The sequence below is a fragment of the Stenella coeruleoalba genome (genome assembly GCF_951394435.1).
Source record: "Stenella coeruleoalba genome assembly, chromosome: 2".
Lineage (NCBI taxonomy): Eukaryota > Metazoa > Chordata > Mammalia > Artiodactyla > Delphinidae > Stenella > Stenella coeruleoalba.
This window is the reverse complement of record NC_137147.1, coordinates 78,101,710-78,245,888: the sequence shown is the minus strand read 5'-3', so window position 1 is coordinate 78,245,888 and position 144,179 is coordinate 78,101,710. Positions and strand designations below refer to the sequence as shown.

At 37.1% G+C, this 144,179-nt stretch overlaps 2 protein-coding genes and 1 long non-coding RNA gene across 4 annotated transcripts in view; 2 read left to right on the top strand and 1 right to left on the bottom strand.

Annotated features, from left to right (window-relative positions):
* LOC307182791 overlaps window positions 1-15,056 on the bottom strand; it is a 140,912-nt gene extending 125,856 nt beyond the window's left edge. The window contains exons 1-2 of one of the 2 annotated variants that reach the window (XR_013827260.1): window positions 14,800-15,056; window positions 14,006-14,074 (exon numbers count right to left, since the gene is read on the bottom strand). This is a non-coding gene — a long non-coding RNA (uncharacterized lncRNA). The remainder of the gene's footprint in view (window positions 1-14,005; window positions 14,075-14,799) is intronic. The other variant, XR_013827261.1, reaches the window with a different exon arrangement.
* Window positions 15,057-15,074: 18 nt separating this feature from the next.
* On the top strand, window positions 15,075-23,893 carry ZNF770 (zinc finger protein 770). The gene is made up of 2 exons (XM_079914293.1): window positions 15,075-15,173; window positions 19,247-23,893. Exon 2 carries the CDS (start codon window positions 19,303-19,305, stop codon window positions 21,382-21,384), a length of 2,082 nt encoding a protein of 693 aa, XP_079770419.1. The 5' UTR covers window positions 15,075-15,173; window positions 19,247-19,302; the 3' UTR covers window positions 21,385-23,893.
* Window positions 23,894-29,280: 5,387 nt separating this feature from the next.
* On the top strand, window positions 29,281-143,960 carry AQR (aquarius intron-binding spliceosomal factor). The gene is made up of 35 exons (XM_079914292.1): window positions 29,281-29,552; window positions 32,203-32,259; window positions 34,549-34,589; window positions 40,714-40,749; window positions 44,606-44,726; window positions 46,962-47,102; window positions 48,807-48,875; window positions 49,924-50,024; window positions 52,413-52,489; window positions 55,673-55,737; window positions 56,869-56,985; window positions 58,934-59,047; window positions 60,762-60,865; window positions 66,952-67,054; window positions 69,619-69,739; window positions 72,714-72,855; window positions 76,194-76,372; window positions 79,797-79,964; window positions 81,324-81,493; window positions 84,739-84,980; window positions 86,909-87,055; window positions 87,844-87,913; window positions 90,426-90,536; window positions 93,011-93,120; window positions 105,341-105,476; window positions 107,371-107,580; window positions 109,382-109,519; window positions 113,886-113,957; window positions 115,308-115,495; window positions 116,198-116,369; window positions 118,295-118,465; window positions 121,271-121,356; window positions 126,354-126,528; window positions 129,826-129,939; window positions 132,610-143,960. Exons 1-35 carry the CDS (start codon window positions 29,478-29,480, stop codon window positions 132,922-132,924), a joined length of 4,458 nt encoding a protein of 1,485 aa, XP_079770418.1. The 5' UTR covers window positions 29,281-29,477; the 3' UTR covers window positions 132,925-143,960.
* The last annotated feature ends 219 nt before the right edge of the window (window positions 143,961-144,179 follow it).

Here is a 144,179-nt window from a genome sequence, read left to right as displayed (position 1 = left end):
TATTGCAGACTGACTGGATGGCAGTGTGCTGTGATAAAAACAACACGGCCCAGAGTTAGAAGACTAGTCCAGATTCTATCACAGGCTCACTGGGTAATTACTGCCACTTAACGCCTGTGGGTCCCTATTCATTTCTCTTAAGAAGAATATATGATCCAAAAAAGCAAGGGAACAGTATCTCTCTTGGTTGACGAGCAATGAAATATATCTGCAATGCTGGCAAAAGCCTTGTTAAGCAGCTTACTAAGCGGTGCTGAACATGACATCTGAAATTGTTATAGTGTCCTCTTCTGGTCCCCAGCAGGTGTTTCTCTGATTCTTCCACATTCTGTTCAAGTGTCATCTGTGCAGTGGTGAGTCACTAGAGCCAGCCTTTCACCCCTCCCTGCCTCCCTCCCCTGCTCCCTCTCTACTCTGAGATACGAGAGAAACGCCAAACCCAGGCCATCATATGCTCTGCTGCCCCGGAGAGTACAACCCAGTCTGTGCATTATAGCCAGAGTGATCTTTGTAAAACACATGCATAACCTTGTCATCCCCTTTAAAAGTCTTTATTATCGATCCCCGCCATTTACAACCAAGTCCACACTCTTGGCCTGACATAAAAGCCTCTTTCTGTCATGGCTCCAGTCCACTTTTCCAGCCTCCTCTCCTGCCTTCTAACTCCCCACGTACAAAATCTTCTAGCCATATGGAAATGTCTCCAGTTTACTGTTTGTAGGTATGCTCTTAACAGAAACCCCAGAGGCCACAAGCATTTCAGAATTCATAACTTTTTAGATTTTCAACAGGTAATCCCATGCATAGATAGATAGATAGATAGATGTATATGTATATATGTTACATAACACCCCAGATGATCTAAGGCATCAACTCGTATCAAACACATAAATGTTTCTGCAGCAAACCTGGAATATTCACCTTAAGTGTGATAAGGCCACAAATCGCCTCAGTCGGTTGGGGTCTGGTTTTGCCACTGAGCCACTTCCCTTGCTTCCTCCAGATCTATAATCCGCCCTTTTGCACCTGCTCTGTGCCTGGGAAACTGACCTATCTGCGCTTCAGCCCCACACTCCACTGCCCCCAGGTTTCTAATGGGATACAGCCAATGGGGAGCCCAGCAGGCTATCCAGGAGCCTGGGGTGTTTCCCTCTCCTGAAGGACAGTCATCTGGAGGCAGTTGCTCTTTAGGCAGTCTTCTTCCCATGACTCCTTCCTTCTGGCCTCCAAGAACCACTCTCTCCTCTCGTCTCCTAGGGACATGTGTCTCAGGATCACAACTCTCCTGTCCCACTATCACATTCCTATCCCTGTGCCAGCACTCCCCCCACACCTTTGAATGAGTCTCTTTATTAAATCCTCTTTCAACGATCCCAATTTGAGAATACCATCTGTTTCCTGATGGGTCCCTGACAAATGCAGCACACCAATGAGTTCAGATTGAGTCAGGTTTTCCTGCCTAATGGATTAAGGAAAAGCTTTCAGCTTTTAGAACTTCTTGGATTTCAAAATTATATGTAAGATACTGTGAACACATACAATCTACTATTTCTTTCTTCTGTTTAATATATACTGCTCCTTCTACCTGGAATGCCATTCTCTCCTTGTCCAATTGGCTAACTTCAATTTAGTCTTTAAACACCATGTGAACTTCCAGTGAACTTCAAGAGTGAACTATCCACTGACCAATCCCCTGTAGACAGCACCTCATCCAATAGTCCTGGACACTTGTGAAGTCCCTGGAACAGCCTTGGAAAACTTATGTGAGTCTGGGACTTGAAGGGAAAACCCCACCCAAGGAAGTGATGGACTCACGAGTACTGTTACTGTTACATAGGTTAAATATATGATGAATGGAAGGCTTAACATTTCTTAATATTGCTGTATGATTCAAGAAACACTGGGGAGTGCAGTCATAAATAACTAAAATTTAGTGGTTTTAAATTTCATTTATTCACCCTCTTGTACCAAAGACTCACAGACAAAACACAAACAGAAATTTCTGAAAAATACTCATCCTTAGTATGTGCAATGCACTCTGGCATTTTCTAGCCTATTGTAGTCCATATCACTTTCTAAAAATATCAATCACACCCTAGAAATGGGTCATGCAATACACAGTGTGAAAGACACCAAACTAAACAGTATTCATTGACAAATGCTTCCACACTTTGTCAAACAAAGAACCAAAATATTGTAACCATGCTTTAGTTTTTTGCCATTTATACTTTCAGTTTGTTTCTCCCCATTTTCAGTTATTTGCTCTCCTGAGCAGGGGGAGGAATTCCTGTCCTAAAGCTGGATGACATCTGGCTAGAACCACAAGACGTGTGCTGACACAGAAACCAGAGCAGCGGGCAATCTGGGAGTTGGGGCTGTCTTAGCCAATTTAGAATATTTGGTCACCTTATCTGAGATTACATGTAAACTCACTTCTTCCAGTCTCTCAGAAGGCAGCTTGTACTGTGTAATTTTAAAAGAATTTTTTTCTGTGTTGTTTAATGATTTGCGTTAATTTTAAACAAGGGTTTATGAACTGTGAGCTAGTGCCAGGAAAATGTAGATCAATTGTTGCTTCCCTAGAGAAAGTAGCAGTGCTTTTAATAATAGATCCTGGTAAAGTATCTATAATTCTTCTATGACTTAAAAGTCAAAGCAAAATATGGATTGGGTAAAAGGATTTTTTTCTTTCTTTCTTTCTTTCTTTTTTTTTTTTTTTTTTTTGGTGTGTATGTAGAAAATATACACAGGTCTGACTAAGGAAAAAAAATTGTTCTAATTAGACTCTTGTTTGCATTCAAGCCAGCATTCATTTAGGTGCCCTTGAAAGAAAAGGAGTTAATTATATGGACACTGTATCATTTAGGATTAACACTGGCTACATGTGACAGAAATCGAAAATAGTGGTGGATAGTAATCTTATCTTAAATAAGATAGTCTTAGCTCTCTTGTAACAGACAAGAAGTAGGAAGTCCAGAACTGGCATGGCTTCAGGATGTCAAAGGACCAGGGTTCTTTTCTGCTACCTACTACTGAGATTCCTGTCAATGCATATAAATTCTAGAGAGTTGGAAGGAAGAAGCGAGGAGGAATTACACACACAATGTCCCCTACAGCCCATTAAACAGAATATCATCACAAGGCTATACTTAGCTGCATGGAAGGTAAGGAAATGTAGTCTTTTTAACAGGAGCTCAGCTAACAAAGGAGGAAGATGGCAAAGACAGATATTGGGGAAAACAAGGAGTTCTTCCCACAATTATACACGACCTGAAATTGAGAAAACTTTAGGCTTGATTTCTGCAGACTCTGCCTCTCCTTCTCAAATAATCAGTCTTCTCCTTCTTCTTTAGTCTATGGTTAAAGGGAATTACAAACAGCACCAGTAGTTTATATAGCTTAGTTGATTACTTTGCCCCTATATGGCAGAGACTGCCATGCCAGGACAGCGTGTGAATGGCTGGAACTAGAGCCAATCAAACCCTAACCACAAGGCTGCGAAACAAGGTCTAGCTAGGAATCAGGAAGAGGGAAATGAATGCTGGGGAAGCAATCAACAAATATCTTACCATAATGTCTAAGAGGCAGCTCTACGTTAACATGTTCAAATCAAAATTCTTGAGCTCTCTGTCAATTTCCACCTCCAATGCACTACCATCTACCTAGTCATTTAATCCAAAAACCCAAGTGTAATCCTTAAACCTTTTATTCCCCTCACTCCTCACATCCATCAGGCCCAGCTACACAATATGTGGGGCCCAGTGAAAAATGAAAATGCAGCGACTCTTGTTGAAAAATTATCAAGAATTTCAAGAGAGCAACAGCAAAGCATTAAACCAACTGTGGAGTCCTTCTAAGTATGGGGCCTGGTACAACTGCACATGAGGCCAGACCTGCATCCAATATAGATCCATACATTTTGTAAGTTCTACCTCTGTGATAGTTAGGTTTATGTGTCTATTTGACTGGGCCACAGGGTACTCAGACTTTGGTTAAACATTATCTGGGTATGTCTGTGAGGGTGCTTCTGGATGAGATTAACATTTGAATCAGCAGACTGAGTAAAACAGACTGCCCTCCCTAATGCTGGTGGGCCTCGTGCAATCAGTTGAGGGCCTGAATAGAACTAAAAAGAGTAAGAGGGAACTCCTTCTATCTGACTATTTGAGGTGATACATCAGTGTTTTCTTGCCTTTAGACTCAAACTGAAACATTGGCTCTTCGCTGGTCTTGAGTCTGCCAGCTTTCATACTGGAATTTACACTATCAGCTCTCCTGGTTTTCAGGCCTTCAGACTCAAACTAGAACTGCACCATCAGCTCTGCTGTGTCTCCAGCTTGTCAACTGCAGATCTTGGGACTTCTCAGCCTCCATAATTACATGAGCCAATTCCTTATAATAAATTTCTTTCTTTTCTCTCTCTCTCTATACATCCAATCAGTTCTGTTTTTCTAAAGAACCCTAATACAACATCCAAAACAATTCTTAAATTAGTACACCTCTCTCCATCTCCATAACGATATCTCTGTATCTCTGGTTCTGGACTAAATGGTATTGGCCACTTAACAAGTGCACCTGCTTTCACTTTTGCCCCTGCTTCAGTGGTGTTCAATCAGAGAAGCAGAACCACAAGGATGGATGCACATACACACACACACACATGCATATATAAAACAAATATATAATATATTAAAATATTTTTATATGTAATAAATATTTAAATATAATAAAACATTTCAAATACAGTATACTTAAATATATAATATATATCATATTTTATAACTAATACATTTATATAAATATACTATAATCTTTTTTTTTTTTTGTGGTACGTGGGCCTCTCACTGCTGTGGCCTCTCCCGTTGCAGGGCACAGGCTCCGGATGCGCAGGCTCAGCGGCCATGGCTCACGGGCCCAGCCGCTCCACGGCACGTGGGATCCTCCCGGACCGGGGCACGAACCCACGTCCCCTGCATCAGCAGGCGGACTCTCAACCACTGCGCCACCAGGGAAGCCCCTATAATCTTTTATATAAGTATAAAAACTACAAAATTTATATAAATATATAAAATACACATATATGTAAATACATATATATATATACACACACACACACACACACACACACACATACATATGCATATGAATTTGTTATAGGGCTTTGACCTTACAACTGTGGAAGTTGATTAAACAGCATACGTGCCAGTCCCAGGCTCTGGCACTTAAAGGGATGATGAATATAAAGAGAGAGATGTGAGGATCAACTGGAACCTGTGAGAACAGACTTGAACCTACAAAGATAGACTCGGAATTACTGTCATTCTCTCACAACCTCTGAGCCTCCAACTTTGATGAGAGTATGTGTCCTGCTGGAGAAGCTGACGCCCTTAGTCATGGAGCTAAATATGATCCTGGCCCAGGGCTGAGCGAGGCTGAAGGAGAAAATCTGGCAGGATTTGTGAGCCAGATGTTGTCCCAGGCCAGTAAGGTGAGCCAGCAGATTACAGCAATGTGGGTGCATTGCAGTGGGGTCTTGTGCCCTGCTCTGACCTTCCAAGTGTAAAAGCAATAAGCTACTCCTTCCTTTCTGCCTTCCAAATAGCGTACAAAATGCTCCTTGTGAGGCGCACTACCCCTGAACCATGCAGGGAAGGGAATTCTGGGAAACATAACTCAGGTTTAGCTAATTTGACACCATACAAATCCTCCCCAACCCTTCACTTAACTACAACATAGCAGCAATAGATATCACTTAAAAATTCAAATCAGACCAGTTTTTCTTCTTAAAGCCTTTCAAATGCTTTCCCCTACATCTAGAATAAAATCCAAACTCTTTACCATAGTTTACAAGGCTGCACAGGATCTGACCCCTACCATTCTCTGAGCTCATTCATTTTGTACCACTTCCTCCTTGAGCACCATTCCTGAGCCTTCTACTTGTTCCTTAAACACATGGAGGTCTTTACTGTCTCCATCTTCACATGGCCTTCTACTGTGTGTCTATGTGTCTCTCTGTGTCCTTTTCTTAAAAGGCTAATCATCACTGGATTTAGGGTTTACCTTAAACCCAGGATGATTTCATATCAAAACAATTCATTATATCTGGAGAGACCCTAGTTCCAAATAAAGTACCATTCACAGTTCCTGGGGTTAGGACTTGAACATGTCTTTTTAGGGGACACAATGCAACTCATTACAGGTCTAATGAAAGATTCCTACTATGCCTGTTTCTTCTACTGGGACAGGATCCTTCAGAGATCTGAACTTGGGACTATCAGGACCCCTAGTAAATGCTACATGCCACAAGAAATGTAGACATTTTCAGGTAGTGAAGAAAGGAGGATTTTTACATTCCCTGAACTATTAGAGAAATGACAGTTGGGATGTGGACAATAATTAAAGTTTGCAGGATCCAGAATTAGGAATTTATGTGATCACAAAGCTTCCAATGCATCCCTTGGGGTACACTGGGTAGCTGACTGCTTAACAATACTTAAAAATGTGGTAAACTGCCTGGATTTGTAAGTCATATTTTTGACAATGTAACAGCTGGAAGGAGAAATGACCTTTGCGCTTGTGTTAAAACTTAAGCAGCTTTTGCCACAAAGCATTCCACGTTGCTATTAGAAAGCAGTTTGGAAAACTCAGGCTTGTTGAAGAAAGTTGCTGTAGGAGGATTTTAAAGCAAAACGTCACAGGAGAAGCTCAGAACTTCCTGTGAAATTGTGAGTTATCCTTCCCACTCCTTGCTCTTAAAGAAGTTATTCAAGGGGAGGAAGAGAGGGAACTGTTCAGGGTTAGAAATAAGGGTACAAATCCAGCCGAGCAGAGGGTGGAGCTCAGTCACCCAAGTTCAGATTTCTAACACCAAAGCCCCCTCATTACGGGGTAAGTGACTTCCTTACTTTGGATCAGAGAACATGCTAGAAAAATCCCTGGGCCTTAAACACGAACCATGACTACTGAATTTTTACCTAGCTGGGAAGCCAGTCCTAAACAAGACATCAGTAATATCTTACATATTTGCCCCTGGAATCTAGCAGCCGCTGGCGACAGTTTTACCATCCACAGCACCACTTGGGGGTGGAGGCTAAGCAGAGAAATACCTCCATATGTTCCCACTCTTGTGAAGATGGGTGTTTTTTGGTGGAATGTGCTTGTGAGAAGAACAGTCCTCCAGAAATTAAGATCCAGAAACAGGAGAAAGGTCATAGCATCAAGCTCTTCTGACACCATAAACAAAAAAGCTTGGTAGATACCACAGTTCTGCCTTCCCTCCTTGGTTAGCCTAGACCCTGGTATTATAATAGTTGGAGGGGTCTCCATAGTCAATGACGGTCCAGTGGTCTTTACACAAAACTTTGTGTAAAGTGGTCCAGTGGTCGCCCTGACTTAAGGGTGAACAAATGTGGTCAAAGTCCTATATTGGGAATCCTGCCTGCTTTTAGGGTAACTCTAGAACCCCAGTGCTACTGAATTTGAACCAACAGATAGAGAGTGGGGTAGGATGGTGCTACCTAACTAGACCCAGAAATCCAATAGGCATTATCACCAATGGAGCTTTCGAGAAAATTTCCAGCAACGCTTTAGGAGATCGATACTAGCCTATGAGTTGGAGGTGGTCCAACTACTTTAAGTAAAATACAGCTCTACTACGTTTTACCTTCTGATCCCAAATGACCACTCCCCAACCCCAGCCACTGCCACCCTTCCCTCAGAAGCCATGTAGCAAAATATACAGAGATGGCAAATATTTTTCTCAAGGAAATACATGATGAGGAGGAGAAGATTTTATTCACCAAAAATCCTCTTAGAACTATATGATGAGAAAGAGATTTTATTCACCTTAGAAAGGGAGAGCTGTCTTTGTTAGAAAAATTCTTTGAAAAACACGAATTCAAAAAGATGTAAGCACCCAATGTTCATAGCAGCATTATTTACTATAGCCAAGATATGGAAGCAACCCAAGTGTCCACCAACTGATGAATGGATGAAGATGTGGTATATGTATACAATGGAATATTACCCAGCCATAAAAGAATCAAATTTTGCCATTTGTGACAACATGGATTGACGTAGAGTGTACAAATATTGTATGTTTTCATTTATATGTGGAATCTAAAAAATAAAACAAAGGAACAATTATAACAAAACAGAAACAGACTCACAGATACAGAGAATAAACTAGTCATTACCAGAGGCGGCAGTGATGGGAAGAGGGGCCAAACAGGTGAAGGGGATAAGAGGTACAAACTACTAGGTATAAAATAAGTAAGTTACAAGGATGTAATATACAGCATAGGGAATATAGTCAATATTTTATAATAACTTTGTATGGAATATAATCTATAAAAATATCAAATTATTATGCTATACACCTGAAACTAATATTGTAAGTCAACTGTACTTCAATAATAAAAAAAAAATTCTTTGATAATTGGGAGTAGAAACTGACACCTGAGGGATACAGATTTTGGTAGATTAGTTGCAGGTGACCAGATGGTTTTATTGGTTGCTCCACAGAAGGAGGAGGAAGAGGAGAGAGGAAAGATAAGAGGTGGGATGAAAACAGTAGATGTAAGCTCTCTGCTAGGCCAGTCACTGGGGGGCAGGAACAGGCTTCAACAAGCATTAAAGCTCAATGTGGGGGCTTCCCTGGTGGTGCAGTGGTTAAGAATCCACCTGCCAATGCAGGTTCGAGCCCTGGTCCGGGAAGACCCCATATGCCACAGGGCAACTAAGCCTGTGCGCCACAACTACTGAGCCCACGTGCCACAACTACTGAAGCCCGTGCGCCTAGAGCCCATGCTCTGCAACAAGAGAAGCCACCACAATGAGAAGCCTGCCCACCACAATGAAGAGTAGCCGCTGCTCCCTGAAACTAGAGAAAGCCCACGCACAGCAAGGAAGGCCCAACGCAGCCAAAAACAAAGTAAATAAATAAAAAAAAAACTCAATGGGAAAAATATTTGCAAATAATATGACTGACAAGGAGTTAATATCCTAAATATATAAACCGCTCATACTACTCAATATCAAAAAAACAAACAACCCAATCAACAAATGAGCAGATCTGAATAGACATTTTTCTGAAGAAGACATACAGATGGCTAATAATGACATGTAAAGATGCTCAACATCCCTGATTATTAGAAAAATGCAAATAAAAGCAACAATGAGATATCATTTCACACCTGTCAGAATGGCTATCATCAAAAAGTCTACAAATAATAAATGTTGGAGAGGATGTAGAGAAAAGGGAACCCTCCTACACTTTTGATGGGAATGTAAATTGGTGCAACCATTATGGAAAACAGTATGGAGGCTCCTCAAAAGACTGAAAAAAGAGAATTAGCATATGATTCAGCAATTCCACTCCTGGGTATATATCTGGAGAAAACCATAATTCAAAAAGATACATGCACCCCAATGTTCATTGCAGCACTATTTACAATAGCCAAGACATGGAAATAACCTAAATGTCCATCAACAGAGGAGCAGACAAAGAAGATGTGGTATATATATACAATGGACTACTACTCAGACATAAAAAAGAATGAAATAATGCCCTTTGCAGCAACATGGATGGACCGAGAGATTGTCATACTGAGTGAAGTAAGTCAGACAGAGAAAGACAAACATTATATGATATTTATATGTGGAATCTTAGAAAATGGTACAAATGAATTTATTTACAGAAAAGAAATAGAGTTACAGATGTAGAAAACAAACCTATGGTTACTGGGGGGGAAGGGGGGAATAAACTGGGAAATTAGGATTGACATATACATCCTACTATATTTAAAATAGAAAAAAAGCTTAGAGAGAGATTCTTGGGGGATACAGAATTTCAGGTTTTAAAAGAAATAAAGAAGGTACTTGGTATTTTTATTTTTTTATATAAAAGCAAAAGAAGAAGAATTGTGTATAATCAAATATCTTCTTTTAAAATGCAATTTCTGGCTTTTTCTTAGAGAACACAAATTTAAAGTGAAATAATTTTTAAAGTCCAATACAAAATTAAGAAAACCCACCAAAGTTTTGTGTAAATATTCAGGCATGCATTCATTTATTAACAAATATCTGCTGTGCATCTGTTACATGCCTGGTACTGCTTTGGACTCTGAGGATGCAGAGGTGACCAAGACAGATCATGTCCTTGACCGCATAAATTTTGTAGAGCTTAATGATTTAAAATTTCTGAGAAGAACTATAAAGTCAAATAAAACCAACACCTGAACTAACTGAAAGGCAAATTCAAAAAAAATAAGAAAAGCTTTGAGAATTGACTAGACTTACCCTTAAAAGTCCAAGATAGTGACTGAGATACAAGCTTGGTCATGGCATACACATCAAAGTCAAGGAGACAGGCACAAGAATCAAATTTATGACAGGAGGACAACTGGGTTGCAAAAATGTCTTCAAACAAATATTCACCATGCTATCCAGTTAAGGTTCTGAAAACCCTGGGTAACACATTCTACCTACAGGAAAAACAAGGTTCAAATTCAAGGTTTTCTAATAGTTAATTAAAAGGAGGCAGGAGAGTAACCACAAGAGAACAGAGAGAGAGGGAGGGATTGAAATTAAGATTGAGATTCTGTCTGTCATTGGATAAAAACAAGCAGCCATCACCAAAATGTGTACAAACAGTAAATGCTGGACAAGGTGTGGAGAAAAGGGAACCCTCTTACACTGCTGGTGGGAATGTAAATTGGTACAGCCACTATGGAGAACAGTATGGAGGTTCCTTAAAAAACTAAAAATAGAACTACCATATGATCCAGCAATCCCACTCCTGGGCATATACCCAGAGAAAACCATACTTCGAAAAGATACATACACCCCAATGATCATAGCAGCACTATTTACAATAGCCAAGACATGGAAGCAACCCAAGTGCCATGAAAAGATAAATGAATAAAGAAGATGTGGCATATATATATATAAAATATATACACACACACACACACACACATATATATATACACACACACATGTACACACAATGGAATACTAATCAGCCATTAAAAAAAGAATGAAATTCCACCATTTGCAGCAACATGAATGGACCTACAGAATATTATGCTTACTGAAATAAGTCAGACAGAGAAAGACAAATACTGTATGAAGTCACTTATATGTGGAATCTAGGAAATAATACAAATGAACGTATATGCAAAACAGAAATAGACTTACAGATATAGAAAACAAACTAGTGGTTACAAAAGGGGAGAGGAAGAAGGGAGGGGCAAACTAGGGGTATAGGATTAAGAGACACAAACTACTATGTATAAAATAGATAAGCAACAAGAATATATGTATAGCACAGGGAATTCTAGCCATTATATTGTAATAACTCTTAAGGGAGTATAGTCTGTAAAAATACTGAATCACCACACTATATACCTGAAACTAATATAATATGTAAATCAACTCTACTTAAATTAAAAAGAAAAACTCAGTTTCAAAATTTGTCTTTAAAATATTCCAAAAGGCATGACAGATGCTGAAAGTGTGAACTCCTTTCAAATGCAATTATGTTGAATGCGCTTGGTACCGGTTGACTTGCTCCCAAGGCCCCACATACTTTCAGTTGAAGCCCCATCCCATAGTGACTCCTAAATCTTCAGTAAAGTATTTAGACACACACACACACACATACACACTCACACACACACACACACAGACAACTATGAGTGAGTGTTTTTCTAGAACTTGATGAATAAGTTCTATATTCAATGGTTTGAATATAGAGATAGCCCTAAAGGTTAAGGACTACAGAGGACAGACACACACTAGGAGCAAGCTGTGAGAACTCACAGGTATCATGAAGACTGTCACATGCCACAGAATTAGATTTTCACCTAAGTTAACCAGATATTCAAGGAGGAGGAAGCCCCCAGATGACAGCATGGCTATTCTAATTTTGCCTCCTCCATTTCATTATCCATATAACTTCGGAGTGAGTTTTCTAAGACACAAATCTAAGCATGCCCTACCTATGATCAAGATTCTTCAATAATTTTCCTTGCCTACTGGATTAAAAAAGAAGAAGAGGGGCTTACCTGGTGGCGCAGTGGTTGAGAATCCACCTGCCAATGCAGGGGACACAGGTTTGATCCCTGGTCCGGGAAGATCCCACATGCCGTAGAGCAACTAAGCCCGCACACCACAACTACTGAGCCTGTGCTCTAGAGTCCGTGAGCCACAACTACTGAGCCTGCACGCCGCAACTACTGAAGCCCGTGCGCCTAGAGCCCGTGCTCCGCAATGAGAAGCCACCACAACGAGAAGCCCACACACTACAACGAAGAGTAGCCCCCGCTCGCCGCAACTAGAGAAAGCCCACGCACAGCAGCGAAGACCCAACACAGCCAAAAATAAATAAATAAAATAAATAAATTTATAACAACAACAAAAAAAGAAGACAAAAACCTTTGCAAAGCATTTAAGGCCTTTCCCAGCTTCTTGCAAAGTGCCTGGTGAGCAGTGGGTTCTCTAAACATGGAGCATGAGCATGGTTCCCTCTTTCTATCAGGCCTCAACTCAAAAATCACAGAACTTCTCAGAAAGGTCACCCCTGGCCATCTACTAGAATGCCAGCAAGCCCTCTCCCCCCAAATTTTCATAGCCCTCTCCTATACTTATTTTCTCTCCTCAGTTCTTTCAATATCTAACATATTATGTATTTTACTTATGTAACTTACTGTCTGTAACCCTCAGTAGGCATATATAAAACATCAACTATAATCTCTAGGTAGACAGGGATTTTTGACTTTTTAATTTGTCCACTACTATCTCCATTACCTAGAACCGGGCTTGGCACACAGAAAGTGCTTCATAAAATATATGTAGGATGGATGGGTGCGTGGATCATTAAAACCTCAACCCAAAAACCAGTTCTACCTGAAGCCTCCAGGAAGATTTAGATATTCCTGCTTCTCTCTCCTTCCCTGTACGTAACTTCTCTTATCATATTGTACTTCTTTGTATGTTTAGCTGAAAACTTCATTGAAATCAAGGGCCTCACTTTCATTTGTATGTACTTAGAAGTGACTCCTTTGTGCTTGGCACATGATATGCCATTGAATAAATGAATGATTGATTATATCCTTATTTTAAAGATGAGGAAAATAAGGTTTAAAAAGGTTAAATAACTTTTAAGGGCACACACTAGTAAGTTGCAGAGGTAAGATACTAACCCAAATGTATACCAAGCCATTCCTTTAGTTTTCCTTGTCACTACTACCATATCTCCCTACAATGTTCTATCCTGTCCCACATTTTCTATTATTCATATTGTACCTATTACTAAGTCCCTGTTCAAATCAAATCCCACCTATTCAATGAAATCTTCCAGATGACTCTTATTCACAGTAATTTCTCCTTTTTTTTTTTACCAGAAAGTTCCTGAGATAGCTCTCAGGGTAAATGGGGGAGGTTATAAGATAGGGTTTGTGGCCTATCTTATAACAGCTTATCCACTTGTGTTCCTCACTCCATATTCAGGCTCTTGGTGCAAAGGCCTACCTGTTTTGCAGGTAATGCACCCTCCATTGGTCCCCAACCTCAGGTAACAGTCTCTCATGATCTGCATATCTCTCCTAAAGACTTATGTGGCTGGTGATGGGTGCAACTGTTTCCTTGGTTTGACTGAGCTGAGCTTCCAAGAGAAGCTGCAGAATGAAGCAACTCTGAATAATCCGCATATCCACCCTGGGATTAGCACTCAGGATACATAAAGCTTTTCCCCTCCTCTCTCCGTCTCTGGTTCTGTTGAAAGAAAGGGTTTCAACCTTTCCCAAATGTGACTCTTCCAAGGTTGTTTCGTGAGAAGCAAAAGCTTATTTCCTATTAGCCATTTCCTCATGTTATCACATGGAAAATAGACTTTTCATTGGCCCAACTTCTCCCTTTTTAAACAGAGGCGCATATACCAACATCAGAAATAACAATTTTTGTTTTCAATGGTCCTTGAAAAGTAATGTAAAAAGATACTTACAGTTGAAAAAATATGCTTGTTACTTGTTCTCATTTTCTCATCTCAAGCTGAGACATATACACTCAGAACCTGCAAAAACCACAATAAATTCTTCTCTAATGTCTTCTGTACTTAAAATCTTCAGTACATACCCAAGCATCTTATTCAGTAATAATGTGCCACCCTAGTTTGTAACTGCACTAAACATTTAACCCTTAATTGTGTCTACATAAAATGTTGACATATCCACAATCTGAGAAGCAGTAGTGAATTAAAAGCGCAGGACTACCTGTGTTCAGATCCCACCTCCATCATTTATCAGCTGTGCAAAGTTAAGTTCCTTAACGTCTGTCTCATTTTCCTCATTTTAAAATGGTATCCTATCACTTCATAAAGTTGTTATATTTAATTTGAAAATAGTAATTAATAAATGATAGCTATATGGGAGTTTATTATGCACCGGGCACTATGTTGAGCACTTTACATCCATTTCATCTGTCAGAGAAATCTGAAGAAACTCAGAAGCTGAGCACAGGGCTTTGTACATTGTAGACAACTAAAAAATACGGAAGGAATGAAGCTCAAAGAAGCTAAGAAGTTCCGGGGCTATCAGGATATTGGTAGAGCTGTGAGTGGAGCCCAGGTATGCCTGACCGCAAAGCCCATGTCCCTGACCCCTGCGCTATATTCTGACAACGTCCAGAGTGCCCAGGACAGGGCTGGCACAGAAAGGCCCTGATACATGGCGTTTTGTTTACCATGGGCCCTCTGACATTAGAGAGGACTAGAAGAGTGGTCTCTGAACGCGGGCTCACCAGTTTCCAGCAGGGCCTTGAGCCCACTGGTCAGGGCTACGTGGTTTTCCTAGCCGAGGACTGAGGTGAGATGGAAAATGCCCCCTTCTTCACTCCTCTATTCTCTTCTCCCCACAATTGCAGGGCCGGGTGAGCGGCCCGGGGCACGCACTTCTGGAGCCCCTTTTTCCTCTGAGACTCGCAGGCTAGCCGACGCGACTGCGGCCCTGGGTTGGAGGGAGCCTGTTTCCAGTCGGACCGCGTCCGGCGGCGCTTCCGAGCTCCGCGCCTGCGCACTCAGCCCGTCGCCGCGCCGGCTCTGAGGACGTGTGCGCGCTGCCTTCGCGGCTCCTGGGCCTTGAGATGCGCGGCTCGCGGGCCCGTGCCAGCTCCAGGTGCGTGAGGAGGATTTCAAGAACCCAGATGTGAGGTGGAGCGACCCTCCCCGGGAAAGGTCGGGCCTGCCTCGGTCCCTCCAAGGTGCCCGGGGACCCAGAACGGGGGCGCCACGACCTCAGCTCCTTTGCTTTTCCCACATCCCCGCCTTCTGACTGCAGCTCATGGGGAGCGGGAATCTCTGAGAGCAATTGCAAAAAACGATACTTTCCCCTGCAGTGGGTCGTATCACATGTGGCATTTTTCCCCCTCTCTGTGGCCAAAGCAGTTTTCATCCTTGCCTTTACTTTCCTGGTGTGGGATTTTGCAGTCTCTGAACTCTGGCTCGACTCCTAGGTGCTTACTGGTTGTGGGCAATTAGGGCGAGGGCCAGTTGTCAGGATCTGTGTCCTGTGCAGTCCCTCTGAGAGGAAGAGGTGAGGGTTCAAGGTCAAGAGAGGGGGCCGGGAGAAGTGGGCAGAAGAAGCTACAGAGAGGGAAAGGCTGTGAAAAATGTCGCCAGAGGTTATTCCGTAACTGAAAGTTCTCTAACTTTCTCTCAGTTCTTGTGTTTCTTGTTCATTTACTTTTGTGATATCCTCACCTCGTTTTAATGGTGTTGTTAAGACTGGAAAACCAACAGGCTTTCGGCCTTGAAGTATCGTTGGAATTTTTTGAGATCAGTTTTCACAGTTTTATAACGGAGTGTATCTTGCTGTAGTCAGGGTAATCTGGGGGTTGACCCATTGAGATTTACCATCTTTTATTTTCACTTTAACATAGGAAAAATTACATGCTGTTGGATTTGTTTTTGAAATATGACCGACAAAAAAGGTCATTTGAGAACACAGAGAAATCAGTAGAAGTGGGATTTGGAGTTCTATCAAATTACTGTGCATATGCTTAAGTACGCGTGGGACTGCATTTGGAGCTTGGGGATCCCTTAGCTGTCACTTATAAATAGCAGATGAGATCACTGCTTGCCACCGGTGATTCTAACAATATAGGGCTTCCAGTAAGTGCTTTCCCACATGGTGTGGACGCAACTGACAATAGTATCTGGTCTTAGTGCTAGTGTCAGTTGATAAGCCATAGTCTCTTTTTGGCACAGTAACTATAGGTAGTCAATTCCTGTTATAATCAGAAATGGTTGTCATGTGTGTGGTTCTAGTGTGGGATTTTTTTCAAGTGTTCCAAAGAAACTATTAAAGGAAAGAAGAAATACACAATAGGAGCTGAGGACCCTGGCTACAGGCCAGAATCCTATGTGTGATCTTTCAGGCCCGACCATAGACAATTGCGTGGCTTTGCCTGGCTGGCCTCCTCGGGGGAAGCTGCTCTTGCCACACCAGACTTGGGCATGGCCAGTGCACTGCAGTTTTCTGGAGGGAGTTGCAGTCAAGGACTCACCCCTTCCCTCCCACTAGCCATGCTCATACTGTATTGCATTCCTGGCTCAGGTACTTCCATTCTGAGGGCCTTGGCCGAGGTACTTCCCAGGTGCCTCCACCAATACCTCCTTATTGCAAAGGGAGGGAAGGTGGAGGGGGCAGCCTTGACTGAGGTACTTTTCTCCATTTTGACCCAGGACCATTCCACTTGTAGCTCTTCCTTCCTCCTCCCCTGGCCCACAGGTCCATAAAGAGGCAGAAACCTTTTGTTCCAGCCTCCTTTGCAGAGAGATGATTGTGCATTGCATCCACCTAACCCTCACCTAGTGTTCCATTTAATCGACCACTGGGGAACCAGTACTTTTTTAGCCTCTTGCTTGCACTGTGGCAGTAAGTGAATAAAGACTTGATTATTACTTGCAGTTTGGCTCATTGTCCTAATTGACACCTCAACACCTGATTTTGCCTGACGGGAATTAAATAAATTGCCAAGTTCTTGGCAATTCACTTAATTTTAATCCTCGTAACTGCTGCTGTGTTAGCATTTTAGGGATTTGGAGTACATTCACCTGTAATTTCTCTAACTCAGTGTTGTCAAAGTGCATAGTAATAGCATCAACAGCTGATTGTTGCTAACGTGGATATCTGGGTTATATGGTATATTTTATAAATTAATATAGTGGCTTGCAGTCAGATTATTTGTGTGGCATATTACCTTTGGCCTCTAATTAGATTTTTCTGATAAATATTTTGGGGTTATATGGGTCAGTTGAAGAAAATTAATAATCCTTAGTAATCCTGTCTCATCCTATGGGCCCCAATCTTACTTAATAGATTACTTGCCACTTTGAATAAAGTGATTGATTTGTTGTAGGTTCCTCTGTCTAGTGTGTAAGGAGGTATGCCAGGAACAGGTTTCACAGGTTTTTACCTCCTCCTATCAAAGTTTCACAAAACAGATTTATCCTTACCATATGTTATGCAATCTGATATTTTCTACTCTATTAAACAAAAGTGCTGAGCATGACCCACTAAAGTGATTGCACAATCCACTAATGGGTAGTGACATGCAGTTTGAAAACCACTATGATAAAACAATTAGAAGATAATTTGCACAATAAATGAATTTTTTTTTTCTGTTTTTAAATCAGATTCCTGAAGAGAACCACAGTGGGTGTGTTTGTGATTTTGTGTTTAAGGTGTCTTCTAGGAGAAAATAGATAATAGCACACAGCATATATGTTGGATATTCACTAAATCATCTGACAAAAGAACACTGAGTTTCTGGTAGATTTATCAACTCTCTGATCTCAACTAGAAGATACAACATTAGAGAGCTGGCACAGCTTTTTTTAATCTCTGGCTTCCTTATTTAAGGAAAATGCAGTAGAAGACGAAGAATGAGAAGAAAATTGGCTTTTCAGTTAGGAGAAGACAGGGTATAAAATGGTTGAGAAAGTTCCTGGTAAGCTTTTGCATGTGTCCTATATTAACTGAGACCAAAATGACCTTTTTATTCTACTGCCTGAAAAGTAAACTACACTCAGACTTTCAATTACTTAGCCATAGATAAGTATATAAGTAGCCGGTGTGTCAACCTCATTGCCTTTGTACTTGTCTTTTAGGACTTCTACAACAAAGTGGAAAGGAGAAATAAAAAGAAATGTTTGTTTAGTGTGTTTATCTCTTAGTTAGAAACCCTAAAAATGATATTAAGTAGATAAGGATAAAGTTTTTAAATCTGATTAGTGTTGAGCTAAATAATACCTTACATTTATACATTGCTTCAGTTTTCCAACACATTTAGGTTATCTCCATTGATTCTCCCAACAACTCAATGTGGTAGGCAGGCCAGGAGGCATTTTCCCTGATTTAGAGATGAGGAATCTATATTTCCTTCTTCTTGCCACCAAGTTCATATGATGGCAAATCCGGGACTAGAATCCAGGTTTTCTGGGACATTTTCTCCCAGTTGTTTATGTTATCTTTGTTGGTCCAAAGAAGTAACTGAGAGTAAATATTGCTAATGATGTGGCTAGGAATTTTGATAACTAAAACATTCCATTCTCAGATCATGTCCAAGGTATGCTATAATTGAATGCAGATATGTCTTAATTTTAGTATTATGTTTTATTTCTTACACTCTTTATCTTTCTAGCCCAATTTTTGAAAAATGACAAATCTACTTAATAGTGGACTAGGAAAATTGGAATTAAAAGATTTATTTAATGTTAAGAAATTCAACTCAGTCCCCTTTTAATGTATCATCTCAATTAATTAGAAATATAGCTTAAAATTATATACATTTTTAAGTATTTCTTTTAAAGACTTCTCATTTCTCTGTATGAGTGAAATTAGTTTAATGATTCTAAAGTATCTAAGCGGGCCTCTCACTGTTGTGGCCTCTCCCGTTGCGGAGCACAGGCTCTGGACGCGCAGGCTCAGCGGCCATGGCTCACGGGCCCAGTTGCTCCGTGGCATGTGGGATCCTCCCGGACCGGGGCACGAACCCGTGTCCCCTGCATTGGCAGGTGGGCTGTCAACCACTGCGCCACCAGGGAAGCCCTAACTTACTTTTAGACACAGGAAGAGTTGAGGTTCCCTATTGCCTTTAATACCTTTAGCCAAAGAACAGGTTAAATTATTTCTTTTCATATGAATAAGTAATTTTTAATTAATACATTTTTATTTTTAATTTTTAGACATCTGTGGAGTGTAAGAACACTATGGAGCTCATCAGAGTATATCACTGAAGAATATGATGGCTGAAACCAATTTTAAAATGCTAAAGATTCAACAGTGTGTAGTAGCCAACAAACTACCTAGAAACAGGCCATATATTTGCAATATTTGCTTCAAGCATTTTGAAACACCCTCAAAATTAGCGAGGCATTATCTCATTCATACTGGTCAGAAGCCATTTGAATGTGATGTGTGTCATAAAACCTTTAGACAACTAGTTCATCTGGAACGACATCAACTAACTCATAATCTGCCTTTTAAATGTAGTATTTGTCCACGCCACTTTAAGAATCTGAAGACATTCGTGAAGCACCAACAGCTTCACAATGAAACTTACCAGAATGATGTTAAACAGGTCAGAAGACTGCTGGAGGCCAAGCAAGAAAAGCCAGTGTATGGAATGTATCATGCTCTTACCACAGAGGAGAGATGGGCATTACACCCGTGCTCCAAGTCTGATCCTACACACAGCCCTACAAAGAAAAAAAAGAACATTCACGCGTGTACAATCTGTGGCAAGCTGTTCCCCTCACAGTCAAAACTTGATAGGCACGCACTTATTCATACTGGTCAGAGGCCTTTTAAATGTGTCCTGTGCAGTAAATCTTTTCGACAGTCAACTCACTTAAAAATCCACCAACTCACACATTCAGAGGAAAGACCTTTTCAATGTTGTTTTTGTCAAAAAGGATTTAAGATTCAAAGCAAACTGCTGAAGCATAAACAAATCCATGCCAGGAATAAGACTTTTCAGACTCTTTCATTAAAGGTGAAGAGTCCAGAATCAGGGCCCCTGCCTAATAAGTTAAATGCAAAGCAGGATAGTTTTGAAAATGGTGATATACGTGAATCTGAGGAGAATAATCAACTTGATGTCCACTCTATTTATATTGTCCCTTTTCAATGTCCAGAGTGTGAAGAATGTTTTGAATCAGAGCAGATTCTCAATGGACACAAGTGTTTTCCTGCCAGAAGTGGCAAAATTCCAAGCAGGCTCAAAAGAAGCTACAACTATAAAACCATTGTTAAAAAAATCTTGGCTAAGCTTAAACGAGCTGGGGGTAAAAAATTAGATAATTTTCGATCTGAGAAAAAAGTATTTAAAAACAGTTTCTTGAAAAATTGTGAACTTATTTCCGGTGAGCAGAGCCCTGAACAAACCCAGAGAACATTTATGGGTTCTCTTGGCAAGCATGGAACATATAAGACAGTTGGCAATAAAAAGAAGAAAACGTTGACTTTGCCATTTTCTTGGCAAAAGCACTTCCAGAGCCAAAATATGGGAAAAAACGTAAAAGGTATTCTTACACCAGAGAACATGTTAACTATGGATAATTCTGTGAATAATAAAGATGTATCTATCTATGGTTCATCAGGTGAGGAATTCTTTGAAAACTGTGAAGTGCTTCAGTGTGGTTTTTCAGTTACAAATGAAAACATCTATACTGGACATAAGATGTGTCCTTGTGACAAATGTGAGAAAGTGTTTCCTTCTGTATCTAAACTACAAAGACACTATTTAATTCATACTGGACAGAGGCCTTTTGGCTGTAATGTTTGTGGGAAATCTTTTAGACAGTCAGCTCACCTGAAAAGACATAAATTAACTCATATTGATAAGATTCCATATAGAAAATCTCTTTGCCAAGTAGAATTGGAAAATTTGAACAAACTTTTCATTCATCAAGGTGATAATGTTAACTATAGTGCTTCCCAGCAATGTCAGACTCTTGGTTTTCAAAAATACGAGGTCTCAGAGTCAGATCAAACATCAGAAATAAAAGTGAAGGCAGAATCAGAGGATTTCATTCTTGGTACCCCCTATAGGAACAGGCAGCCCTGTCTCTCTAGTGCCCTTCTGGAATCAGAGCAGAGCCATCATAGTCATTGTTGTAGTTATTCAGGGCGTACTGAGAGGAATGATGGCCTTCTTTACCAATGCAGTGTTTGTTCTAAAAGCTTTAGATCCCCATCTAAACTGGAAAGACACTATCTAATTCATGCAGGGCAGAAACCATTCGAATGCTCAGTTTGTGGCAAAACATTCAGACAGGCTCCTCACTGGAAGAGACATCAACTTACTCACTTTAAGGAATGACCACAAGAGAAAATGGTTGTCTTAAATTCAGTTATGTAATTGACAGACCCACCAACACATGTGTGGTCTTTCTGGTGACCTTGCTCTTTAGCCTCTATCATTTATAATGTATTTTTATCAAAAGGCCTGCATTAGATTGAATGATTTCATAGGCAGTTGCTTGTCTGCATAGTCAGAGGTAAGATACATAGAAATGTAATATGTTTTAGGAACAGCCAAATTAATTTTTAGGGGGAAGAACATGATTTGATGCCATAAAGCAAGTATTTGTTTTATTTTAACATACACTTTGGCTGTATTGAAAATGTTGTAAATCCATGATGTAGTACAAATAATTCAGCCTCATTTTTAAAGGAATTATTCCTTAAGACACACCATCTCCTTTTATATATGCTTAAAAGACTGAGAGGCAAAAATTGGGTTTTGGCCACTACAGATAGCCCCACTATATTATTTCATGTATTTTACACCTATGGTTCAAATTCCATTGCAAAATTTTTTCTTATAAGCTAAAAAATATAAAGGCAATAAAAGTGAAAGTGGATGAGAAATAATAGCATTATTTTCATTGTTCTTTTCCAAGCTGTTTATTCTTAGGACTCCGGTAGTTTACCCTCCTATTCTATAGGTGATTTGAATTGTTTTTTTGCCCAGCCTGCTGTTATCTTTACCCCCAAAATGTACAAGTAGGAGAGAGGCTAGGATGCACCCGTATACATTTACCATGTTTATTTGTCAGGAATAATGTTCAAGTGCCATAATCTTTTTGATGATATGTACGCAGTGCCATCTTTTCAGAGGAATGAATGCAATTCATCTACATGCTTATTAATGATTGATAGCAGTAGTTGTAGACTTAAGACTCACCTGTAGATCTGCATCTCCATAAGACTTTTACATTCACCTTAGCAAAACTTTCTTTATACCTCTTTGAGTGGTCCTATGACTAAACTAAATATTCTATTAAGTTTGATCAAACGGCAGTGACTAGGTCTAGTTCTATTTTTTATTCCTGTTTTTTTGCAAGATTCTAATGCTAAAGAATGTTATTTTGATCATTAGTAAATTGTTACTTTAGTTAGTAAGGTAATCCCGTATAGGAATAAGATGCTTATGGAATTGAGAGTATCATTCTAAACAGTACTGTCATGATTTGGGGAATATTTAATCAAACTGTAAAAGGCTTGTAATCACACATTGTCCTTCACATTTGCCATTTTTAATAAAATCTTTAAGAATGACATTTCCTAGCAATAAGAGAAAATAACCATTCTCTTTCTAAGGTGAAAAGAACAGGTGGGTATTTATCCTAGCACTCTCAGATATATGTAGTGACAAGCCCTCTACTGAGAATGGATAAAGGAACAATTTTACATTGTACTGTAATAATTGTCTTTGTGGAGGGGGGGGAGGAGAAGTCAGTCTGCTTTTACAAGTGAATTTTGAGAAACTTGGGTTTAATTCATAGAGATTAAACTTAACAGTACAGATAAAAGCCCAACGATGTACAAATGTGCAGGAGAATCGTGTTTTAAAGAATAATTTCTCTTATGTTTCCTTGAGATGTGTTCCTCCAGTGCAAACAAGGTGATGTTTTATAAAATTTGCTTTACACAGAACTATTTAAGAACACATCCATTACATAAAAGCAAGGGATAACTAGTTCATGTTTTCCAAGAATAAAGGTTCAAGGGTTTAATATGTCTGAAATTATATATTTGGGAATTTTCCTAAGCTATTTATGTAATTTTATTTGAAGTAAATGTCTCATATACTCCTTTCCCAACCCTAACAGGAGAATCCTAACAGTGTTGTGCTTGTATGATTATTAGACTTTATTTGCCTAAGTGATACTACTATACATTTTTTTTTTTTGGCCCATGCCTTTTTAAGCTGTTTCATATTGAAAGTTGGAATATTGTAAAAATTTTGTCGAAGAGGTACTGTAGTGCTATTTGAAGTACCTGTAACGAAATACTTATTTACTTTTATTATCACTACAAGCTGTGGAAACTTTATAGGAATGAAAATAAACTGTATACATCCATGATAAACTGTATACATCCATGATAAGAAGTTTAAACATTAGATGTTAAATGATGACTTGCTGCATGCTAGAACTGTTATTATTGTTGAATCAATTGCTTTGGTTTTCTGAAAAAAATAAACTTTTAAATATCTGTAAAGAAAATTAGAAGAATTTTTGTTTGGGCAATTCCAGGCTGTAGCATGATTATTTACTGAAGTAGTTTGGTTGAGTTAGTGAAATTATTGCTTCTTGTTTTGTACTGCAATAGGGCCTATTAGGACAAAATGTGTGTTGAAGGAAAGTAGATGGTGATTCTTGAAAAATTCAAATTTTAGAATATTTTAAAAATAAAGTTTCAAATTACACAGTTTGAACTTCTTTAAAAGGGAAAATCACATAATACAGGAACAAGGTACTGATTGCCAGACACTTTCCTGGGCCCACTCCAGTCTACCTTCTACCTTCTGAGCTTGCTACATGGATAGTTAATCGTTTACTTCCTTGTTCATGTTAAGTTTCTTTGATAGCTCCTTATAACCTACAAATGGATATGTTAACTCCATTGCATGTCACATGATCTATCTGCTTATCCATTTATCTTCCTCCTTGGCCTCCCAGATTTGTACTAAAGAAACATAAAATTAGTTCATCCAATACATGTTATTCCCGCTTCCATCTTATCTATGTAGTATTAATTTAAATTAGATACAAACTCATACTGTATTCAAAGAAGAGATTTAGTTGAGCCAGATTTTATTTGTTTTTAGTCCATGATTATGGAAGAAAACTAAAGTGTTTAATTTGCAGAAAACAGATTTCAATTTACGTTATGTGAGATAACCAATGAGAATTATAGACATTTTTAAGGGATAGCACCAGTGTTTGAAGTCTGCATATCTTATAAGAATCCTTTGTTAGAAGTGAATTGTCAAGGGCTGTTTCATGCAGAATATCTGCTCTTTAGAAGCAGTGAAAGGAGACATTTAATTCCTTTCTTGTTGAGATTTCTCCTATTGCCAGTTAGAAGGGCTTAGAATTTCAGGGCTAACTGCTAGAATTCTATTAGCACTATTCTATTAGAGAACAAAATTCTATTAGAGGAAAAAAGATAACTGAAAAAGAAAAGTGGTACAATGGTATTATTAAAAAATATGGAACATGTAATACTTTGCATCTATATCGGCTAACTTCTATTCATTCTTTGAAGTTTAAGCTTAAACGCTGCTTCCTCTGGAAGCCTTTTTGATTTACCCTAGCACTCTATTCCCTGTGCTCCCACTGCTTTTTGTTCATAACTCTATTAATCGTCACTGTTGACTAGTGGTTTTCAAACTTTAGTGTGCACTAGAATCATCTAAAGGGCTTGTTAAAAGCATAGATTGCTGAGCTACACCCTCAGAATTTCTGATTCAATATTTGGAGTTGGGCCTGAAAATTTGCATTTATACAGGTTAGCTGTTATTGCTATATTGAAACTATACTTTGAGAACCATTGAGCTAAACTACATTTTTCTGGAAAGCAAGAGAATGCATGATTTTATGTTTTATACATAAAGTATAAAGCAGTATCTGTAATGTTTTTACCTCCTCAAATATATACTGAATGTATAAAGGAAGAAATGAATGAAGTCATTATTACAAACTCTTACCTTCTCTGTAAATCTATAATTTCATTTAGAGCCTTTCATTCATTCTTGGAATGAGTTTGCCTTCTAAGATGTTGTGATCAAAGCCAATCCAAAACTTTCTAAACTTCCCTCCTCTTCCCTCAAAAATGTCTATCTTTACTCCTTACTTTTCTCATGTATCTCAGAATAATAATATTCTTCCACTTTTCTGAAGCTAGCTTTTCCTTGCTCTCTCTCCTTCTGGGAGCTTCATCATCAGTCCCTTCTTTTTTCTGGTGTTTTTAGTTTTTCCCTCTCATTGGTTCCTTAAAGAAAATTTCATGTGTTCCTTATTCAGTTATGATGATTTTGGCTGCAAGTAGCAGAATACCTGACTCAAACTGCTTCTTGCAATGGGGACCTTATTGGCTTATACGACTTGAAGTCCAGCAACTAGATAAACCCTAGGGTTGTTAAATCATATAGTTGATTCTGGTTCCTTCCATCTGCTCTGCCTTTCACAATGACAAGTTTATTTTCCTTATGGTTTTAGGATGCTTTGTTTGCAATTAGGGCTGCATGCTTCCTTCATGGGGGCAGGGTGGGACAGTGAGTGAATGAGAGACCCAGAAACTCCCCCAAGAACAAAGATAAGTTTCCTAGAAATCTACAGTGAACATTACCTCTCTCACCTGCCAGAATTGCTTCACAGCCACATTCCTGAACCAACCACTGACAAAGGAGATAGAATTATGTGGAGCTGGACCTAGACCTCAGCCTACTTCCTTCAAGCACAAGGTTGCCTGAAGATAATACAAATACTGGTCAAATTTGAAGTTGCATTTGGAAAGAAGGGAGGAATGGATAGGCAGTCAAAATTTCCACTACACCAAGCTTAAAAAGAGATAGCATTTGAGCCAAATAACTTTAGTTTTACCTATTATTTTGGTTACTGTTATATTTTACTCTTTGCCTTTTAGGGTCGGAGATATTGAAAATTCATTACACCTACTTCCTCCATTGCCTTTTCGTTCATTAGCTTCTAAGTCCTTTTTTACCTAGTGTTTTCCTCACCACCTCTTGGGAGCTGTTCTGTCAATGATCATTGTAGTAGGCATTGTTAGTTGCAACCACATCTTCTCTCTTTCACTGTATATCAGCCAGGTATTCTGGGTAGGACTGATCTTAACTGCAGCTCCAGCAATGGTCATGATCAGTCTAACTCTATCAGAATATTCATCATGACTTAAAGGGATGGGTAACCCAAGACTAAGCCAGTCAATGCACAGTGCTACCCTAGCCAGAGTAATTGGCCTGGAAGAACTGACCTAAGCTGATCTGATCAGAGTGAAACCTTGTACTTATTTCAGTGATTGAGGAAGAAGAACTGAGTGTGAAGTTTTCTCCGTTTAGGTACCATGAAGAATGCTAGTCTGGGGATGAAGTCAAAACACAAAGCAGAGTAGGGTGGGAGTAGTAGGGGGAGCAGTGCCGAAAGAATGGAGCTGGAAGCTTGATCAACTGCCTGAAGCCTAATTTATCTCTAGACTTTATTTATACCTATAGATTTCCTTTACTTTAAAATCAATTTGAATTAAATTTTCTTTTTCTTACTACAACAAACTGATAATGGTCACCAATGGTCTTCTAGTTTCCAAACCCATGGACTTTTTGAAGTTCTTGTCCTTTTAGATTTCTTTGAAGCATTTGACACTATTGACAATCTTGTGTTTTGAAACTTGATTACCTGGTTTCTTTGCTTTCTCTCTTCCTTACTTACAAAACTCATTACAGAAAGCTTGTAAAATAAAAGTTATAAAATGAAATATTATAATTTTAGGATGTCCAAAACCATCATTCAAAACTTGGCTAAGAAGTGACATGAAGAGAAGAGAGAGCAGGAAAAAGAGAGAGGGAGAGTTTGAGAGAGAGAGAAGGAGAAAGATTATGATACTGCATTTTTTCAGAAATCTACTAGGTATTATAAATTAGAATCTTTCACACAGTTAGATCCACATATGATCTGGAGCTTATTGGCTTAATATCCTCTTGGCCACAAAATCATAAGGTAAATTACAAATTTAACAAATGTTAATTGGCAAATAAATTGCTCATCACTGCCCAGATCTCCTCCTGCTACCTCAGACTATGTCTCTATATATTGGAACTATCTTTTCCTTCTACCTTCTGTCTTCTCTGCTGGTACAGGGTTCCACTATTCTTTCAACTGGATGAATTTCTCTTTATTCTGTTTCTTCAGTGTCTTCCATACTTATTCCTTCCTCTTCAGTTTTGCCAGAACCCAAATTTAGGCCATGTTACTTTTGCTTTAGATTTGCAATAGTCTCCCAACTGGTATTCCCATCCCCACTTTACCTATTCCAACCCATCTAACAAACTACTGAAAAGTCATCTTCCAAAAGTAGATTCCCAATCAGTGGTTTCCCATTGCCTTCCAAGATAAATACAGTCTCCTTTCTCTAGCTTTTAAGGTTTTGACATGTTAAGCCTGATGGCTCACTCCCAGCATTCTCCCAGCATGACCTGCTTTCATGGCTTTATCTCTTCTATGACTATACTAGAAATATTGTCCCTGATGTTTTTGATTATCAAAATCTTATCTACCTTTCAAGATTCATCATAAAAGCTATTCAGAAAATCTTATGTTACCTCTTGTTGTATAGACTCCATTTGTAAATAAAGTGTAATTAGATACTTTATGTATTCAAAATCTGTTGCATTTAAAATTAGGATCATGCAAATTTTCATCTTTAGCTCTATAAATAAACTTTATACAATAGCAAGTAGAAGGAAAAAAGGATTCCACATTTAATTTCTATATCTACAGACACTTTTTTGTTTTTTCCTTCACAACTGTTTATTTTCAAATGGGCTATAGATGTTACAAAATTCAAAAGTTTCAAAAGGGTGTAAAATGTAAAATAAGACTTCCCTTGCTCCTGTTCTCCCCTCCCCCAGTTCCTCCTCCCTAGAGGCAACCATGTTACCGGTTTCTTGCCTATGTTCATCCAGGGAAAGTTTACTAGAGGTACATGTTTAATTTATATATGGATTTGGGAGTGGTAGAGGTATGCATTCAAACTCAGTAATAAGAAAACATGCAATTCAATTTAAAAATGGGCAAACAATTTGAATAGAGGCTTCTACAAAGAATATATATGGATGGCAAATAAGCACATGAACAGACATTCAACATCAGTAGTCATTAGGGAAATACAAATTAAGGCTACAGTGAGGTATACCACATAACTATTAAAATGGCTAAAATTAAAAAGACTGACTACATCAAGTGTGGGTGAGAAGGAAGAGGAACTGGAACTCTCATATGCTACTGGTGTGAATATAAAATGGTACAACTACTTTGGAAAACAGGCAGTTTCTTAAAAATTTAAACATACACATACCATTTGATCCAGCTATTCCTCTCCTAGGTATTTACTTAAAAGAAAGGGAAACACATGTCTACATTAAGACATATATACACAAATGATCTTAGCAGCATTATTTGCAGTAGTCAAAAACTGGAAACAATTCAATGTTCATCCACAGATGAGCAGATTAACAAACTGTGGTGTGTCCATAAAATAGAATACCACTCAACAATAAAAAGGCACCAACTATTAATACATGCATCAACATGGATGAATCTCAAAATCATTATGTTGAGTGAAAGAAGAAAGAAAAAAGGTACTGTATTATTTTCATATTTATAAAATTCTATAAAAAGGATACTAATCTATAGCGACAGAAAGCAGATGAGTGATTGCCTGAGAATGGGTGGGTAGAACTGGGATAGGGATGGATTGCAAAAGGGACTAGGAAAATTTTAGAGACATTGGATATGCTTATTATTATGACTTTGGTGATGGTTTCACATATGTATGACTATTTTAAACAAATCAAATTTTACACCCTAAATATGTGCAGTCCATTATATGCTAATTTATATTTCCATGAATCTGTTAAAAAACAGTGAAAATCAAGCCTCGCATTCCCCGTTTGGTTTTTTTTTTCACTAATACTTTTTATAGGGTTGGAAGAAACTCCAAGTCTCCCTCTCCCTCCCCGACCCTACCACAAGAAAACCTTAACCAACACCATCTACCTGGTCACTGAGACATCAATCCCGTCTCCCTGGGTGTTTTCTCTCAGCTTCCCGCTAGGGAGCAGGAGGGGGAGGTCGAAGCCCTTGCCTCTCTAGCTCAAAACCAGCGCTTGCATGCACTTCCGGCCCCGCTCTGTTCCGCTTCTTGAAGGATGTACAAGCTGCGGTACGCGATCCCTGTGGTCTGTAAGCGTTGAGGATATTCTGCTCCGCGGGTATTTGCATCTCGGAGTTAGGCAGCCGCAGTCGCTTCTTAGCGGGAAGTGTATCGGGTTCACCGCTGCTCGGAGCGGTCCTTTGTTTTCCACTGGAGCGGAAGGAGAGTGCTGCCATGACGGCCCCTGCTCAGCCCAAGAAAATCGTGGCCCCTACGGTGTCCCAGATCAACGCGGAGTTCGTGACCCAGGTGCGCTTGGGCGAGTCTGGTGTGTGTGAAGGGGTGGGACGCTGAAGCCCCGAGGCCAGGACGTGGGATTTTTCTTGGGAACGGGAGCACCGACGAGGCATTCGTTTGTCAATTCATACACTCAAGTCTTTTTACTAAAGAGTACGTGCTGTGTACCAGCAACTGTGCTAGCTGTTGGGGAGACCGTGGTGAAAGAGGCTCTGTCCCGAGGAGTTCATGTTCCGGGGGAGACAGACACATGAAAAGAAAGTTATTATGCGAGCTTTTCTATGTTAGAGTTCGTCGCAGGAGAGATGGATTCACAGAAGGAACCACCCCAGTCACCTGAGACTGGCAAGAAGGTTCCATAGCAGAGGTGATACTGAACTGAGGGTCGAAGGAGGGATAGGCTTATCCTTAACCTTAGAGTAACCTAGATCTTTGAAGGGAATGGTGAGAATTTGACAAGACACCTGCTCCAAATACATGCATCTACGAAGAGAGCAATCCCGTGGTCAGAGAGCGTTCATTTAAAACCTGTTTATTGTGTTGCATGGTGAACCGCGGTTGGCTTTGAATGGGGAAACATAGCCCTGTAGCGCTGAGCAACTTTCCTAATCCTTATTTGTTGCTTTGGGTGTTGGATAAGAGTGCAAGTAACTCTATACAGAACTTATTACTCACTTGCTTCTTTCTTCTCTGTGCCCTGTTTCAGCAAATTTGCCAAGGCAGAAGCATAAGAGTCATTTTGAATGCTTTCTTAAAGAGTTCTAATTGCCCTTAGGATAATGACTGGAATCATTCACCTTGTTTTGTGATCTGACCCATGCTTATATCCAGTTTCCTCTCTTTTTTTCCCTCCTTTTCTCACAGTGTTTAGCCATACTGAACTGCAGTTTATTTGTGCCATGCAATGTTTCACCTCCTGGCACCTCCTTTCAACATTGTTCCCTCTACTTCATTTTTTTCCCCTACCTTTTCTTATATGGTTAATTCACTGTCATCCATCTACATTAATTTGGAGAGGTTTTTCTGGACAAATTAGACTAGAACTCCCTTTTCCCATTGCTTGAATTTTTGTGGTAAAAGTTATTAGTTTCCTCCCCTCAGGGATCTTACATTTTAGAGGGATGAGTGAGACAAATGAACAGTGTAGTTTCAGACAGTGATTATTGCTATCAGGAAAATGAAACGGCATTGTGGCAGACTGGGTGGGGTTTATGAAGAGCAGTCAGGAGAGTCCTGACTAAGACCCGAATGAGCTAAGACCTGAATGCAAAAGCTAAGACCTGAATGCAAAAAAGGAGCCAGTCTGGGGAAGAGCAGGGAAACAGTCCAGGGAGTAGCAAGTGGAAATGCCTTATGGTGTGTACGTAAAGAAGCCAGGAGAGCGAACTTAAGAAGTAAGAGGGAGGATGGTATGAGATGAGGACAGAGAGTATGAAGGGATCCTACCATTTCTCTGCCCCTCCTCCTCCATTATTTCTGAGCACCTGGCACACCTGACCAGAGAAGGGGCTTTTTAATTATTATTGAATAAGTAAGATGTAGAGGTTAAAATTTAGTTTTAAGAAGATCAGATATCTGAACTCTGTGATCTCACTTTTTTTTTTTTTTTTTTTTTTTTTTTGCGGTACGCGGGCCTCTCACCGTTGTGGCCTCTCCCGTTGTGGAGCACAGGCTCCGGACGCGCAGGCTCAGCGGCCATGGCTCACGGGCCCAGCCGCTCCGCGGCATGTGGGATCTTCCCAGACGGGGGCACGAACCTGCGTCCCCTGCATCGGCAGGCGGACTCTCAACCACTGCGCCACCAGGGAAGCCCTGATCTCACTTTTTTTAATGATGGTTAGCATTTTTAGCAATAACGTATTTTTAAATTAAGGTATGTTCATTGTTTTTTTTAAGACATAATGCTATTGCCACTTAATAGACTACAGTATAGTGTAAATTATAACCTTTATATGTACTGGGAAACCAAAAAATTCATGTGACTTGCTTTATTGAGGTCGTCACTTTATTGTGGTGGTCTGGAACCAAACCTGAAATATCTCTGAGGTCTCCTTGTATATGTATTTAAATTCACATTTTTCAGGTAAAACCTGCTTTGCTGAAATATAACATACTGACTCTTTTATTCTTGGTAATAACCCACTGATAAACTACAATTTTTTTTAGGTTTTGTTTAGGTGTGCCTGAATGTGTACTAATCACTTAAAGATTATTGTTTTGCAAATCAACATTCCTGAGGATTTTGAATCTGTTTTTTAGTACTGGCTCACCTGTTAACTGATTGTAGTCTTGGGCAGCTCATTTAATCTTTCTAGACCTGGGTTTCGTTAGCTCTATGTTGAAGGTGTTTGACTGTGGTTATTAACTTCACCCTATTGTTTCCATAGGAGTAGTTTAAAATAAATTTTGTTTTTTTTAAAATCGTAGTGGCAGGGTGCCATGCAGGGCATTACTGGCATTCAGTGGATTGGGCCCGAAGATGCTCACTGGTCTGCAAGCCCATATAGTCCCCTTAATAGGTAAATTACTCTATCGCCTCGCCCCGCGCCAGTAGTGCCCTGTTAAGAAACAGCTTGTTTCTGAATGATCTCAGTCTGTTAGTGGTATGAATCTTCAGTGCTATGAATCTATGACTTACTGTTTATACTGTTTACTTTTGCAGTTAGCTTGTAAATACTGGGCTCCCCATATCAAGAAAAAATCACCTTTTGACATAAAGGTAAGTATTTTTGGTTTGCAGCATCCCTTTTGAATAGGTATGCTCTTTGTATCTTTTTCAAGAGCTAATTCGACAGAAGCTCTTCATAATTTTTTTAAAAGTTAAAATGAATGGTTTTCTAAGCTAATAATTACTCATAATAGAAAATTTGGAAAATACAGAAGCTACACATAAGAAAATAAAAATAACTACCCAGAGATAGTTATTTATTTCCTTTAAGCTTTTTAAAAAATGTGTGTGGATTTTCCTGTTTATAGATTCTTAGATTGCTCTGATTTATCATTATTAGGTGATCATGTAATGAATATCTTTGTAAATACACATCAGTTTTCCTACAGTTTTTTTTTTTTTTTTTTTGCCGTACGCGGGCCTCTCACTGTTGTGGCCTCTCCCGTTGTGGAGCACAGGCTCCGGACGCGCAGGCTCAGCGGCCATGGCTCACGGGCCCAGCCGCTCCACGGCATGTGGGATCTTCCCAGACCGGGACACGAACCTGCGTCCCCTGCATCGGCAGGCGGACTCCCAACCACTGCGCCACCAGGGAAGCCCCTTCCTACAGTTTTTTTGACAGATCATCTAGGATAAAATCTATTGTTTTCTCTTTTATTTTTAGGTTGATGAACTGAAAGATCTGTAATAATGGTGGAAGAGGTGGAAGTTGTTTAGAGAATTAGATGACTGAGGGCCAGTCATATTCAATTAGGGAAGGGACTTAGGATTCAGGTGACACAATTTAGAATAAACGAAAGGCAGGATTCCTAATGGAGGATTAATTCTCATTGACATAGGTTCTTAAAGAGAGGTCTTATAGAGCTAACATACACATGCCATTTAACAAGTAGTGAAGACTCGCTTTAAGTTTGCCATTGTAAATTGAATTGTGATAATCTAGGCCCTCTTATAAAAACTGAACTTAATCCCAAATTTCTCACATTAGTTTAGCTTAAATGTTTTATTTATAAATATATTTTTGTTTGCCAGCAATCCCATTTTATTCATCAGGAGGATATTCATAAACTTGACATACCTTAATTACTCATAATTATCAGCCAGGTTGCTTTATCTTACTATATGCTGTTTGTGTATGTTTGTGCTTGTATATGTTGGGTCTGGGGGTTCCTAGGGTCATTTTTCATTAATAACAAAAATATCTTTATGAAACTACTAGATTGAGTTGAACTTAATTAGATCAAGGTTTTTAGAGATTAAATTTATATTCAGATCATTTTAGTTAACACTAGATGAAGCTATGTATAAGTTGGTATTTAAAGAAGATTATACCCATCATTTTATTATTTAATTTGGATTTTGATAAACAGAAAAGCAATGACAGAAAATTTCATACAAATTCAAGACTTGCTTGCCTCATTGTCTTCCTCCCTTTACCACCCACAAACATTTATTTGAGAAGTATACTTTGAGCAGTTAAAAGACATAGTTGCCGTAAAATAATATTATATTATACCATGTTAAAGTACTTCATAATTTTAGAGTAAGTTTTTTTTTCAACTACCCTTGTCACTAGCACTACTATTACTTCTCCTACTGATAACTGTTATTAAAGGCTTACCATGTGCCAGGACCTGTACTGAATTCTTTACATGTGTTGTCTTATAGCAACCCCACGGGGTACTTATTATTAGATCCTTTTTGTATACTGGGAAACTGAGCCTTAGAGCAGTCATGCATTTGCAAAGGTTGTAGTCTCCAGCAGTAAAGGTGGATGGTTTGAACCAGGCTTCCAACCCCAGAACCTGAATTCTTAGGTATTATACCATCCTACCCACCCTAACCCAAGTAAGTGGAAATTCTGAGGTTTTATCATATGTGCTTGGAAAACAGGATGTAATGATTAGCATTTGCTTCTGTTATGTCTTTGCACTTTCAGTTTACTTTCTGGTTTTTGAAAGCACTTTGTTAAAACTTTTAGGTGGAGCCTGTTAACATTTACATACTTCGTTAAGTTTTAAAAAATATCCTGATCTTGTGAATTTTTATTTTCCCTAGAAATGAAATAAATACATGATTTTAATAATTATTTCTAGAATTATTTTTATTTAGATCTATTTTATTATTTATTTTTTCCTACTGCTTTGCTTTCTGTTATTTTACATTTTGAGGGATATAATGGGATTATAAAAAAATCTCTTAAATATTATTTCAATAGCAGTGATATTTGATAGCTTTCCTAAACCACCTTGTTTTGTGTAATCTCAGTAATTGAAAACTCTCAATTTCGAGTCTGAAAAAAAGTTATTTGAGATATTAAACATTTTTATATTTTAACAGGTGATTGAAGATATATATGAGAAAGAAATTGTCAAATCAAGGTAGGAATGAGTTTAATTTTCATACATAGGAAGTAGATGGGACTAACTTGGATCTCATTTGAACTTCTAAACTAAACGTAATCATAAACTTGGAACTTTCCTTCTTTTGATTTGGTCATCAAGGAGATGGTGACTAGAAAAACTATATCTAGCTGCTGAAGAGGCATAAGATATTTTATTGCCTTTTAATTTTTGGCTCAGATTAGAGGGATTAAGTTCTTTAGGGTTTATTTTGTTTTTGAAGGAACGTGAGGAAGAGTAAATATGGAGATTTTAAAATTTCAGTTCAACTAATACTAATTTTCTTATTTTCTGATAAATCTTTTTGAAAGATTATTTAAAAATTGGAAAAGTAAAATATACATGATAATAATTAAATACAAAATAATATGCATTTTGTACATAATGTACAAACTATATATATAATAAAAAATAAAAATTATTTTGAACAGTACACAGAAAGGGTAAGTTTCAGTACATCTTCTTCCCTGTCCCTTAACACTCAGTTTCTTTACTTATGTATACATCTGTTCCAGTTCCCTACCCCTTTGATTTTTTTTTAAACAGCAAAGAGTTTATACTCTACATACCATTCTGCATCATGACTTTTTTTTTTTAAACAATGTGTCTTGGGCATATTTCCATATCTGCACCTGTAGATATATATGCCCAATGAGTATTTTAAAAAGTAACTAACCATTTTAATATGACATAGAAACATTTGTGTTATGAATGTCATAGACCTTATAAAATCTCAGATTTTATTTTTTTCATGTGTTTGAGTCTTAGCAGGTAAATTTTACTAAATATTGTAAAGGCAGTGTCAAAATAAGAGGCCAGTCATTTTTTAAAAAATTTTATTTATTTATGTTTGGCTGTGTTGGGTCTTCGTTGCTGCGTGCGGGCTTTCTCCAGTTGCAGCGAGCAGGGGCTACTCTCCGTTGCAGTGCTCAGGCTTCTCATTGCGGTGGCTTCTCTTGTGGAGCACCGGCTCTAAGCACGCAGGCTTCAGAAGTTGTGGTGCGTGGGCTCAGTAGTTGGGACTCGCAGGCTCTAGAGCGCAGGCTCAGTAGTTGTGGCACACTGGCTTAGTTGCTCTGCGGCATGTGGGATCTTCCCGGATCAGTGCTCGAACCCGTGTCGCCTGCATTGGCGGGCGGATTCTCAACCACCAGACCACCAGGGAAGTCCCTGTGCAAACTATTTTAAGAAACAAGTTTTCGGGCAAAATGAAGACAAGAAGAATCTAAGAATGCAAACAACATAAGTAAAAGCACTTAAAAATAAAAGACCATTTTACTGACATTGATGATTAATGTCAGCATGTGGGATCTTCCCAGACCAGGGCTCGAACCCATGCCCCTGCATTGGCAGGCAGATTCTTAACCACTGCGCCACCAGGGAAGTCCTCTAGTTGTTTTAGCAGTCCCTTCTTGAGCCTGTAGAAGTAGCTTGGGCCAAAGACCATGTTAAGGTTTGTTTGTTTGTTTGTTTTAAATTTGAAGAGAAGTAGGAAACCAGTGAAGCATGATGGTGGTATTTTAAAATTTTGGAGGGAGCAAGAGGCAGGAAATTAGTTAGGTGAATATTGTTGTAGTCAGATTGAAGATAATGATGGCATGGACTAGCATGGAAAGTTGAGATAGAGAAGAGTTACCAATCTGAGAGATAGAAGTGCTTGGTGGTTGGATATGGTGAACACAGGAAGGGAGGAATCAAGGATGGCTCCAAAATTTTTGGCAAAGGTTGTCAGGTGATTAGGTGCCATTACTGACTTTTGCTGTTGTTGTTGTTGGTGGGATTGGGTGTAGATCACTAGTCGCTTTTGGAAATGTTGAATTTAGCCACTAAAGAGCTATAGAGAGAGATGTAGAATAAGCAGTTGGGTATTTAGGTGTAGAGTTCTGAAGAGAGGATTGGGTTGAGCCTACTTTGTATCAACCACCATTTCAATGCTAAGGGTGCATCAGTGAACATGGCAGATGAAGCCTCTACTCATGAAGCTGTGTTCTAATTCTTATCTAGACAGACAAAATATATACATATATATATAGTATCAGCAGGTAGTAAGTGCTATGAATTAAAGTGGGATTAGGGTATAGCGACAGGACTGCCATTTTAGATTGATGATCAGGCAAAGATCCTCTCTTAGAGTGAAGTAAGTCAGAAAGAGAAAAACAAATATCGTACATTAACACATATATGTGGAATCTAGAAAAATGGTGCAGATGAACGTATTTGCAAAGCAGAAATAGAGACACACACGTAGAGAACAAATGTATGGACACCAAGGGGAGAAAGAGGGGGTGGGATGAATTGGGAGATTGGGGTTGACATATATACACTACTGTGTATAAAATAGATATTTAATGAGAACAGAATTTGTAGCACAAGGAGCTCTACTCATTGCTCTGTGGTGACCTAAATGGGAAGGAAATCCAAAAAGAAGGGGATATATGTATACATATAGCTGATTCACTTTGCTGTACAGCAGAAACTAACACAACATTGTAAAGCAGCTATACTCCAATAAAAGAAAATAAAGATATCACATTTGAGCAGATATGTAACATATGACTTGTTGGTTGAAAGTGGGTATGGAGGAGATTGCCTGAGGAAAGTAAACTGAAGATGAGTGGGTAGATAAATTCTAGGACCCTTTTTTATTATATATTAAGGATATACCAATCTGGAATTTACCTTGAACATTCAGAGCTAGTTCTCTGCCTCTTTGTAGAACAGGGTTTCACTCCAATGGATTGCTTAGGGTTATGGGGTTTTTTTTAATTTAAACCTTTGCTACTAATATTGCTTCCTTGAATATAATTTTTAAACAACTAAAAGCTGCTGGTGATTTTTAAGTTACGTAGACTTGGCTAAGTCATTTTTAATTGCTGAAAGTAATAACAGTCGTTGGCGGGGCTCCCTAAGTCTTATCACGGCACTCTTAACAGCCGTATTCTCATCTTGTACACATTTAAACACTTGAATAAAAGTGACCTGATTGCATTTTGCCCTCAAATCCTTAAGTTCAAAAAGTTAAATAATGCACCTGTGTAGCACAAAAACTGTAGTGTATATTTAAAAATTTAAATGACCATTTTTTTTTTTAGACTAGTGCCTTGTGGAAGCTGTTTTGCAGTTATATGCTCGTAGCTTCTTCATTATTGGGGAATGGCTTAATGTAAGATTTATTTACTTGTTTGTAGGCTATCAAAATAGGCAGTTTATAGCCATAAGGCACTCTTAATATGATACATTAAGGTTCTTATAATATACGTTTTTTTGTACATCATCCCTATTTCCCTAGGAGGCATCTGGGAATTAAATCAATCAGTTCTTATATTCTTATGGTATAAATGATCACTTCTAGAATCTCAAAATTAGGTAGATCTTAAAATACCATATTGTTCAGTCCCCATTGTAGTGTGTGGTATATTACACAAATGATTCGTATTTGCTATCCTTACCATTATCAGATTTGGTGAATTTGTCTTAATGTATTTTTATCTGTTTGATTTTAAAATGTTAAAAGTAACAGTAATTGTCATTTCTGGAGTGCTTGCTATGTGCCAGCTTCTGATCTCAGCACATTGTATATAGCAGCGTATTTATCCTCACAACAATTCTGTGATAGGTACCGTTATCCTCATTTTATGGATGATGAAACTGAGGTATAGAGAGATTAAGTAACTAGCCCAAGATATTTTACCATGGATACAGACAGCGCCAGGTTATTAAATCCTTGTTCTCTGGCTCTTATCCAATACTCTGTTCTTAAATAGGACAGGGTCCATTTGCCCTTTAGGACTCTCTTAACCCACACACTTTGGTATGATTATTAATCCTGTTAATCCATCCAAGTGATTTTTATACTGAAAGATAAAAAAGGGATGACTTTTAGAGCAATTTACTTTTGCCAGTGTTTATATTTCTTTTTATTAAAAATGTTTAAACCTCTTTACTATGAAATTAACAGAAAGCACATAAAATGTACAGAAACATTTAGCCTTCTGAATTTTTACCACCACTGAGGTAAAAAAACCAACCTTTTAGCATCCCACAAACCCTTGTGCCCTTTGCTATATCATTTAAATATGTAAGTATGCAAACGTGAACACTACAGTTTAGTTTTGCTTGGTTTTAAACTTTAAATAAATGGAATCACATGATATGTACTCTTTTGTGGCTGGCTTCCTTTGTTCACAATTATTTTTTGATTTTTTAATCATCTATTTAACAATAAATCTGGAGTAGGTAGTTCAGAAGTTCATAATGTGAGGGTGTTTGTCAGCCTTTTAACAAACTTTCTGGCTTTCCCTATGTGGTTGCAAAGGGGCTACCACAGCTCCAGACCTCATGTTTTCACACAACCATATCCCAAGAGAGATAGCAGAGGGCAATTATAGCAGCAAAAAAAAACCCCTTTGACTACTCCTCCCCACTCTTTTTTTTTTTATCAAATTTAATCATCCAGTTAACAATATGGTTAATAGACCCAATGTATTGTACATAAATTATCCAGCTTTGGGAGGATTTAATGAAATGCATGTTAAACCCTTGACCGGAGTCAGGCTTTACAAAGCATGCTCTCAGTAAATATTGGTAACTTAATAAAATAACCATCCCCAAATCCTTTATTTATATTTCTCATTATTTCTTATACTTTTCATCCTTATCTTTAAAGATTTTCTGGCATAATATCTAGTCTCTAGACCCATTTTTATATCTTATATGTATACCTTTAGTTAAGTTCTTTATCTGTCTCAGAAAGTTTACTGGCAGAAGTGTAAAACCCCCAATTTAATGAATACCACCAAGATTACTATAAGATTGCATTATCTTGACCCATCAAAACTGATTTTTCACTTGTCCAGTCATCCACAGGAAAAAAAAAAATTGACCACTTCACCTCTTTTGTACATGAGGAAACTGGGTCCCAGGGTGTTTAAAGATGTTGCCAAGGTAACACTAAATCATGACTAGAATACTGATCTATCTCGTGAACCAAGATTTTCTTTCTTTCATCAATGAGGTCCTGTTTGTGGCTGAAGAAATTAAGGGTGCAGGTATTTGCATAGCAGGGCCTGAATTCTGTTGTCTAACACACATGTAAAGTGAAATGCCTGCAGCTGGAGATCTAGAGTGTACAACACAAGCTTTTGTATCCTCTCAGTGGCTTTGCTGGCTGTAGAAGCCAGTGCCTTGGCAGTGTTCTGTCTTTGTGCTGTTGCACAGTTAGATCCTTCATTTCATTCTCACTAAAGTTCTCTGACATTGCTTGCTCAGTGAAACTATTTAAGAGATCAGAAATCAGTGGAATAGGATTTTGACAGGATAATGGTCTCTTGGGGTATTATAAATTTATAATGCATACTGATTTAATTTTCAAAGCTGGAGGCTAATATCCAGTGGCATGGTTCTGGTCTGGCTACTTTATTGTCAATATACAAAATGATAAAACTAAATTAGTGGACGTTTGAACCTACCTTTGGAAGGATACCTTGTAACTACTGCATCATTTATCCATATAAAACAAAACACTCTGATTTTTAAAGTATATAAAGAGATATCTGATATTCCCTCCACAATTTTCTAATATTTTAAACTTAATGTCAAGGCTACAGAAGCCTGATTCCCATATTTGTGATATAGATACATGTGTCCCTTGTGCTTATAGGAGGCCATGATTTCAGCAGAATGTTTTCATTTGATTATTAAATGGAAGAATGTTAGTCAGTGTTTAAGAAATTGAGACAGGCTAGCTTTTGGCAGTTGTGATCTAATATTATGAATATTGATGAGCACTTGTGTTTTGATTAAAATTACTTGGCTTATTAATGTATGTGTTGTATCCTCGTATGTCATGGTGCTGATTGTGTTTGTTATATGGGTAGGATATAAGTAACTGTTCTTAGACAGTTTTTAAAAATAAAGTAAACTATCTGAAACAAAATACAAACAAAAATAAAAAGAAAATTTGCTTTTTTCAATGCATAAATAAATATAATTATTCTGATATGTGAGTCAAAATTAAAACAAGATTCCAAAATACATCTGCATTAGTAACTCAGAAATGTTTATTTTCTCTATTTAAATATTTTTACTATTTTTATATTTTTAGGTTTGCCATCAGAAAGATAATGCTCTTGGAATTTAGGTGAGTTTAAAGGCTTTACTTTGATGAAGTTAAAGATGACAGTGTGACTTAACTTTTAGCTAAGTTTTCTGTACATTTCTGTGAGTGGATAAGAAAATAATTATAAATTTTAAAAGATTTATATTTTTGTGATTGGCTTATTTTGGAATACGTGTATGATAGCCTTTGTTTTCAAAGGTGATGTTCCGTTATTAGTGTAACTTGTATTTTGAGTTGTTTTTCACTAATTAAGATAGTGTGTGCTGAGCAATTTCTGAACTCTTCTTTGGTTCCTCTAGTGATAATGGGAGTAAATTGGAATGCATTCTGTAGCCATTTTTTCCTTCCAGGCTAACTTGTTATTACTAAGCCAGCATTGTTCTGACCTAAGCCACTGATAAATATTTCAGATGAAGAGAATATATAATTTTTAGGTTACAATTTAGATTATATTACAACCAGGTGTGGCCAGTGGGCTGGAAGTAAAAGCCAAGGTTGCTGTTGATGATAGTAGTATCTGCCATTTATTAAACCTTGTGCTAGGCACATTGTTAAACATTTTACATACAGAGCACTCACAGAAACCCTGCAAAGTCAGTATTCTACTCTCCACTTAGTGAAGGAGGAAACTGAGGTCAGAGCAGTTATTTGTTAAAGGTAATGCATTTAAGTAACTAGCAGAGCTGGGATGCCAATGTCTGATGCCAAAGCTCATGGTTTTTCCACTTCTCCACACTTCTTGAGGTCTAGTCTGCATCAGAAGTCAGTCTCTAGTAACAACTGTTTCTCCCTACATACACTGATATGATCCTCACAAAAAATGTCCTGATGTAGGTGTTCTTATTATTTTTACGGAGAGAAATTGAAGTTTATAGCTATGAATTAACTTGTAAATAGACTCCTACTATATCCTAAGAACTGTATTGTCACTGAATACTTGATCTCATTTAATCCTCATGATAATCCCAGTAAGAGTTTCCTTATTTTATAGAGAGTACTGAGGCTAGAAATTGGGTCCATCTGGCCCTTAGATTAATATGCCCTTTTTATCATATCATGCCATCTTTCAGAAGGAAAGTAAATAAAAATCAAGAGGATGCTGATATATGATTAGGATAAAGCCAGAATTCTATGGTCCTGGCAAATATCAGATACCAAGAGAATTGCAGGGACTGAAGGAGAAAAGCAGCAGAGCATATTGAAGGCATCAGTGACAGTGAAAGTTTTTTTTTGTTTTTTTTTTTTTGCGGTACGCGGGCCTCTCACTGTTGTGGCCTCTCCCGTTACGGAGCACAGGCTCCGGACGTGCAGACTCAGCGGCCATGGCTCACGGGCCCAGCCGCTCTGCAGCACGTGGGATCCTCCCGGATCGGGGCACAAACCCGTGTCCCCTGCATCGGCAGGCGGACTCCCAACCATTGCGCCACCAGGGAAACCCAGTGAAAGATTTTTAATAACTGAAAAAGGGGGTTGTTACCTTCCAGGAACTTTTATGTATAATAATTTCTGGGTTAGAATGCCATTTTCTCTGTGCCAGCCTCCAGACATAATGAGTCTCAAGTTTGTAATAGAGATAATTGATGGTCTCTTGCTAGAGTGAAAACTGAGATGGCATGGAGGAGGTGCCTGGGTACAGGAGAGTGAACTGAATCTTTGATGAAATGCGTAAGAGGGACGTGTTATTATATAGATTACATTTGCTGTGATTGCCAAAATAGAATCAAGGAATTATTGAACAATCCTTACGTTTGGATTAAAGAGATGTAGTTTGGAGTCAGTTCTGTATCATGTGTATATCATGGAGATAACTGCATCATCTTGGGCAAATCATTGACTCTAATATTCTCAGATTCATCACCTGAAAAATGTAAAGAATAGGTTTGGAGTTTGCTGTGTAGTCAGATAATACCCAAGACATTACTGTTAAAAACTCTGGCAAGACAATGATATCTGTGGGGCATCTGGCAGGAACAAATATGAAGATACTCTGAAAGGACATGTATTCCAACTATACTGCAAAAATATCCTACAGCTAAAAGCCTGGTAAAGATGAGTTCAAACTCCCAATTACAAAGCACATTAAAGCAAGATTTAGTTGAAACAATAAAGAATAGAATTAGATACCCCCAGAAAATCCCAGGTAATTATATAATTGATACACACTGTCCAATCATGTTTAAAATTATTATGGGCATAATAGAACACATAGAATATGTGAACAAGAAACAGGACACTAAAAATGGACAGTTTGGGGGAAAATGAAAATAAAAATCATTGAAATTTAAAAACTCAATGGGCAAATTAAATAGATGAGACACAGCTAAAGAGGGAATTAATGAATGGGGATTTAGAGCTGAGGAAATTAACAAATAATAGCAAAGTGAAATAAAGATGGAAAGTGTACAAGGCAATTAAGAGATCTAGATGCTAGAATGAGAAGATCCATTAGGAGTTTCAGAAGAGATTTAGAGAGAATGAAGGAGTGTCATTTTAGAAGAGATGATGGCTAAGAATTTTCTACAGTTGAAACATATGAGTCTTTTAGATTCAGGAAGTATATATAGCAAATTGTGAACAGAGGAACAGTGACAGGGTAAAGATCTTAAAATCTGCTAGAGAGAAAAAGACAGATTACTAAAAGAGGAAGAAGAACAAATTGATTGTAGACTTCTCAATTGTAATGATAGAGAAGATAGTAGTATGAGACTAGTACATAGAAAAAAAGTAGAACTATCAACCTAGAAAGAATTCTATCACCAGCTAAACTGCCATGAAATGAAGAGATTTCAGACAGATTCACATTAACAGACTTGGTAATGGAAGTTCTAAAGGGCATAATTCAGGAAAAAATTTAAGCTTATAAGAAAAGAATGATACAAAGTTTCATGCATTTTATTTATGAAAGAGTAGTCTCTAACTTGGAGCCTTTTGGCCATTGTTTAGGATAAAATACTATTTACCGGTTTCCTAGGCTCTTGCAAATTAAGCAAGAATGATTGCTAAAGATAGACCCATAGAAATACCAATGTGAGCAGACCTTTGAAGAATAAGAGAAAGTAGAAAAATTATATGCTATAGCAGAATCTAAAATGCATAACTCTGCGTGTGGGTGCAAGTATGTGCACGTGCACTGGTAACCAATTGAAAAGTAATACGTGTGGAGTGATTTAAAATGGGAACAAAAAGTCCTTTTGTGCATTAGTGCTTGAGAGTATTTTACAACCCCGTACAGTAACTGATGTTTATAATTACTCTGAATAAGAAATGGCTAAGCTTTGTTTTAGAAATCAGAAATACTTACTTTGTTTAGGAATATTTTCACCAAAGTCTTAGAATAAGAATTTTGGCATCTTGAGGGGGAAATGCCAGTTACCTTGAAAACTGACTTATGTTGAATACCTTGTAAATTAAGTAACAAATCCTCTTTTTGATTTGTTAAGTCTCTTAGTTTCCAGAAATCATTTGGTCCTGATGTGAGTTCATGTTAATTTCTCAGATACATTTCTCTGTGAAGCTGCCCATCATATCATTCCATTTTAGAGCTGACACTTGCCAGATATTTTTATTTTTTACTCCACGAAATGCCTTAGATAAGGGAATATCCAGTGCTCTAATGGTGATAATTATATATGTCAATAACCTTTGAGGTCTTCCTGCTTTAAAAGTATAAGACTCATTCTCCAAAGCCACATTTGCTACATATGTTTATAGTAGGTAGCACTGACCTACATTATAGGTAAATTTGTGAAGGATTCTCAAACTATAAATATAGATTTTGAAAAAGTTATAAATAATTAGGCTTTTTCAGGGGAGTGATATATTACAAAGAAGTGGTGGTAACTAATGAAATATTCTATGCCTTTTCATTCTTCCACAGCCAGTATCTTGAAAATTACCTCTGGATGAATTATTCTCCAGAAGTGTCCAGCAAAGCCTATTTAATGTCAATCTGCTGTATGGTGAATGAGAAGTTCAGAGAAAATGTCCCTGCATGGGAGGTAACAGATTTAAATTACTTCATAGCTTTCTTACTGTGCTCACTTAAGCCATTACAAAGTAGCACACTTTTTACCAAAAATAAATAATGTTTTTAGAACAGAACTTTATCCAGTAATAAATTAAATGTTGAGAAAAAGAATGGGTGTATGAAAAATAATATTAGATTTCTTTCGGTTTCAATACTTTCTTTAAACTAATTTACTGTGAATTGAAAAATTATGAATGTGGAGTTATTTTTCTGCTTTGAACTTAAAACAGAGTGGCATGAGTTATAAAGACTTTTACATCAGATAAAGTCAAATTTATATTAAGTAGCACAAACAGATAATGCTTAAATGAGATATTTTTCAGTGTCTTGTTTCACAGCAGGGGGTATATATTTGTAGTTTTATGTGAATAAAGTAGTGTTTCCAAAGTTGAGACAGATATATTGTAATTTCAATTTTCTCTTTGTCTCTGATTTGGGATCTGTTTTCCCTTTTTGACATTTCTAATAGACTGACATTTTCTCTTTGTGCTACTGTAGTAGAGGCTTGATCAGCTAGTAGAGGTCCAAAATTTTGGCTTTCTTTGGCCACCATGAAATGGTCAGCTTATCAAAAGAGTTTCTTCCCCTCCAGTCATACTTTTTTAAATAAGGAAAGGCATGGGTACTTGTCATCTCTTTTGAGGGGATGGTCTCCAAAATGAAAAGGTGTTAACATTCTTTAAGATAAAACCATGGACACTTCACTGAAATATTCATTAAGTGACAACCATCATATGGCAGATTAGAACCCAGAGTAAACTAAGGGCCTTGTGTCTTATTGAGAGATCTTAGGGATTTCTTGAAGTTGCTTCGAACTACCAAAGGAAGGGAGAGGGAAGCCAGAGAATGACTTGATCAGTTTGCAGGTTATAAAAACCACTTTGGTGATTAGAGCTTGAAACAGAGAAAAGACAATACAGATAAAGAGAAGAGGTTACACACAGGTTTGGAAAGTAGAATTGATTAGACTTGATAATTGAAGTAGCTTTAGCTGGGAGAGGTATTATTTCCAATAACCTTCCAGGCTTGGGCAACTGAATGTAAAGGATGAGAGTGCCATTTACCAAGATAGGTAGAAGAGGGTTGAGGAATACTTTGGAGGGTACAAAATTATTGAATTGAGTTTTGGACTTACTGAGTTTAAATTGCTTTTGCAATATCTAGGTGAAATTGTCTAGTAGACAAAGGAATCTAAGGGTCTAGAGAAACCTGGACTGAAAATGTGTATTTAGAATCGTTAGCATATGGTAGTTGAAGTAATGGGAGGGGGAAAAGAAGAATGAGGCTAGAACCCTAGGAACACTGGTCTGTAAAGTGACAAAGGAGGAGGAGCCTTCAGCACATTGAAAAGGGGTTGAGTGTTGGTAAGAGTCCTTTGCACTTGACAGCTGTAACAACTTCAGGGAGTGCTGTGGGTGGAAACCCGTTGTAGGGAAGTAAGTGAAACAGCTAGTGTAGGCCACACATTTGGAGCACATGCCTATGAAAGAAGGGAGAGGTAAGTAACAGAAAGGAACTAGGTGGGGAGGCAGATCACAGAGAGGCTTGAATATATTTACATTATTTACCTTTTTTTTTAACATTATATGTTAAGAGTAAAGAGAATATAAAGGAAAGGCTGTCTTTGAGATTAGAGTGGGAAGACTTTAGTTTTTGCTAAAGATGTTGTTTCTTTTGTTTAAATTAGAAGAGTTAAAACACTTTAGATCTTTAATAAGAAAACAAAGCCTAAGCTAATTACCAGCCTAATCCTTGAAGAAAAAATAAAGGAATTGAAGCCATTATTATTTTTTTTTTTTTGTGGTACTCGGGCCTCTCACTGTTGTGGCCTCTCCCGTCACGGGGCAACAGGCTCTGGACGCGCAGGCTCAGCGGCCACAGCTCACGGGCGCAGCCGCTCCGCGGCATGTGGGATCCTCCTGGACCGGGGCACGAACCCGCGTCCCCTGCATCGGCAGGCGGACTCTCAACCACTGCGCCACCAGGGAAGCCCGAAGCCATTATTTTATTAGCTGAACGGTTCTGCAACTCTCACATAGTCCTGCCAGAAACCTATATTTGACTTGCTACCGTTAATAAGAAAGCAAATAATCTTTTTGTAATTATTAGGTATTGTTAATGGACTACTAAAAAGTCCACCAGTGTTTGCTTAAAGGAGAAGAGGTGAGCAAGCCATTTCAAAATGAATTTTTATTTCTCTTTTCAGACTTTTAAGAAGAAGCCAGATGACTTCCCATTCTTTTTCAAGTGTATCTTGAAAGCGGCATTAGCTGAAACTGATGGTGAATTTTCACTCCATGAACAGACAGTCTTATTGCTTTTTCTTGATCATTGCTTCAATAGTTTGGTAATTTTTCTTTATCTTTTGGGGAAACGTTCAAGTTTTCTTGTTCTTTTCAGTTGAATGTAGATGAGATTACCTCTGTAGCCAACTCTTCATAGTAGTGGGGAATGAGGATAATGCTAACAGCTTGATTTCAGCCCCTTCTCAGTAAAATCTTTTTATAAGATCTGTTTGCTTAATAGATTTAGACTTGATCACTCCTTTTCTCTATCTAGCCTCTAAGTAAAATGATAATAAGAGCTGAAGTTCTCCAGACGTAGAGCAGCAAAGGGTCTAATATTAACATTGAGTAATGAGATCTGTGTGTGTAAGCTATACACAGAAACATGGTTTCATTACTTCTCAGTCATACTTCATGCAGAAGCTGGCAGGTCAGCAGGAGAGTTATGTTTTGAGTTGACTGTGTAGGGGTGGTTATGGGTGATCTTTGAAAGTCTTTTGGGTTGTGTATGACACTTTTCATTCTTCATAGGATTATCTTCTAAAAAATTAATATTTACCGTAATTACTATTTCACTCGTGCTTCTCTACTGTGGTTATCTGAAGGTATATACCTATTTATTTAAAGATAGGTGCTTCTGAACTGATAGTGCATTTAGACCCATACAGGAGAATGCATGGGGTTTTTTCTTTCCCTGAAAACAGTCTTGGTAGATGGATGATTATTATCTGTTTCCATGTAGTACCTCACATGGATCTTGTAAAGACATAAGAAAAAGATTTATGATATGTCACTATTATCTCTTTAACATTTATTAAATTAAACAAAGCAAATATAAATAGATGTGATTCCTTGTCAGCAATTGAACAAAACCAAGATTTAATTAGTATTAGTAGTTTGGTGCTAGGTTTAATTAACTTAAAAGCTAGCTTATTATTGAAATACTTGATTTTTTTCAGCTTACCATCAGTTCTCATTATTTGAGGTAGCTACGCTCTATAAAGTAGCTGCGAACACTGAATTAGCTATAACTGAACCATTGCTCTTGGGGAAAATACAGGGTTAGGTTCATGCAAGCCTCTGGTCACAACAAACTGATCAGCGTATAACTGTTTTATGTGTTTCTGTTTAAAGTCACCTTATGTAATATATGTTGTTGATTCATTAACATTGAACTCGTGGTCAACAGTGCTGTAACTTAAAACAAACCTTATCTAACACACATATTTCCTCTGTAAGGCACATCACAGCCTTCTAACGCCCAGGAACGCTGGACGACACTTCAGTCCTGTGCTTGGGGCCATTTTAAATAGCAAAATCACCAATAAAAAACACAATAATGTGAAAAAAGTAGCACTAAATAGACCAAAAAAAGATGCTAGTGTATAATGTGAGAGCTGAAGCAAGAAGGCAGAGCATCACCTTGTCCAGCCTCAGCTGGAAATGTGTGTGTCGGGCAGCTCACGTTTTTCTCTGCTCTGTGCTGACAATGAATGACAACAAAAGCTTTGGGAATATTGAATTGGGGATTACAAATACATTTTTGCAGGTGGATGAGTTCACAAATATGGAATCTACAAATAATGAGGCTTGACTGTATCTTTTTTAAAAAGTATTGAACTTCTTAATAATAAAATATCATTCATTTGAAAATACTGATGGCATGTTTTCCCCCAGGACTTAAAAAGGCAGTACGCGCCTTATGTAAAGACTTAGGTTAAAGTGCTGGTGTGTTTATATACTTGGTTTCTTCATGCTTTAAACAGGAAGTAGACTTGATACGGAGTCAAGTGCAGCAGCTTATCTCCCTTCCAATGTGGATGGGCTTACAGCCTGTAAGTATCTAATTTCAGAAACTTACATATATTTATAAGTGGAACATGTGGTTTTAGACTGTGTAGCTTTAATATGGATATAAAATGGTAGCTAAAAGTCCCCTTTCCTGCTTACAAAATTTGTCTAATTTACTATGCATTAACTTATCATAGATGTAGTTTTTTCCGTTTTAAAGTTTTTATATGTAAGCTAGCATACGTTTCACCTGATTTCATTATTGTAAGGTGAAATAAGGTGATATCTATTGTGCTCAGAGAGGAGTTAATTTATTAAAATATTATTACTCGTATATATGTCTTTGGATGAGACTAAATACAGACTTGAATTTTTTATTTTTCTTGATTGGAATGTACATACAGCTATAGGAGAAGATCAGAATTATGTTTAGTATTAGCAACTTCATTTTTCTCATCAAATTCTTGTTGGATAATATGTGCCAGTATTATCAGATCTTAGGGAATAAAGTTAAAACTATCAAATTTCAGTCCAATACTGTATTCAGAATTCCATTTCCTGCTCTTGGGTGGTTTTGTAGATGCCCAGATAGGCAGGCTCATTCATAGGTACAGTTGATGAAGGTGAAAACAGGCACGTATAAATAATTAATACTAAGTTAAAAATAGATAAGTGCGGTAAGAAAGAATGTGGCGGTGTGGGCATTTCCTTATTGTGATAGCTCTTTTATGTTCATTGTTTCAGACCCTTTTTTTGAACTTTAATGCTCCTAAATGTTAATGCTCATTTTTCAAATTAAAGTCCTTAATTTTAGAAATCAGAAAAAAATGTATTATTGAGCTTAAAATCTTGACTAGAAAAGGCAGTTTCTTCTGTCTTATTTTTTTCTATTAACAAGTGTCAGAATTGAACAGTTCTTTAAAATATAGGTATTCGTTTCTTAGTTTTCAGGTTTTGTCATGTTGCTTTCTGGTTTTATCCCATTGCTCTATATTATATCCATACATTAGAAAACTACCTAATAGTTGATCTAATCTTTATCCTTGTAAGCTTTGGGGTTACTGATAATTTAATGTCACATCACTCTTTCAGGCACGATTGGAATTAGAATTAAAAAAGACACCTAAACTAAGAAAATTCTGGAACTTGATTAAAAAGAATGATGAAAAGATGGATCCAGAAGCAAGAGAACAGTATGTTGCCAAAGCTTTGTTCCATGTTGGTTTCTTATGCTGGGTTGTGAGTCTTAGATATTGCTGACTTGATTTGTTGTTTCCTTTACATACTGCTGAACCAAATAAATGAGTAAGAAGCACTTAGACTGTCATAGGAATATTTTTCTCAAAGGTCCAAGGGAGAAGCCAAAACTTCACCATGTTTTTCTCCTTTCCCTTATCTCTGCTCCAGTCATAAGTGTATCACTGGGTCTTCCCCTTGCCTGTTGTCCATCATAGTCCCTGTCGTGGATGGTTCTCAATTTTCTCCACAGTCCGCAGGCTATCATTCCAACTTATCTTTCTTTTTCTTACTCCTGCACTCTTAACAATGACTAATACACTCCATTTTATACAGTCATTCATTCCATAAATATTGAGTGTTTATTATTTTGCTGAGTACTATTATAGGTATAGGGGTTGTGGCAGAGAAGAAAATGGAAAGTAATTCCTGCTCTTGTGGAGCTTACATTCTAGTTGGGGAAGGCAGCAAATAACAGATGAATTATATGGTATATTATATGGTGGTCCATGCTAAGGAGAAAAATAAATCAAGTATAACAATTAAGGAAGCAGATGAGGGTTGCAGGGTATTTCAATAGTAAGTATTACCAATTGGATAAAAGTCTAGTAGCAATTATTTATTTCATCAAACAAAGTGCTGTTAGTAGGACACAGGGGAAGAATCTGTATACTCTAAGAGATTTGTTCCGCTCTCTCTTTGAGGCTAGCTGGTCTAACTGTGTTCTTGCCTTATTTACTCTCTGACTCTTCCAGCAGTGATCCTTTTTCTTTCTTCATCTTTAAGTGCTCTTTTCCACTCACTATTTTTTCCCTTTGCTTATATGCTTAGGACTCGCTTCCCTTGGGCCTATGATAACTTCTTCTGACTCTTATTTTTTCCTCCACTTAGGAGAGTAGTCTGTATACACCTGTAGATAGTAACTGAAGTCATGAGTATGAGTGAGATTATGTAGTGAGTATGTAAACTATGAAAAGAGGGTTGAGGACAAAAAGAAGTGAAGCTTGGAGTTTTGCTGGTGATTACTGAAAATGCGAAGAACTGAAAAAAGCTGGATATCAGAGAAACAAGTTTGGGAGTAAGGAGGTGAGAGCTATAAGGACAGGATATTAGGGTCAGAATAGGAATATCCTTTCTTTAACTTCGAACTCCAGTCTCATCTCTTCCATGGTATCTTTCTAACCAATAGCCTCTTGATTGGGCTAATTACATGATATCTTTGCATTATTTGACTACTTCTAAAAAATTTAAACTCTCTCTTCCCGTTACCTCAATATGATTTAATGCCAAATCGATAGACTATTCATTGTTTTGTAAACATTCCTTCCCTAACTACCCTTTCCACTCTACTCCACTTAATTGAAGGGTAACCTTCTAAATGCTCTTCCACACCAACTACTTTAGGCCACAGTGCTTTCTTCTTCTGAACTCCTAAAACAGACTGTGTTTCTTATTGAAACATCAGGTCTTTTCATAATGATTAGACTATGTATAGTTGTTTAGAGTATAGGTTCTACAATCAGACTTAACTAGGTTTCACACTCACCTGCCGTGTAAATTTGGGCAAGTTACTGTACCTCCTTGAGCCTCAGTGTGAAATCAAGACAATAGTACCTGTTTCGTAGGACTGTCGTCAGTATGAGACTGTTTTGTATGATGTACTTAACACAGCTCACATCCTGGCACAGTAAGTGCTCAGTTAATGTCAGCCAGTTTTATTAATGCTGGCTTGTGCTATTAATTATATTTTATGACTTGTCATTTCAAGTATATTTTAGTCATTCTCCTCCTTTTTATTTCCACCAGGACTGGCATAATCAGTTGTAGCCATCCAGTACCTTATGATTGTTTTTTGATTAGTTGGTACATAGTGCATCTTAAATTAGTAATGAGTAAAAAGTTGTTTTTTAAACTAACATTTAATTTTTATACATCGTAATACTCTGTTTAATAGTTTAAACATATTAAAGTATGTAATTGCTTATCTCATTTTAACTACATACTGAAATGTTAGATTTTTTATGTTTCAAGAGCAGACTGTAAATGAAATTTTGAAAACTTTCTAGTTCTGACCTTTAAATCACAAGTGAAAACTTTTACAGTAAGAAGATAGAGATGCTTTCTTGGCTGGTTTATTAGGCCAGTAATGAGGCTCTTCTTTTCTTCATGTAGTGCTGTATTTACATTCAAAGAAGAAGCTGTGTGTTTAAATTATGGTCCTCATTTCAGAGAGAAATGGAACATTTTGAACAGTGTAAGAAAGGCTGTTCAGCATTTAAATTTTACTTTTGAAATAATTATTTCTCAAAAATAATTTGGTCACTGTTTGTTCTCTCTGATTTTAGAGCCTATCAAGAAAGAAGATTTCTTTCACAGCTCATCCAGAAGTTTATCTCTGTGCTGAAATCAGTTCCACTTTCTGGTAACTATCTTCCTCTTCTCAGCTCATTTGTGAAGTTACCATTTAGATTCCCATATAGTATTCACTAATCTTTAGTCTAAAAACTGCTCTCAGAGTGATTTTAAATTATATTGACAAGGGGTTATGTCCTTCCCCTTTCAAATAAGTTACCAGTCTGAGTATCGTGGCTGCCTTAGAAATTCACCTAATTTAAGGGCACCAGCATGGTTATTAAAATGTTCATTTATTTATTTTTGGAGCTTGCTTATAAGCCACAGGTCCTGAACAAGGTTCTGGGACATGGTGAACAAGACAATCACAGACCCTATCTACATGGCATTTACAATTTGCTGAGTAGTGTTTTCAAGCAATATCAAATATTGTTAGGGGAAGAGGAGAATTATTTTGAGATGAGCTACAAGATGAGATGGGAAGGATTTTCCTCCATCGTGGCCCCCATTTATTGGTGAAACATATATAAATATATGCTATGTAGAGTATAAATTTCAAAATATATCATGATTATACTGTATATAGATAGGGGTGTGTGTGTGTGTGTGTGTGTGTGTGTGTGTGTGTGTGAGTGTGAGTGAGAGACCTATGTACCAGGAAGAGCTAATTACATTATTCTGGGTTCGCAAGTTCTTTATAAGCATTTATGTATGATATGTCATAGGTTGTTAATATTTTATTTTCTAACTGGAATATAATCTAAGAACAATGCTATAGGTGTACCATATTTATATGCACCAGAGATTATAGCATATATATGAATCAGATTGTAGCTTTGTTTAAACTGAAATACAACAATTATTTACTTATAAATGTTGCTGCCCTCCCCCAAGTAATAGTTTACAATGGAAAATCACACCTGTAATTCAGTGACGAGTAGATACTAATGCTATAAATGCTAATTTATGGTACCTGATTTGGGGCATAATATCAGTATTACTACCAGCATCAGTATAAAGAAAAAATTGTCATATGCTTGTAATCTATGTCACTTAATATTTGTGTATTTAAATCTTTCAGTTAAGAACCTTAAACCTGGAAAGAAGACTTAGATTTGGTTTCCTTGGCACAAATAGTAATAATGAGCACCAGTAATGTCTGTAACAATTAGGGTCATAAAAATTGATGTCATCTTGGGAATTCCTTCATGGTCCAGTGTGTAGGACTCAGTGCTTTCACTGCCGTGGGCCTGGGTTTAATCCCTGGTCGGGGAGCTAAGATCCCACAAGCCACGCAGCGTGGCCAAAAAAAAAAAAAAAAAATTGATGTCACGTAGAAAGGTTTGAAAGTCAAGTAAATACAACAATATAGGACCTGCAGTAATTTTAACATCCTATAAACTACTAGCTGTTGCCATTGTCATAATATATTGTCAGAAAAGAAAATTTCTTAGATTGATCTTGAGCTTTAATCAAAATTTGTTAACTTTCTGGCAAAGGAACCAACAAGGTGATGAAAATAGTGTGCCAGTTCAGAGAGGGCATAAAAACAGATAGAATATATAGTTAGGAAATAGAAAACTAATTTATAAAAGAGTAAAAAAGATTGTGTGTAGTTTCATTTTACAGGGTCATTACAGACAACCTGTCCATATCAGTTGTTATAAAGGAAATCTGTATAGGGTGGTCTGAGATGTCAGGACGGCTATCAGAAGAAAGGAAAAATACACAATACACATAAAAAGCAAACAATAAGGATATATTGATGTCTGAAACTGAAATAACAGGGCTTCAGCTCTGAAGAATTATGCCTAGTAGGGCCAATTAGTGTAAAAATATGCTGTTTTATCCACCAGAACTCAGAAATTGAGTACCAAGCATCACGTTCTAATTTTAAATAGGCCATTGCCAGTAATTTTCTCAAGCAATAAATAAAAATACAAATACAGCTCTTGTTCACTTTTAAAATTTTGGACAAAATTATTTTCCTTTGACAATAATAAGGAAGAAAAGATACAACAGAGGACCGATTTGAATGGATTTAATTTAAAAGTCGCTCCTTTAAATTCTTTAGTTTTAGTGGCTGTGTGACCTAGACTATGTCTCAGAAAACCTGGATTCCAGTTCTAACCAGCCATTACTTTGTTCTATACTTTTATCAAGTTATTTTCCTCTGGTCCTCAGTTTCTTACCTGGAAAATGAAGAGGTAGTACAGATGTTCTCTGAGGTCTTTTCCAGCTGTGAAATTCTATAGTTATGTTATTTTAGGGTTTGGATTATGGGCATGTGTTAGTTACAAAAGTATTCATATTTCTTACTTCACATAAAGCCTTCTATTTTCCTGTATGCTACAAGTAAAAGAGTGGATTTATTTAAGCATTTGTAGGATGCCTTCTACAGGTCTAGCACTGGTTTATTTGCTGCTGGGAGTCCTTAGCCTAGGGACCCTGAAATTATCTCCTCTTCAATTGAAACAGTCTTGTCAGGTTGGTTTCAGCTGGTAAAATAGCAGAACATTTTCTGACATTAGAAAAAAAAGACATTTGTAATCCGAAAGCATGTCATGTCACAAGGTTTGTAATTCTTTTAAAAACAAAAATGTTTTTAAAAATAGTACATTAATGCTCATGAATAACACAAGATAGTGATTTAAAAAATATTTTATTGCTCTACGTGTCATTGACATTTTAATGTCAGTTAATACATGTACAGTGAAAAAAAGTCACAAAAATTGTCCCTTTGTATCTTCCCCACCCATTTTCTGTGCATTTTAAAGAGATATATATATATATCTTTGTGTGTATACAGGTACACATACGTGTATGTGTTTATGCATATGAAAGAAATTCTAGATGTTTAGTATGTGAAGAAAATAAGGAAAGTAGGTCAATAACTGAGATAAAACTGCCTTTCTAGTTTTTCTATTCAATTTTTTTCAACATCTAATCACTTGGTACACATTTTTAAAAATTAACACTTTAAAAATATTTTTGCACGTCTGATTTTTAAAATGTTTCTCTCATCTAAGCAGCATTTTTCATTTTCTCATATTTATAGAGCTTACTGTAAGGGTAAGGCCTGCCCTTTTTGAAATATATGTGAGGTCTGTGCTCTGAACCATAGTTAGTCCAATCCTGATGAATGAGACAAATAACCTTGTTTAAATAACTAAATAACTGCCAATTTTAAGATACAGTACCATAAAACGCCCTAAGTAAGAAAGTTTTAACATGTTTTCTCTGTTATGTCTAGAACCTGTCACTATGGACAAAGTTCATTATTGTGAAAGATTTATTGAACTTATGATTGATCTAGAGGTAAGAAGTGTGCAGTGACTTCTGTTGCATAATCATTAAGACGGCTAAGATTAAGCCTGTGACTATATATGAAATATTTCTTTATCACCTCAAACTGGCCTTAGTTTGTTTGTACCTATTTCAAAATGTCTTATAGAGAAGAAAGTCAAAAGTGATTGACCCTTGAAGTTTTCAGATGACTGTCAAATGGCTGCATTTGTATAAAAAACATTATTTAGTGTAGTTATTAAACACGAGTCCAGCAATGGCAATTTATTTTGTGTCATATTTAATACCCCTATGTAGAGTTTTAAAAAGGGCTGAAGTTGTAGATTTATGGCCATCGCTTTAATCATCTCACTTTTCTAAATGTGCCTAATATTATTGATGAAGAAAGATATAGCTGCTTGCTATAGTCAATTTTTAAAATTAAGATTTTTAAAAAAGATTTCATGCTACTGGGTGCAAGATTTTGATACAGAGTTCAGATGCAGAGTTGGTATAGTTCAGATTGAATTCATTTCCATTCCTTTCCTCTCCCTCTTTAATGCAGAAAATTGAAAGAAAATCCTTTCTGTTCATTCCTTATCAGGAGAGCTAGGGTGGTTTCTAGACATGAGGATTAGAGTATTGGACTCGCAGTCATTCGTGAGATCTTCATTGAGATTCCAGCTCTGCCAGTAACTGTAATCTCTGAGGATCTCAGTACCCTCTCCTTTAACATGAGGGTATTTGACTAGATTAGTGGTTTCCAAACTGTGATTGTCATAGTTTCTCAGTATTGTCTTTCTGACTGTCAAAGAATGATATGGGAAGAGGAAACTGAGAAAGGGATCTCCATTTAGGGTTTTCCACTCCCTTTTCCCCATTTTTAAACCTGCACACAATACATATTGGGATTTCATATAGGATTTTGTTTGCAAACTAGTGGCCAGGGTATCTGAGATTTCTTCCAGTGCTGGATTTTATTTAGAAACATTACCACTGAATTTATTTACAGCATGGACCAGACCCTTTGCTTTGTGCAGAGTGTCTTTTGGGGGGCTGAGGGTACTTTGTATGTGATTAGCACTTCTGCACTATGTATCAGTAGACTTCACCTGTCGCTGGGAGAGCATGCAGACTTATTGCTGTGGTGATTATTTTCTCTAGGCCCTCCTCCCCACAAGACGCTGGTTTAATACCATCCTGGATGACTCCCACCTTTTGGTTCACTGTTACCTTTCCAATCTTGTTCGTAGAGAAGAGGATGGCCATCTTTTTTCCCAGGTGAGCACTGGTGGATCTGAACATATTTATTGTTTTCATTTCTAAATCAATCTTTTCTTTCTTTGCCATGCACCTGGGAGTACTGGTTGCAATATATATTTTGCTACATACTGAATTGAATGATGTAAATTCCTCATTAGTCATTTTAAAGTAAAACCAGGGCTTTCCTGGTGGCACAGTGATTGAGAGTCCGCCTGCTGATGCAGGGGACACGGGTTCGTGCCCCAGTCCGGGAAGATCCCATAGCCGCGGAGCTGCTGGGCCCGTAAGCCATGGCCGCTGAGCCTGCGCATCCGGAGCCTGTGCTCTGCAACAGGAGAGGCCACAACAGTGAGAGGCCCGCGTACCGCCAAAAAAAAAGTTAAACCAAGTCTTAATATACGAAACGGATGCCTTCTTGTATAGGTGGCCTATACTAATTTTATATTATAACCTTTTTTTCTCTTCTGAATATTCATTTTATTAATGTAAACAGTAAAACAATTAAGCATTTTAAATTTGAGGCGATTAGGTAATTCAGATAAACGTTTTGTTAATCATATGTGATTTTATTATTGGACTAAATTATGTGTGATGTAGTCCCACATACTCATATATATTTTGATTCTATGTCAGTAACCACTGTGGACTATTAATAGATGATAAGCATTACTTTCGAGTGAACTGTGCCCTAATATCATGGCTCTCTTTGCATAAGACGAGGGTGACAGAGGCAGTTGATAGTGTGGAAGTACATATACACTTAGACTGCTGCCTTGAGTTGGAAGGCAAGTGAACCTTGTTTACTGCCTTGGGTAGGAAGACACACTATTAAGGTTTCCCATTTCCTGTAATGTCATCCAGAAGAAAAGTCTTCTAACAGACTTCTAACACTCACCTTTCAGATCACAGCTGGAGATAAAATTTTCGTGTGTGTATTTGCACACTGTCCTAAGAATTCTTTTATCTTGTATCTGTGAGCATTCCTTTTTTTCCTATTCTCTTATTAATTTTACCCAGTGATTTGTTGCATATATTAAAATACATTAAAATCCTAATATCTGGGGGGGATAAATTGGGAGATTGGGATTGACACATAGACACTACTATATATAAAATAGATAACTAATAAGAACCTACTATATAGCACAGGGAACTCTACTTAATACTCTGTAATGGCCTGTATGGGAAAAGAATCTAAAAAACAGCATATATACGTATACGTATAACTGATTCACTTTGCTGTACAGCAGAAACTAGCAGAACATTGTAAATCAACTATACACCAATAAAAATTAATTTAAAAAATCCTAATATCTGATCTGCCATAGATTAGAATTAAGAATAATAAAAATTGGGGGCGAATGGAGCCCCAAATTCTGTTGATTCTGTTGATACTGCCAGCACAGGGGGAAAGCAGGCCTTCTTAATGCACCAGGAACTAAGCCAAAGAAAGCTTGATGGTCATGGAGACCGAAGAGAGGAATGACTAGCTTAGCTTTTCCCACCTTGCTGTTTTTTCTAATAGAAGCATAGAGAAGAGTATCTCTAATTGTGAATTGCAAAACCCTCATCAGAAAAATTTTAAGTGGCATAAGACCTCAGGAGTTCCCTCTAATGGTATAGTTCTATATAGATAGATTTTTTTTTCCATTAAAATGATTGACTTTCTTTGATTAGTTCCTTAATGTCTCTTTAGTATTGGGATTGCAGTTGAAGTTGTTTCCTGTAGAAGTAGACCATGTGTATGAAATAGACTTAACAGTTTGTTCACAAGGCATATACTTTATGCTCACATAAATAAAACACGTTTGCATATGTGCTGAAATGTTTGTTGCAATGTTTACATTCCAAAGCTTTTCAGTACCTCTAAGAAGGTATGTGGATTTTATTATTTTTAATACTGTCGTATTTTTGCTTTCTTGTTCTCATGTTTACACAGTTTATTAATTTAAATGTATCCTTTCAGCTTTTGGACATGCTTAAGTTCTATACTGGTTTTGAGATTAATGATCAGACTGGAAATGCTCTGACAGAGAATGAGATGACTACGATTCACTATGATAGAATTACTTCTCTACAGGTAATTGAAATGCATTATAGCCTTTGCGTCTGCTCCATGAAGTTGAGTCATAAATAATTTAGGTTTTATGTAGTACAAATAGGAAAGGTACTAATTTAATAGTGTGTTCATCTTGAATTTTTAAAATATTGCTAATTCTGATGAATTCATGAAAAAGAATGCTTTCTTTTATAGTTCTCAATCTTGAGACTCAGTATATTGATATTTGACACTCAAAAAATATTAGTTACTGGGCCAGTTTAGTGTGTTTAAGTATCAGTTTTATTTTATGAAAGGGTATTTCAACTTGACAAAGTATGTGTAAGTGCTTTGTACATTTTAAAGATAAACACATGTAATGGGACTGAAATTTACCAGTGCAGCTCAGATGTGCCCCAAAAGTACCTTTGTTACTATTACTGAGCACATTTTGCTCTTGAACTCAGTTTTGTCTGGTGGCAGCTTTTATTTCTCAATTTAAAGTAATTCAGTTCTGTACATTTTAAAGAGTCTTTTTTTGGGTAAAGACTCAGCCAAACTTAAGTTCAAATTGTCTTTCATAATCAGCTCAGACATGTTTTCCTGCTTTTCTCAGAACATTAGTGTTTTTGTCCTTCTGCCTCTGCCCTTGAAGTGACCACAGCGGGTGTGGTGTGTGGCTGTTCTCTTGGCCACCAGCAAGGCACAATGACTGCTCCCTTGGAACTTGGTTGTCAGCCTACTGACAAGGCCCCAGCCCTTGTTCTTTTTTTTTTTTTTTTTGTGGTACGCGGGCCTCTCACTGTTGTAGCCTCTCCTGTCGTGGAGCACAGGCTCCGGACGCGCAGGCTCAGCGGCCATGGCTCACGGGCCCAGCTGCTCTGCGGCATGTGGGATCCTCCCGGACCGGGGCACGAACCCGTGTCCCCTGCATTGGCAGGCGGACTCTCAACCACTGCGCCACCAGGGAAGCCCCCCAGCCCTTGTTCTTGATGGTGCTGGAGTCCTCCTGGGAGCTGACTCGCCTTCATTTCCTAGCTCAGGCAGCTCACTTTCAGGCTTGGTTTCAGGGTCATTTTGCCATTGCCTGTAGTTGTTTCATGGCAGGCTCATCGATAACCTTGGCAACCTTCTGTGTCATCCAGTACAGAGCACATGAAAACTTGTGGATCTTCCCAGTGCCACATGAGCATTATGGAGGACTAAGAATGTTATTTCACACACACTTAATCAAATCAGCATGATGCTGCTCTTTCTGTTTCCTTGCGGCTTACCCCACGTTGGTTGGAGGTGTTACCCTGCGAGGTTCTCTCTTTCCAGAGTTCCAAAGTAAAGCAGGGCACAAGCACACTATGCTGTAGGCCTCTCCCTTGAGATACATCTTCATTGGGAGTTGCCCTTGAGACTTTCTTATAGTTTTGTTAGGCCAATTCTTGATCACAAAGTGTTTTGTTTTGTTCTTTCTCTTCTCCTGTCAGTGAAGCTGGCCTTCCTGGCTATTTTCCTTTATATTCAAAATACAGTTTTAGAAATCAGAAACTGAACATTGATTCTTTATACTCTCCGGCTAGAACAATTTTGTTTTTTTCCCATTGAATCTAATGCTTTTGAATAAGGCAGAGGTCACATATGAGAAGCATATAAGGAGAATTGCATTAATTAAAAAAATTTTTTTTCCATTATGCAGTATATAAGTTGTAATTTATTATATTAATATGTAGGCATTGATTAATTAATTAATTCTGTTCTTTTCTAGAGAGCTGCTTTTGCACATTTCCCTGAGCTCTATGATTTCGCCCTCTCAAATGTTGCAGAAGTAGATACTCGGGAATCCTTGATCAAGTGTTTTGGACCTCTTAGGTAAGGCAATATGAAAGGACAACTGAATTTTAATTTTCTTTTTTGGTTTTAGTTACTTTTGCACTACTTTAGGTGATGTTACTTGTTGCACTACTGTTTATTGACAACTAGAACTAGTGCTTCTCTCTAGCATTTGTTATCTTTGAGTCACTTAAATATAATTATACATCTTCTCTTTATTTTATTTTTTTTTTTTGTGGTACGCGGGCCTCTGAGTGTTGTGGCCTCTCCCGTTGCGGAGCACAGGCTCCGGACGCGCAGGCTCAGCGGCCGTGGCTCACGGGCCCAGCCGCTCCGCGGCATGTGGGATCTTCCCGGACCGGGGCACAAACCCGCGTCCCCTGCATCGGCAGGCGGACTCTCAACCACTGCGCCACCAGGGAAGCCCATCTTCTCTTTATTTTGGTAAAATTTTTATTTTTTATAACTTATATATTTTTCCTAGATCTCAAATTTTTTTAGAGTAGAATATAAGCTGGTATCCCATCAGTCGTAAACAACATACAACAGAAACCAGTAAATGTTCATCCTATGTGATATTAGAGGTTAGACATAAGAAAAATTTTGCATGTTTAAAATTTATTAAATTGTAATGTTCTCTGCCATCTCTGTTAAGTATACTTTTTTGAAAATAGCAATAATAGCATACATTTATTTACTTTGTGATAGGTACTCTACTAGTATATAAATAAGTTAATTCTCAAAATATTCATGTGAGAGGAGTAGGTACCATTTTACATATAAGGTAGCCGAGGCACAGAAGAGTTGAGTACTTTGCCTGAGTCACACAGCAAGTAAGTGGCAAAGACAGGATTTTTTTTTTTTTATAAATTTATTTTATTTTATCTTTGGCTTCGTTGGGTCTTCGTTGCTGCGCGCGGGCTTTCTCTAGTTGCTTCGAGTGAGGGCTACTCTTCATTGCAGTGCACAGGCTTCTCATTGCGGTGGCTTCTCATCACGGAGCATGGGCTCTAGACACACGGGCTTCAGTAGTTGTGCCACATGGGCTCAGTAGTTGTGGCTCATGGACTCTAGAGCGCAGGCTCAGTAGTTGTGGTGCCTGGACTTAGTTGCTCCGCGGCATGTGGGATCTTCCTGGACCAGGGCTGGAACCCGTGTCCCCTGCATTGGCAGGCGGGTTCTTAAGCACTGCGCCAACAGGGAAGCCCCAAAGATAGGATTTGAACCTAGGTAGTCTGACTTCTGAGCCCTAATTATTTTTTTTTGAGGTATAATTGACATAAAACATATTAGTCTCAGGTTTATAACACAATGATTTAATATTTGTATTTATTGTGAAATTGATCACCACGAGTCTAGGTAGCATTTATCTCCATATATATAGAACTTTTTGGTCTTTTGGTGAGAATATCTAAGACCTACTTTCTTTGCAACTTGCAAATATGCAGTACATTATTACTAATTATAGTCACCATGCTGTACAATTACATACCCGTGACTTATTTATTTTATAACTGGAAGTTTGTACATTTTGATCTTCTTTACCATTTCACCCACCTTTGCCTTGGGCAACCACCAATCTGTTCCCTGTTTCTGTAAGCTTGTTTTTTTTTGGGGGGGAGGGTTGTTTTAAAATTCCACATATAAGTGACTCATTAAATTCCACATATAAGTGACCCATACAGTATTTGTCTTTCTCTTTCTGACTTATTTCAGTTAGCATAATGGCCTTAGGGTCCATCCATGTTGTTGCAAATGGCAAGATTTCATTCTTTTTTATTCTGAGTCCTAACTTTTGACCACTGTGCTCTGTTATCTCCTCATTTTCCTTAACTCTGGGGAGAATTTATGTGTAGTTAATTGGCTATTTAAACTGAAGCAAACTGAGATTAGTCTGGTCATTCATTTTCATATGAGGATATGTAATAACTTACAGTAACACACACGTCTACTTCCTTCTTTTAAATAATGGCATTGAGTTCTGTTGAACAGGTCTACCATACTTTTTTTTTTTTTTTTTTTTTTTTTTTGCGGTACGCAGGCCTCTCACCATCGTGGCCTCTCCCGTTGCGGAGCACAGGCTCCGGACGCGCAGGCTCAGCAGCCATGGCTCACAGGCCTAGCTGCTCCGCGGCATGTGGGATCTTCCAAGACCGGGGCACGAACCCGTGTCCCCTGCATCAGCAGGCGGACTCTCAACCACTGCGCCACCAGGGAAGCCCTACCATACTATTTTTTAATCACTCACCTATTGACGGATCTTTAATTTAAAATTTTTTGACTATAACAAACAATTAGTCAATGAACATTCTTTTTAGTTCTGTTTTTAAAATTTTAGTACTGATTCCCAGAAGCAGAATGGCTGACTCAAAGGGTTTATGTGTTTAAATTTTGTTACATATTGCTAAACTATCTTCCAAAAAAATGCCAATTATACACTTACATCAATAGTGTTTGAAGATTTATTTCTCTCCCTTCCAACACTAGGTAAATTAGTTTTTCATTTTTGCCAATCCAAGGACAAAAAGATTCTCATTGTTTTACTTGCATTCTGTGATTGTATGTTACTTTCTGATTGTTATCCTTTGCTATTTTGTATTCCATTGTTTGTCATTTTATTGATTTTTTTAAATAAGGAACTTCTATATTATATATCCAGGAACCTGGATATTATTATTTTGTCTAGTTCTGTTGCAATTATTTTGTCTCAGTTTCTCCCTTTCAAACTTTGTTTATGGTATATTTTGTTATTACAGATGTTTTAAATTTTTAATCACATCTTTCAGTCTTCTTTTTAATAACAGTAACAAATGTTTTATTTTATTTATTTATTTATTTATTTATTTATTTATTTTGTGGTACGCAGACCTCTCACTGTTGTGGCCTCTCCCGCTGCGGAGCACAGGCTCCGGACGTGCAGGCTCAGAGGCCATGGCTCACGGGCCTAGCCGCTCCACGGCATGTGGGATCTTCCCAATTGGGGCACGAACCTGTGTCCCCTGCATCGGCAGGCAGACTCTCAACCACTGCACCACCAGGGAAGCCCACAAATGTTTTATTTAGAAGGCCTTCTTCACCAAAAGATTACAAAAAATATTATATTTTTTAAGCACTTTTGTAGATTTTTTTTCTTACATTTAATAGCTGTATCGTCTGTCCAGGGAATTTATTTTTGTCCATAGAGCTCCTTTATACTCTTACAAATCATTGAGGATCACAAAGAACTTTTTTAATGTGGATTATAGCCATTATATTTACTACATTAGAAATTAAAAGTAGAGGAATTTTAAATATTTAATTTATTTTAAAAATCAAGTAAAATCCATTGTATATTTCATACATATTGTTAATGAAAAATATATACTCCATAATGAAAAAAAGAATACATAGTGAGAAGAGTAGCATTGTTTTGCAGTTTTGCATATCTTTTTAATGTCTGGCTTAATGAAAGACAGTTGGATTTGCAGATCTGTTGTTGGTTTCAGTTTGTTTTAAGATATTATTTTGCCTGAAGTAAATGAAGATAATCCACTCTTACACAGAGGGAAGTTTATTTTAAAAGCTTTTTCATATTTAGGAATATTATTCTTTGATACATATCAAAACTTGACAGTTGATAGATTTCTTGAAAGTTTCGTTGTGGTATCTGAAACCATGTTAAGGAAGTCTGTGCAATTAAAGTGAATTGATTTTAAAAATGGAGAGATATACCTTGTTCATGGATGAGAGGACTCAGTTGAGGTGTGGATTCTGCCCAAATTGATCTATAGATACAATGCATTTCCAATCAGAGTCACAGCAGGATATTTGATATAAACTGACAAGCTTATTCTAAAACTCATATGGAAAGGCAAAGGAACTAGAATAGTCAAGACCATTTTGAAAAAGAACAAAATTGGAGAATTTCCACTACCTAATTTCAAGACTTACTATAAAGTTAAAGTAATCAAGACATTGTGGTATTGAAAACAGGGTAGACATTATAGATCAGTGGAACAGGGTCAAGTTCAGGAATAGACCACACGTATACGGTTAGTTGGGTTTTGACTAAGGTGCCAAGGCAACTCAGTGGAAAAGAAATAATTTCAGCAGTGGTTCCGGACAGCCATATGCAAAGTATGAAACTTGACCCATTCCTCACATCTTATACAAAAATTAACTCAAAATGAATCATAGACCTAAATATCAAAATTAAAACTTAGGAAATATAGGAGAAAATCTTTGTGATTGTGCTTTGTGCAAAGATTTCTGTAGACACCAGGGCACGGTCTTTAAAGGAAACAGCTGATAAATTGGACTTCATCAAAATTAAAAATTTCTATTTGAAAGACATTGTTAAGAGAATGAAAGACAAACCCCAAACTCGGAGAAAATATTGGCTAAATACATGTCTGATGATGGACTGGTATCTGGAAGTCTCAGAACTCAATTATAAGAAAACAGCTTAATAAAAAAAATGGCTGTAGATTTGAACAGATACTTCACCAAAGAAGATATATAGATTTCAATAAGCCTATAGAAAGATGCCTAACATCATTAGTCATTAGGAAAAGCGAATTTAAATCATAATGAGATTTCATTATGTACCTATTAGAATTGTTTATAAAAACAACAGTGTATTAACTCTTGACCGGTATGTGGAGCAAGTGTCATTCTCATACATTGCTGATGAGAATTCAAAATGGTAGTGCCACTTTGGAAAAATTTGATAGTTTCTTGCAGAAACATGTGCTTACTGTGCGATCTAGTGTTCTCACAGACATACCCAAGAGAAATGGAAACTTACATTCACAGAAAAATCTGTACAGAAATATATATAGTGGCTTGCTTTATAGTTGTCAAAACTGGAATATATAAATATGCTTCAACTGGTGAGTAAATAAACACATTGGGAAATATCCATACAATGGAATATTAGTCAGCAATAAAAAGGAACCAACTACAGATACACACAACAGTGTGGGTGAATCTCAAATGTATTATGCTGAGTGAAAGCAGCCGGCGTCAAAAGGCTACATAATGTATGATTCCATTTATTTGACCTTCTGGAAAAAGCAGATCTATAGAGATTGAAAACATATTAGTGGTTACCAGGGACAGGGATAGAGAGTTTGAGGGGCTTTGGGGGGTAATGAAACTGTATTTGAGTGGTTGAAAGCTGTCAGGTAAGTAGTGACAAATGCAAGCTTTTCAAAATTTCAGTTTTTCACTCTGAAATTCAAATTTTATCTTTGGCAACATATACTGTCAGTTATTTTCCTTGAAGATAGGTTTATTTTGTTCAGATTTTTTGCTGTTATTCAACTCTGAATAACTAGTTTGTCAGTCGTTCTGACGAACATTCTTTTTACACAAGTAAAAATTGTGTGCAAAATGTGTACTTCCCACTCTGTCACACAGATTTTTTAAAAAACAGATACTCAAGTCCAAATTTAATAACCTTAATAATTTTTTACTCTTTCATCAAGGACATTTTTAAACAAAACTGGTGGGTTTTTTTTTGTTTGTTTCAATAACTGTGTCACATTGAGGAATGCTGGGACCACTTACTGTACTGGTTGGTGCCACTGCCTTGATCCGTGCCACCAGTTTTACCCATTATTGCACTGTCACTGTATATGTAAAGACAGTGAGAAAAAAACTTAATAATGTCTTGGTATTAATATGAAAAAGTATTGTCGGGCTTCCCTGGTGGCGCAGTGGTTGAGAGTCCGCCTGCCGATGCAGGGGACGCGGGTTCGTGCCCCGGTCTGGGAAGATCCCACATGCCATGGAGCGGCTCGGCCCGTGAGCCATGGCCACTGAGCCTGCACATCTGGAGCCTGTGCTCCGCAATGGGAGAGGCCACAACAGTGAGAGGCCCGCGTACCAAAAAAAAAAAAAAAAAAAAGTATTGTCCTTGTAGCTTCCCTGAAACAATCTTGGGGACCATGAGAGGTTTGCAGAAGACAATTTGAGAATTCTGTATTAGGGGTTTAACTCTTTGCTGATTTAATATATTTGTTGCTTGTATCATAGGATTATATTTTCTACATAAAAATTTTTAAGCTATCTGTAAAATTATGTTTCAAAAATGAATTAAATTGTAATAAAATATTCTGATCTGAATATTCTTTATTCTGCAGTTCAAATACACTCCACCAGGTGGCATCATACCTCTGCTTGTTACCAACTCTTCCTAAAGGTGAAGACACGACTTTTGATAAAGAATTTCTTCTAGAATTGTTGGTAAATATTAATGTTCTTTGAATTTTGCATGTGGTTTTCCCTACTTTTTTGAATCATTCTTTTTTTTTTTTTTTTTTTGAATCATTCTTAAAGATGTAGGTTGGTACAGATTTTTTTCTGGGCTAAAAAATTGGTAGGTAATGCCTACTTGTTTGGGAACTATATCATCATTTGATTTTGTCAGATTTCTTTTTCATCTCTTAGATTTCTTTTTTCAAGTCTCTTACCTCTTAAAACTGCTTTATAGCATGGATTTGTTCCATCAGATATTTACGAGCAACATCTGTGTCAGGCACTGGATTCAAGCACTGGAGATACAGAGATGGCCGACACTGTTCCTGCCTTTAAGAGATCACAGTTATACCTACACACACACATACACACACACACACACAGATATCTATCTATTTATCTGTTTATTTTTAAGTTATTATTTAAATATAGTACCTTGAATATTAAGCCATACCTTTATCACTAGAGAGCTCAGGAATGTTTAAAAATAGAAAAAGTTATTACCGACTTAGTGGTTTAAGAATTCTAAGGGATTTCTCAAGCATTTTGGGAAATGAGTATTAGTTTGAGCATCAGCTCTTAAACTAATACTTTTTTGTGTGAGGTTTTATTTTTTTTAGTACAGTTTCAGGTTCATAGCAAAACTGAGGGGAAGGGATATACTTTATTTTTTAAACTTCCGTGAGATATTTCATAAAGTGGATGAGTATTTAACCATACGCCACTATGAATATCTAGGTTGTTTGCATGCTCACTAGTACAAATAATGATGCAGTCTTAATATATGCCTCTTTGTGCCCATATGTGGACATCTAGGAGAGGTACCCAGAAGTGAAATTATTTGATGTGCTTATTTAAAAAGATAAAAGATGCAGCCAAACTGTCCTCCAAAAGCTGTATGTTCCCATCAACAGTGTATTAAAGTATGTCTCCTTAAGCTTTTTTCAGCATTGGATGCTGAGTCGCCTCAATTTTGCCAGTCTCATGGGTTAACAAAAAACACTTGTTTTAATTTTTTGTTTGCTGACTGCTATAAGGTTGAGTTGTCTTTTATACGTTTCAGACATTTTTTATACCTATACAAATGTACACTGCATGGATTTGTAAATACATTTTTTTACACATATGGAACAATAATGGGCACATGTTTTTGTAACATATTTCAAGCTAATACTTCTAATACAGGGTATAAAATACAGTTCCTGACTGTAGAGAGGAAGATAATATGCTTATTTTGGGGTAGTAACAGGAAACTATTTGTAGCAGGTGTTTTAAGCCTGGTGACAGGTGTTTAAGTGCCATTTGGAGAGAAATCCTTGGGAAGGGTTTTAAATTAACTCAAGTATAGAAAATACTTTTTTATCGATATATTTACTTACATGAAATGTATGTCTTGGGTCACTATCTTTCCCTTCCTTCTTACAAATCACTTTTTGTTGTCTCTGACTACAAGTGCTTTCTAAAAATTCCTTGGCCTGTTTTCTGATAACGTAAAATCTTCTCTGGTAAGTCAGGTTTTGGAGATTAATAATAAATCCTTACTATAGAAAGAAATGGGGACTTTTCCAGGAACCTTTCTAATGGAAAATAGGTTTGAGTATAAAGTTGATCCTATCTATGCTTTTTAGGGTCTTATAGCTAAGATTTCATCCTTAAAATTTAAATAGTTACCTGAAAAGAAAACAGTTTTAAAAATTTATAGTGCTACAGCATTATTTTCATTTCCTCCCCCTCTTAAGGGAGTTTTTTCAGGCTTTGGAATCTTCTAATATCCAACCAAATATGATTAAAAAATTCAACTATGCATATTGTTCAGATGATATCACAGTCTTCTTTCCTAAAACAATACTATCTCTACTGAAAAGAACGTGACACATTTTTCAAATATATCATTATTTTGGCATCTCTTAATTAGATAACAAACTTATTTCTGTATTTGAGGTAGATCACTGTAGTATTAACAATGGAGGGGTACATAGAGAACATCAAGTACAACTCTCTCGTTTTACGAAGAAGACTGAGGCCATGTTATTAGTAAACTTATCCAGATTATTTAGCTAGTTAGTACAAGAATGAAAACTGTAACCTAGAACTTAGGGCTCCCATTTTTTTTTCTTACATTGGTGAATGCTGTGTTGCTGTGGGTTTTAAGGTCTTGGCATGTGCCAGACACTTTGACATTATTTTACAATATTCCACTTCATTTTCATAAGAAACCTAAGAAGGGAGTGACATTTTAATCTGCTTTACTGAAAAGGAAACTAAAATCAGGGAGTTTGAAGTAACTTGCCCAGCTTTCACATAGCCCATAAGTAGAGGTGCTAGGTGTTGACCTCAGATCTGTCTGATTCCAAAGTCCATCACAATCAGTACCTCTTTCTTCTTTGATTTGTGGAGAACATGAAAAAAGGAAAAAAAAATCTCTTGTTAAGTGCTACAATAACTCAAAGACATGAAACTTCTCATTCCATACTTTGTGTTGAATTTCTCCATAAATTATTTTGATTGAAAAAAGATACTTCTGACTTTCTTTCTAAACCTATTTCCTTTAGGTATCTCGTCATGAGCGTCGAATTTCTCAGATTCAGCAGTTGAACCAGATGCCTTTGTATCCAACCGAGAAAATCATATGGGATGAAAATATTGTCCCAACTGAGTACTATTCTGGGGAAGGTATGGTAACGAAGTACAGTATTCAGATGTAACATGAAACTTAGTTTAGAATTCATCATATATAACTGAACATACTCCTATCTGCTATATACATTAGGGTAATTTTCTGGTACCCTCAAGTTCAACTTTAGAAGCTAGAAACTATTCAGTGTTTTGAATGCTTAACATTAAGGATTTTTATTAAATTTAAGCATTGCCTAATGAAATGTGTGTTTGTGTGTGTGTGTGTATCATCCTGTATAAAATGTGCCCGTAAAGCTGTGTGTTCAGGAGACCTAATAATACAAGACGTGTAGCTTTCATTATGTCACTGTAGCAGGCTTTATTTGGTAGTGTTTTATTTTTCAAAGCCTTTTCTACAGGTTCTTTTGAATTCCTTGTAGAGCCAGCTAATGACCTTCAAAAGAAAGACATTATCATTAGTTAAGATAAACCCTTAGTTTTGACCCAGAGTAGTATTGCCTACTATGTTCATCTACCTCTTTCAGCAGATTTGTTTCTAAATGCTTATCCTCTAATGATGAGAATTTGCCACAATTGAGTATATGCCAAAGTGCATTCTGACACATTTTGAAGGCATATTTCAAAAAAAAATTTCTGGAAGTTTTTTGAACAACAGTGTCATGATTTGTAGAGATGTGGCTATTTTAAAGAGATCACCAATATACGTATTGGTATATTTATTTAAAAGAAAATTGTCTCTTCAGAGTCGTATCCTAGAGCCATAATTCCAATAAACCCAGTGCACTAAAATTGTACTAGATTTCAGAATAATCAGTCTTCATATCTTTTTATATTCTGACAGTGATTAATGCATTGCTTTCTCACTTTTCTAATTTGTTCATACTAAAAGCATTTGTGATCATATATGTATGAATAACACTTAAGAATATTTTGTCTTTTTAATGAAAAGTTTGTGTCCTTGAAAATGTAAACAGTCTTATATCTAGCTTTTGGTACTATTCAGTGATGTTGGTCTGAGTTTAAAACATATTTTGCTTAGTATAAAGTATTGCTTTTCTTTCGCTCCTATGATTAATGAAGTTAAGTAAAAAGAATTACTTCTCAAAATTTGTCTTTGTACCTGTCTTGCCATGGTTCTTCACTGACCATGGGTGAAACTGTGCTTGTGGGGCTCTGTATTCAATGCTGTGAGATAGGCAAAGATCAAAGCCAATCCAGCACAATTATGCATGCTGCTTCCAGCTCCCAAGGAGAGAAAATAAGTGTGAAATTGGGGCAGATATTTAAAAAATATAGTATAAGAATTGTAAAGAAAGTCTTTGTAAAGTGTTGCCTTTTTAAAACCGTTTTATTGTAAAATAAACACAAATATAGAAAGCCCACACAAAATAAAGATAGAGCTTTACTAATTATCTTAAGGGAAATACCCTAAAACCCTTATAATCACCTTGTCAGCTATCCCAGAATCCTCCTGTGTACCCCTTCCTACTTACTGCTTTCTCCCTCCACTGGAAAGTAACCATTTCTTGACTTTTATAGCAATCACTGTCTCACTATTTCTTCATAGTTTTATTACCCAGTTGTGCATCCCTAGACACCGTAGTCAGTCCTGTACATTTTAAGATGCCTTTTATTTTACGGGTACCAACTGTATCCCTTTCTTTTGTCTTTTGAAGACGCTGAGTTGTTTGATCTGTATAGTTTTCCACAGTCTAGATTTTTCTAATTGACTACTCACAGTACAGTTCAACATGTCCCTCTGCTCTTTATTTATTTTTTCTACAAATTGGCTTGATCAGGCAGAGGTATTCTCTCTTTGGCAAGATCCTTGGTGGCGGTGTATTCTTTCATCAAGAGGCACGTGATGTCTGGTTGTCTCTGTTTTTGTGATATTGCTGTTTAATACCTAGATTTGTTAATTCGGGGAGGGTTACAAAATAGTGATATGTTAATTTTTTTTTAATATAAGTATGCCATCAAAAGAGATGCTTTCAGCTTCTGGCTTGAAAGAAATTGAATTAGATTATAAGTCAGAGTTTACTAACAAATGATGTGAAATTTTTGTACATTGATGTTTCTTGCTTTTAGGTGCATTGTTTCTTTGGTAAGTATGGATAGGGATGATGAAAATAATATGATTTGCTAGTAAAATGTGTTTGGGGGTTCTTTTTTTTAAAGATTTTTTTGATGTGGACCATTTTTAAAGTCTTTATTGAATTTGTTACAATATTGCTTCTGCTTTATGTTTTGGTTCTTTGGCTGCGAGGCATGTGGGATCTTAGCTACCCGATCAGGTATCAAACCCGCACCCCCTGCACTGGAAGGTGAAGTCTTAACCATTGGACCACCAGGGAAGTCCCTGGGGTTCTTCTTTTTTGACCTTTTTGATATTGGTGCTGAGTGCTTGGTTACTTATTATCCCAGGGAAATAGTGTTAGGTGAAGGTAATGGAAAGAATATGGTTCATTAATGTTGTCAGAGAAGGGAAATGACTCCAGGAATAACATACAATCAATGCCTTATCCTTAAAGGCTAGCAAAACGGCAAAAGTTCAGAGCACCATAGTGATCACTGAAGATAGAGTTGTGTAATGTAATATACTAATTCAGTTTTGGTAAATTTGGTCATGGGCTATGTTTACAGTAGCATTATTTACTTTGAGATTCGCCAAATACAGATTAGGTGGTAAAGAAAGAATTTTTAAACTACTTGTGTTAGTTTTAAGTATCTTTAAATACTTTTTAGAAGCACTGTTTGCATATGAGTCATTGATGTGCAGATTACATGTATTAATGAAATTCATCCTTTATTCCCAGTCTTAATAGATAGCATTTGTTAATTTGGTTTCAGTTTCTGTGTGGAAATAAGAATATGACCTTATCAAATATGCTGTATTTTAGACACCATTAAACTAGATTCTTAACAAATTTGTGCTGCCTTGTTTTAATACATAAAGCAGATGTCTGATTAAAACAAATAATTCAAATATGGATGTTATTTTCCTTTTCAGGTTGTCTTGCTCTTCCCAAGTTGAATTTGCAGTTTTTGACTCTTCATGATTACCTCCTAAGGAACTTTAATCTCTTCCGCTTAGAATCAACTTATGAAATTAGGCAGGACATCGAGGATAGTGTCAGCAGAATGAAGCCATGGTTAGTAAATTGGTTCCACTTGCAATGAAGAGATGCAAACAGTGACTGACATACTTCTGTCAGAAACCTCACACGTGTAATTAGAAATAATATATCTGTGGTGAAGATGCCCTTTAAAATATGAGATATTTACTCTGTGAGAAGTTCTTGAATGTGAATTAGATATATCCAAAGTGCTAAAATAGAAAATATGTATCTGGGTCGTTGGAAGTGGGGCCGAGGGTAAGAGAAGAGAGGTCATTGTTCTGGGAAGTGGGGCGGGAGGGAGAAATGTAGGGGGGAGGAGGTTGGGCATTAGTAAAAGGGTAAAGAGGGAAGGGTATGGGCTGGCCAGCAGGCCTGTACTAGGCAGGGCAGTTTAAGTCCTGGGAGAAGCTTATGATAAAGGGGTATTCTGTTACTCCAGCCGCTCTTGTGGCTGTCACCACTAGTCTCAGTCAGCCTCTCTAAAGGACCTGGCAGGAGATGAGGGGCATAGCTGAACATTGCACAGCGTGGAACATTGGAACATCTTCCCTGCCCTCCATCCATAGGTTGCCTTGAAGAGACTAAATCATCAGCATTTACTTTTAGGGCCTGTTGAGTAGGTTTCGTTATTTGAGGAACTTTTCTGCCTAACCTCAGCTTTCCACCTGCTAGCTTCTGTCTGGAACTCCTTTAGCTAAGAAAAGACTTTCATTCTGCTGTAGGCAGCTCTGCATTACAAGATTTGTGAAGGTTCATTTTGCTTTTTAGACATGACTAACTTTGGGTAAATGCCCTTCGTTCACTATTTCATTCTAGGTATGAAATTATTGGAGATAAGTTATATATCACAGTTGACTGTGAATGAGTAAAATAATTCTGTAAAATGAATTTTCATTAAATTATTGTCACACCATGCATACATATGTACAATTATACTGCATTCTGTGTGAAAAGCTTAACATATTTTGAGTGTGAACTGATTCAGGTATCTTCCAGGCTTCTATCCTTACTAATTACAGAGAGCTGCATGGACACTGTGATTATGATGTTTTTTTCACTTCCATATTTTATTTCATACACAGTTCTAGTTTTTAATTAATTATTATGTGAAAAGTTATTCTGGGTGAGAGTCTAAAACACAACAAAGTATTTCTGACTTAATAATCAGTTGAGTCAGTGGGCAGGCTAGCACTGTGCAATTTGTATACCCACTGGCTGATCGTCTCTGCCCACAGCTTTGCTGAAATTATTGCCCATTGTTTGGACGCCAGGGGAGTGCTTGATCAGAAAGCTGCCTTATAATTTATGGTTACCTTGCACTTATATGCTCAGACTCTGGACCTAATTTTGGTCATTTTGCAAAGTAGGGACTTAGTAACTAGCAGCTCATCAAGTAGAATTCATTTATATTTTACTTAAATGCCAAATAAAGCAGTAATACTTGGAGTTCTTATGGTTTATTAATAAAATATATATATTTTCTTCTTGTGTTACACGGGCCTCTCACTGTTGTGGCCTCTCCTGTTGCGGAGCACAGGCTCCAGACACGCAGGCTCAGCAGCCATGGCTCACGGGCCCAGCCGCTCCGCAGCATGTGGGATCTTCTTGGACTGGGGCACGAATCCGTGTCCCCTGCATTGGCAGGCAGACTCTCAACCCCTGCGCCACCAGGGAAGCCCCATTTTTTTAAAATTTACATTATTTTCTGCTAGTGGAAGAAAATGTTATGTTTTGGAGATAACTATTGATAATAAATTTTTCTAAATTTTCATTCCTAATTGCCCATTATTGGAAACTGTTAAAAAATTATGAGATCTTGAGGGATAGGGCTTCCTTCTGTTTCATGTCTTGAAGGTGGAAAAGTAGCAGAGGCATTTTTACGTATTGTGTAGTTCTAATCATGTTTTTAGGCTGCTGAAACTGAGCAGTGTAAAAGAGGATGTGCTTATGAGGATCAAAAATCTATACTCTTTTAATGCCTCATGTTGCAGGTAGATTTTATAAAGGAGGAAAGAATTGGGGAGAGTAGATTAGTGGTTGCTTGGGAGTAGGAAGGGTTGACTGCAAGTAGACAAGAGGGATCTTTTTAAAGTATGATGAAGATGTTCTAAAATTGGATTGTGGTGATGGGTGCGCAACTTTGTAAATTTACTAAAAGTTATTGTACATTTACAGTGAATGAATTTAATGGTATATAAACTATATTGCAATAAAGTTGTGAAAAATGGGGGAGGTGATAGAAATTTATTACAAAAGCTTTTAGACACAAGGTACTGCCTTTTAGAAATTGTTTTAGTACTGACCAAGTCATTGGATTGCAGAACTTTTATTTTTAATTAGTTTCACTCTTTGATGTTATGAAGTTTTATAATATTCTGTTATTTACAAAAGCCTTTACTTAGGATATAGGTTTCCTTTATCTTTGTAAGCGTGTCATTTTTGGCAGTACTTTCCAATTTTGAAGTGTTGCTGCAGTTTTTGTATTACAGATTTCCCCAATACACTATTTAATGTAAAAGCTAAAGCACCAATATAAGAAGAAAGAATGAATATTTGCTTGTTAGTGGTTCTGGTTATTACAGGTAGCTTGATGATTCCCCACACTCCCACCCATAGCAGTGTCTTTTCAGTGTTTTAAATATTGTGCCCTAAAGAAAGCATTTGCATAGATATTGTCATTTGCTTGTTTTTAATTTCTTAAGGTCTAGCTTGTTCTAAAAGATTTTTGAAGCAACTTATAGAAGTATTTATAATACATAAGATAAAATGTAAACAGTTGAGGCTATCCTGATGAAGAGGGGAAGAGGGTAAGAATATAAAATAAAACTGAATGTGCTGGGTTATTTCATTCTTCGACAAAATGGCTCATCTCTTATGTACATAGAGTTATATGTTTTTTTGGGAATGTGGGGGACATTCTTCTACTTCCCTTTCTTTTGTGGGCCATGTTTGCCTGTTTCATCCTACCATATATACTTCCTAAATATTGAGACTTAGGGGTTTTTTCTTTTTCTTTTTTTTTTTTGCGGTACGCGGGCCTTTCACTGTTGTGGCCTCTCCCGTTACGGAGCACAGGCTCCGGATGCGCAGGCTCAGCGGCCATGGCTCACGGGCCCAGCCGCTCCGCGGCATGTGGGATCTTCCCGGACCGGGGCACGAACCCGCGTCCCCTGCATCGGCAGGCGGACTCCCAACCACTGCACCACCAGGGAAGCCCTAGGGGTTTTTTTTTAGTTTAGAAATAAGAGTTACTAATGTTAGGGCTTAAATACTAGCTAACCATGTATTCTTAGTTACTAGTTTAACTTGTCCAAAGTTGAGCAAAAGTTGATCTTTGCTTGGGTAACCAGTCTTCTGCTTCTGGTTTCCAGGCAGTCTGAGTATGGCGGGGTGGTATTCGGTGGCTGGGCACGAATGGCCCAGCCCATCGTGGCGTTCACCGTGGTGGAGGTTGCCAAACCCAGCATAGGCGAGAACTGGCCAACCCGGGTTCGCGCAGATGTCAGCATCCATCTGAACGTCAGAGACCACATCAGAGATGAGTGGGAAGGTAACTTTGCCTTTCAAGAAGTGGTCACCTTTTGCTGTTACAATTTATAGACTTTTACTTAGAGCATTAGCAAAGCACATTCACCAGATATTGCCCTTTTAAATTTATTAAATTTTATCTTTAAAATTTGTTTTAAAGAATGGCAATTGATTTATAGTTACTACTAGTAAAAATACCAAAGATCATACAAGAATAATTAAATACCTTCATACTCTAATAAAAAGCATAAAATAGCACGTATATCAGTGTTGTGAAAATTGCGGTTGGCAGAGCTGAGAGGAGAGCATTTTAAATCATAAAATTTAGGAAGATAATGTTTATGAATTTATAGGATCACTATAAAAAGAATAAAATATTTGTGTTCACTAAAGAAAGGGGGGAACCCACATATAACTTGCACACTTGCAAAGCAAGTAAGGAAAATTGGTATTTTTAAGAGATAAAAGCAGTCAAAGTAAAGTGAATAGGGATGCATACAATTTGTACCAAAGAGAAGAAGTCAGATAAAAAAAAATCAGTGAAATCAAATGTATTCAAGGATAAATAATAATTGCAGGGAAGTTATTTTCCCTATTCTTTACTAAGCAAGGTTTTAGGGATGGGAGTTCTATGTCACAATTTTATATAGAGGCAGATATGTTCTAAGTTACTAAGTCAAATGGAGTTAAAACATCAATACCACCCACCTGTGCCAGAAATGGCATGTAAACTGATTTTTAATTGGCACTTTTGTATTTTTCTCCCAGCTGTCTATGAGAGCTCTTGCTGTCCCATTATGAGAAACAGGAGCTGGTAGGTTTTATCTCCTTCTACCTTCTTGGCATGCCAGAAGGAAAGGGATAGTCCCTTAAAGGATCAGTTTTCAGAAATTATTGCTCTCAATATAGCTGTTTATAACCATAGGGTCTGTATGATATATTTATCAAATAATTCTGAAGGAAGCCAGCAACAAAGCTGGCCAAATGTTTAACAAGTGGCCACCATAGTTGGTATAGTTTGTGACAGTTTGTTTTTTTGGCTCTTGTATCCTTCAAAATTGTTCAAATCTGGTGCATTACACATCTAGAATAATAGGTACCCTTATTATTGCTGAATTGTGAGAAAGTCATTCAGTTGCTGAAGAAGGTTTTACATTTATCGCCTTTTGGAGCTTAAGGAGGTATTAAAATAAACACTGTTTTACATAGTGGGTAATGAACTGAAATAACTTATTGGCCACCCCTAGAAGCCGTGATGACTAGAAGTAAAACTTGAAGGAAAAAAAAGACCCTTTGTAGAAATGTATAGATGACAGATGACAAGCCTGCATTATAGTGTTAAGGAAAAAAAAGGATTTGTTATCCCAAACCCCTTACGAGTCTCTTACCTCCATTACTTTGGAGACTGGTAGTCAGAAGGCCATCAAATAGTCTTTTTTGTTTTTTTAAACATAGGCCTCTGGTAGATGAGAAATAGAATGGGTAAATTTTGATGGGCAAGATAGGGAACAATAGGGTATTGTGGGACAGACAAGCAATTCCTCTGGGGCATGGTGGGGAGAAGAGTGTTTTCTGGGAGGCCAAAGCCAAAATGCAGGCCCTTTATTGATTCCAGATAGAGCAACCAAGTAAAAAATGAGAGGGAGGTTCTGTAAATAGCAATGAACACTGTCCTGTAAAAACAGAAAATTTTTGAAGAATTTAAGCTAAATGCTGTAAAACATTGTTGTCCCTTCAAGAAGGTGTGAAGCTCAGGCCCTTATCTTCTCCATTACCCCATTTAAAATTAAGGAAACAGAATTAGTGAAACTGAAATGTTGGATCCTGCCCTAGAAGGCACAGCCAGGAGTAAATGCAAATGGTTGAAAGGAGAGTTCAGCTTATTGTAATACAGGTATTTTTAACATGGATATAAGACGTCCTACAGCATCCCTCTGTGATGCCAAAAGGTAACATTGGTAGGGATTAAATTACTTCTCAGGGCCACTACTTTGGCTCTGAGACTGGGAAGTTTTAATGAGTTGTGCAGATCAGAAGTCATATAGGTGGTACAACTCACATAGTAGATCATTTCCCCTTAGTTTTCATTGTTCTCCTGCTTCTTCACATAGAATTTGTTGGGAAATAAACAATGAAGTCATAATTATGAATCAGTTACTATTTCTAGCACACTTAAACCCTATTCCATATTGAAACAAACCAGAATGGTGCTAATTAATACTATTAGCCACGCACTTACATGGCTGATTTGATTTAGTTGTATCTCTTATTACCAAGGTTATGAGCAAGCAGACTGTTTAAATTTGCATTTATACTATACAATGACTAACAGAAGTGACTTGGGGGACTTCCCTGGTGGCACAGAGGTTAAGAATCCACCTGCCAATGCAGGGGACACGGGTTCCAGCCCTGGTCCGGGAAGATCCCACATGCTGTGGAGCACCTAAGCTGGTGCACCACAACTACTGAGCCTGCGCTCTAGAGCCTGTGAACCACAACTACTGAGCCCGCGTGCCACAAGTGCTGAAGCCCATGTGCCTAGAGCCCGTGCTCTGCAACAGAGAGAGGCCACCACAATTAGAAGCCTGCAACGAAGAGTAGCCCCCGCTCACTGCAACTAGAGAAAGCCCGTGCACAGCAACAAAGACACAACACAGCCAAAAATAAATAAATAAATAAAACTAAAGAAAAAAATGAATCGGGGGAAAAAAATGAAGGTTAAGTGGTGTAACATTATATGCTGTGTGGTCTAATTTTGTGTCCCTTGTCTTCCAGTGTGTATTTTTAATAGAGCTGGGAATCCAATTGAATCCATAATTTGAGCAATGACTGAGAAACTACAGACTTTGGCACAAGTCTCCTATTTCTTGGCATTTGCTTATAAAAATTTCAGCATTTGCCAACTGAAGCAATATATATTCAGCTGCCTTCTCAAGATGCTATCTATAAACAGTGCTTTTGTGCCTTGATGAATTATTCTAGACTTGACCTCTTCTGGTGCAATACAATTAGACTGTTGTTGAAATGACACTGATGGACAATTTAAACTGATGTTTGAAACCTGCTAAATATGATATAGATGGATTACATGCCAACCATATTTTTGGTTACTTATTAAGAATGTTATAAATAAGAATGATGACAAGCATCCAGTTTTGGAGCTGTAGCATGATCTGGAGGACTTATTCAGTAATGTATATACAGCATAAAAGTTTCTAATTTTAATATAAAGAGAAATTTTTATTTAATTATTGCTGTCAAACATTGAGTATTGAAGGTTATAGGAAAACCCATAATCGTATTACAAAGCACGTATAATCATTGATCACCTCTGATATTTTAAATGCTTTTTATACCTTTTCAAAAGATAAGAGGATGAGAATTTGCCAACAGGAGACAAAGCAATATCATTCTAATAAGTGGAAATGTCTTTTGTGTTTTACTAGGACTTCGGAAGCATGATGTATGCTTTTTAATTACTGTACGTCCCACAAAACCTTATGGTACCAAGTTTGACCGGAGGAGACCTTTTGTTGAGCAGGTTGGCCTGGTTTACGTCAGAGGCTGTGAGGTCCAGGGCATGCTGGACGATAAAGGGCGTGTCATTGAAGACGGTATGGTGATATGCATGTTTGAAAGAGTGTGTATACGTAATGATAAATGTCTTTGCCGTTTTTCCTTTTTGTGTCCTAGGTGATTTTTTTAATTTGTTCTATATACTAAGTCAACACAAAGAATTATATATAAAAGTGAGTAGGGTACCTACCACCCAGTTTTAGAAATAAATAATATGGTTTCTAAACTTCTGTTTTAGATATTGGACAGGATCTTTTGGAATTGCCAATATTTAAAATTCTTCCTTATATGATACTTTACAATATTGCTTTTAAAAACCTCTAAACACCTCTTATAGTTGTTCAGTGATATATTTTTCTCATTTTTCCTTTTTAAGTTTTACTGATTTGATTCATGAGAGCAGTGGTTCTCAAATGGAAACAGCACTACCCTGTGTTTCAAAATACATGGTGGTATGTCATATGACTGGGGTAGAGGAAGGGGATGGTGAGCTCTTGGTGTTTGATGGATGGGGGTCTGGGATGTTGAGTACCTTAGCAGAACCGTCTTCTAGAAGGGACTGTCCTGCCCAAGATGCCAGCATTACCCTATTTAGAAACGCAGTTTGATTTCTTAGATTTAACTGATTGTTTTTTGAAATTCTTTCTTTTGTTGTCCTGACTTTTTTGATAATACTATTAAATTATAACTGCATCTATGTCCAGTGCTTATTTTACAATTTGTTTATGAAACTTCTGTCAGAACTTGAATCAGCTTCTACTACCTGTGATTTCAAGATTGAATCATTGCTAAGGGGCTGAAAATTAGGCTACTCTTATCACTAGAATAAAAGAAAAAGGAGAAGAGAATGGAGGACAGGTAGAATAAACATAAGACCACGTCCTGGGACCAGAGTTGGAGGTCTAAGGCAAAAAGAAAGGAGAGAGGGCAAAGGGGCAAGAAAAAGCGTCTGAGCTTTCAGCCACTAGTATATGAAATTTCCTGTTATACTAGTGATGTTACACATGGAATATGGAAGGACAAAAAGAGTAATCAGCTGAGTACCTACTATATGTATGACGATAGGAGGAGCTATGAGTAACTGACACAAGTAAAGTTCTTTGACCTCTAAGGATCCTATTCTAGTTGAGGGCGTACACAAATCATTGCAATTCATGGCATTGCACCATAAACGTCACATGACTGTTCTGGGAAGAAATAGTGACAGTTTAGAGAAAGGAGAAAATATTTTCAGCTTGGAACTCAAAATGGATGAGTGGAAGGCATTCTAGTTGGGGGAATTGCTGGAGTTAAATCTGGACACTTTACTCATCATTTCTAGAAAAGGAGTTCTGCTAACTTACTATGATATTTGAAAAGTATATATTTCATTTAATAAACTTTAAAAAAATGTCTAGGACCTGAACCCAGACCCAATCTTAGAGGAGAATCAAGGACATTTAGAGTGTTTTTGGATCCAAACCAGTATCAACAAGATATGACCAATACGATACAAAATGGAGCAGAAGATGTGTATGAAACTTTCAATATAATAATGAGGAGAAAACCGAAGGAAAATAACTTTAAGGTAATTTGGGGGCTATAAACTAAAAGTAGTATTTCATAATTTGAATAACTTTTAAGACATAAATATGTAGATCCTAGGTTTAAAAAGATTTGTTAAAATAACGATCACTGCTTTTGTTTAGATTCTAAACAAATCTTAAATTCTTAACATATAGATTAAATATAAAAACTTAAGTAAATTTATTTCTAAATCTTACTTTGTCTTTTGATGAGTTTGGAAACTTAAAATATAAATTAATCCAGGTGTTATTTTAAAAACCAGCCTCCCTTCTTGCTTTTTGTATATTAGATACTCAGTTTATGCTTCAGTCTGAGATGAAGAAAACTGCTTGTTTGTTTACTGAGACTTCTTTTTAAAATCCAATGTAGGTGTATTTTCAAATTACTTTAAGAGTACAGATGTGGAACCTCAGAGTTCTAAATTACTCTGTGATATTTTGTATTTATACTTTACTCATTAGTGGGAAAAGGGAAGTTTGGGGGCTAGAGAGTTTTACCTTTATAATAACTTTATGGAGAGAAAAGGAGTTTTAGTAAGGAAGAATTTGAAAGTATTATTTGAAATTATACTATAAAACTTAAACATTGAGCAGTTCTAGCATTTGATAACACTAGCTTTTGCACAAATGCCTTTCTTTTCTCTCCCCCAAAACAGTGCTTCTTATACATTATCACTTTATTACCATTTTTAAAAAAAGAAAATCTCATATACAAAGGAATTTATTTTCTATCTCACACTCCACATCCAATCCATCAATCAGTCTAATTACCTCACCACCTCCACTGATGCCATGTGCAAGACACCTTCATCTCTCACATGCCTGCTTCTCTTCTTGACTGCTCCTCCCCTTATATTATTCTCCACATAGTGACTGAATGTGAATTATACCTTGGTACCCCTGTTCACACTCTTTAGTGGTCTCCCATCACAGTAGAAAGTTGTTACCGTAATCCAAAAGTCCCATTATTATCTGTCCTCTGGCTGCCTCTCCAACACCATTTTCTAACACTTTTTCCGTATTCACTCCATGCCAGTCACACTGACCCTTTTGCTCCTCTTTCTGTACATGGTATTTCCGCTTACCTAGACAGTCTTCTCCCGGGTATCTACATGGTTTTTCCTTTCACTTTACATGGGCAGCTCTGTTTAAATGTCACCTCCTAAGAGAAGTCCTCTCTGACAACCTTATCTAAAGTAGCATTTCCCTTTCTCATCGTTCCTTGTCCAATTATCTTTATTTTTCCTCACAGCTTTTATTATACCTGATGATTATATATTTGTTAGTTATCTGATTTTAGAAGGACTTTATATTTGTTAATTCTCTAGCATTAGAATGCAAACTTATGCGGGCAGGGCCTCTGTTTGGTCTGTCTCTGTTTTATTGCTCAGTAATGAGTGAATTTCAGTTAGTTTACTAAAAGAAAAATAGTTTCTTTCTTATATTCATTTCTTTCACCATTTTATTTAATGTCTGTTGTGTGTCTAGTATTGTGATAAGTTATATGGAGCTAATAAAGGTGAGTAAGACACAGCTTATACCTTTAGGGAGCCTAGACTACTAATAAGAGAAGTTAGAAATATAAACGGGTAACTGTTGTGAAAGGTTAGAAGTCATAAGAAGGATGCATGGAAGTTCAAAAGAGGCATTCAGTTTCTGATTCAAGGAAGAGAGGGAATGATTAACTTGCCTATGTTGGGAAAAGGAAGAACACTCTTTTGGTATCTTTGGTGTTTCACTATATAGCTGGGCAACATCCCTCATCTATTTCCTTCTCTCTTTCAGTATCCTGTCCTAGCCTGGATACTCTACCTCTTGCCTAAGTAGTTGCATTAAATAGCCTCCTCTGTCTCTGCTCTCATTGTCCTCATAGTCAGTCACCTGTTTTACATTCACTTCTGATAATTTCACTGTTTCTCAAAACATTTCTGTGACTATCCATTAATGGTGAAATAAGCTTTTCCACAAATCTTTTGCTTGAACTAAATTGAAATGCCACTGTCCTGCTTGAAACCTTTCCTAATATCAAAAGTCTCCACTACATCCATTTCTCACTCCCTTTGAACTGTTTTCCTATTGTATTTTGTAATATTCTTTACTATTTGCCACTTTCTGCTGCTTTGTATCATTGGGAAAGACATATTTTATCTCCCTACTAGAATTGTAATTACCTTAGGGAGTAGAGCCCTCATCTGGGGGCTCCATTATGTGAACATACTCATTTATCTGTCCATCTATCCATTTACCTACCCCTGCTTTAAATTTATATTTAAGCTGTTCTAGATCCCTGCTCTCATTGGAAATTGTATTCTGATGGGGATTAGACAAATGATAAACAAGTAACCAGTTCTCTTATGAATAAGAGAATTTTAGGGAGAGGTAAGTGCAAGAAAATAAAATAAGGCAATATAAGTGTGATTAACATCACTATCCTGTTTTTTATTATCTTGTTAGATGTGTAGCATTTATGATATAAAAATGTCTGATTTGGATATTTTATTCTTTGAAATTAATAGCCTAGCCTTCTGATTTCCATATGTGGCATAGATCACTTTGTTGAAATAATTTTTGGAAAGCTTAAGAATTTGCCTTAACTTTTAGCAATTACTCTTGACAATGTATATATTAACTGCTATAATGACCTTTCATTGTAGTTCTAATTCTTTCATTCTGAAATTTTGACGTTTCATTTTTATCATTGTTCACTTTATATTTTATTTCTTTTTTCTAACAATGTTAATTTTAGTATTTCTAAACCATATGTTTCACAATCGAGGCATACATTAATGTGCCTCTGGTTGTATGTGGTCTTAGCATTGAGGAACTATGGGCTATAAAGAGGAGAAAACTCCAGTAATTTCTAAGAGGAAGTATTTTTTTAAGGGTTTGTTCTATAATGGTCTATAATTATAGACCACATCAGGTCTATAATGTGTAGACCCGATCAGATTTTCATCCTGCTCAACAGAAGTCAAGTGGTAAACTCGTCTATGACATTCTGTCTAAATGAACTACTAATGGATAAACTGTTCTTGCTGAGTTTGGTCTTTTGTTTAACTCAGTGTATGGTATCAGCTGAAAATATAGCTGTTGATTCAGTCTAGCCAAGCACCTGTCAGCAGAAAATAGCTTCTTGCCCTGAAACACTCAGGAATTCTGGTTAGTGCAGCCAGCTCGGCATTCCATTGAAGTGCAAATGTTTGAGATGTCTTCTTCACAAAATCTGTTTTTGTCCTCTTACTGACAGGCTGTGCTGGAGACTATTCGGAACCTGATGAATACTGATTGTGTGGTACCTGACTGGCTGCATGACATCATTTTAGGTTATGGGGATCCAAGTAGTGCACATTATTCCAAAATGCCCAATCAGATCGCCACCCTTGATTTCAATGATACATTTTTCTCCATTGAGCATTTAAAAACCAGCTTTCCTGGTCATAATGTTAAAGTAACTGTGGATGACCCAGCTCTACAGATACCCCCTTTCAGGTAAAGTCAAAACTGGATATACTCCTTTTAAGCTTTCTGTAGTCAGCCTGAGTTAGGCCATCAGGACTGTAGCTAAAGTAAGTTTTGAGTATCATATCTGGATTATGTTTGGGTAGTCTTTACCCTCACCATGTAATCACTGGGATAAATTTATTTCTAATTCTTTGTGTAGTAGCTATTTTAAGACCACAGTAAAAGTAGCCTCATGTCTTACAAGGGTTCAGTAAATGCTTTTTGTCTGAAGAGTACTATATAAACGTAGCTGTAGCGTTTGACTGAAGAAATATGTGCTAATTAATACACATAGCCATGTGATTTTGAACTTCCTTTTGTTTTAGGAAAAAATTCTCTTTTTTCCTTTTAACCCTGATTGCTTTTACAAATTTTAAATATTCATAATATAGTTATACTCAAAGTTAAAGGAGCTTTGGTTTAATTTGAGTAGAGAAAGAACAAAGTACCTGAAGTGCTGATTGCTTCATGAATTCCGTCATATGGATTAGTGGTGAAGCACTAAGTATACCTTGGTGGTAGCAGAGGACTTAATTACTTTCTTAGTTGCAAATTAGAATGTTTTTAATTAACTGTTATATATAAATATAATAATTCTGCATATTAAAAGCATGTATGCTTTATAACTCCCAAACCTAGTCTTCCTCTGTACTTTCCTCATCTTGTTAATGGCAAAATCATCTTGAAATCTCAGCAGTGTTTTTTTTGTTTTTTTTTTTGTTTTTGCGATACGCGGGCCTCTCACCAATGTGGCCTCTCCCGTTGCGGAGCACAGGCTCCGGACGCGCAGGCTCAGCAGCCATGGCTCACGGGCCCAGCCGCTCCGCGGCATGTGGGATCCTCCTGGACTGGGACACAAACCCGTGTCCCCTGCATCGGCAGGCGGACTCTCAACCACTGAGCCACCAGGGAAGCCCAACACTTCAGTCTTTATAATGGCAATGTCTTTGCTCCCTCTGTCTCCTTGCTTAAACCCATTACATGCCTTACTGCTAGAGTCATTCCATTGTCTAACAGTTTAATTTTAGGGTATTCATCGACTTCCTCAGGCACCTATGGGAAGTTGCCTGCTGAGGTATCCCTGACCCCAGGCTAAGAACTTCTGCCTTAAAGGCTTGATATTCCAAAGGTGTCAGAACAAGGCTCCAGCCTTTCTCTCTAGCCCTTATTTTACTCTGTTGTATCCTACACTTCAGCAGAACTGGCTACTTCTTTCTTCCTGGAATGTCTATTGAAATTCATTTTAGATGCCACCTTTCCCATAAAGCCTTTTCTGATTAAATGAAGGACAGTGTGTAAGGCACTTTACAGTGCATGTGCCGTAAGCATATAAATTTTCTTTTGTAAACATGCTAAGTGAAAGAAGCCAGACAGAAGAAAACAAATATTGTATGATTCCATTTACATGAAATGTCCAGAATAGGACAGTATAAAGACAGACTGATTGCCAGAGGCTGGGTTTAGGTTGGAATACAGAGTGACTACTTAATTGCATGGGTTTTCCTTTGGACTGATTAAAATATTCTGGCATTAGAGAGTAGTGATGACTATACAACATTGTATAAAACCCATTGAATTGAACCTTTAAAATGGTAAATTTTATATTATGTGAATATTACCCCAATTAAAAAAATAGTTAATTATTTCCCCTAAAAAAACAAAATAAATATATAAATAAACGTTTCTTCTTTGATTCTCCTTTAATCAGATGACTTTTTTCTTAATCTAAACACCCTTAACTGCATTTTAATGCTTTTAAATATACTTTTTTCAAAATTTATATGCAGATAGTAAGTTCCTTTAAACTATAAATGTTTCTTACTCATCTGATTATCCTCTATACAATGTCATGCACAAGACAGGTGCTTGGTAAATTGTTGTTAATTGTAGAAATGAACAAGGTTTTGGTCTTGTAGGATAACTTTTCCAGTAAGAAATGGAAAGGGGAAGAAAAGGAAAGATGCAGAGAAGGAAGATGAAGACACTGAAGAGGCAAAAACCTTAATTGTTGAACCTCATGTTATTCCTAATAGAGGTCCTTATCCTTACAACCAGCCCAAACGGTAATTTCACTATTTCTGCTAATTGTAATAATGAATAATAGTTTGCTATTTCAAGTGGATTAGTAATATTTAAAAATTTTTCTGATTTTAAAAATTATTTAGAAACTTTGTTTCTGGACCCTGTTTACTTCTCTTCTGTTAGTTTTGGCCATTTGTAGTAATATTTTTGGCCATTCTGTAGTAATATTTCAAAAAGAAACATTTTCAGGTACTATGAGAAATAAATATTAACAGTCTACCTTAACGGGAGCACAAGGTTCTTACTTCATGACCATGTGTTGCATTTAGCAGCTACCCTTGTGCTTGTGTGCCATGACTAATAAAGTGGCATTGTATTTGGTGTTAGATTTGGAACTAGAATTTTGACACTCTTGTTAAGATCTGGGCTGGGCTAAACATATTGGAAAATAACTGTAGTCTTTTCTTTCCACAAAATTCATTCAGTTTTAATTGGTCTGTGGAGGGGCAGAGGTAAAGAGGGTCATTCAGAAGAGATTGGGCCAGTCATGTAGGATGTAAAGTTCTTGAGATCTGCTGTGCAACATTGTGCTTATAGTTAACAACACTGTACTGTACATTTAAAATTTGTTAAGAGGGTATATCTTATTTTATGTACTTTTTACTGCACACACACCCACAGAAAGGGCTGGATTGGGAGGAGGAAGAAATTGGGAAACAAGGGGCAAATATAGAGCTGATGTTCAGACCTCTGGTCATTGTTGTCTAAATTCTTACTAACGTCATCCATCATTATTTTTAACGAACTTCTTATCAACTCTTATTTGAAGGAATACAATTCAGTTCACTCATACACAGATAGAGGCCATCCGTGCTGGAATGCAGCCTGGGCTAACTATGGTAAGATAGTCACTGTTCTACAAGTTCTTAAATGGATTCAGACTAGAACTGTCAGATTTTCAGCGTGTATTCTGTTTTAAGCCCAAAAACCCAACTGAATTAAGTGTTTATAAGTAATTGTGGCATCTTATGTGTATGGACGCTACTCATTTCAATGTTCATAAATAAAGTTTTGTTAGAACCTCGCTGTGGCCATTCATTTATGTATTGCCTATAGCCATTTTTGTGCCACCACAGCAGAGTTTAAATACTTGCAGCAGAGACTGTATGGGCCACAAAGAGTAAAATGTTTACTTGCTGGCCCTGTACAGAAAAAGTCTGTTGACAATGCTTTAGAAATGTGTTTAATTTCCAAGTATTTGAAGGTTTTTACTGATTTCTGGTCTAAGTCCATTATGGTCAGAGAACATACTTTCTATGATTTCAATTTTTTTAATTTATTAAGGTTTGTTTTATGGCCCAGGATATGATTTATTGGTGAACATTCTGTGTGCACTTGAAAAGAATGTGTGTTCTATTGTCTTGGGTGGAGTGTCCTGTTTATGTCAATGAGATCCATTTGGTTGATGCTGTTATTCAGTACTTGTCTATCCCTGCTGGTATTCCACGTACTATTGCTGTTGCTGACTGAGAGAGGAGTATTGAAGTCTCCAACTATAATTGTGAATTTGTTTCTCCTTTCAGTTCTGTCCATTTTTGCTTCGTGTATTTTAAAGCTTTATGGATATGTACATACACTGTCAGGGTTGTTGTGTCTTCTTGGTGAATTGACACTTTTGTCATGTATAATGTCTGTCTTTATCACTGGTAATTTTCTTTACTCTAAAGTTTACTTTGATATTAATATAGCCACCACAGCTTTCTTTTGATTAGTGTTTACATGATATATCTTTTCCCATCAGTTTACTTCTAACCTACCTATTATATTTGAAGTGAGTTCCTTGTAGACAGCATATAGTTGGTGTGTGGTTTTTTTTCTCCATTCTGACAAGTCTCTGCTTTTAATTGGTGTGTTCAGTCCATTTACATTTAATGTACTTATTAATGTGTTTGGGTTTAGGCCTACCATTTCATTATTTGTTTTATGTTTGTTCCCTTTTTTGTGTGTTCCTGTTTCCCTTTTCCTGCCTTCTTCTGAGTTATTTGGATAGTTTTTAGTGTTTCATATATATTTATCTATTTTGTTCTTTTATTATATCTCTTGTATAGGTTTTTCTTAATGGCTGCTCTAGAGAATTACAATATACATACTTACTCTTTCACAGCCTACTTAGAATCAGTATTCTGTCTCTTAAATTGATTGGAGGATCCTTGCTTCTGTACAGGTCCCTTTACCTTCCCCTTTTATGTTGTAGTTGTCATATGTTTTACCTGTAAACACACTGAAAATACCATCAGGCAATATTAGAACTTTTTCTTGCAGACATCAAACATATTTTAAAGAACTCCAGAGGAGAAGAATAGTCTGTTATATTTACCATTTATCCTTTATTCCTGATATCTCAAGTATCCTCTGGTATCATTTCCTTTGTCTGAGGATTTCTTTTACCAGTTTTCTTTTTGTTGGGTTTTTTTTGGGGGGGGGATAGGCGGGCCTCTCACTGTTGTGGCTTCTCCCGTTGCGGAGCACGGGACGCGCAGGCTCCGGACGCGCAGGCTCAGCAGCCATGGCTTATGGGCCCAGCCGCTCCATGGCATGTGGGATCCTCTCAGACTGGGGCACGAACCCGTGTCTCCTGCATCGGCAGGCGGACTCTCAACCACTGCACCACCAGCAAAGCCCCCTGTTACCAGTTTTAAGAGCAGATCAGCTAGCAATGAATTACCTTTATTTTCCTTCATATGAGAATGTCTCTAATTCATCTTCATTCTTTAAAGATATTTTCACTGGACAAAGAATATTGCATTGATAGTTTTCTCCTTTCAGCACTTTAAAAATGTTATTCCACTTCCTTTTGGCTTCCATGTTCTGATGAGAAGTCCACAGTCATTTGAAACATCTTTTTGCTATATGTAATATATCATTTTTCTCTGGTTGCTATTAAGATTTTTTTCTCTGTCTTTAGATCCAACCATTTAATTATTATGTGTCTGGCCTTAGATTTCTTTGGGATTATTCTGTTTATGGTTAAATGAGCTTCTTGAATCTGCGATTTATGTCTTTTGCCAGATTTGGGAAATTTGCAGCCATTATTTCTTTAAATACTTTTTCTACACTGCATGCTTTTCCCCTTCTTTCTAGGATTAGAAAGATATGTTATACCTTTTAATATTGCCTCATAGATTCACAAGGCTGTGTGTATTATTTTTTTAATCTTTTTTTTTTCTGCTTGTTGTTCAGGTTGGGTGATTTCTATTGATTTGTCTTCAAGTTCACTAACTCTGTCTTGTCCATTCTGCATTGAACTTACCCAGTGAATTTTTAAATTTATTTTATCTTTCAGTTTTAAAATCTCCATTTTCTAACTATGCGATAACTTAGTAGTTTGCTATGTGTTCATCTGCTTTTTAGGTTGTGGGCCCACCAGGTACAGGAAAAACAGATGTGGCAGTCCAAATCATATCCAACATCTACCACAATTTCCCAGAGCAGAGGACTCTGATTGTTACTCATTCCAATCAGGTAAAAGAGAGAGTGTGTATGTGCGTGTGCATGCGTGCTCTCCATACATGCATGTATGAAGTGGACATGCATGTATGGAGTGGGAGATGCATGAAAGCACAGTGGAGATTTCTGCTTATATGATAACCTGATTATGGGCTCACAGAGTACCAGGAAAGGCTGATGAGCATAGTGTTTGTTATTGAGTTAATCTTGGATTATCTCTGGTCATGACCAGACCATATTGAGAAAAATATAAAAACAATCTTTTATTTCGAATAGAGGCAGTCCAAATGTGGAAAAGCTGAGAAGAATATTTGGATATGTGGTAATTGCCTTTTTCTCCTATCATCCATGCTAAGCTAGACCTTTTACTTTGAGATCAAAAGCATTACCCCTTACTAGTAGTATTTTTCTACTAGTAGAATGGATATTCCTAAAAGACTAAATCCAGATCATATTAATACTAGATTAAATTTTAAATCCTTATAAAATATGCATATGAATATGTATATTACATGGAAGGACAATTTTAGGTTGCAGGTCCAATACATAAGGCATTTATAAATAGCTAAAACAAGGAAAACAAACTCCTTTCTTGTAAATAATGGATGAAAAATGGTCTTTACATCTGTATGTGTGCTGAGGTAATTATTGTGAAGCTGTCACTACCATAGAAATGAAAAAGAACAAGTGATATTAACTCTAATGTAAAATGTGACAGGCAGCTAGCTCTCAGAACATTCTGAAACATGTTATGAAACTCACATGGTAGTCTAAATCTCCAAAGGTACTTGTTTTCTCTGAATACGTATTAACAATAGTGATTTCAGTTGACCAATTCTTTAAAAAAGTTGGTCTACAGAGAAACACTGAGTTTTTAGAATGCTAAATGTTATTTACGGTTATTCATCAACTTAATCTCAGGATTTTAAAATTAATACTATCCAATTCATTCATTTATGTTTTTATTTCTTTAAAGTTTATAAGTAACTGGCCTGGTGTACTAAAATTGTGCACAAGAGAGGGTTAAGACTTTATCTTGATAAAAGAAACAAACTGTGTAAAGACTTTTTTCTTCTATTTAATAAAATTCAGTCTATAATAATGTTACCTATTTGCAGATACTTAGAATGAATAAGGAATTATTCAGTGTTGTTTTAACATAATATTTTTTAGTAAATTTTGTCATAACTTGATAATGACTTTCTATAGTATCCTCTACTTATGACTGTCTTGTGTAGCACAATTATAGAGAAGGTTATTTTGCAAAAATAGCCAAAGATTTCTTTGCTCCTTTGATAAAATCAGACCATCTTCTTAAACGCAAGTTGTTGATATTTCACAACTGTTTTGTTTACCAGATCTTGGTTCCCATCTATAATTCTAGCAGTTCTCCAACATCACTTTAATTCACGATGAAATCTTGCAGTTTTTTCTGAGATTGCAATGTGCTAGTATTTTTTGTCCCCTAAATCTATGTGGTTCGTGAGTTTGGATAGGAAAGGTTTGGACAGTGAGTAATGCCATGTGGTCTGATCTATTGCATCTCAAGTTTTAGATGGAAAATACCAAGAGTTTAGATAGCGTGAATTTTTTTCCTGAAGATTTATGTTTATCTCATCAGTTTCTGAGCTCTAATTGCTAGAATTTTGATAGCAAAGGATATCTGTATACCTTACGTAGCCTGGATGTTTACAAGACTGGATGCTGACCTCATGGGCGGGGTTAAACTAGTGGTAAATAGGGAGAAATATTTGAGTGGGGGCTAATTTTTAAATGTCATTTTATTAGCATATCTTTCCATGCAATGAAACTTTTGCCTTTCTGCAAAACCTTATAACTGCAGATGTTCAGATAGTAAATACTAGGATTTCAGGGAGCCCCAAATACAAACATTTCATAGGTAAATGGCTTTCATCAGAACAGTTTGCAATGAGTGCTCTGCTTCTTAGTGTATAGAGAGCTAATTTAGACTTTCAGTCTAAGGTTTGAATGTTGCACTTTACCTTTCCTCTCTGTGATCCTTTTGAAGTATTCTACCCACACATCTCCTAAGAGGACTTCTCCAACCACAAAAACTTTTCAGTTTTCTGCAACTCATGGAAATTCTGTTAAATAAAATGAAACTTAATGTGATTGTTAATTATTTTACTAATTTTTACTACTTGAGAGAAATATATACTGAGCCAAAGCCTTCTCTTTTCATAAATTATCAGAGATGTAATGGATAGATGGTTTTTATGATTTCCAGTTACTAATTTGACCAAGTATATGTATGTAGCAATATCAGAAATCAATAAAAATACTGTTTTGTTTAAATTATAAATGGCCTTAATATAAGATGTTTCCTTCTGTGTTTTTACTTTGATTCTTATCTGACTGGGCAATGCTCATTCGTTTCTATCCTTCTGATTGTTAGTTTTTGTTACTTTTAAAGGAGCCTACCGATTCTATAAAATTCTCCATCATTCTTTTTTTTTTTTATTCTCCAGGCCCTGAACCAGTTGTTTGAGAAAATTATGGCTTTAGACATTGACGAGCGTCACCTCCTGCGTCTTGGTCATGGAGAAGAAGAGCTGGAGACGGAGAAAGATTTCAGCAGGTGAGCAACTGGGGATAAGTTTTGAAACGGTATATAAAGAATTTTTAACCTTCTCCTCTTTTTCTTTAATAAAGAACAGGAAAAGAGAGCAGTGAATACTCCAACTGAATTCTGAAGGGTTCTAGTGTAACCTACTTAGGCTATCCTAATTGAACCTAAAGTCTGTTCAGGATTTCCCTCTGCTCCAGTTCTGCATGTTTATGCCATTTTTTTCCTCATACAGTTATTTCAGTGAAGAGAGTTATCTTTTCATCTTGTTTAAGTTGCTTATATCCATTTGCTTTCTATTTATTGAAGTAATTTTTAATGTTGCCAAGCCCAAACTGTACAATGTTACGCAATTCCTGTTCACATTTCATCTGCACATTTAATTTGCATATATTTTAGGCACCAATTAACTGGATTCATTTAATGAAATGCAGTTGGAGATTAATGATAGTATAAGCTTTGGGGTTGTAAATATTAATGCAGGAACTTATTGCCAGTTTAGCTGGATTTTATGCTTAATATTACATATTGTAAGGTGACTAAAACTTTAGAAGTCAAATTTCTTCTGCTGTTAGTATTTTGGGTTTTTCCTTTAAAGTTGCTTTATGATAGCTCGTTTCATTTATATTTAAATTCATTTTTAAAGCATAGTTTCAGTCAATAGGCATAATTAACAGCTGTACATAATAAATACAGCCTTTGACTATTGAACATTACTTTTGACTAAATCGATTATAGACATCAAAAGAGCTAAAAGCGTGTTAACTTATTATGTTGCATTCATTTTGAGTTCTTGTATTAAAGAGATCACGCAACAGTTTTTCTTTTTAACCTCTTTATAGGAGTATAATTGCTTTACAGTGTTGTGTTAGTTTCTGCTGTATAACAAAGTGAATCAGCTAAATGTATACATATATCCCCATATGCCCTCCCTCTTGCGTCTTCCTCCCACCCTCCCTATCTCACCCCTCTAGGTGGTCACAAAGCACCGAGCTGATCTCCCTGTGCTATGCAGCTGCTTCCCAATAGCTATCTGTTTTACATTTGGTAGTGTATATATGTCAATGCTACTCTTTCACTTCATCCCAGCTTACCCTTACCCCTCCCTGTGTCCTCAAGTCCATTCTCTACATCTGCATCTTTATTCCTGTCCTGCGCCTAGGTTCATTAGAACCATTTTTCTTATTTTTTTAGATTGCATATATATGTGTGTTACCATATCGTATTTGTTTTTCTCTTTCTGACTTCACTCTGTATGACAGACTCGGTCCATCCCCCTCACTACAAGTAACTCAATTTCGTTTCCTTTTATGGCGGAGTAATATTCCATTATATATATCTGGCACATCTTCTTTATCCATTCATCTGTTGATGGACACTTAGGTTGCTTCCATGTCCTGGCTATTGTAAATAATGCTGCAGTGAACATTGTGGTACTTGTCTCTTTTTGAATTATGGTTTTCTCAGGGTATATGCCCAGTAGTGAGATTGCTAGGTCATATGCCAGTCCTATTTTTAGTTTTTTAGGAAACCTCCATACTGTTCTCCCTAGTGGCTGTATCAATTTACATTCCCACCAACAGTGCAAGAGGGTTCCCTTTTCTCCACACCCTCTCCAGCATTTACTATTTCTAGATTTTTTGATGATGGCCATTCTGACCGGTGTGAGATGATACCTCATTGTGGTTTTGATTTGCATTTCTCTAATGATTAGTGATGTTGAGCATCCTTTCATGTGTTTGTTGGCAATCTGTGTATCTTCTTGGGAGAAATGTCTATTTAGATCTTCTGCCTATTTTTGCATTGGGTTGTTTGTTTTCTTGATATTGAGCTGCATGAGCTGTTTGTAAAGTTTGGAGATTAATCCTTTGTCAGTTGCTTCATTTGCAAATATTTTCACCTATTCTGAGGGTTGTCTTTTCGTCTTGCTTATGGTTTCCTTTGCTGTGCAAAAGCTTTGAAGTTTCATTAGGTCCCATTTGTTTATATTTGTTTTTATTTCCATTTCTCTAGGAGGTGGGTCAAAAAGGGTCTTGCTATGATTTATGTCATAGAGTTTTCTGCCTATGTTTTCCTCTAAGAGTTTTATAGTGTCTGGCCTTACATTTAGGTCTTTAATTCATTTTGAGTTTATTTTTGTGTATGGTGTTAGGAATTGTTCTAATTTCATGCTTTCACACGTAGCTGTCCAGTTTTCCCACCACCGCTATTGAAGAGGTTGTCTTTTCTCCATTGTATATTCTTGCCTCCTTTATCAAAGATAAGGGGACCATATGTATGTGAGTTTATCTCTGGGCTTTCTATCCTGTTCCATTGATCTATATTTCTGTTTTTGTGCCAGTACCATACTGTCTTGATTACTGTAGCTTTGTAGTATAGTCTGAAGTCAGGAAACCTGATTCCTCCAGCTCCATTTTTCTTTCTCAAGATTGCTTTGGCTATTCGGGGTCTTTTGTGTTTCCATACAAATTGTGAAATTTTTTGTTCTAGTTCTGTGAAAAATGCCATTGGTAGTTTGCTAGTGATTGCATTGAATCTGTAGATTGCTTTGAGTAGTATAGTCATTTGCACAGTGTTGATTCTTCCAACCCAAGAACATGGTATATCTCTCCATCTGTTTTTATCATCTTTAATTTCTCTCATCAGTGTCTTATAGTTTTCTGCATGCAGGTCTTTTGTCTCCTTAGGTTGGTTTATTCCTAGGGATTTTATTCTTTTTGTTGCAATGGTAAATGGAATTGTTTCCTTAATTTCTCTTTCAGATTATTCATCTTTAGTGTGTAAGAAGCAAGAGATCTCTGCATTAATTTTGTATCCTGCTACTGTACCAAATTCATTGATTAGCTCTAGTAGTTTTCTGGTAGCATCTTTACGATTCTCTACGTATAGTATCATGTCACCTGCAAACAGTGACAGTTTTACTTCTTCTTTTCCAATTTGGATTCCTTTTATTTCTTTTCTTCTCTGATTTCTATGGCTAAAACTTCCAAAACTATGTTAAATAATAGTGGTGAGAGTGGGCAACCTTGTCTTGGTCCTGATCTTAGTGGAAATGGTTTCAGTTTTTCACCATTGAGAATGATGTTGGCTGTGGGTTTGTCATATATGGACTTTATTATGTTAAGGTAGGTTCCCTCTCTGCCTCCTTTCTGGAGAGTTTTTATCATAAATGGGTGTTGAATTTTGTCAAAAGCCTTTTCTGCATCTACTGAGATTATCATATGGTTTTTATCCTTCAATTTGTTAATATGGTGTATCACATTGATTGATTTGTGTATATTGAAGAATCCTTGCATTCCTGGGGTAAACCCCACTTGATCATGCTGTATGATCCTTTTACTGTGCTTTTGGATTCTGTTTGCTAGTATTTTGTTGAGGACTTTTGCATCTATGTTCATCAATGATACTGGCCTGTAGTTTTCTTTTTTTGTGAAATCTTTGTCTGGATTTGGTATCAGAGTGATGGTGGCCTCATAGAATGACATTTGGAGTGTTCCTCCCTCTGGTATATTTTGGAAGATTTTGAGAAGGATAGTTGTTAGCTCTTCTCTAAATGTTTGATAGAATTCGCCTGTGAAACCATCTGGTCCTGGGCTTTTGTTTGTTGGAAGATTTTTAATCAGAGTTTCAATTTCAGTGCTGGTGATTGGTCTGTTTATATTTTCTATTTCTTCCTGATTCAGTCTCGGAAGGTTGTGCTTTTCTAAGAATTTGTCCATTTCTTCCAGGTTGTCCATTTTACTGGCATATAGTGGCTTGTAGTAATCTCTCATGATCCTTTATATTTCTGCAGTATCACTTGTTGCTTCTCCTTTTTCATTTCTAATTCTATTGATCTGAGTCTTCTCCCTTTTTTTCTTGATGAGTCTGGCTAATGGTTTATTAATTTTTTTTAATCTTCCCAAAGAACTAGCTTTTAGTTTTATTGATCTTTGCTATTATTTCCTTCATTTCTCTTTCATTTACTTCTGATCTGATCTTTATGATTTCTTTCATTCTGCTAACTTTGGGGGTTTTTTGTTCTTTCTCTAATTGCTTTAGGTGTAAGTTTAGGTTGTTTATTTGAGATGTTTCTTGTTTCTTGAGGTAGGATTGTATTGCTATAAACTTCCCTCTTAGAACTGCTTTTGCTGCATCCCATAGGCTTTGGGTCGTCATGTTTTCATTGTCATTTGTTTCTAGTTATTTTTTGGTTTCCACTTCGTTTTCTTCAGTGATCTCCTGGTTATTTAGTAGTGTATTGTTTAGCCTCTATGTGTTTGTAGTTTTTACAGTTTTTTTCCTGTAATTGATATCTGGTCTCATAGCATTGTGGTCGGAAAAGGTACTTGATACGATCTCAGTTTTCTTAAATTTACCAAGGCTTGATTTGTGACACAAGATATGGTCTATCCTGGAGAATGTTCCATAAACATTTGAGAAGAAAGTGTATTCTGTTGTTTTTGGATGGAATGTCCTATGAATATCAATTAAGTCCATCTTTTTTAATATGTCCTTTAAACCTTGTGTTTCCTTATTTATTTTCATTTTGGATCATCTGTGCACTGGTGAAAGTGGGGTGTTAAAGTCCTCTACTTTTATTGTGTTAGTGTCAATTTCCCCTTTAATGGCTGTAAGCATTTGCCTTATGTATTGAGGAGCTCCTATGTTGGGCGCATAAATATTTACAATTGTTATCTTCTTGGATTGATCCCTTGATCATTATGTCATGTCCTTCTTTGTCTCTTGCAATAGTCTTTAAAGTCTATATTTTCTGATACAAGAATTGCTACTCCAGCTTTCTTTTGATTTCCATTTGCATGGAATATCTTTTTCCATCCCCTCACTTTCAGTCTGTTTGTGTCCCTATGTCTGAAGTGAGTCTCTTGTAGACAGCATATATACGGGTCTTGTTTTTGTATCCATTCAGCCAGTCTGTGTCTTTTGGTTGGAGCATTTAATCCATTTACATTTAAGGTAATTATTGATATGTATGTTCCTATTACCATTTTCTTAATTGTTTTGGGTTTGTTTTTGTAGGTCTTTTCCTTCTCTTGTGTTTCCTGCCTAGAGAAGTGCCTTTAGTGTTTGTTGTAAGTCTAGTTTGGCAGTGCTGAATTCTCTTGGCTTTTGCTTGTCTGTAAAAGTTTTAATTTCTCCATTGAATCTGAATGAGATCCTTGCTGGGTAGAGTAATCTTGGTTGTAGGTTTTCCCTTTCATCACTTTGAACATGTCCTGCCAGTCCCTTCTGGCTTGCAGAGTTTCTGCTGAAAGATCAGCTGTTAACCTTTATGGGGATTCCCTTGTATGTTATTTGTTGCTTTTCCCTTGCTGCTTTTAATATTTTCTTCTTTGTATTTATTTTTTGATAGTTTGATTAATATGTGTCTTGGCATGTTTCCCCTGGGATTTATCCTGTATGGGACTCTCTATGCTTCCTGGACTTGATTGACTCTTTCCTTTCCCATGTTAGGGAAATTTTCAACTATAATCTCTTCAAATATTTTCTCAGGCCCTTTCTTTTCGTCTTCTTCTTCTGGGACGCATATAATTCTAATGTTGTTGCTTTTAATGTTGTCCCAGCGGTCTCTGAGACTGTCCTCAATTCTTTTCATTCTTTCTTCTTTATTCTGGTCTATGGTAGTTTTTTCCATTATTTTATCTTCCAGGTCACTTATCCCTTCTTCTGCCTGTTATTCTGCTATGGAGTCCTTCTAGAGAATTTTAAATTTTATTTATTGTGCTGTTCATTATTGTTTGTTTGCTCTTTAGTTTTTCTAGGTGCTTGTTAAACATTTCTTGTATTTTCTCCATTCTGTACCAAGATTTGGGATCATCTTTACTGTCATTACTCTGAATTCTTTTTCAGGTAGACTGCCTATTACCACTTCATTTATTTGGTCTGATGGGTTTTTACCTTGCTCCTGCATCTGCTGCATATTTCTCTGTCTTCTCATTCTGTTTATCTTACTGCGTTTGGGGTCTCCTTTTCGCAGGCTGCAGGTTCATAGTTCTTGTTGTTCTGGTGTCTGCCCCTAGTGGCTGAGGTTGGTTCAGTGGCTTGTGGAGGGGTCTGGTGCCTATGGTCTGGTGGGTGGCGCTGGATTTTGTCTTTCTGGAGGGCAGGGCCGTGTCCATTTGTTGTGTTTTGGGGTCTCTGTGAACTTAGTATGATTTTAGGCAGCCTTTCTGCTAATGGGTGGGGTTGTGTTCCTGTCTTGCTAGTTGTTTGGTATGGGGCATCCAGCACTGGAGTTAGCTGGCTGTTGGGTGGAGCTCGGTCTTAGCATTGAGATGGAGATCTGTGGGAGAACTCTTGCCGATTGATATCACTGGGAGGCCTCTGGTGGTCCAATGTCCTGATCTCAGCTCTCCCACCTCAGAGGCTCAGGCCTGACACCAGGCTGGAGCACCAAGACCCTGTCAGCCACATGGCTCAGAATAAAAGGGAGAAAAAAAGAAAGAAAGAAGGAAAGAAAAAAATATATATACATGTATATTTTTTTAAGTTATTAAAATAAAGAAAATAATAAAAATAAAAAAGAGAGCAACCAAACCAGGAAACAAATCCACTAATGATAACAAGCACTAAACACTAAACTAAGATAAACATAAAAATCAGAAACAAATCAGTCGCAGACAGCAAACCCCAAGTCTACAGTTGCTCCCAAAGTCCACCGCCACAATTTTGGGATGATTCGTTGTCTATTCAGGTATTCCGGAGAGGCAGGGTACATCAAGTTGATTGTGGGGATTTAATCTGCTGCTCCTGAGGCTTCACGGAGAAGTTTCCCTTTCTCTTTGTTTGCACAGCTCTTGGGGTTCAGCTTTAATTTTGGCCCACCTCAGCATGTAGGTTGCCCTCTGGCATCTGTTCACCACCCAGACAGGAGGGGGTTAAAGCAGTGGCTGATTAGGGGGCTCTTGCTTATTCAGGCCAGGGGGAGGGAGAGGTGTGCTAGTTACAATTGGAATGTGGGGTGAGCCTGAGGTGGCAGAGGCTGGCGTGATGTTGCAACAGCCTGGGTGCGCCATGTGGTCTCCCAGGGAAGTTGTCCCTGGATCACGGGACCCTGGCAGTGGTGGGCTGCACAGGCTCCCAGGGGTTGGGAAGGGGAGGCGGGTGTGGACAGTGACCTGTGTTTGCACACAGGCTTCTTGGTGGCTGCAGGAGCAGCCTTAGCGTCTCATGCCCATCTCTGGGGTCCGCGCTGTTAGCCGTGGATCGTGCCCGTTTCTGGAGCTCGTTTAGGTGGTGCTCTGAATTCCCTCTTCTCTCGCACCCTTGCCTTTTTTTTTTTTTTTTTTTTTTTTGCTGTACGCGGGCCTCTCACTGTTGCGGCCCCTTCCGTTGCAGAGCACAGGCTCAGCACACACAGGCGCAGTGGCCATGGCTCACGGGCCCAGCCGCTCTGCAGCATGTGGGGTCCTCCCGGACTGGGGCACGAACCCACATCCCCTGCATCAGCAGACGGACTACCTCTTGCCATTTAGGCAGCTCCAGACTTTTTCCCGGACTCCCTCCCGGATGTGGTGCACTAGCCCCCTTCAGGCTATGTTCACGCAGCCAACCCCAGTCGTCTCCCTGGGATCCGACTGAAGCCCGAGCCTCAGCTCCCAGCCCCCACCTGCCTCGGTGGGTGAGCAGACAAGCCTCTCGGGCTGGTGAGTGCCGGTCGGCACCAATCCTCTGTGTGGGAATCTCTCCGCTTTGCCCTCCGCACCCCTGTTGCTGCGCTCTCCTCCGCAGCTCCGAAGCTTCCCCCCTCCGCCACCCGCAGTCTCCGCCCGCGAAGGGGCTTCCTAGTGTGTGGAAACTTTTCCTCCTCCACAGCTCCCTCCCACTGGTGCAGGTCCCGTCCGTATTCTTTTGTCTCTGTTTTTCCTTTTTTCTTTTGGCCTACCCAGGTATGTGGGGAGTTTATTGCCTTTTGGGAGGTCTGAGGTCTGCCAGCGTTCACCAGTTCTGTAGGAGTTGTTCCACCTGTAGATGTATTTTTGAAGTATTTGTGGGGAGGAAGGTGATGTCCACGTCTTACTCCTCTGCCATCTTGAAAGTCCCCCTCCCAAAATATTTTAGCTTCTGAAAAGTCAGAGGGCAAGATCAACACACATTAATTTATTTAGGGCTGTAGATTCTTAATTTTGGATCAGCTTGTAATGCTTCCCTGAGTTCTTCCCATGGGTGTTTCTTATTATTAAACCTAACTTACACAAGTGGGCTCAACTCTAAAATCTACCAATCCATAATTCATCGAATGTACGGGTGCTCATGGTATGCTAAATAGTGTAATTATAAGTGTGGTACAGTTCAGTTCCTGGTGTTTAAAGATATTATAATAGAAAAGCAGCAGAATTTTAAAAATGATTTCAGGTGCTACCATGTTTCTCAGGAAAAACGTACTTTTTGCTTTCTGATGGGAAAGTCAAGCTCCAGATCTTGTTAATAATGTGTGTGCTTGTTTGTTCATTTATTTCATATTTCTCTCTTTGTCATAATTAAAAAGAAAAATAGTGACTATTGTTTCACAATAAAATTAATATCACTTTCCCTAAACAAAAATTTTCGTATCTAGTAAGATAGCGGAGAGGGAGTGATCACTCATAATGCTACTTCTCCCAAACAAGTTTTTATTAGTCTCTTTTTCAGTAATCATCTGTAACTATGCTATTGTTTATAATTGTGTACAGGCATACCGCAGAGACTTTGCAGATTCAGTTCCAGACCATCGTAATCAAGTGCATATCACAATAAAGCGAGTCACGTGGATTTTTTGGCTTCCCAGGGCATATAAAAGTATTGTTTACACTATACTATAGTCTACTAAGCATGCAATAGCATTATGTCTAGAAAAACCATGTACATGCCTTAGTTAAAAAATACTTTACTACTAAAAAATGCTAGGCATCATCTGAGCCTTCAACAGGCTGTAATCTTTGCTGGTGAGGGTCTTACCTCAACGTTGATAGCTGCTGACTGATCAGGGTGGTGGTTGCTGAAGGTAGGCGGGGGGGGGGGGGGGCGCTATGGCAGCTTACTAAAATGAGACAGCAATGAAGTTTGCCATGTGGATTGAATCTTGATTTCTCTGTAGTAGGCAATGCTGCTTGGTAGTATTTTACCCATGATAGAATGTCTTTCAAAATTAGAGTCAGTCCTACCAAACTCTGCTGCTACTTTGTCAACTAAATTTATGTAATATTCTAAATCCTTTGTGGTTATTTCAACAGTCTTCATGTCACCTTCACCAGGAATAGATTCCATCTCAAGAAACTTCTTTCTTTGCTCTCCCATAAGAGGCAACTCCTCATCTGTTAAAGTGTTATCTTGAGATTGAGGCAATTCAGTCCGATCTTCAGGTTCTACTTTTGATTCTGGTTCTCTTGCTACTTCTATCACAACTACAGTTTTTTTTCCTCCACTGAAGTCTTAATCCCATGAAAGTCATCCAGGAGGGTTAGGATCAACTTCTTCCAAACTCCTGTTAATTTTGATATTTTGACCTCTTCCAGTGAATCATGAATGACCTTAATGGCATCTAAAATGGTGAATCCTTTCCAGAAGGTTTTCAGTTTACTTTGCCCAGAACCATCAGAGGAATCACTGTCTATGGCAGCTATAGTCTTACAAAATGTATTTCTTAAATAATAAGACTTGAAAGTCGAATGACTCCTTGATGCATGGGCTGCAGAACAGATGTTGTGTTAGCAGGCCTGAAAACAACATGAATCTCATTATACATCTCCTTCAGAGTTCTTGGGTACCAGGTGCATTGTCGATGAGCAGTAATATTTTGAAAGGAATCTTTTTCCTGAGCAGGAGGTGCAAACAGTGGGCTTAAAATATTCAGTAAACCATGTTGTAAACAGATGTGCTGTCATCCAGGCTTTGTTCCATTAACAGAGCGCAAGCAGAGTAGACTTAGCATAAGTCTTAAGGGCCCTAGGATTTCTGGAATGGTGAATGAGCATTGGCTTCAACTTAGAGTCACCAGCAGCATTAGCCCCTAACAGGAGAGTCAGCCTGTCCTTTGAACCTTTGAAGATGGGCACTGACTTCTCCTCTCTAGCTATGGAAGTCCTAGATGGCATCTTCTTCCAATAGAAAGCTGTATTTTTTCCACACTGAAAATCTGTTGTTTAGTGTAGCCACCTTCGTTATCACAGCTAGATCTTTTGTATAACTTGCTGCAGCATCTACATCAGCACTTGCTGCTTCACGCTGCACTTTTACGTTTTGCAGGCAGCTTCTTTCCTAAAACCTCATGAACCAGCCTTGGCTAGATTGAAACTCTTCTGCTGCTGCTCCCTCACCTATGTCAACCTTACTAGTATTAAAGATAGTGAGTTATGGCCTTGCTTTGTCTGGATTAGGCTTTGGCTTAAGAGAATGTTGTGGCTAGTTTGATCTTCTGTCCAAACCACTAAAGCTTTTTTCATATCAACAATAAGGCTATTTTACTTTCTTATCATTCGCGTGTTCACTGGAGTAGTACTTTTTTAAAAATTTATTTATTTATTTATTTTTGGCTGTGTTGGGTCTTTGTTGCTGTGCGTGGGCTTTCTCTAGTTGCGGTGAGCGGGGGCTACTCTTCATTGTGGTGCGCGGGCTTCTCCTTGTGGTGGCTTCTCTTATTGTGGAGCATGGGCTCTAGGTGCACGGGCTTCAGTAGTTGTGGCACGCAGGCTCAGTAGTTGTGGCTCATGGTCCCTAGAGCACAGGCTCAGTAGTTGTAGTGCACAGGCTTGGTTGCTCCACGGCACGTAGGATCTTCCCGGACCAGGGATCAAACTTGCGTCCCCTGCTTTGGCAGGCGGAGTTTTAACCACTGCGCCACCAGGGAAGTCCCTGGAATAGCACTTTTAATTCCCTTCAAGAACTTTTCCTGTGCGTTCACAACTTCACTAACTGTTTGGTGCAAGAGACCTAGCTTTTGGCCTGTCTCAGCTTTCAACATGCCTTCCTCCCTAACCTTAATCATTTCTAGCTTTTGATTTGAAGTGAGACATGCAACTGAACACTGAGAGGCCATTGTAGGGTTATTAATTGGTCTTAACTTCAATATTGTTGTGTCTCAGGGAATAAGGAGGCCTGAGGAGAGGGAGAAAGACGGGGGAATGGCGAATTGATGGAGCACATCAGAACACACACACAACATTTATCGGTTAAGTTTGCCATCTTGCATGGTCATGGTTTGTGGCACCCCAAAACAATGACAATAGTAATATCAAAGATTACATATCACAGATAGCAAATGTAATAATAATGAAAATGTTTGAAATAGTTCAAGAATTTCCAAAATGTGACACAGAGACATGAAGTTAGCAAATGCTGTTGGAAAAAAACAGCACTGATAGACTTGCTCAATGCAGGGTTACCACAAACCTTCAATTTGTAAAAAATGCAGTATCTGCAAAGTGCAATAAAGTGAAGCACGATAAAATGAGGTGTTCCTGTACCTTGCTTTTAAAATTAATTAGTAGACTTTTTTTAGTATAGTTTTAGATTTACAGAATAATTGAGCAAATATTACATAGAATTCCATTGTATGTTGCTTTTTTTTTTTTTAATTAGTGTTAAAGGATTGAAGGAGGCACTTTTTATGGTGGAAAGAGTATATATACATAGGCTTTGGGATCCAATTCTGGTTCCACTTTTTTTCTTAACTACCTATCTCTGGGCCGGGTACGCTCCAAATTTTAGTTTTCTTACTCATTCAGCAAACATTTATGAACATACTTGGTCCAGATGCCAAGCTCCATGCTCTATGCCAAAGAATGATCAAATAAATTTTAAAATTACTTTTCAAAACCTTTAGAGCTAATCTACTTTTATGATAGTGCTATTAAGAGTAGCTAATCTGTAAACTGTATTCTGGTCTGTTATGAGATGAACTAGCACCTGAATGCACTGTATTGTTTCCTTTTTTGTGAAGGTCTTTTTATGAAGAAAAAAGAAAAAGCCAAACTAGAGGTGTGTTTAGTAATGTAGTTGATTTTCCTGTCTCACAGACCACTAACACATTTGCAGATCAGCCCTGATCCATAGGGTACATTTTAAGTAGCTTTAGTATAAAATAACTCAAGAACTGTTACTTATAGTAAATATAAACTTATGTTTTCTACCGTTCTTTTTTTCTCTTTGGCCATTTATCGTTTCTATTATGATTTTCTTCAATATTTTGCTGACAGTTTCCTTGCAAGTCTCTTCATTATGTAATTTTGCCTTTTTGCTTAATTGAAATTTTTAGGTATGGAAGAGTTAATTATGTCCTAGCTCGAAGAATAGAACTTTTAGAAGAAGTCAAACGATTGCAGAAGAGTCTAGGGGTTCCAGGAGATGCTTCATATACTTGTGAAACTGCAGGCTATTTCTTCTTATATCAGGTAAGAGATTAAGGGTTTTAAAATCACACTTTATTGTAATATGGTCTTCAGTTGGAAACTGGGATGGGTTCTGGAGATCCTTTCTTGAAAGCTTACTTTTTTATTGAGTAGATTAAAATATATGCTATTGCCAAAGCTATATTTGTGAGTGTTAAATGTTTGTATTTCCTATTCCCTTCACTTTTCTTTGCTAAATAACTTTGCTTGATGACTCATTCAGTGAAAGACCAATGTTGCTACTTTATAAATAATATATTACATTTTTTTCTTGCTATTGACAAAGTTTCTAGTCTCTCTCTCTCTCTTTTTTTTTTTTTTCATTTTTTTCCATTACTATAGAACTATAACCAAACAGTCTAGCTACCCAGTGGTAACAAATACAGTTCTTTAACTTGCTTTTGCTATGCATATTAATCAAGTAATGAAGAAAAACATACTTCCTTTTTAAATTTCTAGAAGTACATTTTGTTTTAGAATTAATTTCAAAGTAGGAGTTTAAGTTAAAAATTCTTTGACTTCAATTTAGAGGCATGTGTTTTTGCTTTTGTTTGGGGGTGTGAAAATTAATGAGAAATGTAAAGCCAAATAAAATAAATAAAAATAAACTTTAAAAGTCAACTGGTTTACTAATAATTTTAAATGGATTAAACATAAATAATGAAGATTTTTGTATAACTGTATTTGTTCTCTTTGTTCTAATGGTATTTGTATGTTTTAGGTATAAATCATAACACTGAAATTGTAAAATATATATGAAAAAAGAGTTTATGCTCTTTATAAGCAGGTAAACCAGTTGAGTCCGTTCAGAATGAGCTGATTTCATGGTTCCTTGTGAAACACAGGACATATGCATGATCTTGCAAAGTTGTCTGCATTAGACTCAGACTGTTGAGAACTTTGAATAATGGAGTAAAGATCATGCTTAAATGCATATTTGTCACAAAATAAAAATCACTAGGCTTTCAGTGAAAACTAGTTTTAAAAGTAATAGAAATAACATATAAATTATAGAACCTTAAGTAATAAATTTGAGAAATATGAACTTGAGGCCTCAGAAGGCCTCACAGTTTTGAGCACACAATAATCACATTGGGAAAGTTGTTTAAAAAGGGAATTCTCAAGCTCTGTCCCCAGAGACTTTGTTTTAGTAAGGTGTGGCACCAGGTATCTACATTTTTATTTAGCTTTTCAGATATTCTGCCTAAGGACCACACTTTGAGAAACACTGAAATTATAACAGAAAAATTGAATTACAAAAATGGAGATTAAGTAGGAACTGAGTAGAGCCATAGTTAACATTTATAGCAGGAGGTAATTGAACTACTTATGTCACAAAAGTCATAAAATGAGCTTTCAAATATATACGCAGCTTAACCAGAAGTTCTTTATAAGTATACTAAAGAGAATTGGAAAAATTATGAAGGTCTAGGAGAAGGTTTGACAAGTGCTAAATTGATTAAAAAGCTACTAGAGCTGAACTTAACCATATATGGAGAGAAACTGAGATAGTGAAAAAATGAGGAATTTCTTTGTCCAGAGAGGTTTGGTTTTTTTTTTTTTTTGATCATCAATCATAAATTGTTTTGAATATGCATAGAAAATCTGAAATGTCTGAGATAAAGTCCCATGAGATGATCCTGAGGTTCTTTCCCATCCCATCCGTACATTTTTTATCAAAGAGGTTTTTTTCCTACAGTCTTAAAGGTTACTTTTATGAAAGAAGGGCAGTCTGTCAGTGACTTGGATAAGCAATAGTCCTGTTGGGTCAAAGGTTGCTTTTCTTTTCCTTTTCTTTTACCTACCAAATCTTATTTTCACTCAATTCGTTTTTTATTTTATTATTTAAAACATAAGAGCTGGCAAATTTAACCTCAAGTCTCTTTTGTTCTTACAGGTAATGTCTCGTTGGGAAGAGTATATCAGCAAAGTGAAAAATAAAGGTAACACGTTGCCAGATGTTACTGAAGTCTCCACTTTCTTCCCTTTTCATGAGTACTTTGCAAATGCCCCTCAACCCATTTTTAAAGGCCGATCTTATGAAGAAGACATGGAAATTGCTGAAGGATGTTTCAGGCATATTAAGAAAATCTTTACTCAGCTTGAGGTAAGGGTTCTCAAGTTCTTTTAACTTTCCATTAAAGGTTTTAAGCTTAGTTTGTTGTTTTTTTTAAAATGTAGTAAGTGGAATATTCAAATCTAGCAAACCAGATTATTACTTTTAAGTGAGATTATTGGAAGCATTTATTTTTCTAGTTGAAGAAATAAGTAAAAATTAAGATATGAATTGAATCCCCATTTTTCTGGTGTGAAAGTCTTAGTATTTAAGAAAGGAATGCTTTCATTAGGAGATTTAACAGTGGTTCTTTGATTTGGAATTTGGCCACTCTAAGTTCTTTATGCCTTTGATCTGTAAACAAAAAATGAGGTTGCTATGTTAGCCAGGATGACTGTTCCTGATTATTAAGGTGAAATAAGAATCACCACTATATAAAGGGGACAGAGAAGAATATGTTTGGAACCCAGGGAGCCCTGGGATGCTTCATAGTTTTCTCATTCCTTATTGGAAACATCATTGGAAGACTACAGCAATGCTGTAAAAGGATCGCAATCAGACTCAGATTCCTCAGTAAGAACATTTAGGATTACTTCAGATAAAAAGGGCAAAGACTGTGTCTTTTTTAAAGTCTTTGTACCTTTTAGATATGATTTTATCCCTACTTCCTACAACAATATCTGGCACGTAATAGATGTTCAGTAAACACTGATGTATTGTGTGAGTTAGGTGGCTAGAGATGGATGGATGGTAGGTACAGAATAATAAATAAATAATGTATATACATATGTAGTATGATAATGATAAATAAAATTTTAAAACCTGCAAAACAGTATTATAGTATATTTATGATTACATAAATAGAATGTAAAAGGATAAAAACATATAATTTCTAGTAGCTGCCTGGGGAGAGAGTGGGAAGAAGGATATATACAGGATACCTCCACCTGTACCTGTGATGCTTTAATTATTTTTAAAAAAACAAAAAAAAAATGTTTAAAAGTCTGAAGTAAGTATGATATAATGTTCCAATGTGATAAAACTTGATCTTAGGTGCTCTGCACCGGCTTGTTTGCTCCTCACGTCCATCTGCTGTCCATTCCCCTCCTCTCCTCTATGGGGATCCTCTGCCATGGTCAGGGCTGAGACTGGTCCTTGTAGTTTTAATTTCCCAGCCTCTCATGTCAGCTGACTTTTGTCTGGGTTTAGCCAATGAGAAATGTGGCAAAAATAGAATAAAGAGAGAAGGCAGGATATTTCTGCACCAGCTCTCTCGGCCTGAGGTTTCGTCTCTTCCATGGCTCCAGTTTCTGCTGGCCTGGCCCACCACAGTTCCAGCTTATTCTGGTACCCCAGTTTCTGGGCTCTGATAGCACTTCCTCCTCATTATCCTTCCTAGCCTAGGAATGGTCATAATTTCCTGCTGTTGCCAGTCTCTGGCTTACTTCGCCATTCCCTGGTTGGCTTTTCTGCTCCTCCATCACCTGTATAACGAGCTCCCTGCAATAAATTCCCTTTGTTATGAATGCTTGAAGTAGTTTCTGTTTTCCTGGAGAGACCTTGAGTAATATAGACACAATGGTGATGGATATTTTATTCAGTATTTTTGTTGATACTGTAAATATTTTATCTTATACCAAAAAAACAGTCCAAATTGTAGCTTGACTGTCAGTTACTATTTGAACTCAATTAGTACCTTATTAATTACGGACAGAATTACGATTCTTTAGACTTAGTTTATGAGATATTTATATTAATTTCTCATATAGTCTCATAAACTGGATTGTATGAATATATGCATGAGCTGTTTATTTTCCTAAAATAATATCTCATTGTTCCCCCACTTCCATAGGAGTTTAGAGCCTCCGAACTGCTTCGAAGTGGACTAGACAGATCTAAATACCTTTTGGTGAAAGAAGCCAAAATCATTGCTATGACCTGTACTCATGCTGCCTTAAAACGACATGATTTAGTCAAGTTAGGCTTCAAGGTAAAGACTTACATTTTAGTTCCTTAATTCATCTATGCAGCTGTTAGTTCTCTTCCCTTCCCCTCCCCTCCCACTCCCCTGCCCCACCCCCTCCCTTCCCCTCCTCTCCCCTCCATTCCCCTCCCCTTCCCTTCCCTTCCCTAGGCCATTTCCCTTGGACATCTGCTTCTCACTGAAGTTTGCATTTATAATTACTTTAAAATGTCTCTTTTAAAAGTGACGATAACCTCCCATGTTTATATGATTAGTAAACTCTAAATCTAATTTTTCTAAATTTAGTTATCAGACATATGTCCTTTAAGTAACATTATAACCACATGATTGTCTAACTTCTAATACTTGTTAAGGTACATTAATTTATTTTCACTATGTTAAAAAAAAATCTCCAAACAGAAGTAAAAGCTTTATACAAATAATATTTGACAGCATTTTTCACCTATTAGAAATATGTACACTTGTTTACCTTTTAAGCACACATACACTCCCAGTTATTTGTTCATTCAGTAAATAAAAAGCCATCTATGTGAGGATGTGTAATACAGTTACTTATACTGTCAAAGGAGATATTTAAATGACTTCATCTTAAGATAAGGACTGGAGAGCTAAAGGGCAAGACAGCCTGTTACTCAGTTGAAATGGAATGTAATAATTGAGCAGTAAATTTGAATTTGCAGACACTTTGTGACTTTGCTGTTGATACTGACTAAACTCTGATTTTAATGCACATGATTTAACTTGCCTCAACTGTTTCATCTGTCATTAGTTATAGTGTTTGTGTACTGGTTTGAATTTAAAGTTAGCAAAAGCATTTGTTGTTGATGAAAATAACTGACAATTTTTAAATGTTATGAGCTCACTGGAAGATAGGTGCTAAATAAATTCAAGGTGATAGAATTATTGTTATCTTGGATGAAAGTTTCCTCAGTTGCAAGGTAGGACAAATATGATAATTTATTAAAAGGTAGTGTGAACTTACCTAGTGGTGTAAACTTACCTTTTTCGAATTTTCACCTAAATATTTTTTTCTTGGGGCTGACACATAAAATATACTTTGGATTGATATTAAATTATATCAGTTTAATAATACAGGGAAATGATGCAGTCTAAATAGAGCATTTTATCCTTCAGGCAGCTTGTTCACATGCATATTTTACAAAACATTACTTGTAGCTTATCACATTTCCATTGATCATTTTCTTACACTGTGTTATATACATCTAAAGATAGTTAACATGAGTGCTGATAGTATCCCTTACATCTTTTATATTTTTAATTTTGAAGTTTTATTTTTATCAAACTAACACATGCATCTGATGTAAGAGCTTAAAAACTTTGTAGCTCTACTTAACGTTAAAAAAAGGCAGTCCCCTACTCCCCTGTTACTCTCTAATTAATCTTTCAACTCTTCTAGTATTTCCTTTGTCCTTTCATTTATATCAATAAAGAATGTTAAATTTCCATTAGGCATATGTTTTGATTCTGTGCTGTCCCCAAGGAGACATGCAAGCACATTTGTGTACTCTTTTCCTTCCTTAAAACACCCAGTATAGTTGTGTCATAATTTTGCTTTGTGATTAAAATCTCCTTTTCAACAGAATCTATAGATATGTTTTCTTTTAATTAGAAATAATTTTTTAATTTTCAAAGCAGAGCCACAGTAAATTCCCATAAAACCTATTCATTAATCATCCAAGTTTAAGCAAAGACAGCTTCTCAGTAAATATTCTAGGGTGTTAGTTACTTATGAAATGTATCTGGTGCAGAGAATTTTTATTATTTTATTTTATTTTTTTATAGATATGTTTTTATAAGTTAAATCACATTAGATTTGCAGAATTATTTCTCAGGAAAGAGGCTCTTTTATTTTTTTTAACATCTTTATTGGGGTATAATTGCTTTACAATGGTGTGTTAGTTTCTGCTTTATAACAAAGTGAATCAGTTATACATATACATATGTTCCCATATCTCTCCCCTCTTGCGTCTCCCTCCCTCCCACCCTCCCTATCCCACCCCTCCAGGTGGTCACAAAGCACCGAGCCGATATCCCTGTGCCATGTGGCTGCTTCCCACTAGCTATCTACGTTACGTTTTTTAGCGTGTACATGTCCATGACTCTCTCTCGCCCTGTCACAGCTCACCCTTCCCCCTCCGCATATCCTCAAGTCCGTTCTCCAGTAGGTCTGTGTCTTTATTCCTGTCTTACCCCTGGGTTCTTCATGACATTTTTTTTTCTTCTTAAATTCCATATGTATGTGTTAGCATACGGTATTTGTCTTTTTCTTTCTGACTTACTTCACTCTGTATGACAGACTCTAGGTCTATCCACCTCATTACAAATAGCTCAATTTCATTTCTTTTTATGGCTGAGTAATATTCTATTGTATATATGTGCCACATCTTCTTTATCCATTCATCCGATGATGGGCACTTAGGTTGTTTCCATCTCCGGGCTATTGTAAATAGAGCTGCAATGAACATTTTGGTACATGACTCTTTTTGGATTTTGGTTGTCTCAGGGTATATGCCCAGTAGTGGGATTGCTGGGTAGGAAAGAGGCTCTTTAAGCTGTCGTCTTTGAGCTGTTCCCACACTGTTTTCCATATTGTGTCTATCACCTTCAGAGTCCACGTGGGAACTTCTGAGAAAACATGGCTTTTTGAACCTCTCCCTTCTCCTAGATTCCTACCAGGATGACCTAATTAATCATTGTAATAGGGAAATTTAGCGTTAGATAGAGCTAGAGAAGACACCCATCCACATGCCTAAAACTTTCAGGTAGTTTCGATAGAAACAGTGCAGAACTGAACCTTAACTTTATCATGTACAGTGGAAATCCAGCTCAGCTACCAGTTTTGAACAAATATAAGCATATTTTGGTAAAATGAGTAGCACAGAAATTAGAGGATATATGAACACAGTTAGTTTAAAAGAGTTAATTAAGTATTAAGAGCAAATATGCTCCCCCTACCTTCCACTTCCTTGGAAAACAAAATAAGGGGAGAAAATTTTGAAAATAGAAAATAAAAGAACTCTAATTGTTCTAGGTGAAAGTCTCAAAGAAAGTATTTTACCGATAAAACAAGGAATAGGATATCTTACTGTCATAAGTAGCAATCAGAATTAGAAGTGGAAGGGAAAAGATAAAACCTGTTGAGAATAAATTTAGAAGAAAATTGGGCACATCGAAGAGCAGGTACATGAAAGAAAGAATGAAATTTCCTTAGGTTGGAGAAAGACTTGACTTTTCATTATTTTACAAATGTGCAGTGCCTAACATTCCTGGAAACTGGGCTAGAGGGAAGATTCAGGCATCGAACAAGTACATAAATATACAGATAGAATTATAAATTGTGATGTGCCATGAGACAAAGGAACAGAGTACTGTGAAATCCGTTTTAGATTGAGAGGTCGGAGAAGGCCTGGATAAAGTGGGTTTTAAGCCGATACTTTAAAAATGAGAAAGAGCCAAGCAGACAAAAAGTGAAGAGAAAATAGCATGTTCAGAGGGCCTGAGTCATGAGTGGTTTTCCCATTTCTGAGAAAATGAAATAGGTCAATGTAGTTGAAGCTTAGTGAGTAAGGAGGAAGGTGACATGTAAAGTATGAGAGGAAGGCAGGGGCCAGCTTGAATACAGGCCCTAGTTAACACATCTCTTACAGTCCACATTAAGGGTCTTTTTTTCCTAGGAAAGATGGAAACCAATGAAGGGTTATAAACCAGGTGACGTGATGTGATGACTTGTTATATGAGTGGTTTAGAGGAGGCAAGACAGGAAGGAGAGGGACTAGTAAAGAGATTGCTGGCAGTAGTCAGAGTAGCAGCTTGGATTAGAGTGGTGGTGGTAGTAGAAATGTAGAAAAACAAATAGATTCTAGAGGGAGTTTTGAAGGTAAAATTGACATGCTTTGGTGATGGATTAAATGCCGGGGGTGGGGAACAAAAGGAGATTGTTGAGTGCCAAGTAGGATTCATAAGGGAAAAAAATTACTGCAAAATACTACCTAGGATAAGAGTACCAATGAAAATGACCTCATATATGATCATAGGTTGATTCTTGCTTATATAGAACTTCAAAACTGAACTGAAAATAACTAAATTGATAATCTCAATCCAAGAAATGATAAACGAGGCTTCCTTAATGTAGAGTTGTATGTTTAGGGCACTTCCTTAAAGTTAAAGACTTGAATTGGAGAAGCGGTAGCATAATGGTAAAGAAGATCATGAACTTCCTGTTTGAATAATCTGTTGTTATTTTGATCTGAATTATTTGAGGGGTTTGGGGATGCTTATTATGGTCTTGGTGGTAGCTGTTTGGCTTTCAGGCTCTCTTTTTGACAAGCTTTCTTTTTTCTCCCTTTCTCAGTATGACAACATTTTAATGGAAGAGGCTGCTCAGATTCTGGAGATAGAAACTTTTATACCTCTTCTTCTACAGGTAAGATACTGAGATTGAGACAAAGAAAGTAGAGTTTTGGGCTTCCCTGGTGGCGCAGTGGTTAAGAATCCACCTGCCAATGCAGGGGACACGGGTTCGAGCCCTGGTCCGGGAAGATCCCACATGCCACAGAGCAGCTAAGCCCGTGTGGCACAACTACTGAAGCCTGTGCGCCTAGAGCCCCGTGCTCCGCAAAGAGAAGCCACCGCAATGAGAAGCCCGCACACCACAATGAAGAGTAGCCCCTGCTTGCTGCAGCTGCAACTGCAGCTAGAGAAAGCCCGCATGCAGCAACGAAGACCCAACACAGCCAAAAATAAATTTATTTTTAAAAAAGTAGAGTTTTAAGAATTCTGGGGGGTAGCATCAGAAAACTACGCATTTTGGGGGTGCTAATTGCTATGATTATGTGTTCTCCTTAACTTCATTATGTTTGGTATTCTATTTTAATCTATTCGCCGGTTATTGAGTAGTTTGTATTGTTTGGGAGCACTATTTAAAAATTCATAGTTTATCTCTAAGTTTTAAAAAGACTTAGTAATTTTAATCAAGAAAATTACATTGTTAGGCAGTTTGGAGGGAAGATGAGCTTCTTTTTCATTTCTTTTATTTAGAGTTGTTTCTGGGATTGTTTTTGATCCCTGGGTACATGGCTTTTCTTTATTTTGTGCCTGAATTTTTTTAGATAAATGATGTTTAAGAATGTTTTCTTATTTTACAATAGTCTTTACTATGGAGCATAAAAAACAAAATGTGGAATTCCTAATTGAAGAATAGAGGCTACTCTAATTTATAGATAAATTGGGTTCCGAAAATTGTTTTATAAAGCCAAGTTATTTGGGACTTGTATTTTATCAGAATATGTTACAAGGAACAAGGAGACAGGGTAGGAAACTGAAGTATTAGTGTAGGCAATTAAAGAAGGTATAATTTCTACTGCCTTGGGGGGTTCGCAAACTGGCTCTTGGCATAATTGTGATACAAGGTATTTACTTTGACATCTTTCCATTTCCCGGCTTGGGCATCTGTTTCTTTCTGTGCACCCTTTGCCTAATTATGACCTAAGTCTCCCAGACCTCTTTGGGTTACCCTGCATATTAAAGTACGGTAATTCCATGCTTGCTTCTCAATCCCTCCATCCTCCCTCACACACTGTCAGCCAAGAGCAGTGGTACCCATACAAGTCGCTCTGTAAATTTGCCAGATTCTTTTCTGTGGAACTGGGGAAGAGCAAGAATTAATAAGCTGTTAAAGCCATCTTGTGAATAGCAAGAATCTTGTGCAATCAATTGGAGATTAACAGGGTAATATATTAGAATATTTTGCCATTTCCTCACTTTTTATTTCTAGAATCCTCAGGATGGTTTTAGCCGACTAAAACGTTGGATTATGATTGGTGATCATCACCAGTTACCTCCAGTCATTAAGAACATGGCCTTTCAGAAGTATTCAAACATGGAGCAATCTCTCTTCACTCGCTTTGTCAGAGTTGGAGTTCCTACTGTGGACCTCGATGCCCAAGGGAGGGCCAGAGCAAGGTAAAGGAGACAGGGCAACGGGGGCCAGGGAGGGTGGATGGTAGGGATATTATTTCTATTTAAGGACATCATTTCGATGATCCAAGTATTCAATAACATCTTCTGTATAGACTCTTATCTGTTATCCAGGAACTTGCCTGGATACAAATCTACAAATTGGAAAGTACCTTTATTACCTTCAGCATGGGGTGTGAATTGACCAAATTATATCCTTCATTTTATTCATTGAGATTAATTTAAGTGACTTCTCAGCTAAGAGCTTCTTTTCACTGTCACCTCCCTTTTTTTCATGCCCCCAAAAGATATACGATTAATATCATTTTGAAATCTAAAGCTAGAGGTGAACAAGAGGAGAACACACTAATTCTTAGTTCATGAAATGTACAGGTCCCCTCTCATAGTTACCTCAAAAATTTTTTCACTGTGCAGACTCTTCCCTGATGTTTTTACTTAAGGAATAAAGGTAGCATTTACCTCAGAGAACGTAATGGAGCTATCATTTCTTGTAATATCATCAATCTTCTGATTTGGTTACTTACAGGGAGACAAAGGTTGCAAAAGCATTATTGTTAAAAAGAGCACAATGTGGATAATATGAAAATTAACAGGAAGAGCCCATCCCTTAGAAACCCCCTTATATATATTAAAAGGGGATTTACAATGCTAATATTTCCTGTTTTGGGGGGGATTTGTCTTTGAAAGCTTGTGCAACCTCTACAACTGGCGATACAAGAATCTAGGAAACTTACCCCATGTGCAGCTCTTGCCGGAGTTTAGTACAGCAAATGCTGGCTTGCTTTATGACTTCCAGCTCATTAATGTTGAAGATTTTCAGGGAGTTGGAGAATCTGAGCCTAATCCTTACTTTTACCAGGTAAGAAAAAATAGGAAACTTTTAAGTTTATTTTGCATTTTCCTGGCTGAATTACTACCTAAATCAGTATTACTGAACCACTTGGACAAACCATTAAATAAAGCAAAGTTAGATCTCCACCTCACACACAACACACAATTTTCCATTTCAGATGGATTAAAGATATATACACCAAAGAAAAGAAACTTATATAAACATACTAAAAAAGAAGAAAATAATGATGAATATATAATGTTGGGGTAAGAAAGGTCTTTTTTAAGCTCATTACCAAAATCATAAAGAAAAATATTGCTTGATTGAGAGCAGAATTTATTTTCAGCCTTTAAAAAACAATGGGTTGAAGTCTGGATGTGTATAGAACTCTTTAAAATCACTTATAAAAGAATCAACCCCCCAACAGGAAAATGCAATAAGGACTAGAATATGCAATTCACAGAAGAAGATATAGATTTGTAGCAAGTATAAATCACTGGAATATATTTTCACCTCTGTTGCGTTAGGTTTGGGAAACTATATTCATGCAATGCTCGTAGGAAAGTAATTTGGTGAACATATTGTTAGTATGTATTAAAAGCAATACTCTCACTTATAGGAATTTATCCTTTAAAAAATGGACAAATTTGCAAAGACTTACATGCTAAAATGTTCATCACATCTTTTTTTTATTGCAAATTATTTTTGAAAGGAGAAACAACCTTAATTACACTTTCACCTATTCCATATAATACTGAATAGCCACTAAGGGTGACATTATAACTTGGTTTACTGACAGGGAGAACTTTTATGCTATATTAATGAAAAAATCAGCTTGCAAAGTGTATCTATAGTATCCCGTTTTGCTTTTTAAAAAGCAAAACATACATATAGAAATATGTACAGATAATCTCTACAAAAAGATCTGGCAGCATATGCACCAAAAGATTTGTTCTTTTATCTATATTAGCTGATGCTTAGATAAATGTAGTTTGTTATCAATACAGAAAATGGAAAGATTTACACAGTCATGTGGCTCCTGTCTTCCAAAGAACGAGAAAATTTAGATGAAGAGTTAACTGAAGCTGTGTGTCACCAGAATACAAATGATTTTTCTGAAGGTCTTCCTGTAATTTTCCTGTTGCCTTTACATGAAATCCAGCTTCTTGTCTTTTTTGATTTTCATGTTATGTTTATGTTCTCATTTTACTTTCTTCTCTCATCTGTTACTTTCAATTTAGTCTCTGTTGAACTGTACTAAGCAGCCTTGTGTATGCTTTCTCACTCTCAAGTAGTATATTTAAGTCTTGGTCTTAAACTCCTTCCCATCCATCTTTACCTAGACCCTCTAAGGTCACAGCAGGCCAGAATGATCAATTTGAGGCCACATCCTCTTCCCATCTGAAGTGGTCTGGTAGAGGTGGCAACCGTTAGTAAGAGAACGAACATAATACACACACAAAAAAACTAAGAAGTATGAAGGAAAAAGGAAAAACATTGTGTCAAAATTGAGAGCCACGGTACTGCTGGATGTGTATGTTAGACTGGATTTTCTGCTGGCTTCTAAGATAGTTACCTTGCTTCTTTATGTTAATATTTCTTTCCATAACTATAGTTGCAATACACTGTAACAGGATATTATTGATCTGTATTGTGATTGTTGTGGTCCCAGAAATATTAAGCCTTTAAGTTGGTGACTCTTATTTTATGATTGTTCCATGTATTGCAAATATATTGCAAATGTTAAAGGGAAGTAATTACCACATACTCTATTTTTATTTATCGTTGTTAATTTAGGATAAGTTATTGCTCAGTTTTATGAGAGGTATTCACTTGTCCAAGATATTAACTGTTCACTTCTTGAGGTGTGATAAATGAACAAATTGTGCTAGTTAACTGTTTTTTCAATAAAGGGAAATAAATACACAATCTGATTAATGTTTTCATTACAGAATCTTGGAGAGGCAGAATACGTAGTGGCACTTTTTATGTACATGTGCTTACTTGGTTACCCTGCTGACAAGATTAGCATTCTAACAACATATAATGGACAAAAGCATCTTATTCGTGACATCATCAATAGACGATGCGGGAGCAATCCATTGATTGGAAGACCAAATAAGGTAGTTTTACAAGTATAATATGTTCTCTTATTCATGTTGTTGGCAAGATGGAAAGATTTATATTTATTATGAGTTATTTATGTTGTTCTACCTTGTCTCTTTGCTATCTCCTTTTAAAATATGTGAGAAAATGAAATAATAGGAACTCTATAAATCATTCTCTGGCAATTCTGACAGTGTTATTAGTTTGCTGTGAACGTCTGTCTCAACTATCACATTGAAGATTTTTGTTGACAGTAGTCAGAAATAAATGCTTCTGAAACTTTTTGTTGGTAAAATGATGTCTAATGAAATTATTTATGTCCTTTATAGTAGAAATAGGAATTGTAGCATTTTTTTATTTTGTTTGTCTTACAAAGGTATAATTTGTACTGCTTCTTACTGTGTGTGTGTTTAGGGGGGTGTTTTTTCTTGAGGCTAAAGGAAAATCATAAAGTACATTCAGACCTTAGGATTTTTTTTATACTTCTTTATGTGATATGATGGAGTAATTGCAAATAAAAATGAAGATGCTTGATTTTGTCAATTAGAAAGAATAACAAACATAAATATAGTATTCGTAATGATGCAGTTAGGACTTTGGCTGTGAACATAGCTATATAAAAGCTCTTTTACCTTTTCTTGGAAATCATCCACAAGTAAGAGAAAAATGGGAGGAAGAAAAATTCCATTTTTAGTGAGAGGACATGTGGCTAAGATCAAGAAGAAAAAATGGGAAGAGAATTTAGGGTCTTGAAAGTGGCAGCAAAAGCACACTTTCTGAAAGTGGTGGCATACTTTGAAGTATAAGAGCCACATCCCTATTATTCAGCAACGGATATGGGTATTGGGGTGAGCAGAAGCCTTCCTGGTTCCACGCTGATTCAAAGAAGACTACAGATGAGCTATATTTGAAAAAAATACACCGTCTCTATAGTAACAGTGAAAAAGAGAACCATCTGTTGTTAAAATCACTGAGCCTTTAGAAGAAAGTTCTGCTCACCCTAACCTAACCTCTTGTGCATAGCTAATCTGAGAAACCCGCCTAATCAGTGGTAAATAGAGGAGAAAAGGAAACTAGCACAAGCTCAATTTATAAATGAGGGAAAGAGCATCCGAACAAACTAATTGACAAGATAACATTCTCCAGAAAACATGTTGGCCTAGAATAGATGAAAATGTTGAATGCATATTTGGGTATGAATTTTAAGATACTTAATGAAGTATGCATTTCTGTGAGGGAAGGCTACAAAACAGAGAAATTGAAGAACCCAGGAAGAGATGAAATGTGAACTGGCAGAAAATAAAACAAAATCAAAGAAATGGAGACAAAATTAAAAGGAATGGGGAGGAACAGGCACTGTAGAACACTCCATAAGGGATATAGAGAGTGAAAATGAGAAACTAATAACTTTGAAATATAGGAAGTTTAGAAATAGAAGAACCTCAGTGTCTGAGTCCTTTTATTTATGAGTAATAGAAAAACTTAAACGATAAGGAAAGTTACTCTCTCTCATAACAAGAAGATGAAAGTAGTGTGGCTCCAGGTTAGGTTACAGTGTGACGCAATGATGTCATGAAAGACCAAGGTTCATTTCATCTTTCTGCTCTGCTGTCCTCAATCTGTGAGCCCAGTTCTCAGACAAGCTCTCCACATGGTCAGGATGACAACAGAATTTCCAGGTATAATATCCACACATAAGAGCAAAGGACTATATCCAGAATATATGAACTTCTATAAAAGTCATTGTAAAATATAGACAACCCAATACAGAATTGGCAAATGAATTGGACAGCATACAAATGGACAATAAGCACATGAAAAAATGCCTACCATCACTAGTTGTCAGGGAAAATGCAATTAAAACTACAGTGATGCACCACTACACATCCAACAGAATGGCTAAAATTATAAAGATTGACAGTATACCACGTGTTGGCAAGGATGTGGAGCAACTAGAACTCTGGAACTGGAACAGTGCTAGTGAATGTGTGTACAGCAGCTTTGGAAAACAGTTTGACAGTTTCTTATAAACACCCACACAGTCCAGCAATTTTACCCCCAGATATTTATCCAAGAGCAATAAAAATGTATTTATACAAAAGTATTTGGACATGAATATTCATTGCAGCTTTATTCAAAATAGCCCTAAACTAGAAACAACCCAAATTCTGTGAACAAGGGAATGAATAAACAAATTGTAGTGTATTCGTTCAGTGGAATACTATTCACCAGTAAAAAGGTATGAACTTCTAATTTATGATTCCATTTTTATGGAATTCTAGGACTGGCAACAAAATAATCTATAGTGACAGAAAGCTGATCAGTGGTTGCCTGGGGCTGGGGGATACAGATTTGATGACAAAAGGGACTGAGGTAATGGAAATTGTGATTGTGGTGGTGGTTATTTGGGAGTATATATTGTCAAAATTTATCAAATTGTACATTTAAAATGTTGCTGGGCATCAAATTGGGATATCAGGTATATAATTAGCTGAACAACAGTCCCTGCTTTCATGGAGCTGAGTAGTCTAGTAGGGGGAAGATTGTTAATTCCACAAATATAATAGTTACTTAGGCGTCTGCAGAGTTAAAGATGAGTGCTATAAGTGTGAATAACATAGGGACATAGCCGAATCTGGTTACCATGGTTTATTTCATAGTGTTCATTCACTTGTTCTTTCGATTCCAAGTATATAGTCATGTTCTTTTGGGATTGATTATTTTAAGGATAAGATTTTTATTTCTAGCACTTTATTTAAATGATCTCTCTAGAGTTTTTGCTTTTGAAAATATACCATATTCCCCCCTTTTTTTGGCCTCAGGTGACAACCGTTGACAGATTTCAAGGTCAACAGAATGATTATATTCTTCTTTCTCTAGTACGAACCAGGGCAGTGGGCCATCTGAGGTATGTAAGGAAACATTTTCATAATAGTGTTGAACTTTACTGTATGCTTTAATTTGGAGCTTCTGTGGCTAAGTAGTTTTAAATTTTATGTTGAAAGTTTAATTAATTAACTTTTGGTGCTTTTTGTTGGACTGTAGCAGTATCATATTCTTTGTATAGTTAGTTAATCATTGCCATTGCTTCTGAATTTTTTGAATCTTAAATGTTTTAGTAATTTTAACTTTTTTACTCTTCAGGAACAGTCAGAGATAGCATTTAATCATAATATATATATATATGTATGTATGTGTGTATGTGTGTATGTATGTGTGTATCTCCTATGTCTGTTTGAAACTTAATGTCAGAAATTAAAGGAGGTAAAGTGGTAAAAAGTCTAAGAGTGAACTTTGCATTGCACAGGATTTCTCACTTTTCCCTACACAGTCTTTTAGCTTCAGTGTTAGGATAAAGGAACCATTTGTTCTCCCAGGATTAAGAATTGTCAAAACGAACAGTAATATATTTTTATCATTTATTGTGATGTATTTATGTGCTGGAGATTTATGGGAATAATATCTCCTTGTTACAAAGCAGCCATTTAGTTTTATATAAACGTTCATCTCATATGACTTACTAGCAAAACTATAAGGAGAGTTCATTTTATTATTTTATTTGATGAATATAAAAAGAAAATTCTGCAAGCTCTCATAATGTTGTCATTAAGTCAAGATCTATTTGGTGCTTAACCCAGAGTGATCAGGTTCCATTAGACCGATAACTTTTACGTAAGAGTAAACAAAGATGTAATGTTTCAAGAAATTGTTTCAATACTATAGCATTCTAAAATACAGTGTGTTTTTACTTAAGTGTCAAACATGTTTTGGAGACTAACTTTTCTAAAAAGCGGTTTCATTTCCACATTGAAATTTATAGCTGCTGCTGCATAGGGTATCGTTATGATTTACATAATTAAAATCTCTTACCCAAACTCACAGTATGAATACGTGAATACTGCTTCTTCCTCTTCCCTTTTTCTTACTCTGTAGTGCTTTTTTTGTCTTTTTCACATTCCCATGACTTTATTTCTATGCTGTTTTTTACCTGACTTCTGGAAACTTAAAAAAAAATAAAAAGAAAGATGATGATAATAAAATGCTTATAAATGAAGGCTTAAAAAAGAACCTGATCTCATTGTTGTCTTACATATCTAAATTTTCTTTATCCAGATAAATTAGTCTTCTTTGTATTTGCCAAACTTCCCTTTTGGAAGTCTACCTTCTTCTTCGGGGGCTGCTGGTGGTGGTGGTAGTGTTATTAAATCATAGAGGGGAAAAAGTCAATTGACCTATGATTTACAATTCAACTCTCCAGATAGGTTAGGTATCTTAGCTAGAATTTTATCAAACTCCTCATAGAATTTTTTGGTTTGTAGATACAATCTTTCATATCTTTCTTTTTCTAGGAAGTAGTAAAATATTTTGTTTTTCAAGTCTCAAGAGACCAAGGAAACCTACTTTCTTCCATATTTCTCTTTTCACTAATAGCTTTATTGGGATATAATTCACATACCATACAATTCACCTATTTTAAGTGTACAGTTCAATGATTTTTAGTATATTCATAGTTATGCAGCTATCTTCACGATTTTAGAACATTTTTATCACCCTCTACCTGTCAGCAGTTACTCCCCTCCCCTCTCCCCTAAGCCCTTGGCAACCACTATTCTACTATATGTCTATAGATTTGCCTATTCTGGACGCTTCATATAAATGAAATCACTTAGCATAATGTGTTCAAGATTCATCCATGTTGTAGCTTATGTCAGTACTTCATTACTTTTAATTGCTAAATAATATTTCATTATTTTTTGTGTGAATTTTTTACTTTTTATTTATCCATTCATCAGTTGGTGGACACTTGGGTTGTTTCTACTTTTAGGCTATTAGGACTAATGCTGTTGTGAACATTCATGTACAAGTTTTGTGTGGAAGTATGTTTTCCTTTCTCTTGGTGTAGACCTTGGAGTGGAATTGCTGGGTCATATAGTAACTCTGTGTTTAACCCTTTAAGAAGCTGCTAAGCCGTTTTCCCAAGTGCCTGCCTTTCTTCTTTTACCCACATCTTTTTTTCATCCAGGATAGACTAATCAGGTGATTGTTTAGGAGCCAGGCTATTGAGCGTCAGTTCCAGAGACCTGTTTTAGGACACTGTGGAGCTGTTTAGAAGCTAGAGTAGTGAGACATTTCTGGTTCCTTTTCCAACATTCATTGTTCTTGTCCCTACTGACTTGAATAGCCCAGCTACAAATAGAAATGCTTGTGACTTGTTCAGAGCAAAGCAGTGAAACTGTAACTTTCCTGCGTTGTCTCCTTGTAGGGGCTCTATCAGAGTGATGGCTTGTTGTTTAACAGTGCTGTTTCTGTCCAGCCATCTTCTGGGGACTGTGAAAGGTGGTAGTTCTCATTGCCCTGGTTTCAAGATACAGCTCCAAGGAACCCTGGCTTTTCATGCTGCCACCCTTTGCTTTTTTTCCCTGGTAGTTTGTTATGTTTATAGTGTTTGCTCATTCATTTAACAGATGTTCTTAGATCCTTTTATTATTTGGCAATGTGATGGGTTCTTGATATATAGTAGTAAATCTAACATTCATTATCTCTGTCCGCATGGAGCTTAGAATCCAGTGGAGGAGACATTAAACATGTCCTTGGAAAATACCTACATTTGATTCTGCAGAAGATTTTAGTCTAATTCTCCTCATGTACAGTGGAGATCGAGCTTAGTAGAACCACTTAACTGTCCTACAGTACTAAGGACTGGAGGGAAAAGTTCCTCAGAGGAACAGGTTCATTGTCACTGCTCTGCCTAGAGATAGAGCCTTCTGGATGAGAAAGGGAGAACTGAATATCATAATACAGGGATTACCATGAAAACAACAGCTTAGGTCACCTCCTTCCACCATGCCCTCCCCACCTTTTTCCCTGACAACATTGTTTTAACAGTGTTTTTATTAAGTTTATAATACTTAGGTGAGAACTCATGCTAAGTATTTCCAGCATTGTATATCCAGTTACTAGTTTTGGAACCACCCACCTATAGCGTGACCCCTCGGGCTTCTAAGGGATGTGGAGGAAGTAAAAACAATTTGGCCTGCAGTGACCTAGAAGGTGACATTTCCTTCGTGAATCCAGGGTGTCACAAGTGTAGAAATTCCTCAAAGCTACTGCGAATGGGTATGCTTTCTCCTCATACCTAAATGAACTTCTCTTAGTTTGGGTTGCTGGGAGGTGGGGATACCCCCTCAACATAACTGCTATTATATATGATGTTGCACAGTCCCTCCTGATAAGGGAAACTAGATCCTTATCAAGACCATAAAACACAATAGAAAATGAGGCTGAATTAGAGATATTCCCCAAATATCTTGCATTATGCAGAGACAAAGAAAAGCCATTTGATAAATATTCCAGTTCCCGATTCTCTGTCTGGTTATTATATGATCTTTGTAACATTTGACCTCTGTAACACTCTTTAACACTTTCTTTCAGGAGTTAGGGATGACTGTACTAGATTTTATTATTATTCATGAAAGCCTTCTCTTTTGTAGAATACTCGCAAATTTAAATAGCCGTCTAAGAGCATCTCAAGAAAACAAGCTATCCTCTGTATTTGAAACCAAAACTATATTTTCTTACTAAAACACATTCTAACTAATAGTGAAGTGAAATTAAACTTACATAGCCACTCTTTTATAATTTTTTTTTCCTTTTACACATAGCCACTCTTTTGTAATTTTTTTTTTTTCTTTTTTACATGGTCCTTGTTGGTTATCTGTTTTAAATATAGCAGTGTGTACCTGTCAATCCCAAACTCCCAATCTATCCCTCCCCACCCCACTTCCCCCCTGGTAACCATAAGTTCATTCTCTAAGTCTGTTTCTGTTTTGGAAATAAGTTCATTTGATTCAAGTAAATTCAGATAAAGTTTTAAGAACGTATTCTTTCTGAAAGATAAAGAAAGCTGCTATCGTTCATCAGATAGACAGCTACATGTATAGCTGGCTCATGCATTTTGGCATTTTTATTACTGTTTATGTGAACACTGGGACCTAGTATAGTCCAGCCATTGGGCGTAGGTACTAGAGTAAATGCATGAATAAGAGATGGTATTATTATGTTATATCATTCGTCATACTGTATTTCTGTTTGTATTTGTAATTATTATTATAAATAAGTATAAAACAGTATGATAAGAGTTATCTAGGAAGTAAAATTTGACCCATTAACTTTGACAGAGCATGGGAATTTGGTAGGTGAAATGGAGCAAGGGCTGGTTTGAATTGACTCAATGGTGGTGATACGGTAAATTGGTAACTGACAACCGAACTGTATCGTAATACTAGTATAGCAACTTACATCTTTTTAATCAGTCATTGGTTATTTTGTGATTCTCTCCACCCTCTCCCCGCAAAAAAAACATAGAAGTTGGTAATAAAGCATTAACTTCTTACTTGGTTAACTAGTTACATAACATTGATTAACTTAATGTTTATTCTCTTAAATTTTTAAGAAGCTTAACTCTTTTTTTTAATTGTTTTTTTTCCTTTAAATAAAAGAAATGCTGCTGTGGAGGAATAGAAGGGAAAGGATGGAACGATACAATGGGGTGGGGCCATGTGCAGCCTTGAGTGTCAGGCTCTGAGGTCTGGACACAGTCCTATAGCTATGAGGTTCTCAATCTTTTGTGGACTGATTATTAAACAGGCACATTGCTGATGAGAGGTCTGGGGCAGAGGCTAGGTGTCTTCAGGTTTAACACACTCTCCAGGTGCTTCCTAGCCAAGGGCTGCAGACACACCTGGAGGCAATACCAAGGAACAGAAGGTTTGGAAAGTGGTGCTCTAGGCAGTATTGCCACAGCTTAACAGGAATATTTAGTGGAATATGTTTTAAAAATAAAAGGCTGCATAAATATGTTACTAATCTTGATATGTTTTAATTCATTTTATTTGTTTCTCAAAGGGATGTCCGTCGCTTAGTGGTGGCCATGTCTAGAGCCAGACTTGGACTTTATATCTTCGCCAGAGTATCCCTCTTCCAAAACTGCTTTGAACTAACTCCAGCTTTCAGCCAGCTCACAGCCCGCCCACTTCATTTGCATATAATTCCAACAGAACCTTTCCCAACCAGTAGAAAGGTAAGCCTACAGGTGACCACATTAGCAAAGAGCATCATCACATAAATCATCTGAACACTGGTTTAGAGTGCTCCTTACACTAAGGAACTGAATTAAGATTTTCTATGTGAAAATAATACCAGCTAACATTTATTGAGTACTCACCACATATCAGGCAACTTCTCTGATCCAGTCTCCAACATATGGAAAATGGGGTTAATAAAACCTATTGAACAGGTTACTAATAGGAAATAAAATAATGTATGTCAAAGCTAATAGCCTGATACATGGTGAGTACTCAATAAATGTTACATTACATACATGATCTCATTTCCTCTCAGTAACAGCCCTGTTCAATAGGTTTTCTTATTAACCTCACTTTGGAAACTGGGGCTCCGAGAAGTTAAGTAGTTAAGCCACACATCTGAGTAGATGGAGAGTCCAAGATTTAAAAACCCAGACAGCCTGACTCCAGAGTCCATGTTAATCATCATCATACTATACTGCCTCTCTTCAGCTTTGTAAGGAGAACTTAACCAATTACTTGATAACAGAGTAATAACTGGTTTAACTCTTGGAGAACCCTCAAGAAGCTTGCATTCTGAGGGAAGGTGTCAGGGAATAGCACAAACACTTAACTCAGAAGTGCCACTCTCTCCTCATCCCTGCTACCCATCTCCTATCTCCCCTTCTTTCTTCCCTTTCCCACCCTCAGCTCCCAGAGGTAACATTATCCCTTCAGTTTCTGGCTTAGCCTTACTTTTGCACAAAGGAGCAGGTAACTTTATTTTCTTACGTTGTTTTCTTTCTTACATGAAGGTCAGCATACTATAGACTTTTGGGCTTTGTGTTTTTCATTTAATGAAATGTCTTGGAGGTCCATTGAATTTTAAATAAAACTGTCTTAAATGTTCACAGTATATTTCTTTTCCCCACCTCTCTTTTTTTTATTTTTAAAATTTTTTTTTTATTTTTTCATTTTTTGGCCTCACTTGTGTGGCTTGCAGGATCTTAGTTCTCTGACCAGGGATTGAACCCAGGCCCTCGGCAATGAGAGCATAGAGTCCTAACCACTGGACTGCCAGGGAATTCCACCCACCCCTCTTTAAAAAAAAAAAATAAAGTTAAATTCTGTGTGTTTGTTTTGTAATAATGTTAAGAACTTTTTTTTAATTGTTTTTTTTCCTTTAAATAAAAGAAATGCTGCTGTGGAGGAATAGAAGGGAAAGGATGGAACGATACAATGGGGTGGGGCCATGTGCAGCCTTGAGTGTCAGGCTCTGAGGTCTGGACACAGTCCTATAGCTATGAGGTTCTCAATCTTTTGTGGACTGATTATTAAACAGGCACATTGCTGATGAGAGGTCTGGGGCAGAGGCTAGGTGTCTTCAGGTTTAACACACTCTCCAGGTGCTTCCTAGCCAAGGGCTGCAGACATACCTGGAGGCAATACCAAGGAACAGAAGGTTTGGAAAGTGGTGCTCTGGGCAGTACCATGGACTCAAGCCCTGGGGGCTGAGGGCTGGGAGCATCTCCCCATCCTCTGCTCAGGAGACAGTGTGAGGGGTGAGGAGGACTGCGCAGCCCTGAATCTCAGGAGAGGCTGCTCCCAGCAAAGCCGCCAGAAAATATGCAAATACAAACAAACAGAAAGACTTCCATGCTTTAAAGGCAATATTCCGTAGTTGTAACAGCATGGCCGTCTTTGCACACAGAAGTTGTGACCGTTACAGGAAGTGACCACCGTCCAAAGAACACCTGCTTATGTGCAATACCGCCGTCCTGCTTAATTCTGAGAAATGCTATTTAATGTACTAAATATTTCTAACTTTATGTGCTTTAAATAATTTGTCACTTTAAGGTGAAATCCTTTTTCTTGATATGTTTTTTACCTCTATGATTTTCTGAATTGTACAGTAAGATAGGATGAGACTTTATAAAAATTTTACAATTGACTTTAAATAGGAAAGTTCTTAATCTTTATTCTCAGATGGTTTAGAAGAAGTGCACATTTTCTGTTTTCTTCATTTGCTTTACCACTTTACCTACACCGATAGAGTGGTGTTTCTCGGGTTGTTGTCAGAAGCCACTGCATCAGAATCACCTCGTTCTCCCTCAGACCTACTGAATCGAAATCACTGGGGGGCTACAGCCCAGGCCTCTGTTATTTAACACTTTCCCCACATGGTTCTGATGGGTACTACAAAGTTTACACCTTAAACTACTATTTGCCAACATTTTTGACCATACGCTTTATTAGTAAAGAAAAAACAATCTTGCCGGAATTCACTGGGGATCCAGTGGTTAGGACTTCACGCTTCCACAGCAGGGGGCACAGGTTTGATCCCTGGTTGGGGAACTAAGATCCCACAAGCAGCATGGCATGGCCGAAAAAAAAAAACTGGCAAATATTAACCCTCATGACTAACAGTCTGTATATTAAGTAATAATAAATGATAGCTTCTTATTTTTTAGAAAAACATAAATGGGAAGAATAATTTTAATATTTTCTTTGTGAATAGTCTTGAGACTTGCCTTTGGAGCATAGGTGGTATTGGAGACCACTACTTGAGACCATGTTGATGGTTTTTTTCTATTCAAATGATTGCTTATTTGTTATGAATTCTTCTACATTAGTTAGTAGACCAAAACTCATGTTTTACTTACCAACTTGAAATTATATTAAAAGCTAGTGACTCTTAGCTCTCTCCTCATCTCTGCCTTTTCTCAATTTAAATTGAATCACTTCTCTTCATGAAATCCTTATTCGACTCTAACACTTACATCTTAATGTCCTCTTACTGTTCTTATTTCCTCCAAACCCTAATAGTCAAATAGTGTTCATACGTAAGATGGAGACATGGGCTTCTGTTGAAGTGTTAGCTTTCAGTGTCTTTCACTCTATGCTTAACTTTCTTTTTCTTTTTTTTTTAAATTTATTTTATTGATGTATAGTTGATTTACAATGCTGCGTTAGTTTCTGATGTACAGGAAGTGATTGAGTTATACAAATATACACTCTTTTTCATACTCTTTTCCATTATGGTTTATCACAGGATATTGAATATAGCTCCCTGTGCTATACAGTAGGACCTTGTTGTTTATCCATTCTATACATAATAGTTTGCATCTGCTAATCCCAAACTCCCAATCCATACCTCCCTTACCCACCCACCCACCCCCACCCCCCCGGCAACCACAAATCTGTTCTCTATGTCTCTGAGTCTGTTTCTGTCTCGTAGTGAAGTTCATTTGTGTCATATTTTAGATTTCCACATATAAGTGATTATACTTAACTTTCTTTTTGCCGTCTTCTAGAACGGAGAGAGACCATCTCATGAAGTACAGATAATAAAGAACATGCCCCAGATGGCGAACTTTGTATACAACATGTATATGCATTTGATACAGACCACACATCATTATCATCAGGTAAGTTTTCTCAAAATTGACTCTTATTTTTCTTGCTGGAGAATCTTCTCTGTTGCCGAATAAATCTTTAACATACTTGATTCCTTGCAGGAAACCAGCTAAACCAAAGTAGATTACTATTCGTGTAACATCCATATTTTAAAAACATCTTTTGTAGATATAATTTGGCATACAATAAATTCCACATATCTAAAGTATACAGTTTGATCTGTTCTGATATTTGTATATATCCATGAAACCATCACCATAATCGAGATGATGAACATATCCATTATCCCCCAAAAGTCTTCCACGTACACCTTGATAATCCCTCTCTTCCCTCACCAGTTCCTTTTCCACCTTCTCCAGGAAACCAAGGATCTACTTTACGTCACAATAGATTAGTCGCCATTTTTTAGACATTTATGTAAATAGACTCATACAGCATGTACTCTTTTTTCCTACTTTTATTCAGCATTATTTTGATATTCATTTATGTTTCAGAATGTATCAGTAGTCCTTTTCCTTTCATTGCTGAATAAGTAATCCATTATACAGATTACCAAGTTTACCCATTCATCCACTGATGGACATTTGGGTTGTTTCCAATTTTGGCTGCTACAAATAAAGCTACTATGAACGGTCTCCTACAAGTCTTTGTACTTTCTCTCGGGTAAATTTCTAGGAGTGGAATGGTTGGATAGTATGGTAAGTATGTATTCAACTTCTTTTAAGAAACTGCCCACCTGTCTTACAAGTGGTTGTACCATTTTATATTCCCACCAGCAACGTATGAGAGCTCACACACACTTACTATGTTTGGTCTTTTTATTTTAGCATCGCAGTAGGTGTGTAATGGTCTCGTGGTTTTAATTGGCACTTCTCTAATAACAATTGATATTGAACATCTTTTCATGTGATTATTTACCATCTGCATATCTTTGAGGATGTGTCTGTTTAGGCCTCTCACTCACTTTTTTGGGTTGTATTATTGAGTTTTGAGAGTTTTAAAATTTATTCTGACTACAAGTTCCTCCTCAGATGTTTGTTTTATGAATATTTTCTCCTAGTCTGTGACTTGTTTTTTCATTTTTAAGTGTCTTTCAAAAAACAGTTTTAAATTTTGACTAAGTCCCAGTGTATCAAGTTGTTCTTTTGTGATTCATGCTTTTTATGTTCTAAAAGAACTTAGCCTGACCCAAAATTACAGGCATTTTTTCCCCTAATGTTTTCTTCTAGAAGTTGTATAGTTTAATTTGCTATTTAGAGGTATGGTACATTGTGGGTTAATTTTTTTTATATGGTGCAAGGTAAGGTTGCATTTTACTCATCTGCATGTGGATATCCAGTTGTTTCAGCACCATTTTCTGAAAAGGCTATATTTTCCCTCTGTTGACTTGCCTTGTCTTTTTTTTTTTTTTGAGATTAAAAAAGCAGTTTTTCACATTGAGATATAATTGACATATAATTTTAGTTTCAGGTGTATAAAATAATGATTTGCTATTTCTATATATTGCAAAACAATCACCACAATAAATCTGATTAACGTCCTTCACCACACAGAGTTACACTTTTTTTTTTCTTATTTTGAGAACTTTTAGGATCTCACCTTGTTTTAGTAGAAAAATCAATTGGCCACGTATGTGAGAGTCTACTTCTGGGCTTTCTATTCTGTTCTGTTGATCTTTGCATCTTTCCTTTTTGCCTTTACTACACTACCTTTATTGGAGTTTCTTTATCGTAAATCTTGAAATGAGATAATGTGAGTCCTTCAGTTTTGTTATGTTTCAAAATGGTTTTGGCTGTTCTAGTTCCTTTGCTTTTCTGTATAAATTTTAGAATCAGCTTGTCTATTTCATCCCCCAGAAAAAGCATGTTGAGGTTTGATTAGGATCAGTTTGGGGAAATTAACATCTTAACAATATTGAGTCTTCTTTCCATGAATATGATATCTCTCTCCACTTCTTTAGGTCTTCTTTGAATTCTCTCCTCAGTGTTTGGCAGTTTTCAGCATACAGGCTTTATACATATGTTGTTAGTTTTATTGCTAAGTGTTTCACATTTTGTGCTGCCATTGTGAATACTACTTTAAAATTTTTTCAGTTTCCAACAAGAGAAACAGTTCCTGAAGAGAGAAGCCCAGCTTTAGCTCCAGACTGCCATGGGGTAAAAGGGAAGCCAGGCATATAGAGCTGCTCCAGTGTTCTGGTTAAGTGGGACAGGAGCCTTGTGCCCTGCTGCTGTCTCCCTGCCATGGCCTTGTCTCAAGGCTTGGTTCCTTCTCACCCCTCACAGGGCCCCTTGATTGAAGTCGGTCCTTTCTTGAGTTGGTGTGGCAGTCAGTCCTAATCAGCCACTGTTTTTCCAGAGTGTTACAATAAATTCCTTTGCTAAAAAACTTAATAGCTTTTGATATTGTTTTTCTCCCTGAGGATGTAATATATGATCTCATCATTATTATCTGATATCTAGGCAGGCATATTCCATGGAGTCAGTAAAACTTAGGCCATTATCATCAGAGTTGTTACATCTGTAATATAACATGGCCAGCAGTGTTTTGGAGAATTCTAGAGTGACAGTATCAATTAGGAAGATAATGTGAGAACTTAACTTTATAAGCCAGTGTCTTTTTATTTGGATTCTTTGATGTCTTCCCTCTCTGTCTCTTTCTTTTTTTTTTTTTCTCTTTAGACTTTATTACAGCTACCACCTGCTATGCTAGAAGAAGGTGAAGAAGTTCAAAGTCAGGAAACAGAATTGGAAACAGAAGAAGAGGCCACGCCTGCTCAAGCTGACATTGTACCTAGTCTAACAGATGCCAGCTCCAGTCAAGAAACCTCAGCCTCTCAGACTGAGACCATCCCCAGTCACACAGGAGACAGTTCCAGTTCAGAGGCCATCCCTACTGAATCCGAGATCACTGCTACTGTGGCAGAACCTGTAGCTGTACCAGCGGAGAATAACACCCCTCAAGATGCCACATCCGCCCCCAGAGAAACCAAGTAGCCAAACTGTAGCCCTTCTTAGGGAGGACATTTCATTTATAAAGTCTAGGTAAAGTTACCTTTTGTATTTTACATATTCTGCCATTTTAATGGCACTAATTAATATTCAGTCCTTATTTTTGTTAGCTGATCTCAATGTTTGTCTTCTGGTATATATGAAAAAAGAATGTGTGTGAACAACTCCAACTTTATTTGTCCAGTCAGAAGAATAAATAACCATTCCTTTGATATTTTGATTATTAAATAACTATATCTATAATCATACCTACATTAAAAGAATTTTCTACAGAGTAATAGTTCACATTTTTAGTGAACTTCGCTAAAGAAAAGGACAAAATATACTGGAATTAACTACAAATGACTTCAAGCAAGTGTCCAAATTGGGGAGGAAATCATTTCTTCTACCATAATGTAAGATGCTCAAGTCATGTTTCTTTCTATCCCTCCTTTCTTTGCTGTCTTCCTTGATGGAAAGGCGTCAACACCATAGGATATAAGTTGCTCCGATCCATTAAAGAAGGCATGCATTTCCTTCCCCCAAATCTCAGAATGTGTAAAATCACCTAGAATGTCTCTTTATTTTGGGGGCCACTCCAGGCCTAATGAATCAGAATCTCAGGGTTAGGGCCTAGGAACCTGCATTTTTATTTTTGCAGGTGCTACACAATTAATGTTTGAATTGCTGGCCGAATGATATCAGATAAGGCTGGTGAGGCTGGGCCAAGATTTGTCATTCATCTAAGCAAGAAGGATCTGGCAGATCCATTTGGGCAGGAACAAAGGTCCAGGGTCCGGGCAGTGAAAATCAGTGCACTTAATTAATTCCTGTATTCAGGATGGATTTCTTCCAATGCAGAGCTTCTGAGTTTTCTGCCCTGTCTAGTTCTCTTGATAGATAACCAGCCATAAGGAGACCTTAAGGTAAAATGTGCTCCAGATTTGGGAAGGCGTCTGTACTAGGGCCTTGCTACTCAGGTGTGGTTTGCAAATCAGCAGCATCAGTGTTGCATTGAAATTTGCTAGAAATGCAAAAGTTTGGGCTGTACCCCAGATCTGTTAAATCTCAGTCCGCATTACAGCAAAGTCCCCAGGTGATTCAAATGCACTTTGTAGTTTTAGGAGCGCTGTACTGAGATTACTGTGCCGTCCTCACATCAGTGAGAGGTTGAATGGTGATCCTATGATGGTAGAGTTTACAGTGAGTATGACTGTTTTCTGACAATGGACCTCTGCTTATAAGGTCCCTGGGCATGGTGACCAGAGAAGAGATGAATATATGTATGTGGGAAGGGTGAACTTGTCCACTAGTTCTCTTCCCCATTCCCACATCTGCTAGAGTGGCTAAGGGGAGCATTTCCCCAAATCTAGTGCATCTACCTTTAGGCTTGACCGTGTCCAACGAACTTTTGAAGAATTAAGCAAGCACTGCACACTGCCAGTGACCAGACCAGTGCTCCTCATCTTGATATTTTGAAGCAATGATGAATTCATAAGGAAATTAAACCCAGAACGTCAAGTCAGTGATGTTTTTGAGTGACTAATGTTTGCTTAAGTTTACCAGTCTGTGGTGGGTAACATTTAGACTCCTGTCTTACAGTGCTTCTTGCAGCATCAACAACTGTGTCGGGTGGGGAAGGGGACGATGAAAGTGATGGGATAACAAGGGGAGTGAAATGCCAAGGAAACGAACGTAGGAAGCCTAGGTCTGTTTGTTATCAGAGTTAGGATGGAGCCAAATGGTCTGTTACATAATTTCTCTGAGTATAAGAATTTGAAAGCAGGTGTCATGGGCATCTGTATGAGGACTTGCACTCAGAATTATGTTCATCTGTGAATATATAGTATCAGGCTAAGCAAGAGGGAAAGAAGCTTTACCATATTACTGTCTTTCCTGGAAAAGAGTGATTTTTCCCTCTGCCCTTTGGAGGAAATGACTCATGAGACCTGCAACCAAAGTAAAGCAAAACTGTTGTGCTGCTTTCTCCTGAAATAAACCATTTTCCCAACACTGTATATCACTCTGTCTAGCTGGGTGGCTGAACGTTTTTCTCTGCTGCTTGGTTTTCTATTACACTGAAAAGAAAATTTTAACTGGAAGATGAATAACTCCTTTGCCTCTGTCAAATTAAGAAAGGGATGATGAAAGTGGGACTTGCATTATTTTAAATTGTTTATTCACTGGAAAGGCCAGTGAACTGCAGTTGACTATAGAATTGGGGAATTTTTAAAGGAACTTAAGAGATCTTTTCTAAACTTAAATAATGAGGAAACTGAATCAGATGGTCTTAACCAGGGTGGCAACTGTGGGAGACTGGGGTAGAATCCAATCTATAGTCTAGGGCAGTTTTGTGCCTTTTTTTTTTAATCAACCACACATGAGTAATTGCTTCATAAATTCAAAATTTTTCCATTTAATTTGGGATTACTACAGACACAGGTATTCTAGCCAGGTGACCATTTCAGATTAGCGTTCCGAACCATTGCTCTCCATCCTGTTTTTCATATCTGAATATGTCGTGATTTTGGAGTTTATTTTTAAAAGCAGACCAAAAAGTCACATGCCAAGAGAAAGAGCATGAAATGAAGCAATTCAAGTATTTAGACTTTTTTTCACAAAATGCTGAGTTAAGAAAGTACATTACCAGCAGTTGGGAATAAATAGCTCTATTGATTTGGGCAAATGAATGAGAAGATCTAAATATTATCAGGTCTCTTGAAGTTAGTGCGATGATAAAAGTTGATATTTTGCTAGATACTGAGAGAAATGGTATACATGGGCCATTTGTGCTCCTATAAAAAATGAAGTTTTTATGATCAGGGGACAACATGATATTGTAAAACAGACTTTGGACTCATCCAGACCTGACTCAAATTTTACGTAATTTGCTCATCAGCATTTGGTTTGACCTTGACAGGTGTTATAACCTCTGTAAGTCACAGTTTTATCTACAAAATGGGGAAAAGATCTGTTTGTTTGTTAATGGGGTAATGTTTATGAAAACATCTGGCACCTGGTTGCTTGGTAAATACCAGTCCCACCCTCTGCATTTTCCCCCAAATCTTTGAGACAGCCAGTCCTCTGACTTGGGTGCGTAGCTATGCCCCTATCCAGGGAGTATGGAGGAGGATTAAGAAGGGAACACGTGGTGGCAGTTGACCTTTGAAGATCAAGGGTCAAATTTACTGATTGGAAACCTGGAAATCAGCCTATGGCAGCATTGAGGATGGTCTCTGCTGAAATTAAAATTTCTAGCAGAACAGCATACCCAGATGGAGATAGTAGGTACCATTGTGCTTGGGATATATTGGTAACGTCAATTCTGTATCCTGTACTCCCCCACCCCGAGATCATCTATATTGTTGCACTTACCTAGCTTGAATGTGCTTTTTCCTTTTTATCTTGTACTCACATGGTATTTTAGAGGTGTTTCTTCAATTAAAATAAGATAAAAAAGATTTTTTAAAGAACGCTGACCCTTTTGCATGCACCAGAAGAGCAGTTAAAAACAAGCAGTGCCTTGCTTCCTGTGAAAAATGCTTGGCAGTTAGCCTTTGTAATTATGAAGCAATCATGTTAATAGATGTTTAAGAATAATACAACTGGAGCTGTACAGAGCCAAGGATGGAAATGAGCACATGAGACCATTTTTTCTTTATCCATTGCTATTCTTCACTGCCCGAGAAGGGGTTTTAATTCAGCGGTAACCAGAAGCTTTGGACACTTTTTTTCTTCATAGGGACAACCCTGAGCTCAGTCCCCTGGAGCATGACTCAGAATGCAGCACAGTTACTGCTGGCTGCCAGCTTTATTGCCAGCTCTACCTTTTGGCTTACACTTATTTCATTAGCTACTTAAACTTCTGCATTTACATATGAAAGATGGCTAATCCCAGTATTTCTCAACATATGTTACAAAACCACCCGTCTTCAAAAATACTTTGAAAAACATGTTCCATGGTCAAATAAGTTTGAGGAACACAATTAATTCTCATTCCCCATTTGCAGAATAACAATGCATTGTTAGCTAATTAAAGGTTCTTTCCTGCAGGAAAAAATCATGTTAACTTTGTTTAATCTAGCATTTGATTATCGCAAGCTTATTTGACCATAGAACTCTTTCTTTTTCTTTTTTTTTTTTTTTAAATAAGACATTCTAAAGAACTAGTTCCTCAGAACAGTTTGGGAGCCAGTATTTTTACATTAGCAAGTGAACTTTGATTCCCCCTTAGAAAATTAAGGGGATAAGAATATACCAGCCCCAATATGCTACTTTGTCATAAGAATTATTTTGAGCTGAAGGCAGTTGACAAACAGCAGATGCAGGAAGTATTCTCTGTCCTTGTGCTTCTGCCTAAAAGCAGGGCATAAATTTCCCTTTATAAAGATGACATAAATTTCCATTTGTAAAGGTATCCCCTCTCTCCTGTACCAGGAAGACAACAACCCTTATCACAGGACACAGAGATGATGCTGTGAAATGAGTCTGCATAAACAAACCTTACTAAAATGACCCTTATCTTCCATTAATTTCCCCGTGTATTTACTTGCCCACAATCTACCACCCCTAAAAGCCCAAACTCCCCCCCTTATTTTTTTGCCTATTTACTTCTCCATAATTTATTGTCCTTTGTTAAAATGATATATAAGCTTCAAAGCCTAACAGCTTTGGGGGGGAGTTTTTACTTTTCTGTGTAGCCCCCGGAAGTAAAGTTAAAAACATCAATTAAATTTGCATGCTGTTTCTCCTATTAATTTGTCTTTTGACAGTTTAATTCACAGGCCCCAGGTACAGACCTAAGAAGGTAAAGTCTTCACTCCCCTACAAAAATAAGACTTTAATACATCGTTTTTCCAGAGGCTAAAGTAGCACAGCTGAAGAAGAACGTAGAGGTGAAGTGATTTGGACAAAATGTCGTATTATAGTGTAATTAACTGTTGAGTGTCACATGGTATTAATAGCAACATCCTGAAAATACAAATGAATAAAAGTTTGATCAATGTACCATGACATTCGTTCGTGTGAGCCTTCTAAGAAAAGGTCACTGAGCATTCTCTGTTTACATTTTAATTTTAGAGTCCAGGATTTCACACTAACCTTTTCTCATTTCTTACTGTGCAGTAAAAGGACAGTCCGTATTTCCAGTGTGTCTTGTTTTCTCAGTTCTCTAAATGTTTGTTTTCTTTAAAAGTCTGTTTCAAAAGGGGAAAAGATTTAGTGTGGTAAATAGGGGTGGACAAGAAATAATAGAAGAAAATTTAGGCAAATATGAAGAAAATTTCCTTAAAGAAGAATGTAAGATAAAGGACCCCAAAAGTTACCTTGGATAGGACATGTTGAATTGTCTCTTGGTTGATCTCCAGAGATAATGGTCCCCACCATCCTCTTTCTCGCTATCTTTGACTTACGTCGTACATTCACCCAACACTCTTCTTGCAGTAAATCTAAGTGCAAGAACCTCAATGGTAACTGCTTCTCCTTGGGAGATACCTTGTTTAATATAAATGGCTCTTTTGAGAAACTGATTTTATTGACCTTTTTAAAAAAGTCAAGAGTTCTTGATAGGAAGTGGTCGTATAAAATACCTTTTTCTACTCTCATTCATTGGTTCATTTTGAGGGGAGTTTTCTTCTGGTTTTTAGTTCAGTTATTTACAATAAATGTGGTTACCGTATTATGGTATTTTCATTACCCATTTTCTTCTAGTAGCACTTTCCAGTGCTGATTTCTTCTAATCCCAGACTTCCCCAAGAATAGTAGTGGAACAAGAATAGAGCTAGTTAATTTGCATTTTATTTTGCTGGTTGACTACTTTTCACAGAAGTGAATTGAATTAAAAATAGTAAAAAGTTGGGGCTTCCCTGGTGGCGCAGTGGTTGGGAGTCCGCCTGCCGATGCACGGGACACTGGTTCGTGCCCCGGTCCGGGAGGATCCCACATGCTGCGGAGCGGCTGGGCCTGTGAGCCATGGCTGCTGAGCTTGCGAGTCCAGAGCCTGTGCTCTTCAATGGGAGAGGCCGCAACAGTGAGAGGCCCGCGTACTGCAAAAAAAAAAAAAAATAGTAAAAAGTTGGAAGGTGTCTTTGAAACTATCTAATTCTTGTGCATTCACGGACTGAGTACCTACTGTATGTCAGGCAAAAATGCCATAGTTCATAGGTGAGAACACTGAGGCATTGGGTGGTTTGCCTAGGACACTATGGTTCGTTGAACTGGGACCAGAACCACCATCTGACATTCAGGCAAATTCCTTACCTTGCTGTTCTTTAAACTTATTTGCTTGAAACAAATCCAAGTAGAAGGAGCAACACTTAATATTTCACAGATGAGCAAGGCAAGCCTACTAAAGAATTCCTCTCAGGTTTAGAATACCAGAGAGGAGACCAGGTTGCCAAAATCAGGATAGGAAATAAGAGGTCTATGAAAAAATACGCTTTAATGTTACAGTGCTTATACTTACAGGTGAAAGCCAAATTAATACTTGTTTTGGATTGAAAAAGGTATGAGAAACATATAATGGGGAGGGGCTATAGTAAGTAGTATTTAAGTGCCAAAATGTGAATTATCCTAACGCTGTTTTAGTTTTAGGCAAAGTCAGAACAGTTTAAATAACAACAGTTTTAAAAGAATGTAATATATGATAAGGGAAAAGTTAGAATTTACCAAGAACTGTACTTTAAATTGCCATTATAGGCAAACCTCAGAGCTATTGTGGGTTCATTCCAGACCGCTGCAATAAATTGAATATCACAATAAAGAGAGTCACACTAATTTTTCAGTTTCCCAGTGCATATAAAAGTTATTTTTATACTATATTGTAGTCTATTAAGTATGCTAAATAGTATTATATCTAAAAAGGCATACATACCTTAATTTAAAAATACTTTATTGCAAAAAGAAAAATGCTAACCATCATCTGAGCCTTCAGCGAGTCATAATCTTCTTGCAGTAATAACATGCAGGATCACAGATCACCATAATAAATATAACAATAATGAAAAAGTTTGAAATATTGTAAGAATTACCAAAATGTGACACAGAGACACAAAGTGAGTAAATGCCCATGGGGAAGTGTTGCTGATAGACTTACTTGACACAAGGTTGCTTCAAACCTTCAATTTGTTAAAAACATAGTATCTACAAAACAATAAAGTGAAGTGCAGTAAAATGAGGAATGCCTGGTTCAGCCTTCCAGTTTAACTCTACCTGCCGCAAACCCAACGTTAGCACATTTGGGAGCTGAAAAGAACATCTGTGTGAGCTAAAGTTCCCAGGAGCAAACGTCTGTTTCTAAAACAACTCAAAGCAAGACGCTCTTATGCAATTACAGAAATCAGTTGCGGTTTTTTAGAGGTCGCCATTGCAACTCTTGGTCTAGTTGGGCTCATTAAATGAATGGGCTCATCTGAGCAAGTAGAGAATGTGTTTCCTCTGCAGAAATACAGTCGTAGCTTTGGTGAAAAGACTCATGAATGTCAACTGTCATTGACACTTGAGAAATTAAATTGGTCAAGTGGTTCTCTTAAATTGACATGGTACTATGAATATTGGGCATGGGTAGTTTGGCCTGCTTTTGAGCTACATAAAAATGGAATCGTACAAAATGTACTTTTTTTTGTCTGCCTTATCAAATAGATTGTAATAACATGAGGTAGGAATCAAGATTAACTGAGCACTATTTATTAGATCATTCTTTCTCTCAACACTATACTGTAATCTTTGTCATAAATCAAGTAATTGTATATGTGTGGGTCTGTTTCTGGAATTGTTCCATTGGTATAGTTTTCTTGTGCCAACATTTAACTGTTTTAATTACTGTAGCTTTACATTAAACCTTGACATCTGGTTGTGTATTCTCCCTTAGCTATATTCTTCAAGATATTGGCCACTCTTAATCTGTGTATACACTTTAGACTCATCCTGTCAATTCTAAAAAAAAGCGAAAAAAAACTTGCTTGGATTTTTATTGGGATTGTATTGATTCTATAGGTCAATTTGGAGGAAAACTGATGTCTTTATCATTTAGGAATATGGCGTTTCTTTCCATTTACTTAAGCATTCTTTAATCTCAATAATGTTTTGTAGTTTTCTAGATAAAGGTTTTGGCCATCTTTTGTTAAATTTATTCATATTTGATTTTTTATGCTACTATAAATGGTACTTTTAAAACTACATTTTATTATGTTTTGTCATTATTTGTTACTGGTATATAGAGATACAGTATCTTTCTTGTATGTTGCCCTAGTATGTAGCGATCTTGTTGAATTCACTTATTATAGTATGACAGTAGATTATTTTGGGTTATCTACATACATAATTATGTCATCTGTGAATAATGGTAGTTTTATTTCTTCTTCTTTGATCATTATACTTCTTATTTCCTTTTGAATCTCTGTGCCTTTTACTTCCCTTTTCTGCTTATTGGCTTATTGAAGACCTCCAGTACAGTGTTGAATGGAGGCAATCAAAATGAGTATCTTTGTTTCCCCCCAATCTTAGGGACAAAGCTTTTGATATTTCACCTGTTGCTGTAGGTCTTTGTGACACCCTGTATCAGATTTTAAGAGTTTCCGTCTATGCCTAATTTACCAAGTGTTGTTGTTGTTATTGTTTTTAACATGAATGGATGTTGAAATCTCACAAATACTTTTTCAGTGTATCCTCAACATGATTATATGCTTTTTCTCCTTTATTCTGTTAATGTGGTGAATTGCATTGGTTTATTTTTCAACCTTTTTTTTTCTTTTTTAATTTAGTTTTGGCTGTGTTGGGTCTTCGTTGCTGTGTGCGGGCTTTCTCTAATTGTGGCAAGCGGGGGCTGCTCTTCGTTGTGGTGCGTGGGTTTCTCGTTGCAATCGCTTCTCTTGTTGCGGAGCACGGGCTCTAGGCGCGCAGGCTTCAGTAGATGTGGCACACAGGCTCAGCAATTGTGACTCGCGGGCTCTAGAGAGCAGGCTCAGTAGTTGTGGCGCACGTGGTTAGTTGCTCTGCAGCATGTGGGATCTTCCCAGACCAGGGCTCGAACCTGTGTCCCCTGCATTGGCAGGCAAATTCTAACCACCAGGGAAGTCCCTTGGTTTATTTTTCTATTGATTTTTTTTTCTTCTCATCATGGGCCAAAATTGCTACTCTTTACATGCCGAATAAATTTTTAGTTGAATACTGGAAATTACAAATGCTATGTTGTTGAATGTTTGGATTTTGTTGTCTTCCTTTAAAGACTGTTGAAGTCTGTTTTAGCAGGCAGTGACTTGTGGGTATTAGTTGACCTTTTTGATGTTTGCTTTTAAGCTTTGTTACACAGGTATAGAGTACTTTACTCTAGGACTAGTTTAGCTCTTTCACTAAATTGTGACCTTTCTGTGGTCACTGCCCAAGGTGTTCAATGAGATGTCTCTACTCGAGCTGGTAGAAATTTAAACCTTGATTTTCATCAAGGTGAGCTCTGGGAAATGTTTAGCTTATAGCTCCCAGGCAGTTGTTATTCAATTGACTTCATGGAGTTTCACACTGTGCATGTATAGATTAGTATTCAGCCAAAGACTTGAGGGGACCCCTCTTCAGACTTCTGGAGTTCTTCCTATGCATAACTCTCTCCTTTCATAGACTCTGCCCCCAAATTCCACCCAGCTCAGCCTCCTCACGTTTTAGTTCCTAAAGTCGGTGAGACTGCTGGGCTTCTACTTAGGTTCTCCTTCCCTGTGCTGCCGTTTGGAAATTACCTCTCGGCAAAAAGCCAAGGCAATCACAGGGCTCACCTTGTTTTGTTTTGTTTCCTTTCTTTTGGGGATCAAAGACCTTTGCTGCCTGTTGTTCAACGTCTGAAAATAGTTGCTTCGTATATTTTGTCCAGTTTTCTAGTTGATTTTAGTGGGATGATGAGTTACTACTTCATGAGCAGAAGCAGAGGTTCTCACATTGATTGGTTTTTCAAATATTCGAGTGACCTCACATTCCTAATAATTTTAAAATAATTGCTGTATTAAGTTACTAATATTTTTATTAGGATTCTTGCATCTGTGAGAATTATAGAGATTGGTCTGTAATTATTAAGATGATGATGATATTACTTTTATCAGATTGGGTATCAAGATTATGCTGACCTCATAAATTGAGTTGTAAGTATTCTCTCTTTCTTCTTTTAGTGGAAGAGATTTTGTAAAAGTGGTGTTATTTCTTTTTTTAGCATTTGGAACAATTTACCAGTGAAGTCATCTAAGCCTGGAGATTTCTTTGTGATGTTTTAAATTTCGGATTTAATTTATTAAAGGGTATAAGACTATTCTGTTTCTTGTTGTGTTGGTTTTGGTAAGTTGTGTTTTTATAGGAATTTGTCCATTTAAGCTGAATTTTAAAATTTATATGGGCAAAAGTAATGTATAATAACTTTTCAGCACAGCTTTAGCTATATCACGTACATCCCATAGCATGTTTTCATTAACATCCAGTTCAAGATGTTTCCTAATTTCCATTGGGACTTTTTTAAACACATTTTTTCATTTTCTTTGAAAATGTTTTGGAACTTAATAGAGGTGGTGGTTACACAAACTTGTGAACGCACTAAATACCACTTAATTGTTCTCTTTAAAATGGTTAACTTTATGTTATGTGAATTTCACCTCAATTTTTAAAAAAAAACACAAGAATGCCTTTTAAGAAGTGGGTTTCTTAATTTCCAAGCATTTGGGCATCTTTCTTATCTTTTTGTTATTAACTTCTAGCTTTGTTCCACCATGGTCAGAGAACGTACTCTGTATGATGAAAATCCCTTGAAATTTGTCAGGACTTTTATGGTACATGTTTCACATGCACTTGAAAAGATTGTGTATTCTGTAGAGGTTAGGTACCATCATATGTATGTACACACACATATAAGTTAGTGTTATAAATTGTTAATTATTTTGTTCAAATCCCTTATATTCTCACTTTTTGTCTGCTTGTTCTATCAGTTACTGAGAGAGGTGTGTTTTTAAAAAAATCTGAGTGTGTTATAGGCTTATTTCTTCTTTTAGTTCTATCAAGTTTTGCTTGGTGTATTTTGAGACCATGTTATTAAAAGCATACAAACATAGAATTATTATACCTTCTTGATGGATGGATTTTTTCAGTTATTTAGAAATGTGTCTCTTTAAGTCTAGATATGCTTCTGGCCTTGAAGCACTACCTTGTCTAACATTAATATAGCTATACCAGCTTTCATTTGGTTGCTTTCTGTATGGCATATTTTTTCCATTCTCCTACTTGAACTTTCTAGGTCC

Coding starts and splice junctions, on each gene's coding strand:
- ZNF770 (XM_079914293.1), top strand. CDS start 19,303: ATGATGGCTGAAACCAATTTTAAAATGCTAAAGATTCAACAGTGTGTA.
- AQR (XM_079914292.1), top strand. CDS start 29,478: ATGACGGCCCCTGCTCAGCCCAAGAAAATCGTGGCCCCTACGGTGTCC. Junction 44,727..46,961: donor AAAATGTCCCTGCATGGGAG/GTAACAGATTTA, acceptor TTCTCTTTTCAG/ACTTTTAAGAAGAAGCCAGA. Junction 126,529..129,825: donor CTTTCCCAACCAGTAGAAAG/GTAAGCCTACAG, acceptor GCCGTCTTCTAG/AACGGAGAGAGACCATCTCA.